Source organism: Lemur catta, chromosome X (assembly GCF_020740605.2).
Source record: "Lemur catta isolate mLemCat1 chromosome X, mLemCat1.pri, whole genome shotgun sequence".
In the NCBI taxonomy this organism is placed as follows: Eukaryota; Metazoa; Chordata; class Mammalia; order Primates; family Lemuridae; genus Lemur; species Lemur catta.
This window is the reverse complement of record NC_059155.1, coordinates 21,076,110-21,218,338: the sequence shown is the minus strand read 5'-3', so window position 1 is coordinate 21,218,338 and position 142,229 is coordinate 21,076,110. Positions and strand designations below refer to the sequence as shown.

Below are 142,229 nucleotides of genomic sequence, written 5' to 3'. Positions count from 1 at the left end.
AGAAAGGTCTTGTTAAAAATGATCTCCTCAATCTTGATGAAAAATGACACAAGGATGAGATCAGATCTCCTCTAATGAGAGTGAATATTGGAGTGGAAAAATACATAGTTTAAGAAGAAGAAAGGAAAAGGCTTATAATTATTGCTGTGTAGGTCTTAATATCTAAAGTTTATTAACTGTTAAATTATGTGTCAGGCACTGTACTAAGTGATTTACATGCACTATATATTTTTAAAAAACAAGAACTTTAGAAATATTACAGGCATTGAGGGGCAGGTAAAAGTTTCATCATTTGGGATATGTCTTCATGATTCTTTTACTTCCATCAATGAGAGATAATAAAGTGTAGTGATGAAAAAGACATGCTCCAGAATCAGACTGCCTGAGTTTGAAGCTCTTGTCACTTAATAGCAGTATGACCTTGGACAAGTAATTTAACCTCTCTGAGCTTCCATTCCTCGCCATTAAAAAGGGGATAAAATTAGTACCAAGGTTTTTAGGGTTATAATAATTTAATGCCTAGAACATAATAAATGTTCCATAAGTGTTAGCCATTAGTGCTTCATGCACGGGAGCAGAAACAGTAAAAACAGTCCTGAGTTAGTGTTGGAGACCTATCTCTCCAAGTTCAGTTTTTCAGAAAGATACTCACAGGCTATGTCAATCAAAAAGCAAGTGGCTTCTGATTGGATAATCTTCACAAAAAGATGTCAGAACTGCTTGGATGAAATTTGTATATGTACGTTTGGAAGATAAATAACAATACAGATGAAGGCTAGTGGGAACTGGTATGAGAACAGGACTTAGTGTTCTTTACAGTCCAGTGGGCATTCTTCCCCCTATATGCATAAATTTCAAATACATTTATAAGTATGTACCCTTTTAGATTGTTTCTTCAAGTGGGAAACCCTTTGAGTCTGACTCTGCATAGTTATCCTACCTTTTCCCCTGAACAAAGGTGTAGAAAATTGGCAGGGTGTGGTGGCTTATGCCTGTAATCCCAGCACTTTGGGAGGCTGAGGTGGGAGGATTGCTTGAAACTAGGAGTTCGAGACCAGCCTGGGCTCTCTACAAAATAATTTAAAAATTAGGTATGGTGGTGAGTGCCTCTAGTCCTAGCTACTAGGGAGCCTGAGGCAGGAGGATCACTTGAGCCCAGGAGTTTGAGGTTACAGTCAGCTATGTTCACTGCATTCCAGCCTGGGTGACAGAGGGAGACCCTGTCTCTTAAAAAAAAAAGTAGAAAATAATTTATTCAAACAAATCAATTATGTTTATTTTGTAAATTAAAAAAATGGAATCATAAGCAACTAAACTTTGAGAAATTGAGCCTTAATTTTTTGTTTTGTTTTTTACTTTATAAATAATAGCAAAAATTAAAACAGAAGAAACCAAAAATATTATAAAACAAAAGAAGAAAAAGATTTTAGTGCCCTCCAAATAGTAGAGAATGTACTGCTTTTCCAAAAGAAACTAAAAGGAAAACAGAGGGAACAAATTCTGTATCTCATTGAGTACAATTTTTGTCAAGTAAAACTTTAATTTTTCAGAACTCTCTTTATTTTCTACTTCGAATGCATCCTTCAATAATTCCTGCGTTTCTGAAAACTGAAGGTTTGACCAGATCAAAGGAGACCTCTCTTTACTTTCATAAATGTATATAAACAAATGAAGTTATTTCCAAATGTATAACTGTTTCTGTCAAATATGACAGATGTTGAGATGAGCAGTTAGAAGCTATGTCATTCATTTGGCAAAAGGGGTACACTTGACAGTCTCCCAAACTATCATTTCTGCAGTCTGTATCATTTGATAGTATTATGAGAACATCAAATCCTAAGTGATGAGTTTACATTTAAACCAAGTTTTTATTAATGTTTAAAATACTAAGGGAAAATAGAACTTGACAGGACTCCTGTTGAATTTGATTATATATTTAGGAAACAATTCAGCCATTGAGTTATAATTTACATGTCTGTATCTTCTAGGAGATTAAGTGAGAGAGAAAGGATTGGAGAGCTGGGAGCTCCTGAAGTGTGGGGACTTTCTCCAAAGAATCCTGAACCAGAGTAAGTGGTTAAAAAAATACTTAAAATATGTTATGACATTTGTTTAAATCCTGAGTCTGTTGTAAAAATTTTTGTTAAGTGAAGAACTTTAAGTATTACTATATCTCCCATTTTTCTTCTTTTTTGTGATTTATGCTCTTTAACCCCTTAGGTTTTAAAAATATGGAATATATCTAAGTATTAAGACATGTTGCTAGGAGATGTTAGTAGATTTTAAATTGTAATTCATAGGGTGCTAATTTCCTATTCATAGAAAGGTTCAGTATTAAAACAAATAGTACATTTATATTATAAATATTTTTAATTTATTTTCTCAACTAACCCAGTAGCAGATTGCATGCCAGGTATTAGTATTATAAAGGGATTTTTAAAAATGAATGGTTTTGTTTAGTTGATTTCCTATATATAATACTATCTGAATGCTTAATGCTTTTTCTTTTTGTTTATTTCTTTTGGTGCTACTCATAAGTTTCTTCTTCTATTTCTATGTCTGCTTTAGGTTGAGTTGAGACAATGTGCTTGACAGGTAAACCTGTAATTTGTGACACGATGATAAAGCGTTATTATCTGAAACTTATTCTTATAGATACCTTTGGAAAATGTTCAAGGAGCCTGAATTCATGGAATTAGAGTTGGAAGAAACCCTAAAAATGATTTTCTAGACAATACCTAAGTTATTCCAGGTGTGCTCTTCAGAGGAAAAGATTATATGATATGGAAACTCCTTTTCTAAACTATCATAGAACTTTACTAATACTCATTTTCAGAATTCTCTGCAACAGAAAGAAATCTCTTTAGACTGTAGTTTGTTGGGTTCTTGCTCTGAAGACACAGAACAGTTGCTCTACTATATGTCCTTTACACACTTAGAATAAAATTATGAAGTCTTCCCTCAGCCTTCTTATATCTAGTTGCTTTCATCTTTCTTTATGATTCCTGTTTGTCTATTTTTGCCCTGTAGTTTCTTCTGAAAATATAAATCCTCCATGCTGCTTTGTTTGAATAGCACTCTGTAAACACTAAAGCATTATGCAAATGTAATTTATCTTTTTATTATGAAGGTGGTAGACCCTTGAATTCCAGTCTTACGCAAGTAGTCCAGTGCTTGCTTTTAATGGTTCTTGGACAATCGATGCTGTTACTGAAAAAGTTTAAGTCCATATTTTTACACTCTGTGTTCTATATCTCATCACTTTTCTAATCCTTATGACCATTTTCTTTAAATTCAGCTCTGATGAACATACACCAGTAGAGGATGAAGAACCAAAGAAAAGTACTTCTTCAGCTTCTTCTTCAGAAGGTATTTTTTTAAATACAGAGGTATTTCGTTGAGAAGTTTAAAAAATAAATTTATAAATAGTTGAGCATTAGGCTTTGCATTTATTCAAATTGCTCATCATCTATTCCTTTTCAGTATTTCAAATAGAATAAAATTGATGTTCAGAAATACTTTTTTAGAAGTTTTTTATTTGTATTTTCTATAGAAGAAAAAAAGAAGAAGAAAAAGTCTAGTCATTCAAAAGAAAGGTCCAAGAAAAGGAGAAAGAAAAAATCATCTAAAAGAAGACACAAGAAGTATTCTGAAGATAGCGACAGTGACTCTGATTCTGAAACAGACTCTAGTGGTAAGAAAGCCAACGTTATTCTGCAAGCCTTGCCTCAAAACTAGTTTTACTTATTTTTCTTTTTTTGAGATAGGAATCTTGCTCTGTTGCCTGGGTGGGAGTGACGTGGTGTCATCATAGCTCACTGCAGCCTCCAACTCCTGGGCTCAAGCGATCCCCCTGTCTCAGCCTCCGGAGGAGCTGGGATCAAGTGTGTGCCACCACACTCGGCCTAGTTTTACTTCTTAAAACTTATTTTAGAAGACATTTCTTAAAAAACAATAGTAATAGTGAAGAGTTTTTGAACGCTTGCTGACTTTGTGCTAGGCATTCTGATAAGTGCTTTATCTTCATTATTGCCATTTAATCCATATAATAATATCTGTAGGGTACGTCTTATAGATGAAGAAATAGAGGCACAGAACAGGTGATAAGTATCTCACCCAAGCTCAGGCAGTTGGGATTCAAACCTAAGCAGTCTGACTCTAGGTGGGTTGTGCATAGTTTTACGAGTCATGTGGTACCAGACCAAGTCAGGGGTTTGGGCTGCACCAGAGTAAGCCTTACTGGGCTGCATCAGCCCAGTGGAAGGGCTCTTATGTGTAATTCTCATGCCCAGTGGGCATGTCTGTACAATTTTCAAAAATTATAGAGACATGCCATAAAGTACCCTGTTCAGGCTGGCTGCTGATTGATGCAAGGTACCCCTTTTGGGATGGTACATCACAAAAAGCCATGTTTTTGTGATATCTCCACTGATGATTGACCAGAAGGTACCTCCTATGAATTGGCACATTACACAAAGGCTTCCATTCCTCTGCTATCGCCTGGGTTCCTTGGCCCCCAATATCACTTCTCTTCACTACTGGAAGACAAAACTTTTAGTCCCCTACTTAAAATCCTTCAATAGCTCTCCATAGGCTTCAGGGTAAAGTTCAGACCCTGATTGATCTCTCTCTAATCACATATACCCTGTCACTCTGTCTTGTACTATCCTCTGTAGCCTGACAGCTACTTTCTGTCTCCTCAGTATTCCATGTTCTTTCTCTTGACTGTGTTACTTGGTACAGAAAGTCCCTCTGCCTAATGCCAGCCTGTCCCTCCATCCAGCTTGGCTTACTCATTGCAACAATAGGCGAGCATTACTTTTGTAATCAACTGATTTTAAAAAGAATTAGCTTAAAAATCACCTTTTCCTAGTTAACCATTCTTCAACCACCCTCTCCAAAGCAATCTGATTTTGAGACTCCTCTGTATGTCCAGAGCACCCCAAGCTTCCCTCTGTTGTTTCAGATTGTATTTATGTCTTTACCGGTCTCCTTCATTAGACTGAGCTCCTGGAAAGCACTCTCCTTCCCCTCTCCAGCACATACAGTTTTTTTCCCCTTTTTATCATGAAAATCTTCAAATATTCAGAAAAGTCAAGAGAATAGTATAATTAATGCCATATACTTATCACCCAGATTTAACAGTTGCTAGTATTTTGACATATTTGCTTCAAGGATGAGTTTTTTCTGAGATAGTCTAAGTAAATTATAAATATCATCACACTTTCAGACTAAATATTTTTGTATGCATCTCTACAAAATAAAAGGCAGTTTTCTACTTAAGCACAATACTGTCTCACACAATAAAATTCATAATAATACCCTATTATCACCTAATACCTAGTGTACCTTTAATTTTTGTGTCCCCAATGCTTAGTACACTTTCTGATAAATAGGAAGAAATGTTTCAATGAATTAATTTCTCTGTAACAAAAAATGGGACAGCAGTAGGATATGTATCTACTCAAAAGTATTGGGGTTTTAGTTTAAATTTTTTTCTCAATTAATAATGTGCTTTAATTTTCAGATGAAGATACAAAAAGGAGGGCAAAGAAAGCCAAGAAGAAGGAAAGGAAGAAGAAACACAGATCGTCAGTTTTGTTTAATTTTTATTGTAGAAAAGTTCAAATATATATAAAATTACGTAAAGTAGTATAATGATCCCCCATGTACCCATCACCCAATTTGAACAATTATCAACTCATAGGCAGTCTCCATCATCAACCCCATTTATTTTGGAACCAATCTCAGATATTATTCCATCTATAAAGAATTCAGCACCTTTCTTTAAAAGATAGGCATTCTTTCTTTCTTTTTTTTTTTTAACAGACAGGGTCTCGCTCTGTCACCCAGGCTGGAATGCAGTGGCACAATCATAGCTCGCTGTAACCTCGGACTCCTGGGCTCAAGCAATCTTCCCTCCTTGGCCTCCCAAAGTGCTGGGGTTACAGGCATGAGCCATCTTGCCCAGCCTTCATTCTTTTGTTTTTATAAAACCATAACTACAATACTAGAATATTTATCACACCTAAAATATTTAACAATAGTTCCTCAATTCTCAGCAGTTTTTTCCTACAGTTTATTCTAATCAGGATACAAATAATATCCATAAATTGCATGATTGTATTCTTATGGTATCCTTTAGCATGTTCTTCTGTCCTCTGTATTTCTTGTAGATTGATAGGTCTAGAGGCTTGACAATGTTCAGATTTGAGTTTTGGGCAGGAATACTTCATAGGTGGTGCTGTGTACTTCCATTAGGAGGCAAATAAATGTCTGGTTGTCTCTTTTTATCACATTAGCAGCCATTGATGTTCATTGCCTAGATCCATTATTTCATTAGGGATTGCAAAATGGTGAAAGTCTAATTCTGGCTTTCCTTCTTCATTTGTTAGGTAGGATAATTCTATAAGATAAGCTTACCCTCATCAACTATTTAGATACCCTGAAATACAGTTTGTATAGTTAAGTCAGGATAATTGATTTTGTTGTTGTCTTCAAAATAATGGGTTGGATTTTTTTAATATCATTATGAACTCAAGGATTTAAACATATTTGATGTATTTTAATTTATTGTACTTTATTATTAATGCTCAAATTGATAAGAGTCATTTTTATGCTGTTTTATTTATGTTGTTTTTATACAACATGAGAACTATATTTCATGATTCCCTTCAGTGATCTTTTTTATAGTTGAAATGATTTGGTTAAATAAGTTAGAAGATTTTTTTAATTAAAATTATTCTCTAGCAAGTTTGAATAAGCTGGGAATTCAGGTCATTTTAATGTCTTACCTTTCATTGCCTTAATATTCCCATGCCCTTTAACATGGGAATATTAAATGAATTTGTATCAAATTATAATCCCCACAGGAAGAAATACAAGAAAAAGAAGTCTAAGAAGAGCAGAAAAGAATCCAGTGATTCAAGCTCTAAAGAGTCCCAAGAAGAGTTTCTGGAGAATCCCTGGAAGGATCGATCAAGTAGGTTCTTCTGATAGACTTTAACTCAGAACAGATGAAACATTAAAGTAACTGATTAGTCAAAATGTAAATGTGTTTCTGAACATCTTCCATGCAGAGGCTGAAGAACCCTCAGATTTGATTGGCCCAGAGGCTCCAAAAACACTTGCCTCTCAAGATGATAAACCTTTGAAGTAAGTAGTAGTGCATTTATAATATTTAAAGTACCTTCCAAAAAGTATGCTTCTAACTTACCTTGCCAAGTTTATCTCCCTCTATTCCCTTATTTATACCCCAGGCTCCAACTGATTGTGCACTTTCCCACTTTTGGGCCTTGTTCAGCTTGTTTCTTCCCCCAACATGCCTTACCTTCTTTTCTCTGCCTTCTGTTTTCTTTCCTACCCCCAATTTCTTCATATTAAAATCCTTGCCATCCTTTAAAGCCCTTTTCAAAAGGATGGGCATATGCTCATTCCCAATACTTCCCCTCCACAAGTAGATGTGATTTCTATCCCTCTTTAATCCTCACAGCATTTTCTATTTCTTTTATGCAATATATTTTATATATTTTACCTTGTATTACAGTTACATTCTTATTAATATGTAAACTCCACAAGGACAGATTAGTTTTGTATTACAAGCTTTGGATTTAATAGGTACATAAGAAACATTCACTGAGTTGAATGAAGGGATGGTAGCTTTTAAAATCCTTTGAAGGAAAGTTAATTGATAATTGTCACTATATATCATTAGTTTTGGCTATAAATGTAAAAAGTATGTTAATTTGAGATATATTACTTCTTTACTTTAGATTTTTTTGAGGGGAAAAGGGAATCAACTGGAAGCAGAACCTGTAATGGCAATACCTATAGGGGTAAATTAATCCATAATTGTAAACTACGAATCTGCACTCACTAACATCACTTCTTTTGTTCTTCCAAAATATTTCTACATTTCTGGGTTAGTTATATCGGTCATAGTGCAATGTTCACTAATTAAAATGAAGTAATTCACATTGGGCTTCCCAAAACACTACTGCTGAGTATTGTTACTACCAATCTTGTCTGGGAGAAAATGTTTTCTTGTGCTCTCTTTAGATGATGTGCTTTTTTATATTGAGATCGTCTAATGGGCCTTTTCTGAATTCTGAATTACTTTGTAGCTATGGCCATGCTCTGTTACCTGGTGAAGGAGCAGCTATGGCTGAATATGTAAAAGCTGGAAAACGTATCCCACGAAGAGGTGAAATTGGCTTGACAAGTGAAGAAATTGCATCATTTGAATGCTCAGGTTACGTAATGAGTGGCAGCAGGTATGTTGTTAGCATTGAGGTCAGTTTCCATGATTAGATCTTTTCTTTCTTACTACCAAAATTATATTTTGGTGACTAATTTTCATTATGTGATTATTCCTTTTTTTTTTCTTAACCTCAAGTAGGAAAGTGTAAGTGACTATTCCTAATGAAAAATAGAGTGTAAATCATGGTTTGATATTAGTTTTATTGGTATAATCACGGTTGTCTAAAATCCCAAACATATATGCAAGTCAGCCTCAAACTCAGCTATATCTCCAACTTCAAAGAATCAATCTTTCCAGTGTTGTTTCCTAATCGATATTTTGGTACAGATATTTTATGCACTGGAGGACATAGATAAATTCATCTATTTATCACTGCCCCATGAGGAATGTGGCATTTTGGTAGTTATAAAAGCATTTTTATAAGTCAGTGTTGCCTAGTTTGCAAGTTTGCCTCCTGTTTTATGTGGACCCAGGTTTCTGAGAATGAATAACAGAAAAGGATGATGAAAGACATCAGGTTGGCATGGGGAAATGAATATAAAATTAGGGAAAAGAAAGTGGCCGGGCGCGGTGGCTCACGCCTGTAATCCTGGCACTCTGGGAGGCCGAGGCGGGTGGATTGCTCGAGGTCAGGAGTTCGAGACCAGCCTGAGCAAGAGTGAGACCCTGTCTCTACCAAAAATAGAAAGAAATGATTTGGACAGCTAAAAATCTATATAGAAAAACTTAGCCGGGCATGATGGCACATGCCTGTAGTCCCAGCTGCTCGGGAGGCTGAGGCAGTAGGATCGCTTAAGCCCAGGAGTTTGAGGTTGCTGTGAGCTAGGCTGATGCCACGGCACTCACTCTAGCCCAGGTGACAAAGCGAGACTCTGTCTCAAACAAAAAAAAAAACAAAAAAAAGAAAGCAAAGTACCAGGAAGAACCAGAAGAATAAGCTAATAATACGGCAATACTAAGATCAAATTGAAGTTTGGATTCTTTAAAGCCTTATAAACTTTTAAGTAGGTAACTATTTTTAAATGACACTGGGGCAAATATTTACAGAACCCCAGAAGTACTTCCAGAATCTTGGAATTCTGAGGACCAATATTTGAAACATTATATCAGAGGATCAGCACAGTAAGACAAGAAAAAGAAATTAGAAGTATAAGAATTGGAAAGGAGGATATAACCGTGTCATTTTTTGTGAATAATATGATTGTTTACATAGAAAATCCCAAAGAATCTTCAGATGAATTATAAGTAAGAGGAAAGTTTAACAAATGGTTGGATATAAGGTTTATATACAAAATCAATTGCATTTCTATATGCCAGCAACAGACAACTAGAAAGTATAATTAAATAAAAAGAAAACAACACTTATAATAATATCAGAGAATATGAAGGACTTAAGAATCAATCTTAACAAAAGATGCCCAAGATCTCTACAGGGAAAACTATAAAACATTATTAAGAGACATTATCAAACTGAAGGGACTTGAGAACAAGAAAAGAAAAAAAAACATTATTAAGAGACATTGAAGAAAACCTAAGTGGAGAAAATGCCATGTTCACTGATAGGAAGCCAATATTGTAAAGTTGACAGTTCTTCCCAAATTGTGATCTATAGATTCAATTACAGTTCCAAACAAAATCACGACAGAGTTTATCCTGAAACTTAATAAGCTAATTCTTTTTTTTATTTTTATTTTTATTTTTATTTTTTTTTTTTGAGACAGAGTCTCGCTTTGTTGCCCAGGCTAGAATGAGTGCTGTGGCATCAGCCTAGCTCACAGCAACCTCAGACTCCTTGGCTTAAGCAATCCTACTGCCTCAGCCTCCCGAGTAGCTGGGACTACAGGCATGCGCCACTATGCCCGGCTAATTTTTTCTATGTAGATTTTTAGTTGTCCAGATAATTTCTTTCTATTTTTAGTACAGACGAGGTCTCACTCTTGCTCAGGCTGGTCTCAAACTCCTGACCTCGAGCAATCCACCTGCCTCGGCCTCCCAGAGTGTTAGGATTACAGGCGTGAGCCACCGCGCCCGGCCTTTAATAAGCTAATTCTAAAATGTACGTGAGACTAAAAGGCCAAGAATAGCCAGGTCACTTCCAAAGGAAAAGAGGAAGGTGAGATTTGCCCTACCAGATATGAGGATTTATTATGAAGCTTACAGTGCTTTTAGAAAGCAAAGAGGAACAACCATATTTTTCAGTGGAATAAAATAGAGTCCAAGGGCAGAACCATACATGTTTGGAACATCAATGTATGAAAGAGATGGCATGTTAGATCATTGGGAAATGAAGGAACTGTTCAATAAATGGAACAGGAAAAAAATGATTATCCATATGGAAAAAGATGAAGGTAGGACCCTACATCACTAAACATAAAAATCAATGCAGCTAGATTAAGGACTTTAAGAGCAGATCTCTTTTAGACCTTGGAGTGGGGAAGCATTTTTAAAGAAAACAATAAAAAGCCATAAAATAAAATAAAATATTGATAAATTTACCTAGGTTAAAAGTAAGAACTTGTGTTCATCAAATGACACCTTAAAATGAGTAAAAAGACAAGTTCCAAGCTGGGATAAGATCTTGGAATATACACAACTGATAAAGAGTTAGTATTGAGAATATTTAAAGAATATCTATAAACCCAAAAGGAAAATGGGAAAATGACACAAACAGGCATTTGTCAGAAGAAGAACTACATATGGTCCATACATATATGAAAAGATGTTTATTATCATTGGAAATGGAAATCAAGAACATACTGAAATACCATTTTTATACCAATTTGATAGACAAAAGTTCAAAGTTGTAATAATACTAAGCGTTTGAGAGGATGTAGATCTACAGGACCTCTTAAATACTGCTAATGGTGTAAATTGGTACAGACACTTTAGAAAACAGTCTGGGATTGTCTTGGAAAATTGAGCATTCATATACTTTATGACCTGGGTATCCCAGAGAAAATCTTTCCCATGTACTAGAAGACATCTACATGGATGTAGCATCATTCATGTAGCACTATCTGTTCCAATAAACTGCCGCACTCACTGTACCCTAAGCAACCTGACGTTGTTACCTCTTTGATTCTCCCATCTTGTCACTCCCCCACCTTCATGATAACCTGAGATTCTCCCCTCTTCCCCTTACCCAGTTTTTCTCCATTTTTCTAGACATTATGCAAGGTTCTTGAACTGATTGTGTAGAATTGGGTACATATACACAAAAGAGGCAGGTTTTCATGAAGTTTTCCCTCTAAATAAACAGACCTTTTGAAGGTGACATCATAGTTTCCTTCTGCCTCTGCTCCTATCCTTTACTGATTTGGCCCTGGTACAAAACACCTTCTTTCTTTTTTTTTGAGCCACTACTTGATTCTAAGGAAGTTAAATTCAATCATAAAAATTGCTCTTCAATTATAGATTTATACTTGGTTGTGTTGGCTCTTCAATTACAGATTTAGACTTGGTTCCTTTGGTTATATGTAAATTAGAACCTTGAAGAACTTCTACCTAATTGATTACAGGTTAAATCTTTCATCTATCGTACTATCTAATTCCACAAAGGCAAATGGACATATCACCTAGGAAGTTTACTAATTTTCCCATTTCTGGTTATTTTATTGGAAACAACTAAACTTATGCCCTTAGTATTTGAAATTAATAACATTCACCATGTTGACAGAACATCAGAGATCATTATTTGAATACTAGAAATGAATCAACAGATAAAACAAATAATCTTTTGAAAATTTAACCCATTTCAAAAACAGCTTCTGTTTGCCAGCTTTTAAATAGACCACTCTGTATTAAGAAAGGATTAATGAGGATATGCTTTGAACATAATTACTAAGAAATTAAGCCAAAAATAAAATTATCTCCAGGCATCGCCGAATGGAGGCTGTGCGACTGCGAAAAGAGAACCAGATCTATAGTGCTGATGAGAAGAGAGCCCTTGCATCCTTTAACCAAGAAGAGAGACGAAAGAGGGAGAACAAGATTCTGGCCAGTTTTCGAGAGATGGTATACAGAAAGACCAAAGGGAAGGATGACAAATAAAGATTTAATGATTATTCAACAGACATTTTTAACAACAAAAAAGAAAGTCTGAATTCCACACATAAACACAAAAAGATTATTATGCTCTGAAAAAGCTTTAGAGTGCTACTGTGCCTTCTATTTAATTCTTTCAGTCCTTCAATAAAAAGCTGCTTATTGATATAACTTTAGCAAGTTCTTTGGGTTATTTTGGATTGACCATAACTTTCTGGTTTAAAAATCCAAATTATGAATGAAATCCTACTATAGTGGGGGAGGTGGCATGGAGAGAAAGTGTCAGTGAGATGAGGAACTTAAATCTCATGCTATGGGACAGTGCTCTACAGGAAGCCCATCCCACCCTCACCTCTACCCCAACTGAACTTGTGGGAAATTATCATTCCTCTCTGTTCAATGTGTTATAAATTGACTTGATAGAAACATATAGGAGGCCACTTTTGTTAACAAAATGAAGGCATTGCTGAAAAAAGCAAATCTGGAATTTGAAAACTGACTTGTGTAATACAATATATAGTCTGCCTTGGAAATAATGTATTTTGGTTTAAATCCCTACCTCCACTCCAAAACCAAAAAGCAAACTAATCCACAGACTTGTTGAATTAAAAATGTGAACATTAGGTTTCTTAAATTCTTGGTAAGTTACTTAAAAATGGTTCATTCAAATATAAAGTCTTGGGGAGTCTACTGTTGTGCCAATGTAAGTACATTTTTCAATCTAAGCTGTACTTTGATGATAGGATAACATCTAGAAAGAATGAGAGTCAACTATGATCAAGAGTTCTGATAGGAAAAATATAATGAATCAGTATTTTATCTTAGTTGTTTTGTAAGGATGAAGCTAAAATGATACTAAACATGTTTTAACTCTGTCCTTTGTGTAATAAGCAGATTTCATTTTAAACATTCACACCTGTCAGTGTATTTTTTTACATGTCATTCAATTTAATCCTTAATGTTGTATAGAACCCCCTCACTTTATCACTGTTTTATGCTATTACTGACTTTTAAGTTTGGAAGAAATGGAAAATTGTGGGATTATGAAATCATGATCTTTTTCCGTCACTTACTTTGTTCAATTTTAGGGAACAGTGGAAGTTTTGGCTTCTTCTGGTAAGGTTGTTTTGATCTGCATTGTTATTACATGTCTAGGATAAATTGAAATTACCTGAGTGACGGGGAAATTCTGACTATGCTGTTATAAAATGCCCTCTCACCTTAAAGTGGTTATTTTTCAAAAGTTTTAAAGCAGTCATATTTCAAAGTATAGAGCAAAATTTTTACTGTTTAACATATGTTCTAGGAAAATGTCTACTTTTAACCCACACCTACTGAACTAAACAGCAGTCAGCATGTAGCAACATTTATGACCCCTGAATTTGAAATGATTTGTATTTATTTATATTTCATCAGAGTTGCTGTCTAGCCTAATAAATCTGTAGATTCCTTAAGTTAAAAGGAAACTAGCTTCCAAACTTGTGAGTCTTAATCCATCTACTTTCCTGTATAATAAAACCTAAATTTTATAATCCCACTTAAAAATTTTATTCTCTAAGGGCATTATCTTTTTGTTACTGATTCCTAGAGACTGAATGTGAGTATGTTCTCTTATTTTCAGTAGGCAAGGTAGTTTAAATGCAGCAATTTTTTGATATGTGAATATTGTGAATTTTCATTTGATTCTCCTGTCTCCTCTATAGAGTAGATATTCAACAAATGTTTGTTAAGTAAATGAAAGAGAAGATGTTAATTTATTTCAGAACCATCAGGGTTTGTTCAGGAAAAGTCTGCCCAAAAAATAGCTTCAGTAGCATTTTCTTTGGGAAAGAGAAAAAGAAAAGGGCTAAAAGTATTTTTTTATTTTCAGCTCATGAGTGTTAACTGCTTCAAACAGTGTTTAGTCACCTGAGCCGTAAGTCAAATTGTAGGGTTGTTGTATTTTAAATATATTTTTTGTTCTCTGAGGAGACTTATCTAGTTTCCCACTTCCATGCCTATTGCTCTAATAGGATTTTCCCTCCTTTTTATTTATTGCACAAATATAACAGTAAAAAAAAAGAAGAAGAAAGAAAAATTCATAGTACCACATCAATTATCTTTAGTGTGCTGTGTTTCTTTCCAGTGCTTAACTATGTAAATACATATTCTGATGTAAGTAATCACTCAGAGTAAAATGTAATTTTGTCTTTGGTGTCTTAAAATTTTGCAGCCAGGCAAGAGAGCTTTACAGAGAAGGTAGGAACAAGTGATGATCTGACATGAGGATGGGAAGAAGACCAGAGATAAGTAAGGATAGTGATTGAACCCATACCTGTTTCACTGCCCTCAGTCCTCAAGCCACCCTGCTGCTATCATGAGTGTGATGATGTGTTGTGGAAGGCAGCATGCCGGTTTCAGAGTTTTAAAATGTATTGTTTAGCGGTGAGGCTTAACTCCCAGTAAACGAAGGGGTCTGTGAGTAGTAAAATCCTTTAGACTGCTTATATTATGATCCATAGAACTGTTGCCATTTTGTTGTTCCCCAATGGTGCCCGTAGAGGTGTGTCTGACTAGAGACTGAGGCTCAGATGGGGGAACAAGCAGCCAAGTACCAATCTTAGTTTGGTTTGACAGGTTAATTTTAGCAGTTTTCTAAACTCAGCTCTATACCTGTAAGACCCTGAAGTGATGCATATAGTGATGGGGAAAATCTTTTAGAAAATAGAAAACAACTTACTGGTTACTTTGCTCATGTGATGGAAGTTGCAGAATGGAAAATGAATGAATGAATGCAAAAAATACAGCTGGATTGTATGCCACAAGTTTATTCAATAAATATCCTGTGGTTTGATGTGCAGTATCGTATTTTTATATATTCTAGTTAGAACAACAATCTTAAAACATTCTGTAAGAATCAGACAACATTGAGTGATGACTTGACTGACTCTATTAAAATATGTTTGGCCTCAATAAGGTCCTTCGGCCATTTATCTCGAAAGCGAGCCATTCCTGGTCTATGGAGGAAAAAAAAAACAAACACACCAAAAGCTTTTAAAATCAAACAAAACATTGAGCCAGGGATTCCCTGTTTACTATGTTACATTCCTAGTAAGCAAGAAGCCTATATTATTGGCAGGGAAGGTGGTGAGGGTTCTCTCTATCTATTCTTTACTGTGTCTTAGGCCAAGTCAATGAAAGGATTAATGAGCTTATATATAAAGATTCTTTACAAGAGCTAGTATACAAATAAAAGAGATTATTAGACATGAGTTAATTTTTATGTGTTTCCCATAGAAACAATAGATATGACCCACTTTGCTCCCACCCTACTCCAGCAACTAATCCTCAACTTCATAATTACTGAAAAAAAAGACACTAAGAAAAACAATTATCTTAAACAATGGCAGAATTCTACTTTCAGCCCCATTCTAACGGGGTGCGTAGTCCAAAGAAGAAAAGTGACCATTACGTGAATTATCTATGGCTGTGTGCTTGCTGGATTCCTGGGTATGATGACCTCCCACCCTTTTAAAATGAGTCCCCAAATATTCATTACCTTTGAAGTAATGACTGCTCCTCAAAGATATAAGAGACATCAATAGGTGCATCCTAAGAAAGAAAAGGACAACTGTCAGCCTAGACCAATCATACCAACTCTTAATTCCTTCCATCCCTACACTTGTCCACAAGTATACTCTTGAATTTCCAGAATTCATCTTCTTAATGAATTGGGAGTCTGTAGGTGGTAGTGTTTTGTCACTTCAAACCTCTGTTCCCCCGAAGAACTTTTTGGCAACAAATACCTTAAGAATCTCCACAAAATTGGAAACAAGTTGAGAGAGGCTTGTGTTCTTTATTAATAGGAGTATGAGTAAGACATTTACCTTCTTTATGTGTTCTAGCTTATTCAACTAAGTCTCTACCTCCTAGGGATGGCATGGGAATGAAATAATATAGATGAAAAAGTTTGAAAATACTTTTAAAGCAGCATAAAAATATAGGTTATAATATTATCAGCAGTCCCCACCCATTCTCACCTCCAAAATTATACCTGGAATTTTGAGCAAGAGCCATTCTCCCACGACATCTCTCTATGGTCTCTAGTATAGTCTTATTACTCTCCACCAATCTTACTTCCTAATCTCTGACCTTGACAGTTAGCAAGACAACTGATAGATGGACATATGACAAGGAGAAGTGAGATCGCCACATATTGTACCTTTTTAGATTACTCCAGGTTCCAAACACTCTGAATAGAATACATTTGTACTAAGATAGGTTGAGTATAGGACATAGTTGGCTCACTGACTGTGTGGTCATACGTAAGCCTTGAAGTTAGGCCAAGGTGCACATAACTTTTGAGAAAGGGTAGGAAGGCAAAAGAGAAATAAAATTTGTCTGTTGTGTTTCAGGCATTATGTTTGTACCAGCCCTGCTCCTCTGAGGACCCTCCTCCTAGACTCATGGATACTATATTGGCTCCTTTCATACCAGCTGTCAAATCAACATATTTCTTATTCATGGTCTACCTAGTGGCTTCAAGCAGTCATTCCTTCAAGTATGTACTGAGTGCCTACTATTTGCCAGGCCTTGTTTTACAGCAAGACAAAAATCCCTGCCTTTGTGGAGCTTGTATTCTGGTGGAAGGAGCAGACTATAACAAAATAATTAATTATATAGAATATTAGAAAGTGATAAAGTGTTATGGAAAAAAAGCATAGGACAGAAAGTGTGGGAGAGGAGGTGAGGAAGTGGGCAATGCACATGCCCAGGGGAGGTGTTCTAGTCAAAAGTAATAGCAAGTACAAAGGCCCTGAGGCAGGACTATACCTGGTTTATTTGAAGAGTAGCAAGGAGATCGGAGTGACTGGAGCAGAGTAAGTGAGGGGTGAGGAGTAATGGAAAAGCAAATATGACAAGGGATTAGATCACACAGGGCCTTGGAGGTGCTCACTCCGCAAAAGTAGTCTCAGCCAGGCACGGTGGCTCATGCCTGTAATCCTAGTGCTCTGGGAGGCCAAGGCAGAAGGATTGCTTGAGCTCAGGAGTTCAAGACCAAGCTGAGCAAGAATGAGACCCTGTCTCTACTAAAAATAGAAAAAATTAGCCAAGTGTGGTGGCGTGCGCCTGTAGTCCCAGCTACTCGGGAGGCTGAGGCAGGAGGATGGCTTGAGCCCAGGAGTTGGAGGTTGCAGTGAGCTGTGATGATGCCACTACACTCTGGCCAGGGCAACAGAGTGAGACTGTCTCAAAAAAAAAAAAGAAAGGAAGGAAGGAAGGAGGGAGGGGAGGGGAGGGGGAGGGAAGGGAAGGGGGAAGGGAAGGGAAGGGAAGGGGGAAGGGAAGGGAGTCAGTCTCTGGGCCTGCAGACTCAGTACTGCCTGGGAGCTTGTTAATAATGCAAAATCTCAGGCCCTACACCAGACCTGCTAAAGCAGAATCTTCATTTTAAACAAGATCCCCAAGTGAGTTTGTATGCAGTTTAAAGTTCAAGAAGCACTTTTGGAAAGTTTTAAACAGAAGAGTAACATTCATATTACAAAGCTCGCTCTGGCTGGCTGCTATATCGAAAAGAGACATGATGAGGGTGAAAGCAGAGAGACTGATAAGGAGGCTATTGACATAATCTTGGTAAGAACACATGGTGTCTTGGACCAGGGTGGTAGGAGCACAGTAATAAGAAATGGTTGGATTCTGGATATATTTTTGAAGGTAGAGCCAACAGGATTTCCTAATGGATTAGATGAAGTATGGGAGAGAAAAAGAAGAGTCAAGGATGACACCAAGGATTTTGGCCATCAGCTAAGATGAGGAATACTGCAGTTAGGTAAGGTTTAGAAGGGAAAATCAGAAGTTGAGTTTTAGATACAATAAGTGAGATGTTTATTAAACATCCAAGTTGGAGAGGTCTGGGCTGGAGATACAAATTTGCAGATCATAAGCTCTAGGTGGCATTCAAAGCCATGGGACTGGACAAGATAGCCAAAGAAGGGAGTATAGAGAAAAGGTCCAAGGCCTGAGTTTTAAGACATTCCAACATGAAGAGTTTGGTGTGAGGCAGAGAAACCAATAGAGACTGAGAAGGAATGGTCAGTGAGGTAGGAGGAAAACCAGGAGAGTATGTTGTTCTAAAAGCCAAATAGAAAGTTTCACGGAGGAGGGAGTGGTCAGCTATGGCAGGTGCTGCACATGGGCCAAGTAAGATGAGGACAGAAATAATGACTTAAGTTTTGCAAAAGAGGGGGTCATTGATGACCTTGAAAAGAAAAGTCTCTACTGTCACTGAAGGGAACAGGGCAGGAAAGAAAGAGCTTACCGGAGGTTTGTTTTTGTTGATCTTGATGGTGAAGTAGGCAGCAGCACTGACTTCCGCCGTGGGTGTTACAGCGGTTGGGACACTCCAGCGTACACAGTAAATGTAGTGGAAGCTATGAATTACGTCTTTTCTCCATACAAACTTTGTGCAGTTCACCCAGCGTTTTTGATGGTCCCACTTCTGTTTCATAGAAAAAAGGAAAAGCACACACAAAAAAGAAATCTTCTGTTCATGTCCTGTAGATAAATGCAGTGTATGAGAGTTAGTTACAGGCTGGGCGTGGGCTCACGCCTGTAATCCTAACACTCTGGGAGGCCGAGGCAGGAGGATCACTTGAGGTCAGGAGTTTGAGACCAGCCTGAGCAAGAGCGAGACCCTGTCTCTACTCAACATAGGAAAATTAGCCAGGTGTGGTGACATGCACCTATAATCCCAGCTACTCAGGAGGCTGAGGCAGGAGAATCTCTTGAGCCCAGGAGTTTGAGGTTGCTGTGAGCTAGGCTGACGCCACGGCACTCTCGCCCAGGTGACAGAGTGAGACTCCATCTCAAAAAAGAGAAAAAGTCAGTTACAGCTCTGTTCTGGAGTCCACTCCTAACATTTTTCACTGGGTTTCAAACTTGAGTCAACTCCCAAATATCTCCATGGGCAGAGGAGAGAAAAGGTGGAGCTGAAATGAAACAAGTGAAGAATACAAACATTTGAGATTGAGCTTTGGACTGCAGGGGCACACCCTCAGACGTGAGACTGGACAAGATAACCAAGGAAGTGAGTATACAGAAGACGTACATACACACCACCCACATACACACAGACCTTGCTCCAGACCCCTTACCTGGGAGGCAAATTTGTTATTGGAAAATAATTAGAAAGTGATTAGAACACATGCTCTGCTCACCCCAGGTGACTTAAAGGTGTGACTAGAAAGTAATGAGGCTGGTTTCAGCCATTTGTGAAAATCAAAATTCACTTAATTGCAGCCATAGGTGGTATATAAAATAAGGTCAGAAGAGGAATGAGTCAGACAATTGGATGATCCACATCCCTCTGAAAGAAACGATTTCCTGTTTGGACAAGCTTCCCCCTTTCAAAACACAAATCTTACTAGTGAAGAGTCAAGAAACAGAAAACTTCCCTTGGAATGTCTCCTTTGGGCCTATTCTTGGCGTTGAGATGGGAATACAGTCAGCTCTGCATCTGTGGGCTCCACACCCGTGGGCTCCACACCCACTACGGAGGGCCGACCTTTTCCATTCATGGTTGGTTGAATTCATGGATGGAGGGCCGACTAAGGGACTTGAGCACTGCAGAGTTCAGTATCCTCGGGGGTCCTCAAACCAATCCCATGTAGATATGAGGATCAGCTGTACACAACTAAGGTTAACTATATTATTGAAAGTATCAGCATTCATTCAGTCCTTCATCCCTTCCTTCTTTGATTAATTTGTCTACTTTTGATTAACTTTCAGTCACATCTGTTCTACCCCAAGTATGGCTCACATTGCTCCATTCTTCTCCATTCCCACTGCCGCTACTCTACTTCAGTTCTCATTGTTTCTCACCTGGACTTAGGCAGAAACTTCCTATCTAGACACCGTTATTTTTAACCTCACTTCTTCAAACCACCACACACACTGAAGCCAGAGTTATTTTCCTTAAACACAGCTTCAATTTTATCAGCTCAGTTCACAAACCTTCCAGAGCTCCCCTTTGGCAAACAAAGTGAAAATGTTTCACTGTGTCATTTAAGACCACCCACAGTCTGGATCTAATAATATGACTTTCTACCCTCATGTCACACTTTTCCCAACAAAAAGTGCATGTTCCCATTAAACTAGAAGTTGTCACTATTGCCAATATTTGCTTTTGGTCAGGGTGTTGTCATTTCTTGGGAAGCCTCTCCCTCTCACCTCTACCTGATAAAGTCCTTTTTGCCAAAACTGCCGCCTCCAAGAAGTCTTCCCGATCCTTCTTCCAACCAGATGTGATTTTGCACCCATCTTTGAACACTTGTGGAACTTGTTTTCTGCCTCTCTTTTGGCACTTTGACCCCCCGACATATACCCGTACTACATGCATGAGGAACAATCTGCCTCATAGTCTCCATATTAAAACATTGCTAGCAGGGCTGACTTATTCATAAGGCATATTGTAAGCACAGCACCTAGGGCCCACAATACTTTGAAAGGCCCACAAAAAATGTTTTCATTTCTTTTAAAGTTAGAAGAAAAAAATGAACTTTTAGGACCAATCATAATAGTCATCTTTATACCAGTGCTGTCTTAAGATAAAATTGTTCATATTTTTAAGAAGGAAGGGGCCCCAAAAGGGAAGAGTGCCTAGGTCCCACAGAAATCATAATGCAGCCCTGATTCTTAGCACAGGGCCTTGAATATAACAGGCATTCAACAAATTCAATTCAACTGGACCCCCTTGGGCTGGCTATTGGGGCACAGGAAGCTTCTGAATCAAAGGAGAGCCTGAATTTTAGAAGGTTCATATAAGGAAGGAATTGGGATAGTCTAACCATCCCAGTGGCATGGAGAGGGAGTCCAGGAGGAGATGTCAAAAAGAGTTCAGGCCATCCTTTAAAAAAAAATAAAAAGTAGGCTGGCCTGCCTCAGCTTATTTCAAACTTGTACCCAATTGGCTGTTTCAGGCAGCCGAGAGGAGCACTGGACTCAAGATTCCTTGAGATCAGGGACTGTGTCTTCTTCCATATATCATTGTTCCTTACAATAAAGGAGTCAAACTGTCAACCCCTGTGGCCCATTGGAGCATGCCCTTTTTTTTGTCAACCTTTCTATTAATGTACTGCTCAATACATTACACTTTTCCAGCCGAATGTTCAATCTATCACATAGTCACAGACTTTGTAATGTTGGAATGGTCCTTGGACATAATGTAATGAAGCCTCTCACTTTGTAGATGAAGATACTGGAGCCTAGAAATGAGTAGGGACAGTCTAATACATCGCTTGGGACTGGTACCCAGGGCTCCTGAGCAGCCAGCTCAGTGCTTCTCTGCCCCACCAGATGCCTCAATTCTGAGATTTTCTTCCTCTCAACTTGGCTCTTGGTAGTTTTTTTACCTTTTATGAACGAAAGCAGCCTTAGACATGGCATTAAATTTGACTGTTTCCATTAGGCCAGTCTCTTGCCACTTTTATCAACATGCAGGCAATAGACTTTTATGTAGCTCCAGTGAGTGTGTATTATCCTTGTGTTTTGTGACTTTTAAATAGTGCTGCTTCATAAACTCACTTCCAAGAAACAGTATCTCACTGTGCTACTCTACCATAGACGGCTTAGCCACTTACATATTATTGGACACTCAAAACCAATAGGTACCTGAAAGTATATGCACAAAACTGTTATCCATGTAAGTGACCTTCAGGAGAATAGAACTAAGTACTGTGGAAGTGAAAGGGAAACTGTCATTTTTTAATTTGTGTCTCTGCTCACTGGGATTTTTTTGTAATGATGTGTCTTATTTTTATTATAAAAATAATTTTTACTGTGTGTTAGGCGATAGAGATTCTCTAGTTTTTCTCTTATAAAGAACTCATTTGTTGGCTGGGCACAGGTTCACACCAGTAATCCCAGCACTTTGAGAGGCCAAGGCAGGAGGATCACTTGAGGCCAGGAGTTCTAGACCAGACTGAGCAACATAGCAAGACCCCTTATCTACAAGAAAAAGCAAAATTAGCCAAGCATGGTGGTGTGCACCTGTAGTCCCAGCTACTTGGGAGGCTGAGACAGGAGGATCACTTGAACCCAGGAGTTTGAGTTGCAGTGAGCTAAGATGACACCACTGCATTCTAGCCCAGGCAACAGAACAAGACCCTGTCTGAAAAAATAATAATAATGCAGTGAGCCACCATGTCTGGCCTCTGTGTTATTTTTGTCATCAGAAGGTACTACTAAACTTTGTTCACACCTGCGTCCCAGCACTTTGGGATGCTGAGGTGGGAGGTTCACTTGAGGCCAGGAGTTTGAGACCAGCTGGGCAACATAGGGAGACCCCATCTCCACACACACACAAAAAAAAAAATTAGCCAGGCATGGTGGTGCACACCTGTAGTCCCAGCTACTCAGAAGGCTGAAGTGGGAGGATTGCTTGAGCCTAGGAGTCTTGGGCTGCAGTGAGCTATGATCGTGCCACTGCACTCCAGCCTGGGAGACAGAGCATAACTCTGACTCTTAAAAAAAATGTTTTTTGGCCAGGCGCAGTGGCTCACACCTGTAATTCTGGCACTCTGGGAGGCAGAGGTGGGAGGATCACTTGAAGTCAGGAGTTCAAGACCAGTCTGAGTAAGAGCGAGACCCATCTCTACTAAATATAGAAAAAATTAGCCAGGTGTGGTGGCATATACCTGTAGTCCCAGCTACTCAGGAGGCTGAGGCAGGAGGATCACTTGAGCCCAGGAGTTTGAGTTTGCTGTGAGCTAGGCTGATGCCACTGCACTCTAGCCCAGGTAACAGAGCGAGACTGTCTCAAAAAAAAAAAAAATTTAAAAGTATATGTCCTACTATGGTGGAAAGAATATATCAGACAGACCTACGATCATAACTTCATTTTGCTGCTTAATCAGAGAGACTTTGAACAAATTGCCCAACCTCTCTGAGCCTCAAACTTCTCATCTGTAAAATGGGTGTACCGATGAGCCTACACACAGGTTTGTTGTGAGGATTAAATGAGATCATGCATGGTGAAGTGCTTAGCAGTGCTTGGTACATAATAATGCTCAGTAAATGGCAACTCCTAATTTACCATCCCTGATGTGTGGTGGACTCTGGGAAATTGGCAATAAGCTTGAGAAAGTTCTCCATCAGAAATACCTGGCTCTTGGGTGTGGTGGCTCACACCTGTAATCTCAGCACTTTGGGGGGCCGAGGTGGGAGGATTGTTTGAGGCCTGGAGTTTGAGACCAGCCTGGGCAACATAGTGAGACCCTGTGTTTGCAAAAAATAAAAAAATTAGCTGAGCATGCCTGTAGTCTCAGCTTCTCAGGAGGCTGAGGCAGAGGATCACTTGAGCCTGGAAGTTTGAGGCTACAGTCAAGTATGATCATATCACTGCACTCCAGGCTGGGCAACAGAGCTAGACCCTGTCTCAAAAAGAAAAAAGGAGATGTGTGGCACTTAGATGGTAAACCTCACTTCTGGGGCTCACTACATTAGTGGGGCTGAGAACGGTGATTTTATGTCATGAGTTATATAATGCTTTTAGCTTTTCAGTCACCTACTTTCTAATTGTCTCTGCCCTCACAGCAGCTCTACAAAGTAGGTAAGACAAATGCTTTGAGTTGGCTCTTCATCTGTGAATAAATAATGGTAATGAATAATACATCTGTTCATGTATTCAACACAAATTTATTGAGCATCTGGTGGTAGAAGAAAGGCAATAGGATAAATAAATACACTCTGGTATCTTAGGTAGAGAGAAGTGCTAAGGGAAAAATGAATCAGAGAGAGGGTTGTAATTTTATTAATAGATGAGGTGGCCAGAAGAGGCCTCAATAAGCAAGTGGTATTTTAACAAGGGTCTGAAGAGAAGTAAAGCAGTTTTTTATCTTAGGGGAGAGGGTTCCACACAGAGGGAACAGCAAGGGCAAAGGTCCTGAGGTGGAAACATGTCTGGCAGTTGAGGAACAGCAAGGAGGCTGAGTGAGGAAGGTGAAAGGGGAGAAGGTAGTAAGTTATGGGGCCTGAGCCATAAGTTGGGAGCAGGGAGGGGACTCAGATCATCTTAGGCCTTTTAGACCACTGTCAGGACTTATTTTTGCCTTTTACTCAGAATGACCAGTGGGATTTGCAAGGGGAAATTTTCCTGTTTTCTCTGTGTTCATTCTGGTCTGATTCAGGCGTCCTGAGTGCAGCGTCCAAATGGAGATGTGCTTCAGAGCAGGAAGGCTCAAGAGTAACTTGCACCATTCATCCTCACTATGCTCTAGATACCCCTCCTTACAGGAATGGTGAGTGATGCCCACTGGAGCATAGATAAAGGATGTGGAGCCAGAAATCCCTGACTTTTTCTCCTTCCCACCTGCCCAGGTCTTCCTAAGGCCTAGGAAACTGCCCTAAGGGCTGTAGGCTTTGATGGGCTAGCCAGAGGAACTGAGGCAGCTGGAACTTTTCCCAGGGGAAGGGGAGTTCACCTCTACCAGTTTCAACTGGTCTTTATTCCATGGTAGTACAATCAATGAGAAGGAATTTCAAGCCATTCTTTTTTATTTTTTCTTTTAAGAGAGATGGAAACCCACTTGATTACTCAGGCTGGAGTGAAGCGGTGTGTGACCATAGCTTAGGAGTCACTGCACCTAGCTGTCAAGCCATTCTTCTTTATTCACTCACCAGTTATGCGAAGCAACCCAGGACCTTCTTCAGAAAGCTGCCAGTGTAAGCCATGCAAAGGAATCAGAGCCACAAAAAGAAATCAGAGCCACACGTAGGCAGGAAAAAAAGGGAATTCATAAGCATATACATCTTACCATGCAGGCAATATATTCCAAAGCTAAATCAAAAAGACTTTTGATCCATCTGCACCCCCTCTGTTAACAGCATTCTAAAGTTGGTGGTGGGCTGGGCGCAGTGGCTCATGCCTGTAATCCTAGCACTCTGGGAGGCCAAGGCAGGAGGATCACTCGAGGTCAGGAGTTCGAGACCAGCCTGAGCAAGAACGAGACCCCGTCTCTACTAAAAATAGGAAGAAATTATATGGACAGTTAAAAATATATATAGAAAAATTAGCCAGGCATGGTGGCGCATGCCTGTAGTCCCAGCTACTCGTGAGGCTGAGGCAGGAGGATCACTTGAGCCCGGGAGTTTGAGGTTGCTGTGAGCTAGGCTGACGCCATGGCACTCTAGCCTAGGCAACAGAGTGAGACTCTGTCTCAAAAAAATAAATTAAATAAATAAATAAAGTTGGTGGTGGAGAACTATTTTGGAGGAACATGTCCCTCCTTAGGCCACTAGGCCCCTATTTAATGCATTAGTGTGGACAAATTGCTTAACTGGAAATATCAGATTTTCCTAGGGAAATGTAAAGTTAGGATGATACAAACACAGGGAAATACGATTGTGCTTTTCACCTTCAAAAACAATCCCACCTTGATTTTGGAACCAAGATGGAGACAATGTTTACTAACTCTAATCACCTTTTACATCATCTCCTAGGTCATCTGATCTTCAAACTTTTGATCAAACAAGAGCCTTTTTATTGTTCTTCATTCTCATGTACCAAATTGGAGTGGTCAGCTAACTTACCGAAACGAACTGCTCAATTTGTTTACGGCCCCTTTCTGCTGTGAATTCACCGTGTGTGATCCACTTGATATTTTTGATGGGGTTTTCAGCTTCTGCAAACAGGTATGAATTTGTTAGTTGCCTGCTAGTGTGGCACTACATAATGAGACAATTGTTTAGGTATTCAGACAGGATTTGTACCTTCCACAAACTTAATAGCAGCATCGATGGCATCCTTAACTAGAGCTAGAGCTACAGCAGTCACTTTGGGGTCAGCTGCTGCAGTCACATTGCTACTAGCTGCAGCAGTCACGTTGCTACTAGCTGCGGCAGTCACGGCAATCACATTGCTTCTAGCTGCATCAGTCACGTTGCTTCTAGCTGCGGCAGTCAAGTTGCTTCTAGCTGCGTCAGACACGTTGTTACTAGCTGTGTCAGTCACCTTGCTTCTAGCTGCGGCAGTCACGTTGCTACTAGCTGCGGCAGTCACGTTGCTACTAGCTGCGTCAGACACGTTGCTGCTAGCTGTGTCAGTCACCTTGCTTCTAGCTGCGGCAGTCACGTTGCTACTAGCTGCGGCAGTCAAGTTGCTTCTAGCTGCGTCAGACACGTTGCTGCTAGCTGTGTCAGTCACTTTGCTTCTAGCTGCGGCAGTCACATTGCTTCTAGCTGCGGCTGTCACGTTGCTTCTCAAGCTGCTCTTAGCTGGGGCAGTCACCTTGCTTCTAGCTGCGGCAGTCACGTTGCTCCTATCTTCGTTATCTATCTCCCCTAAGATTATGGGTATCTCATTCAATCTCACTTTCTTCTTAACTTTGACATTTTCAGTCACATTCATTTTCTTTTGCCTGAAAAAGGAAATTCAAGAAGTTACTTTCTGCACCCGTGTGTGTTTCATACATATGCACACACTCATGTAAGTACAATCTCTTGATGAATCACAAGACACAGGAAACAGTTGTTACCTCTAGGGAAGGGATTGAGGGGTTAGAGTAGGAGTGAGATATCACTGTATACCTGTTGTGCCTGGCTGCTGAGATCTGCTTTTCCTGAAAACCAAGGTTTTTCATATTCTCAAAACCATGAAGACTTAAATTGAAATGTAGTAGAATGATTTCTAACTTGTTTGGAGTGCTAACAATATTGATTTCTAGTTGAGTCTTTAATAGAACCCCAGTACCTGCTACGAGCAACTGAGAGCATATGGCTCTTTAAAGATAGTGAATTAAAATGATTAGCAGCATTATAGTAGAGGAGGGGTTGGTTTTGCAGTTTTTTTTCTCTTGGGTTTTCCAGGTACAGTGTACAATTATATCATCTCCAAGAAACTATCATTTTTACCATCTCTTTTCCAGAAACATATATCTCTTATGAATATTAGCTTTGGTTAACACTTCCAGAAAAATGTTAAATGAAAGTACAGATAATGAGCATCCTTCTTTTGTGTCTGACTTCAGTGGACTTGCTTTCTGGTGCTACACCATTAGGTATTATGCTAGTTTGTGGTTTGAGATTTATCACATCAAGAAAATATTCACAGGCAGGGCACAGTGGCTCACGCCTGTAATCCTAGCACTCTGGGAGGCCAAGGCGGGAGGATCGTTTGAGCTCAGGAGTTCGAGACCAGCCTGAGCAAGAGTGAGACTCCGTCTCTACTAAAAATAGAAAGAAATTATCTGGCCAACTAAAAATATATATAGAAAAATTAGCCGGGCATGGTGGCACATGCCTGTAGTCCCAGCTACTCCAGAGGCTGAGGCAGTAGGACTGCTTGAGCCCAGGAGTTTGAGGTTGCTGTGAGCTAGGCTGACACCACGGCACTCTAGCCCAGGCAGAGCGGAAGACTCTGTCTCAAAAAAAAGGAAATATTTAAATATTTGCTCCTGTTCTAATGAGATTTTTATCATAAATGATAGCTAAAATGTTCCCAATGCCTTTAACATCTATTGACAATGTGAAAATTGAAGTTATCAGGGCTATGAACATGAGTCCATCAGGGGTGCTAGGAGTATTTGCACATTTTCAGTCTTTTTTACATTTTTTCCCTTGAGTCTTAGATTCTCTTTCTTTCTCTGCTACTGCTTAAGTCTCTTTACTTATGAGAAATCTCTTACAGCCAGCACAGTCTATTTTATTTTATTTTTATCTTTTGCCAGCACAGTTTTAAATTCCTTGCAGGTAATCCTTGCATTGGGAGCGGGGGACTGCATGAGAGTGGATATCTCTCTCCAAAAGGGAGCTATTTATTTTCTATAAATAATAGCTCCCAATTTGGGGGTGTTCAATTGTGTTTCATTTAGCTATCACCACAGCCCTCTGAGATCATCCATTAGACACCTTCCATTTGCCCTTCCAGACCCACTCTCCCCCTATCTCTCCCTGCTCACTGCCCTGGAAGGCTAACCTGACTGGACCCGGTGAATGAGCTCTCCTGTGCCCTGTGGCTTCCAGGAAGTTCCACACAATAAGGGGATCAGGCTGAAGGGAAGAAGGTGAGGTCCAAGTATATATCCCTGGTGGCTCTTCCCACAACAGGGTTGCCTGTGGCTGGCTGCATGGAGAAGGTCCCAGTTTCTCTCAGGACAGCTCTCTCACACAACTTCTCAGTCTAGTAAGGGTAACCATTCTTTCCCCTCAATCCTTTTGGCCCCCCTGTTACTAGCCCAGGGAGCTGCACTTTCCTTTGTTTCCCTGCACTCTGGCCACACCTTGGTAATTATTCCCTTTACTTAACCCTTCACCACTATCCTCATTTTAGCATGCCTACAGTTTCCTACCAGGACCCTAAATCATAAACAGAGGACCTCTTGTTGCCATGTGAAAATGAGGAAACTAAGCTTCACACCCAGACTGTCTGGCTCCAAAACCCGTACTTGTAACTACACTGCTCTTCTCCCTCCAAGATTCAGAAAGGGTAATGGGGCTGAAGGAGCTTAGGAAATTTCACCCCAAAATATGACTCCTTGGTATAAAGAGTATTTTGAATTAAGGGCCCTTAGAGATCAACAGGCCTTGGAAGGGGCTTTCCCTCTATCTGAATAAATCAGACCCATCAAAAGGAACAATTGGCTTCCCTTCCCCTTCCCTGTTATCTCAATATATTGCAGGAAAGATGATCAAGAATGCATCCAGAGCTGGCCCAAATCATTTTAAATATAATACCTCTCTCTCAGGTTAATTTGCAGAGAGAATCATTTACAAGTTAATCTGTTTCCCCCATCCATTCATCCTCCCTAGCAACCATTTATTGCCCCTAAACAGAATTACCTCTATTCCTCCTCTCCCCCTCTCCTGTAAAAGGAGGGTATAAAAATTTCTGGACCTCATTGGGATATTGGGTAATCATTCTGTGATTCTCTTATTAATCTGCCTTAATTGTGAGTTGGTCTTTCAGTGAACTTTAGGGGAAAAGGGGAAGTTTCCCCTACCCCCACACAGCTCTGTTCTCACATTTTCATCTGGAGTCTAGAATGTGCCTACCCTCTCCCTGTGAGCCTTTGTTTGCTCTCTCAACATCATTACCGATCCCAGGTGTGGTGAATACTGCACAAGACAAAACAGTTCCCATGAACATCAGTCCAAGAATGATTTGAACAGCCTGTGAACATTCCTGTAATAATGTTGACCGGTGGTCATTTAGGCCTTGACATTAGCATTTTAAGCTGGGTTTACCTCTGCCTGAGTTCCCTGTTGCTGCAGCTGGAGGGTAGACAGGATCATCTGCTAGGGGAAATGGAATCTTTCCAGGCTGCCTACTCCAGAGCAGGAATGGTTAAAGGGTAGCAGGTGAGGGGCCTGAAAGCCCTTAACACTAGAGAACTGGCTCTCCCTAGCCCATAGGTCATGATGATTTGGCCAAAGCAATTTGCTATAAATTCTGTAGTTAAAGACAGCCACACAAAAGTTTTTTGTGAATTGGTGAATTCAGTAGGCTTTGGTGAGGTAGCCAGGCAGCAACTTGATCTTCAGAAAATTGCCCATTTGGTGGCTTGGTCGTTCACTGACTTGGCTTTCAGCAAATTGCCTATTGATAAATGGACTAGAAACCAAATCTGTGACCTCCAACACTAAGCAAATGGGGTGAGGACTTTATGCATGAAAAGACCTTCTTAAGACCTTCCTGGGGAGCCCTGTGCTATAGCAGGAGAGGGAAAGTGGAGAGCAGAGCCCAGGAAGAAGCTCACTTTTTATCCTCCCACGTCTGTAGGCAAGCATCATTCTTAAGCCTCCCTCCTACTGACCTTGCCTAGTTCTTTCTCTTCCCTTCCCTTCGTAATAAGAGGCCCAATGGGCAGGATGAATGAGAAGAGATGGGGGCATGGTCAGATTTGGGGTCTGGATGATGAATAGGGAGAACCACTGTAAGTCCTTTTTGTGGGCTCCCCCACCCCTAAGGATTCACAGTACCTGAGTAACCAGATCCTTGTTTGAAGCAGTAGCAGGTGGTAGCTGGGGAAGTTTCAGAAGGAGTCTCTAAGCAGCTTTTCCGCAAGATCCCCAGACAGAATGTTTACAGGTGCTGCCAGGGCAACACCAATTCAACCAATGGGAAGGAAGCCCACAAGTTTCTGACTCCTGTTAACAAAGGCGGGTGAGATAGTGAGGTAAAGAGGAGGAGAGTCAGTCACTGCAACTGTCTAACCTCAATAGCAGGACAAGCTGTAGTAGCCATACCTAGGTTTTTTTCTTTTTCTTTTTCTTTTTCTTTCCTCCACATTCAGATCACGGAGACTTTTCAGCAGCAGATGAGCTTGCAGAGCTGTGCCAGGAGGAGCACTGATGCTAAGCCTCACAGCTGGTATGTTTAGGGTATCTTTATGATGTGTCAGGCACTGTGTTAAGCCTTCAGTGTATGTTAAGTCACTTTCCCCTCACAATGGCACCAGAAGGTAGGTATTAGTACTTTCATATTACAGTTGAACAAACTGAGGCACAGAGAGTGTTAAGTACATTGTTCTAAACTCAAACCCAGAGATGTCTGACTTCATTGACTGAGCTTTTACTTTTTTATTACCAAATTCTGAGGTTAGGACTGCCATTGTATACTTGATTATTTTCAAAGATGTCTTTTATGAATCAAGGATGAAAGAGTATACTATAATGGTTATTAGCACAGACACAGGAACAATTTACATAACATTTTTCTTTCTGTTTCCTTGTCTATAAAATGGGGACAATAATAATGCCTACAGAATAGGGTTTTTATGGGGCTCAAACCAGACAATTCATGTGAAGACTGAGCACAATGCCTGGTACATCATAAGCTTTCTCTATAATGGTTAGATATTTCTAGTATTATTAATAGTAATAGTGTTGTAAATGGTATTCTTTTAAATGATCTTAACTGGTGAAATGAAAAGTTAATGACCTTATGTCAGGACCCAGTTTTATTTTCTTAATTAATTTCTGAATTCCCCGAGTCTGAGAACCTCTGCCCTTAACTATGCTCCACAGATGGAGTGGTTGCTCACCATGAGACAATGGATCTCAATCCCAAAAAAGGAAGAAAAGTGCCCTGTGAAGTGTCTTTATCCAGCAAGAAGTGCTGAGCTCACTGCCTGGAAGACATCACGTACTTTGAGGTCCCGTACTTGGAGATCATGCTGTGGACATGGAGTTGTGAGGTAGGTGAATGGGCATGGGGAGGGGGAAGTGTGGGAGGCAGTGTTGCTTAGTAGGAAGAACATAGACCCTGAACACAGATGGAAGGTTTCACATCCCAGCTTTGCCACGTACTGGTGTGATGTTGTGACTTCAAACAGATTGTTTCACCTCTCTGAGACTCTTGTGTACAATAGGGATCTTAATAGTCACTTCACGGGGTTGATGAGAAGAGAAAATAAGATGATTCATACAGAGAACTCAGATCAAGGATGGGCACACTGGAAATGCTCAATAAACGTTAGTTATCACAGTCACGATGAGGACAAGACTAGCCACAACAGACAGAATCCAAAAGCAGAGGAATCAGAAAGAACCTGCTGTGACAGAGGGAATGGCCTGAAAAAGGGTAAAATGTTTTATGAGTTGTCCCTGTAACTGCCCCCCCTCTCTTTTTGAGAATTAAAAACTGCATCCCTGCCTGAGGCTAGTAATCAGAGGGTCAGGGGAGTGTTCTTTGTACCACAGGAGATGGCTCAACAGAATTTTCTGGGCAGAGGTTAGGAGAGTGTCTCCACAGGAGATGCTATAGTGAAATAGCAATAGCCCGAAGCTGTATGAGGAAAAGTGGCTGTTGAATGGAACCTTAAATTATTATACTATCTTACAACTGGAATTACTTTGTCAAAGGTCAGGTAAATGGGACAAGACCCCATATATACAATCTTTCGTGCAATTGCATAATAAAGAGGCTGAAAGGCTGGGTGATAAAACTGGGGAGGAATTAACCAGGTTGGATCCAAACCTCCCACTCCCTTGCCACCAGCTCCCCAGCCACTGGGGAAGGCACCTTGGGCTTGGCCACACTTGAGCTCACACTGCTGAGGCCCCACTCTTCGTCCACTGTGGGCCTTCTCAATTCTTTGGTTTAATTAAAACAGTTGAGTTCTGCTGGTCCACACCAGTTCTTAGTTAACTGCTGGGTGCTGGATGAGGCAAGGTGCTGCTCAGAACTATGGCCCCAAGGGCAGACCCATTGGGTGGGGGAACCAGTCCATGCCAGGCCCACCAGGGCAGCTGCAATGCCCACTACAGCTGGGGCCTCCAGTGTGGTGGTCACGGAATGCACCAACGGGAGCAGCTTTTCCCCCACCGAAGCTCTGCAGCTGGCCTGGTATGTGGCCCCGCATGGAGCCAGGCCCGGGGCAACTTCTGCTGCCCACAATCGCTGCCATCTTGGCACCACGAGAGGGGCTGGGGAGGGAGCAACTGGAATCTGTTCTTCAGTCCCATGCCCGCTAGGTTATGACTTGGGAGCGGGAATGGTCTCTCCTTCTAAGACCTGGCATGGAACTCAATTTGGCCAGAGGGTACCCATAGCCAGGGCAGGGCAATTTGCATTTCAGCAATATCAGATAGGGGGCTTGAATGTGCAAGGTCAGCCGGCAGGGTATTACTGGACTTATACAAAATGGGATCCTAATGCTGACCATCCCTCTGAATTTTTGGAATGCATCTATCAGGCATATGGGAAATATACAAATGTGGATCCTGAGACCCCTGAAAATATGCACATGGTTAATATGACCTTTATAGGGCAGAACACTCCAGATATAAGGAGCAAGCTATAGCATGTGGAAGGGGCAACTGGCATAAATCCCTCACAGCTTGTTAATAGTGCCTTTAAAGTATATAATGCTAGGGAAGAACAGAAACAGAAACCTACGTGTGTTCTGTTAGCTGCGCCAACAAAGGGTCCTTTGAGAACAGTCAAAAGGAAAGGGTGGAAAAAGTTGCCCTAGGTTGAAATATAATCAGTGTGCTTTTTGTAAAAAAAAAGGAAGGATGTTGGAAAGAACGCTGTCCAAAATTGCAAAGGGCTCCAGGTAAAAAGAAACCCCCAGGAGAACAAATGGTTTTTTGAGTCCAGGACTCAGATGAAGAAGGAGGGGGCCCTGCCTTACTAGTGGCTCCAATCCAAATATCCCCACAGAAGCCCCAGGTATGATTGACAGTAGGGACTTGATTAGCACTAAGCCACGTGGGCAGAAGCAGTCTGGGTCCTCCCCCTTGGCTGCCTCCCTGACTGCCTGGCACCAACTGTGCATGGCAGCGGCGCTCTGTGGGGGGGGGGGCGGGGCAGCGGCAGAGGCACTCATTGCTGCAGGCCCAGGAGGCAGGCCCCAGGGAGCCACCACCGGAGCAGGTGCTGCTCCACTGGCGACTCTGGCGACCCCTGCGTCCTCGGTGGCCACACCAGACCTGGGTGAGCAGCGGGAGCACCAGGAGCTGTTCCAGAAGTGGCAGAAGCTCAACTCCGAGGGCACCACCAAAGCTCCTGCTGGCTTTGAATACCAGGGCCTGGTGAAGCACACAGGAGGTTGCCACTGCGGAGCAGTTCATTTTGAAGTTTGGGCCTCAGCAGACTTGCACATCGTTGACTGCAACTGCATTTGCAAGAAGAAGCAAGTTCTTTTCCTCCTGAGGTCTACCGAAAAGTGAGTAAGGGTATATAGACCAATGGGACCCTGGGACATGCAGAAAGAATTTAAATTCCTCATGCCAATGAGTGTAGATAGATACACTGCTGGTGGGACTGCAAACTAGTACAGCGTCTGTGGAAAGCAATATGGAGATACCTCAAAGAGCTACAAGTAGAACTACCATTTGATACAGGAATCCCATTACTGGGCATCTACCCAAAAGAACAAAAGACATTCTATAAAAAAGACATCTGCACTAGAATGTTTATAGCAGCACAATTCACAATTGCAAAGATGTGGAAACAACCCAAATGGCCATCAATCCATGAGGGGATTAATAAAATGTGGTATATGTATACCACGGAGTTCTAGTCAGCCACAAAAAACAATGGTGATCTAGCACCTCTTGTGTTATCCTGGATAGAACTGGAGCCTATTATGCTAAGTGAAGTATCCCAAGAATGGAAAAACAAGCACCACACGTACTTACCATCGAATTGGTATTAACTGCTCAACACTTAAGTGCACATATAGTAATAACATTCATCGGGTGTTGGGCAGATGGGAGCAGGGAGGAGGGGATGGGTATATACACACCTAATGAGTGCAGTGCATCCATGGGGGATGGACATGCTTGAAGCTCTGACTTGGGTGGGGCAAAGGCAATATATATAACCAAAACATTTGTACCCCTGTGATATGCTGAAATAAAAAAGATTGTGTCTACTCTCAATCCTGCCACCCTGTTACCAGCTGAACAAAAAGAGCCTTTACAACTGGCAGAGTTGCTAAGAAGCCACTAAACGTGATCTGTTCCTTGGGTCCTTGATACCCCGGCTAGATTTAGATCAATATAAACCCCTTTAAAACTAAAGACTGGGGCTCTGACATTTGGGATGACACTGCTAAGTGGAAACAGAGTTCTCATTGACTCATTCTCCTACCGGAAGCCTTGGTTCAGCCCCTTATGAGGTACCTACATGAATGTACACATTATGGGTGTGATGCCTTAATGGATTTGGTGGGACCTCATTTAAGAGGACCCCATTTGCAACAAACTATTTATGTGCTCAAAACAATTCAAAGACAGAAAAGTGACCTGCTGCACAGGGAACCCAACATGTGTGGACCCACCCTTTCAATGATTGGCAAATTGATGTCACTCAGATGCCTAAACTTGTATTAGTAGATACCTTTTCAGGCTGGGTAGAGGCTTATCCTACCCGAACAGAGAGACTGTCTGAAGTTACCAGAATCCTTCTGAAGGAACTCTGAGATGGGCTCCTACCAGGAGCTGCTGTCCCAGGACAAGGCTTTTGCCGGGTTCCTGCACACATACACCAGCATGATCGTCAGCAGTCCAGGGAAAGAGGCCAAGCAGATGGAGAACGGCGTGATGGTGATGGACACCATGGGCAGGCAGTTGCAGAGACAGCTCAGCAGCTCTTCTTCCTACAGCAGGGACGTCAGCAGGCACCACAACAGCACAGTCGTGCTGCCGAAAGCTGGGGCCAAGAAGAAAAAACCTGGAAGTTGATGGAGGCAGATGAGGCTCAGACAGGGAAGGTCAAGCTGTCTGTGTCCTGGGACTACATGAAGGCCATCGGACTGTTCATCTCCTTCCTGAGCATCTTCCTCTTCTTGTGTAACCACTTTGCTACCCTGGCTTCTAACTATTGGCTCAGTCTCTGGACCAATGACCCCATTGTCAACAGGACCCAGTAGCACATTAAAGTCCTTCTGAACATCTGTGGATCCCTGGACATTTCACAAGGTATCACCGTGTTTGGCTACTCCATGGTGGTGTCCATTGGGGAGGATCTTTGCTTCTCACCATCTGCACCTGGATCTGCTGTACAATGTCCTGCAGTCACCCATGAGCTTCTTCAAGTGGACCCCCAGTGGGAACCTGGTAAACCATTTCTCCAAGGAGCTGGACATGGTGGACTCAGTGATCCTGCAGGTCATCAGGATGTTCATGGGCTCCCTTCCTCCATACAGAGTGATCATGGACCCTCCTTTATATCAGAGGAAACCCAGCAAGTAAGCAAAGGCACACATCTAGAATGGAGATTGCATGCATCCTGGAATTGATGCAGGAAACCCATCCAAAGTGGGATAGGGTATTGCTGCTTGTCCTTCTCCAGATAAGGGTAGCCCCTAGAAGCAGGCCTAAGTTAAGCCCCTGTGAAATAGTTTATGGGAGACCCTTCCTAGCACCCCAAGGTAAGTATGGTAATATAACCATATGTGAAGAAACAGAGTAAAGCAATATATTAATATCAAATACTAACCACCATGCATGAGTTTGCCTCTTTCAGGTTCCTGCCCCAGTTGGAAGAAGAGAAGTGGAGGGACCCTCTAACAATTCACACCTCGTTGAAATTGTCAGGAGTAAAAACCTTGGGTCCATCATACCAGAGTATGTATGAGGCGTCCCATGGAAAAAGAGGACCCAAGCCCCAAGTGGGTGGGCCAACATTTAGGTGACCTAAAGTATCTGTTTAAGAAGAAGGAAAAATGAAAATATCGATATTTTCACTAACCTTTCTTTGGTTATTTGTTCTGGCTATACAATGGAGAGACAACTCCTTTTTTGAGGATTTCCCCCTAGCTCTTGCCTCTTCTGCTGATCTGTCTCGCTGCTGGGTTTGTCATCCTAAACCTCATTTGGTGCAAGTATTCCTGTATATGATTTCTGAATTTTCAGAAGCCAGTCTCTCAGATCACCTACAGGGTGCAACTAATAGCTCCACATGCAGAGGTCCCATGTTTCTTTCTTACCCAGGCCTGTATCAGACATTGTGTGCAAGGCGACAGTAAGGACCCACAGTGCTACTGGTGTCTTAGGGTAAAATCTCTCTTATCAGGTACCCTCCATTTCACCTTGTCAATCCTCACGGTTGTAGTTTTTCCTTATGCCCTTTTCCACCTCATAATCTGTTTCATTCTTTATTTTTGTAAATCTACAGCCAAAGCTTTGCAATGGCATAAATAATTATAAACCTTCCATCTAAAGCTTCACCCCAATTCAATAGGAAATAGCTCAGTGACTGCGTCGCCCCATCTCCCATACATATGGAAGGGTAAAATTGACAGTAGGGAATATGTAACAGAGAGAACGGCCTGAAAAAAAGGTTAAAATGGTTTTTGAGCTACCTCTTTAACCCGCTGCCCCCCAACTCTTTTTGGAAATTAAAACCTGCATCCCTGCCCGAGACCAGTAATCAGAGGAGCCGGGGAATGTTCTTTGTTCTTTGCACCACTTCCCTCTGTTCCCTTATTCTCTCATGCTCACTGTGTCACCTCTTTCCCTTATTTATCTTCTTATTCTTTCCCCTGCTCTCTCCTCTTTCCTCCTCTGCCACCTATGCATGGCCAGGCTGGTGCCTCTTGGTTGTGAAGCCCAGGCTAAATGCTGACATTCTCTTCTTGTCCAATGATCCCAGTCATCCCAGCATATATATTTTTCAGTGCCTGTAAAGTGCACAGGTGGCAGGAATTGTGAGAAGCTAAGGCAAGGTTTCCACCCTCAATGCACTTACAATCTAGTTGAGAAGATAAAGCATGCTCCTATGAAAAGATAACTAGCATGTCAAAGCAGGGGACAGTGAAATGCTTCCTGACTCCAAACGAGGCATGCTGGATTTGGGCACGTTCTAAGCAAGTGTGGCTGAGTATTGTCCTTCAAGTCTAAAGGGCACCAGACTGCCCTGGGAAGAGGGAGGAGGTGATAGGAGCCCAGGGCCTTTCTCAAGCTAAGGCCCATTCTCCAACAGTAAAAGCCACAGACCCAGTACTGTGCTAATCTGGCAGGCCCTGGTAGGTGAATCCCTGAGAGTCGTGATGTCGCAAAGACCCCTCTGAACGTTCTAGCAGTCCTTGAGCATGAATGCCTCATTGAATAGTGCCTTGCTCAGAACAAAAGTACTATGGCAAAGCTGTTCCTGGATAGCTGGATTTTTTGTGCTGATGCCTTGGTGTCCTGGTCCATAGTCATAACTACAGTGGGCTGCTGTCATGGACACTGGATGAAAACAGCAGGGTTGCCCTAGAGACCTGACCAACCCCACCCCAAATGCCAAGTTCTTAGGGGTAAGAGTGAAGAGCAGGCTTCTCGGGGCTGGCCTATTTTCTGGCCTCTAGAAACGAAGTGTGTTAGGCTTAGAAGGAAAATCTATCTGCTGAATGAAACACTCTGCAGCCACATGGCAGGTGGCACACAGGAGAATAGGCACAGTATACCAAAGAAACTCTTAAACACATAGAAAATGTTTTTGTTTTCTTGGGGCAGTAATGCTCCCAATGTTTTCCCTACCTTCTTTCTATTGCATTTGGGATTATAGTTCTTTGGGGGTCATAATCAGAATTACATGCTTGTAATTCTGTAACAAATTTAATAATTGGTCTTTCCATATTTTCTGGAACTGATGAAGGTACCTACCAAGAAACAAAACAACGAATGATGCAAATGTGTTCAAACTAATAAAGCAATAGTTACATGGGTTTTCACAAGTAAGAGCTGCTGGGCCATTTTCTCAGCGATGCCCTGAAAAGAACAATTATGTGTCTCATCCTAAATCAAGATTTGTGGAAATCCTAAAAGCAATTATTTATTGCAGAAGAGTTTTGGGGGTAGAGAAAGGTATATTACAGCCAACAGCATAAGACACAGAGGGTACACAAAAATGCCAAAGAAACCCTTAACAAATATTATGCAAATACAGCAAAGAATTTATTCTTTATAAGAATTTCTCTCTCTTTTATCAAAAGTACATCAAAATATGAAGGTTATAAGAACACTCTTAACCCCAGGCTCAATATGCTGTAGGCCACAAAGATCTGCTCCAGCTTCCCCTAGAAAAGAATATTCTAGAGTATGCAAACCTCAGAGATGAAATATTTGGTCAGGAGGATGTGGATGAGATTGGAGGGAAGCATTACACAGGCACACACAGACCCAAACCAATAACCCAAATGCCAGTCTCTTTAGATATCTAAAATCCACATGCACATACTTGGTACAGGAAAAAAACCTAAAATTGTTCCATGTGTCTTGTTTCTCACCTCGGCACCATTGACTTTTTGGGCTACCAGACTGTCCTGTAGGGCTGTCCCGTGCATTAAGATGTTTAGAAGCATTGCTGGCTTCTATCCACTAGATGTCAGCAACGCCTCTTCCTTCAAACTCCAACTGTTTCGAATGTTCCCTGGGGGACAAACTCAGCTGGTTGAGAACCAGTTTTAAATCACCCAATGCTGAGCGGCCAGGTAGATCAGATGTGTCCAAGTCGCCACATCACTCTCCTGCTTCCTGCCCTGCATAGGCTCCCAACTGCCCTCGGGAGAAATTCTAACTCCCTGAGGGAAACATACGAGGCCCTTCATGTTCTGGGCCCTGCCAACCTCTGCAGTCCCTCCCTCTACTCCTGCCTTGCGCTCTCTGCTCTAGTTCTGCAGAACTGCTTACAGAGCTTTCCCACACAGCCATGCTAGTTCATGTCCCCAACCCTCATGCTGTTCCCTCTGCTTGGAATGTCCTCCCCGCAGTTATTTCTCTGGTAGAATAAATTGAGTTCTAAGGCCATAGAAGCATCAGAGTGATAGGGAATCTTGAAAACCACATGATGTTTAACTCTCACACCCCACCCCTTACCTTCATCTAGAAGCTTTTTGGTGAGAATGGCCAGCTTCAACCTCATCCACTCACCACCTTCCCTTAGCATAGGGCAAGCAGCAAGAGCTGACAGGGGTAACTCGGTTCTCACAGTAGCATTAAACTGCATTTTTAGCTCTTTTTTTCAGAAAATACCTTCAGGAAAATTCGTCTCTGTTGAAGTTCCTACTGTCTGTTGTCTTTGCAGTGCTCTGAGATTCCCTAGTGTGATCACTCTAACAGGGAACCAAAGACCTGGTCTGAAGGTCCTCCCGACATCTTATTTGTGTCTTTGGGGGGGTTTGAGGGTGGACTGGAGAGCTGGTAAGAGGGGTGCACACAATGTGGGTCCCTTCCACAGGCACAGGGCTATACACTTACAAACTACTTCACATACATGAGACTGTCTCAGAAACTCAGGGACATATGCAGAACACATACTATCCTCACTTCAGAGATGGGACAGCTGAGGCTCAAATCAGTGATGTGACCTAACAAAGGTGACTCAACCTGCAGATGGTGGAGCTTCCTGACATAAAGGTACTCCCAACATTCTGTGTCTCCATAGCTCACATCATCTATTTGGAAAAAAACAAAAAACACGTTCTGTGCCTTCTCCACCTGAGGCACATCACTGAGAGTAAGTTGGGATACTTCCTTGGAAAAACAAATCCCTCAAGGGAAGGGACAAGTTTATAGATGAGCCAAGGGAGATCTGAACTGTAATGGAAAAAAAGAACCAGGAGGGGGAGGAAGGGGAGAAATTGTTCCCATATATTCTTGAGTCAGTAGGAATTAAAAAAAAAAAAACACTTTTTAGTGTGTACCTTAATGGAGACCCTGCTACTGTTTTCAGGGTTTCTCAACCTCGGCACCATTGACTTTTTGGGCTACCAGACTGTCCTGTAGGGCTGTCCCGTGCATTAAGATGTTTAGAAGCATTGCTGGCTTCTATCCACTAGATGTCAGCAACACCTCTTCCTTCAAACTCCAACTGTTTCGAATGTTCCCTGGGGGACAAACTCAGCTGGTTGAGAACCAGTTTTAAATCACCCAATGCTGAGCGGCCAGGTAGATCAGATGTGTCCAAGTCGCCACATCACTCTCCTGCTTCCTGCCCTGCATAGGCTCCCAACTGCCCTCGGGAGAAATTCTAACTCCCTGAGGGAAACATACGAGGCCCTTCATGTTCTGGGCCCTGCCAACCTCTGCAGTCCCTCCCTCTACTCCTGCCTTGCGCTCTCTGCTCTAGTTCTGCAGAACTGCTTACAGAGCTTTCCCACACAGCCATGCTAGTTCATGTCCCCAACCCTCATGCTGTTCCCTCTGCTTGGAATGTCCTCCCCGCAGTTATTTCTCTGGTAAACACCATCCAACTTTCAAGACTTGGCTTAGTGTGACATCCCCTGGAAACTTATCCTTAAGGCCTTTTCTTTACCCCCAACCCAAGGCTGAGCCCAGCTCCATGTCTGTGCTCCCACAGAACGTGCAAACTTCTGCCACAACACTTATCCTTCATGTAGTTGTCTGTCACCCCCACTGTGAGCTGGAGGACAGGACTGTGTCTTACTCAAATCTGAGGCACAGTGCCTGGCCTGGAATGTAGCATTTACTCAACCAATGAAGTGAATCAAAAAGAACAGTTAAAAGTACACTAGTTTGGGAGTCAAAACACCAGGATTCTAGGCCCAGTTCTGCCACTGGCTACTAAGCAATCACTTCCCATCCCTCAACCTTGTTTCTTTTTTTTTTTTTTCTTTTTTTTTTTTTTTTGAGACAGAGTGTCGCTTTGTTGCCCTGGCTAGAGTGAGTGCCGTGGCATCAGCCTAGCTCACAGCAACCTCAAACTCCTGGGCTTAAGCCATCCTACTGCCTCAGCCTCCCGAGTAGCTGGGACTACAGGCATGCGCCACCACGCCCGGCTAATTTTTTCTATATATATTTTTAGTTGTCCAGATAATTTCTTTCTATTTTTAGTAGAGACAGGGTCTTGCTCAGGCTGGTCTCGAACTCCTGACCTCGAGCGATCCACTGGCCTCGGCCTCCCAGAGTGCTAGGATTACAGGCATGAGCCACCATGCCCGGCCTCAACCTTGTTTCTTCATCTGCAGAATCAGAGTTTAGACTAAATGTCTAAGGGTCCTTCTAAGTTTGAATTTTTGATTGTAGAATTTCCTTTTTCATAACTATTTCATTTAAAAATGTTTCCCTTTCAACCTGAGAAAGCTGAAATCAAATAAAAAAATAAATGTTTCCCAAAGGGCAGGGCCATTCTCTTCCTCTCTCTTCTGAATGTGCATGGCTTCCTCTATCTTTTTTCAGTTTTTTTCCTACTATTTCATTTGATCCCAGAAATAACTATGGAAGCCTGGTAAATATAATTTTATAGGATTCCAATCTCTGTAAGCCAAAAAAAATTTTTTTTCCAAAGAAACTTTCTTCCAAACAAGAGGTTAACAGTATGTGCCAGACACTACCATTGCATAAAAATCAAAGATGAACCTGTTTGTATTTATATGTGCACAAAGAGAACCTTTAGGGTGGTGTGAATGGACAAGTGCTGCGCAGATGAGAGCAAGTCTTTTCGCTACCTACCTTATATTGTTGGATTTTTGAGCTATGTGAATATGACATTTATTTTTTAAAAAATTAAAAAGAGTGAATAAAACCAAACAAATAGCATTGCTTCCTAAGCAGCACTTCACCAGGCCTTAAGAGCAGGTGACAGATGGATCCAAGGTCAGTGGCTGGACCACATCTGTTAGGGCTGCTGTAAGAAAACCCTTCTAATTGCACTTGCAAAAAAAAAAATCAAAAGAAATCCAGACTACACACTACCACCATAATCTAGCTTCAGAGTGTTTTAATCTGATTCACTCTCTGGCAGTAGAGTATAAAAATAAAACTCAATTTCAGAGCAGATCCTACAAAAAAGGGAGGTGAAGAATTTGGACTCTAATTCTGAACCTGACCAATTCTGATTTCTACCTGTCATTTTGTAGCTCCTCACTATACAGCCCTGACATTCATCTAAGGAGATAAACTCGGCAGGGTGAGGTATCTGATGCCTAGCACTTTGGGAGGATGAAACAGGCCAGGATTTGGAGACCTACCTCAGCAACATAGGGAGACCTTGTCTCTAAAAAAATAAAAAATAAGAAAAATTAGCCAGGTGTGGTGCACACACCTGTAGTCCCAGCTACTCAGGAGGCTGAGGTGGGAGGATTGCTTGAGCCCAGGAGTTTGAGGTTGCAGTGAACTATGATGATGCCACTGCACTGTAGCCTAGGCAGAATGAGACCCTGTCTGGGGGTGGGGGGAAGTTAAATTTAAGGGATGATCCCTGCCTAGAAGCAAAGTGGAGAAATAACAGACCTAAAAATGTATAGATTTAGTGATTTACTAATGTCGTCATTACATCTTCTAAATCCACAACTCCCTATGTGAACTATGTGCCCTTTTTCCGTTTCCAGGGATAGTTCTCTTGACAATTAAATGAGGCCTGTGGGCCAGGCTTGGTGGCTCACGCCTGTAATCCTAGCACTCTGGGAGGCCAAGGCGGGAGGATCATTTGAGCTCAGGAGTTCGAGACCAGCCTGAGCAAGAGCAAGACCCCGTTTCTACCAAAAATAGAAAGAAATTATCTGGACAACTAAAAATATACATAGAAAATATTAGCCGGGCATGGTGGCGCATGCCTGTAGTCCCAGCTACTCGGGAGGCTGAGGCAGGAGGATCACTTGAGCCCGGGAGTTTGAGGTTGCTGTGAGCTAGGCTGACGCCATGGCACTCACTCTAGCCTGGGCAACAAAGCGAGACTCTGCCTCAAAATAAATAAATAAATGAGGCCTGTAAAGTACTAAATAATAATAGAGGACATATTAAGTTTGAAATAATGGCTTTCCTTGAACAGTAAAAGGTCATTGCCTCACCATCACAAGGTGGCACAATATAGACTATTACTCTAAGTATAAAAGCCACTTCCTTCCTTCTGTAAGCCCTGCCCTGAAGAGAGGTCAGTGGAAATCATGCAATGCAGGTGTGTTTAAGCTCAAGATCAGATCAGATGTTAAACTGGATAACAGATCAGAATGAAAGACAATTTAGCGTTCTCGGCTAGACATCTTGATGTCATTTGTGGTGCTGTTATATACACATGGAGTATCACCATGTTCAGAGTAGTTATACCTTTTCAGATCTCCATAGTATTTAGTTACCTTTAATGTTGAACATGTAACTCTATTTCAAGTGGTCAGTATACTCTCATATGAATAAGCCAATGATTGCTGTTGCTGCTCTAAAACAAAAATCAATGCTTAATCATATACTATGGTTAGATACCATACAGAATGAATGAAAGCTGAAGTGCAATCTCAGTTTTAAAAGTATCCTAACTGAAATTTTAAACACTATAGCATCTACCCAGAAAAGGAACTCAAAAAAAAAAAAATACTACTTTTTCTGTATTCTCCTAGCTATCTCTGAAAAAACAGTGCTTTTTAAGTGATAAGCTACATTGTGTAGATTGCTTCATCTTGTGTAGTATATTTTAAAAAAAAAATGCCTTTGATTTTTCTTTTTCATTTTATTTTTATTAAGTACTATATAACATACTGCATGCTATATAATACACTGTATAACCTTCTGGCAGGAGTAGATGATCATTACTGAGTTATTTTTTCATCAATCAGGAAAATGCTGCTTTAATCAATGTTCTCCAAACCCTGAAAAACAGTTTAAAAAGGAGAATGTGAGAATTCTGTTCCCATCAAAGATGTACCACATACTTTTAATTCTAGTGTTACCAAATGGCATTCTGTTATTAAAAAAGTGCTTTCACATCCCAAATTTCTCTAACTGCAACAATACACTGGGTTACATTTTATAATCACTAAAGAATAACTTGTAATGATTTCTAGTTTTCATTTTCTGACAGCAGCAAACATAATCACTTTATGTGAAAAGACCCTTCCCCCAATCAGAACTAGAGTCAAGCAACTATTTATCACCTGGATCCTTACACAAAGCACCCCAGTGAGTCAGAGGACAATAAGGTAAAAATCCATTTTATAAAATAACAGCCAACATGAGGTAGATAGTATTATCCTCATCCCACATTTTTACAGATGAGGAAATGGAGGCTCAGAGAGGTTAAAAGTCACTTGCTTAAGTCTCTACGGAATTAGCAGAGCCAGAATTCAAGTCCAGGGACCCCAACTCCAGAACCCTTGCTGTATAAGCACTACACTATTTATTCAAAAGACCCACTGTATCTTACTCAGTTCACAACCAAATACTTCAGAAGCTATAAAATAAAAGATTAATCAGTGATGAAAATGCTATTACTTGGCAATTTTTGACCTACAAAAATGGCAATTTCATAGAATTCAAATATAAAATTATAGTAATTCTTGGCTGGACATGTGGCTCATGCCTGTAATCCCAGCACTTGGCGAAGCAGAGATGGGAGGATCGCTTGAGGCCAGAAGTTCAAGACCAGCCTGAGCAACATAGTGAGAGAGGACCCCCCCTTTCCAATAAAAAAAATTGCTAAAAATTAGCTGGGCATGGTATGAGCCTGCAGCCCTAGCTATTCAGGAGGCTGAGGTGGTAGGATTACTTGAGCCCAGGAATTCAAGGATGCAGTGAGCTATGATCTTGTCACCCCACTCCAGCTCTGGGTGACAGAACAAGACCCAGCCTCTAAACCAAAACAAAAAAAAAATTTTAATTATAGTAATTCTTTAAATGAGGTATTGGTGCAGGAATCAGCAGACCAACATAGAAGAGCACATTCATGAAACAGGCCCATGTAAATATGGAAGTGTGAACTAAAATAAAATCTTAAGGCTCCCCCCACCACCGGCTGACTGAATGGACCCCCTCTTGACCAAGGAGATACCCTGAAACTGAGTTGCTAGCCAGGAAAAGAGGTCAGACAAGCCTCATCATGCACCCCCCTCCCTTCTTGGAGACACCCTTTGTAAAACTCATTCACAGGTTTAAGGCTACACGAGATAAACCTGTAGGTCCTCAATTTACACAACAAATATATGGCCCCTAGCTTGTCTCAGATTAGCAGACTTCCTTATCTGTACTTAAAACATTCCAAGCTTTTAGACAAAGCTTCATTTCTTAAACCCACCTATAACCTGTAACCCTTCCTCAACTGAGACGTCGCACTTTTTTCGGCCAAATCAATGTATGCCTTCTGTGTACTGATTTATGACTTTATCTGTAATTCCTGTCTCCCTGAAATATATGAAAACAAACTATAACCCAGCCACAGCAAGTCCACTTGCTCAAGGTTTCTTGGGCGTGGCTCCAGGCCATGGTCCTCAAATTTGGTTCAGAATAAACCTATTTAAATTATCTTTCAGAGTTTGGCTTGGGCTTCTTTTCCATTGACAGAAGTTAAGTTTACTGGAGTGGCATTTCAAATAAAAATGGACTTTTCTGAAAATGGATAATTGTGACAACTGGCTACCTCTTGGAAAAAAGTAAAATCCTCCTTCCACATTATACCCCAAAATGACCTGCAGATGGACCAAAGAACTAAATGTAAAAAAAAAAAGAAGAAAAAGAAAAAAAGTAAAAAGAAACCATAACAATATTTGGAAAAACTGTAAGAAAGTATTTTTATAAGCTGGACAAGGAGCCTATAGTCCCAGCTACACAGAAGGCTGAGAGGCAGGAGGATCATTTGAGCCCAGGAGTTCAAGGCCAGCAGTATTTTTATAATCTTGAGTAGGAAAGGCTTTTGTAAGGAAGACATAAAACCCAGAATCCAGAAATGATAGAACATGATAAGTTGAACATCAAAATTAGAAACTATTCCATGGGAGTGATGCCCAAAAATAAAAAAAAAAATTAAAAACTACATTCTGATGAAAAACATTATAAAGTGAAAAAGACAGACAACAGACTGGGAAAAATATTTGCCATATATAAAATACACAAAAAAATATAATCCAGAATATATAAACTATATATATATAAAATCAAAAAGACAATTCACAGAATAAGAAATACAAAAGCTCATTAAAATTTGTAAAAGGCTGCTCAACGTCACCAGTAGACAAGAAAACGCTAATTAAATTAGTGTTGTATGGCCCCTGGCAAGGCATTACCAGAACCCACCTCAACCACGAGAAATGGCTATTATCACAGTCATCTTACCTTTGACACATAGTAACGATTAACTCCAGAGATGTGCCTATCTCTTTCCATCAAATTCCAATGATACACAAAATGGGCAACCCTTTTTTCCTTCAAATAAAAGACAATCATTAATGCAGTTTATAAAGATAAGTGACCCAAGTAATGAATATTAGAATTTTATAAAATGACATTCTAGGGAAAAAAGAGGAACATCACTGAAATAAAAGCCCAAATTAACAACACAAGACCAGAATCTCCTAAATAAAATTGGACCACTACACTTTAGGATTAAGTTGGTAGCCATAACTTATTACACTTTGTATTTTAACCAACACTGTCTCCTTTTCCTTGCTTCCTTTTTTTTTTTTTAAAAGAAAGTCTACTTGTTGTCTATTGTGACCCTAAGAAACGGTGGTAGATCACACGTGAAGGGCAATCACAAAACCAAAGAGCAAATAAATCTGTACTCTAGAGATGATGTTAAAGAAGGGAAAATGAAAATCCTGACGTGAAAAACAGGATCGTGCAGTAAATTCCTAAAGTCTTGCAAGGGGAATCCGGTGATAAAAAAAAGTCAAGGGAAAAGCCTAATTAAGGGTAGGGAAGTACGAGAAGCTACAGAGATGTGGATGTGAGAAATTAAAACCAAAATCGAGCAAGAAAGATCTGAGTTCGGAAGGAATGGGGGCAACGCCGCCGCCTCTTTCCTTTGCCTAGGAGTTTGGACCAACCTCTTCTCATCTCCTACCTTTCCAGCCCCCGAATCGCTACTCTGCCTTAAGGCACACTGTCCTCCACCCAGAAACTAGCTGTTTTTCACTACAGCAGGATGTGACTTCTGTCGGGCTACATTCCGCATGCCTCCACTTTTAGACAACACGAAGAAAGGGAGGGCTGACCTTGGCATTCCCCACTTCGGACAGAGGCTCCGCATCCCAACGGCCTCCCTGCCCCACCGCCCTTTTTGGAAATCCAGTCCGTGGAGTCGGGGCCCCCCGGGCCGCCTTACCTTGCCACCGTTAGTGAACCTGTGGATGTACGCAGTGGCCACTCCAGGGATGACCAAGCACGTGCCCATGACGGCAAGTCCAGGGAGAATCTCGAACCACATCTCGGCACCGAGGCACCCGGTTACCTAAGCCAAAAGTCCGCTTCTAACCCCCTTGAAGGTGACCGGGATGCAGCTCCCTTCCCGGTAAGCCCCGCGGCAGCCTGCGAGCGGGGCGGTGCCGCGTACGGCTCCGGAGGAAGCGACGGGATCCGCCAGGGCTCAAGAGTGGCTGGTGCTCGCGCTCGCGCTCTCGCAGTTCTCTTTCATCAGCCTCTTTTACTTCGGCTCGCGGCCGACCGCACAGCGCGAAGCGAAGTGAGAAGGCCCTGCGCGACCCGGCACGCCACAGCCGTTCTGAAGCTCGGGACTCTAAAATGGCAGAGCAGCTTTCTCCAGGAAAGACTGAAGACCAGGTGTGCACCTTCCTCTTCAAAAAGCCTGGGCGGAAAGGCGCTGCAGGCCGCAGAAAGCGCCCGGCCTGCGACCCAGAGCCCGGAGACAGCAGCAGCAGTAGCGATGAAGGCAGCACTGTGGTTCGACCGGAGAAGAAGCGAGCGACCCACAATCCAATGATACAGAAGACCCGCGGCAGTGGTAAACAGAAGGTGGTTTACGGCAACTTGAGTAGCGAGGAGGAGGAGGAGGAGGAGGAGAAGAAGAATGAGCCCGAGTGTCTCGGCGTGGTTTATAAGTCCACCCGCTCGGCAAAACCCGTGGGGCCAGAGGATATGGGGGCGACAGCCGTCTACGAGCTGGACACAGAGAAGGAGCGTGACGCACAAGCTATCTTTGAGCGCAGCCAGAAAATCCAGGAGGAGCTGAGGGGCAAGGAGGATGACAAGATCTATCGGGGAATCAATAATTATCAGAAATACATGAAGCCCAAAGATACGTCTATGGGCAATGCCTCCTCCGGGATGGTGAGAAAGGGCCCCATCCGAGCGCCCGAGCATCTACGTGCCACCGTGCGCTGGGATTACCAGCCCGATATCTGTAAGGACTACAAAGAGACTGGCTTCTGCGGCTTCGGAGACAGCTGCAAATTTCTCCATGACCGTTCAGATTACAAGCATGGGTGGCAGATCGAACGTGAGCTTGATGAGGGTCGCTATGGTGTCTATGAGGACGAAAACTATGAAGTGGGAAGCGATGATGAGGAAATACCATTCAAGTGTTTCATCTGTCGCCAGACCTTCCAAAACCCAGTTGTCACCAAATGCAGGCATTATTTCTGCGAGAGCTGTGCACTGCAGCATTTCCGTACCACCCCGCGCTGCTATGTCTGTGACCAGCAGACCAATGGCGTCTTCAATCCAGCGAAAGAATTGATTGCTAAACTGGAGAAGTATCGAGCTGCACCAGAGGATGGTGCTTCCGATTTCCCAGAAGACCCCGATGAGGGTCCAATTCCCATTACTTAGGTTTCCCACAATTCTCCAACTTAAAAATAAATGCTTCACTGTTCTTTTGGAAATCGTAATTGGTGTCTTTCCTTTTTAGGGAAAGTGACAGAGAAGGCGGGTGGTGAAGTAGGGTCCTGGATTAAAAACTTCAAGGTGGGTATAATCTAGACTTTTAGCCCTGGGATAAACACTTTGCCTGTGTGTCTTTTTTAGGACTCTGGCATAAAATACAGAGATGGGAGAAGTTTGAGAAAAGAACTAGAATTTGCTTGAATCAACCAAAGCTGTGATGAAAGCAAGAACTGAACCCATTTATTATATAACATTTCTGTATCACTTAATAGTTGACAAAGTGCTTTCATGGTTTCTTCCTTGGGAGCCTGTACTACTTCAAAATACACTGGAGCCAAGGTACATGTGGGTGGGGATTGGATTGGGGGACTGGTAGCTAGTACCACAGGGTGCATGTATGGGAAACGGTCCTTGTTCTCTTTGAAGCACCTATAGGTAACTCCTCTCTTCATGGATGATGGAAATGGTTTGTGCTGTGCTGGCCAAAATGATAGACACTAGCCTTGTATGGCTCTTCAGTGCTTGAAATGTGAATAGTGGCCACATTGGACATTGCTGTTCTAAACTGAATTTGTGAACCTACAGAGCGCAAAAACCTAATATTTTATAATCCATTACCTGAAACTATCCATGTTCTCACAGGCTCTATAATAGAGCTGATCATGCCCTATTAAAGTTAGTTGATGTAGCTGTCTCCTCAACTAGTTTGTGAACTCCTCAGTGACTAGCCTAGTGTTTGGCATATAATAAGCACTTAATAAATAAGCCCAGAGAGGTTTAAAAGGGGAGATTGGGGCCAAAGCCTTGAATCCAAGCTGAGGAGCTTTGACTATATTCTGTAGATAATGGGGAGATAGAGGTTTGGGCACCGGAACACATACTTTTTAAAAAATATTACTGTGGTTGCTGCTATAGGATAGATTGCAGTGAAATGGAAGACAAGAGTCAGGAAGGCCAGTTAGGCCAAAAGATTAGTAAATTTTTACTGACACCACGGCACTCTAGCCTGGGCAACAGACTGAGACTCTGTCTTAAAAACAAACAGGCCGGGCGGGGTGGCTCACGCCTGTAATCCTAGCACTCTGGGAGGCCGAGGCGGGCGGATGGTTTGAGCTCAGGAGTTCGAGACCAGCCTCAGCAAGAGCAAGACCACGTCTCTACTAAAAATAGAAAGAAATCAGCTGGACAACTAAAAATATATATAGAAAAAATTAGCCGGGCCTGGTGGCACATGCCTGTAGTCCCAGCTACTCGGGAGGCTGAGGCAGTAGGATCGCTTAAGCCCAGGAGTTTGAGGTTGCTGTGAGCTAGGCTGACGCCATGGCACTCACTCTAGCCAGGGCAACAAAGCGACACTCTGTCTAAAAAAAAAAAAAAAAGAAAGAAAACTTAGCCAGGCATAGTGGTGCCTGCCTGTAGTCCCAGCTACTTGAGAGGCTGAGGGAGGAGGATGGCTTGAGCCCAGGAGTTTGAAGTTGTAGTGAGCTATAATGATGCCATTGCATTCTAGCCCAGGCAACAACAATAACAGAAAAAGTAGAATTAAGGATGGGTCATGGTGGCTCTTGCCTGTAATCCTAGCACTTTGGGAGGCTGAGGTGGGAGGATTTATTGAGGCCAGGAGTTCAAGACCAGCCTGAGCAAGATCGAATCCTCATCTCTACAAAAAAAAGAAAATTAGCTAGTCGTGGTGGCTCATGCCTGCAGTCCCAGCTACTCAGAAGGCTGAGGCAGGAGGATTGCTTGAGCCCAGGACTTGAGGTTGCAGTGAGCTATGATGATGGCACTGCACTCTAGCCAGGGCAACAGAGGGAGACCCTTTCTCAAAAAATAAAAATAAAGCTTTATGGAAAAAAAGATGTACTTTGAATTGTTATATAAGCTGAGAGAAACAGCCCAAGAGAAAACATAGAAAATGAAAGAGAAGAAATGCTGCTAATGACTAAATTCTAGAAGGTAGAACAGAATTAAGAGCATAAATCAAATTAGTCTTAAAGAGCTGAGAGGAAAAAAGAGGAGAAAGATGACATTTGTCTACTCCATGTAACATTTTTTAATACATGTGTGAATCTTGAAAAAGTATACAAAATACCTGCAAATGAACATTATTCTTGGGATCCATAGTATTCAGCAGGTTCTTTTATTTTATTCTAGGTGACTCTTTACTTCAATGGATGCAAATTATTTTTTATTTTAGAGATGAGGGTCTCACTATGTTGCCCAGGCTGGTCTCCAACTCCTGGGCTCAAGCGATCCTCCTGCCTTGGCCTCCCAAAGTGCTGGCATTGCAGATATAAGTCACCTCACTGAGCCTACAGCAGATTCTTAAAAGAGATCACAGATCCACAAAGGCACATAAATCAATGGTGTACTCAACATATTTCTCACTTTTACAAGTTTATGATTATATTTTCCAAAAGTCAGAAATATTTTCATCACTTTTAATTAAATGATGCAACTTCAAAAGTGGGAACTAAAAATTAGTCTTAAAATTTTTTAAAAAATTAAATGGACAGGAGGGGAAGGAAGCACCCCAGTAGAGATGAGATTGCAGCTGGGCTCTGAAAGAGCTTACCTAGTCCAAGAAGTCAGAAGACCTAGATCTCCCTTAGGACATGAGCCTCAAACTGAGGCCTGAAAGCTGAGTGGGAGAAAGAGTATCCCAAGCAGAAGACAAGAATATACTAAGGACCTGATGTGAGAGACTGGCTCCAGCTAAGAACTCAAAGCAGTCCAGGATGGCTGGAGGGAAGAGACAAGGTGACCAGGTAGTCAGGGCCAAAGAGCAGACACCTGGCAAGTCATGTTAAAGACTTTGGAGTTTATCTGGAGGGCAAAGAGGCACCATCAAAGGGTTGTAAGAAGGAAAGTGAGATGATCAGATTTTAATTTTAAAAAAATAATTCTGCAATGTGGGGAATGGATTGAAGGAAACCAGACACGAGGCAAGGAGACTGGTTAGGAGTTTGGTACACTAGTCCAGGTGAGATGATGATAGACTAGACAAGACTGGGGCTCTGGACATTCATTAAATGAATATGTTTTGAGAACCCACCATATGGCAGGCATTTAAACACTGGAGATACAGCCATGACAAAACCACACAAGTCCCTGCTTTCATCGAATTTGCATAAGAGATGGTAACAGATTTATACATATATATAATATATATAATATCAGATTGTGAAAAGTGCTATGAAGAACAATAAAGCAAGGTAAGGGGATAAGACTGTAAGGCTGTGTGGGAATGCTATTTTATATAGTGTGGTCAGGGAGGGCTTCTTCTGAAAAGGTGACATTTGAGCAGAGACCTAAATGAGGCAGATATCTGGGAGAAGAGCATTCCAGACAGAGCACACCAAGTACAAAGGCCCTAGGGAAGGAAATTGCTGACATTATCCTAAGAACTGGTAGGAAGAAATGTAACTGGAGTGTACTGAGGGAAGAGGACAGAACTAAGACTAGGTAAGAGAAGTCATAGAGGAAGGGGGCAAACTATGTCCACCTTATAATCCATTGTAAGTACTTGGGCTATCCTCAGTGAGATGGAGAATCACTGGGAGGTTTTGAGCAGAGGAGTGACATGATCTGACACTGGCTTTTAAAAAGATCCTTCTGGAACTTTTGAGGTGCAATGGAAATTATATAACATTAATAATTGGAGTGTTCCATGAGTGTCTACATCTGTCCAAACTCATTAGAATGTATATTTATGTGCATCTCATTCTGTGGGATTAGATCTCATGAAGAAGTGTCTTCAAGTCAAAGAAAAGAAAAAAAAAAACCTCTCCGGTTGCTATAGAGAGATTGGTTAGAAAGCTACTAACATTGGGCCGGGCGCGGTGGCTCACGCCTGTAATCCTAGCACTCTGGGAGGCTGAGGAGGGAGGATCGCTCGAGGTCAGGAGTTCGAGACCAGCCTGAGCAAGAGTGAGACCCCCGTCTCTACTAAAAATAGAAAAGAAATGATCTGGACAGCTAAATATATATAGAAAAACTTAGCTGGGCATGGTGGCGCATGCCTGTAGTCCCAGCTACTCGCTACTCGGGAGGCTGAGGCAGAAGGATCACTTGAGCCCAGGAGTTTGAGGTTGCTGTGAGCCACGCTGACGCCACGGCACTCTAGCCCAGGCAACAGAGCGAGACTGTGTCTCAAAAAAAAGCAAGAAAGCAAGCAAGCTACTAACATTGTCCAGGTGAGAAGGGGTCAGCTTCTGGATAGATTTTGAAGGTAAAAGTGATGAGGTTTGCTGGTGGGTTGGATATGGGGTGTAGGATAAAGAGAATAGTCAAGGTGACTCCAAGACTTTTGACCTGAGCAACCAGGTAGAAGGTGGTGCCACTCACTGAGATGAAAAGAGGCATATACAGAAATGTGCATAAAACACAACTTTGTAGTATAAAAAATAATTATATAGGAACACCTGCATAACCACTACCTGGGTCAAGAAATAAAAAACCGACAACACTCATGGATCCCCTCCAGATTACACTCTCAGGATCACACCTCCAGGTAATCACTGTACTGACTTTTACGGTAATCATTTTCTTACTTTTTTTTTTTGATCCAAACTTCCCCAGTAGCTGTTTATCTTCCTTCCCTCTTGCCAAACTAAAAACAATGTATACTTAAACAATGTATACTTAATCTTTCCTTAAACAATGTATACTTAATCTTTCCTTAAACAATGTATACTTAATGTTTCCTTAAACAATGTATACTTTTAATCTTTCCTTTCTTGAGGCCAGGCGGGGTGGCTCACGCCTATAATCCTAGCACTCTGGGAGGCCTAGGCGGGAGTTTGAGAACAGCCTGAGCAAGAGCGAGACCCCGTCTCTACTAAAAATAGAAAGAAATTAGTTGGACAACTAAAAATATATAGAAAAAATTAGCCAGGCATGGTGGCACACGCCTGCAGTCCCAGCGACTCGGGAGGCTGAGGCAGTAGGATCGCTTAAGCCCAGGAGTTTGAGGTTGCTGTGAGCTAGGCTGACGCCAGGGCACTCACTCTAGCCTGGGCAACAAAGTGAGACTCTGTCTCAAAAAAAAAAAAAAAAAAAAAAAAAAGGCAAGGTAAGGGGATAAGAGTGTAAAAAAAGACCTTGGAGAAACATATCTTCAAGTCCTCTAACCATGTTTTAATTGGGTTTTCTTTTGGTTGTTGCGGTGTAAGAGTTTTTTATATATTCTAGATCCTAAGTCCTTATCAGATATATGATTTACAAATATTTTCTCCCATTCTGTGTGTTTTCTTTTGACTTTCTTATTGGTGTCCTTTGAAGTACAAAAGATTTAATTTTGATGAAGTACAATTTATTCATTTTTTTCTTTTGTTAGTTGTGCATTAAGACTACACTGACAAATCCAAGGTCATAGAGATTTACTCCTATGCTTCCTTCTAAGTTTTACAGTTTTAGCTCTTTACATGTAGGTCTTTGATCTATTTTGAGTTAATTTTTGTACCTAGCATGAGGTAAGGGTTCAATTTCATTCTTTTGTACATGGCTATGCAGTTCCCAGTGCCATTCATTGAGGACTACTTTTTTCCATTGAATGTTCTTGGCACCCTTGTCAAAAATCAGTTGAAAAAAATAAAAATTAAAAACCAAAACAAAAAAAAAATGAGTTGACCATACATGCATAAATTTAGTTCTGGATTCTCAATTCTATTCCATTTATCTAAATGTCTATCCTTACACCAGTACCACAAAGTCTCAATTACTATTGTTTTGTAGTTTGTTTTGAAATCAGGAAGTATGAGTCCTTCTACTTCGTTCTTTTTCAAAACTGTTTTAGATATTCTGGGTCTCTTGCAATTTCTTATGAATTTTTGAATCAGCTTATCAATTTCTACAAATAAGTCAGCTAGGATTCTGATAGAAATTGCATCGAATTTGTAGATCAATTTACAGAGCACTAATATCCTAACAATACTAAGTCATCCTATCAATGAATCCAGAATGTTTTACCACCTATTTAAATCTCTTCTTTCTTTCTTTTTTTTTTTTTTTTTTTTTTTGAGACAGAGTGTCACTTTGTTGCCTGGGCTAGAGTGCTGTGGCATCAGCCTAGCTCACAGCAACCTCAAACTCCCGGGCTCAAGTGATCCTCCTGCCTCAGCCTCCCGAGTAGCTGGGAATACAGACATGCGCCACCTGCCCAGCTGATTTTTTCTATATATATTTTTAGCTGTCTATATAATTTCTTTCTATTTTTAGTGGAGACCAGGTCTCGCTCTTGCTCAGGCTGGTCTTGAACTCCTGAGCTCAAACGATCCACCCGCCTCAGCCTCCCAGAGTGCTAGGATTACAGGCGTGAGCCACCACATACGGCCCTCTTATTTCTTTTAACAGTGTTTTGTAGTTTTGGCAAATAAGTATTGCACTTCTTTTATTAAATTTATTCCTAATATTTTTAATGCTATTGCAAATAGAATCATTGCCTTAATTTCATTTTCAGAATGTTCATTGAAAGTATACAGCAATACAATTGATTTTTTTTAATATTGATCTTGTAACCTGGAACCAGGCTGAACTCATTTATTGATCCTAATAGGTTTGACTTTTTTTTTTTCTTTTTGAGACCGGGTCTTGCTCTGTTGCTCGGGCTAGAGTGCAGTGGCATCATCATAGCTCACTGCACTGCAACCTCAAACTCCTGGGCTCAAGTGATCCTCCTGCCGTAGCCTCCCAAAGTGCTGGGATCATGGGCATGAACCACCATGCCTGGCCCTAATAGACTTTTTAAAAAATGGATTCCTTAGGATTTTCTACATACATGATCATGTCATCTGCCAAGAGAGAAAGTTTTACTTCTTCCCCTCCAATCTGGATACCTTTTGTTTCATTGTCTTGCCTAGTCATTGTGGATGGAACCTCCAGTACAATGTTGAATGAAGGTAGTGAGAACAGCTATTCTTATCTTGTTCCTGATCTTAGGAAGACAGCATCCAGTCTTTCACCGCTAAGTGTGTTGTTCGCTGTGAGTTTTTTATACCTGCTCTTTTTCAAGTTGAGGAAGTTCCTGTCTATACTGAGTTTTTTGAGTGTTGTTTTCATAAAAGGGTGTTGGATTTTGGTCTAATGTTTTTCTGTGTCTAATGAGATGATTATGTGGTTTTTGTTTTTTATTCCACTGATATAGTATATTACTGTAATTGATTTTTTTGGTATCGTTAAAGATAGGAAAACAAAACAAAGTGTTTGTTTCCTTCTCTCACACTCAAGACAACACAGAACACTTCACCTCTGGTCACCAAAATGCGTGGGGATCTCCCTACACCACCCAACCAAGCAATTCTGCAGCAGAGACCAGCTGGGTGTCCTCTAATTCAATTCAATTCTGAAACTATGTGCCTGGAGATAGCATCAGATCTCAGGGGTTGAGGGCTTAATCCCACAAGACTGCCCCTCTCTTCAGATACCAATAGGAAGTAGTAGGTTGTCACCTATATTTTTGACTGACTGGCTATAAATTGGGAGTTCCCACGACCCCCTACTCGGGTTCCATTAATTTGCTAGAGCAGCTCACAAAACTGAGGGAAATACTTTATTTATGTTCACCCATTTATTATAAACGATATTACAAAAGATACAGATAAATAGCCAGATAGAAGAGTTGTGTAGGCCAAGGCATGTGAGAAGGGGCACAGAGCTTCCATGCTATCTCTGAGGGGAGCCACCTTCCAGGCACCTCCACATGTCCAGTTATCTAGAAGCCCCCAGAACCCAGGCCTTTTGAGTTTTTATGGAGGCTTCATTAGGTAGGCGTGACTGGTTACGTCACTGGCCGTTGGTGATCAACTTAACCTTCAACCCCTCTCCCCTCCCTCGAGGTCCAAGTGATGGGGAGCTGGGCAGTGGAGCTGAAATTTCCAACCCTTTAATCACATGGTCTATTCCCCTGGTGACCAGCCCCCATCCTGGGGCTATCCAAGATGCCACAAAGAGTCACCTCATTAGAACAAAGGATGCTCCTATGACCCAGAAAATTCTGAGGGATTTAAGAGCTCTATATAAGATGCTCCTATTATTTGGGAAATTATAAAATTCTTAGGAGCTATGTGTCAGAGACTGGAGTCAAAGACCAAATATCAGAACAAAAGATTCTCCTAGTTCCCCTGCCTACATGGGTTTTAGGGGCTCTGTGCCAGGAACTTGGGGAGCAGAGACCAAATATATATTTCATATTATACCATAATATCACAGATGATAAACCAACTTGCATTTCTAGGATAAATTCCACTTAGTCTTGGTGTATAATTATTTTTATGTGTGGCTAGATACACTTTGCTAGTATGTTAAAGATTTTTTGTGTCCACATTCATAAGAGAGATTGGTCTGTAGTTTTCTTGTAATGTCTTTGCCTAGTTTTGATATCAGGGTAATATTGACCTCATAAAATGAGTTAGGAAGTGTTCCTTCCTATTCTATTTTTGGAAGAGTATGTGAAGTATTGGTACTAATTTGTTACTGATTCTTTTTTAAATGTTTGGTGGAATTCAGCAGAGATTCACAAGGAGCAAATTCTATTTTTTAAAAAAAAAACAATTCAAGGGCTGGATGTGGGGTGGCTCACGCCTGTAATCCTGGCACTGTGGGAGGCTGAGGCAGAAGGATTGGTTGAGCCCAGGAGTCTGAGGTGCTGTGAGCTAGGCTGATGCCATGACACTCTAGCCCAGGCAACAGAGTAAGACTCTGTCTCAAAAAAAAAAAAAAAAAAACAAAAGAATTCAGCAGAGATGCCTGGGCTTTTTAGTGTGTATGTAGTGGAGGGTGTGGGTGATATTTTTTTAATGCTATCAAACTCATATATCTATTTAGGCTGTGCATTTCTTCTTGGGTTGGTTTTCATAGTTTGTGTGTTCCTAGAAGTTTGTCATTTCCTCTAAGTTATCTAATTTATGAGCATACAATTAATTGTTCATGGTATTCCTTTACAGTCCTATTTATGTCTTTAAGATCAGCAGTAATGTCCCCTCTCATTTCTGTTTCTAGTAATTTGAGTCTTCTCTTTTTTTTCTTAGTCAATCTAGCTAACGGTTTGCCACTTTTATTGATCTTTTCAAAGAACAAACTTTTGGTTTCATTGATTTTTTTTGTTTTTTTTTGCATTCCCATCAGCATCTTGCACAATATTTTGTACCTAGTAGATGCTCAATGAACACCTGGTAATTGTTGATTTATTGATTATGGCATCATTGATTTTTTCTATTGTTTTTCTATTCTCTATTTCATTAATTTCCACTCCAATAGTTATTATTCCCTTCCTTCTTCTTGCTTTAGGTTTAGTTGACTCCTTTTTTACCAGTGTCTTAAGACATAAAGTTATTAATTTGAGATCTTCTTTTTTTACAATGGGCATTCGCAGCTACAAATTTCCCTCTAAGCATGTTTTTGACTACATCTCATAAGTTTAGGTATGTTATGTCTTCATTTTCATTCATCTCAAAGTATTTTCTAATGTCCCCTTTAATTTCTTCTTTGACCCATTAATTGTTTTAGAGTCTGTTGTTTAACTTCCATATATTTGTAAATTTCCAATTTTTCTTTTGTGATTGATTTCTAATTTGATTCCATTGTAGCCAAAGAATATATTTTATATTCTTTCAACACTTTTTTATTTTTTTGAGACAGAGTCTCACTCTGTTGCCCAGGCTAGAGTGCCCTGGCATTAGCCTAGTTCACAGCAACCTCAAACTCCTGGGCTTAAGCAATCCTTCTGCCTCAGCCTCCCGAGTAGCTGGGACTACAGGCATGTGCCACCATGACCAGCTAAATTTTTTTTTCTCTATGTATTTTTTAGCTGTCCAGATCATTTCTTTCTATTTTTTAGTAGAGATGGGATCTCGCTCTTGTTCAGGCTGGTCTCGAACTCCTGACCTCGAGCGATCCTCCCGCCTCGACCTCCCAGAGTGCTAGGATTACAGGCATGAGGCACCACACCCAGCCTTTCAATCCTTTTTTAATTTATTGAGGTTGGCTACGCATGGTAGTTTATGCCTATAATCCTGGCACTTTGGGTGGCTGAGGCAGGAGGATCGCTTGAGGCCAGGAGTTTTAGACCAGCCTGGGGAATATAGCAAAACCCTGTCTCTACAAATAATAATAAAAAAAAATTATCTGGTTATGGTGGTGTACACCTATATTCCCAGCTACTTGGGAGGCTGAGGCAAGAGGATCACTTAAGCCCAGGAATCTGAGGCTGCAGTGAGCTGTGATCACTCCATTGCACTCCAGCCTAGGTGACAGAGTGAGACCCAGTCTCTAATAAAACAAAAATTATTGAGGTGTATTTTATGGCCTACCATATGTTCTATCCTAGAAAATGTTCCATGTGTACTTAAGATTGTGTATTCTGCTATTGCTGGGTGGAGTGTTCTATAGCTGTCTCTCAGGTCTATTTGGTTTATAGTGTTGTTCAATTTTCTATTTCCTTGATGATCTTCTGCCTAGTTGTTCTATCCATTATTCAAACTGGGGTGGGCTGGGTGCGGCGGCTCACGCCTGTAATCCTAGCACTCTGGGAGGCCGAGGCGGAAGGATCGCTCGAGGTCAGAAGTTCGAGACCAGCCTGAGCAAGAGCCAGACCCCCGTCTGTACTAAAAAATAGAAAGAAATTATCTGGACAACTAAAAATATATAGAAAAAATTAACCAGGCATGGTGGCGCATGCCTGTAGTCCCAGCTACTTGGGAGGGTGAGGCAGTAGGATCGCTTAAATCCAGGAGTTTGAGGTTGCTGTGAGCTAGGCTGACGCCACGGCACTCTAGCCAGGGCAAAAGAGTGAGACTCTGTCTCCAAAAAAAAAAGAAAGAAAGAAAGAAAGTGGGGTGGATTGAAAGGCAAATGGTATACTTGGGGAAAAAAGGTGGAGTATTGAAGTCTCCAAAAATTATTATTGAATTGTCTATTTCTCCCTTCATGTATGTCAGTTTTTGCTTCCAGTATATTGGTGCTTTATTTGTAGATATATATGTTTATAGTTGTAATATATTCCTCATGGATCGATCATTTTACCACTTCAGAATGTCCCTCTTTATCTTAAGTAACTTTTTGTATTAAAGTCTATTATGTCTGATATTAGGATAGCCACACCAGCTTTCTTGTGGTTGCTGTTTTCATGATATATCTGGTTCTATCTTGGTTCTTTATCCAGTCTGACAATCTCTGCCTTTCGATTGAGTTGCTTAATCTATTAATATTTAATGTTACTTTTTTTTGAGACAGTATCTCTGTCGCCCAAACTGGAGTGCAATGGCTCAATCACCCCTCACTGCAGCCTTGAATTCCTGGGCTCAATCCCACCTCAGCCTTCAGAGTCGCTAGGACTACAGGCATAAGCCACCATACCTGGCTAATTTATTATTATTATTATTATTTGTAGAGACAAGGTCTTACTATGTTGCTTAGGCTGGTCTTGAGCTCCTAGTCTCAAGAGAGCCTCCTACCTCAGCCTGCCTTTTTTTTTTTTTTTTTTTTTTTTTGAGACAGAGTGTCACTTTGTTGCCCGGGCTAGAGTGAGTGCCACAGCATCAGCCTAGCTCACAGCAACCTCAGACTCCTGGGCTTTAGCGATCCTACTGCCTCAGCCTCCCGAGTAGCTGGGACTGCAGGCATGAGCCACCATGCCCGGCTAATTTTTTTCTATATATATTTTTAACTGTCCATATAATTTCTTTCTATTTTTAGTAGAGACGGGGTCTCGCTCTTGTTCAGGCCGGTCTAGAATTCCTGACCTCGAGCGATCCTCCCGCCTCGGCCTCCCAGAGTGCTAGGATTACAGGCGTGAGCCACCGCACCCACAATATTACTACTTTTAAATCAGTATCTTGACAGTGTTTATTAAGTATCTGCGAATACTAATCAATGTGCAGAAAAGAAATTCTAAAGCCTCTGAAAATACACTTTAGATTCAGTGATAGAAAATGTAAGTCAGTCCCCTAGTAAGGCAAAATTTAGATAACACTGAGTTTATCTGAGGAAAACTAAGTGAAGTACAGGCCGCAAAACCTATCCTTCAACTTGAAAAACATTACAAATTCATGATTACAGTATCCAATTTACTACAAATAGGGACCCTGAGAAATCTATGGCTTCAGAACGCCCCAAGAGAAGAGCGTGACTGCTTTGTATGCCGGGACTCGTAGTCCCTGACAGAGTCGTTCCTGGCCAAGATGGCGGATTTGCTAATGACGCGTGAAGGGTCCCCAGGGAGTCTGGGTCGCGAGGGGATTGGGCGACGCGGGGATTCTGCAGGCGGGAAGTAAAGACCAGGTGTTAAAACCTTTCCGTTGTGGGAGGGCGGTTACCCTGAAGTCTCGCGAGATCCTGGCGGGGCCCAATGGAACGCGGGGCCCGGCTTATCACTAGGGCCAATTATTGGGGGTGGAGCTTTGACGGGTGCTGCCCGGCCGTAGGTGCCCGGCGTAGCGGCGTTTAGGCCGAGCTGTCGCTGTGAGGAACGCTGCCGTGGCCATGAAGGAAGAGAAGGAGCATAGGCCTAAGGAGAAGCGAGTAACTCTGTTAACGCCCCCTGGGGCCACAGGTAGTGGCGGTGGGACTTCGGGGGACAGCGCCAAAGGGGAAGATAAGCAGGATCGCAATAAGGAGAAGAAAGAGGCGCTGAGCAAGGTGCCCGGGGGCGGTTGGCCCCGGAGAGGGCGGGACGGGTCCTCGGCTCCTGGAGGATGGCTGGGAATGGGGCTGCCCTCTTCCTCTTCCCGGTCCCCTCCCTATCTCTTCGCTGAATGAAAATCGCATCACCCTGTCTCATCCACTCCCCCGAAATGGGGGGAGCCCCTCCCAGCCAAGCCCTAGGGTGGGGGTGAAGGAAAGGGGGGACTCCTAGAAGAGAAGGGTTTCGGTCAGAGCTGTGAGATAATGGGAGGGAGAGCGACGGTAAAAATAATGAGGAATTAAAATTTTAATTAGGGAGAATTATTAAATAGGGAAGAGGGGACATCAGGGATGGGAGTAGTTTGTGGTAGGAATATTCATGGCTTGCGGGGGGGGCGGGGCGGGGAATCGAGGGAGAGCTCCAGGGGGATAAATGGTCCGTGGGGCAGGTCCAGAGCATCCTAGAGTTTTGAATTCTTTAGGCTGAATGCAGCAAGGATTTTGTTTTAGGGTATGTTGGACGTGGGAGAGAGATATTACTAAATCAAGATTTCGTGGCACCCATAAAGACCAGGGGTTGGCCTGCTAATTTCTTGCCACTACATCTGTTGAAAAATAGGTGACAGAAAATGATAGGCAAACCTGATAAACTGCGGGCTTAAGAGCAAAACTTGAGATTTTCCTTGCTCCAGGCAGTTCTCATTCCAAAGAGTTTTTAAAAACCACTTTAACTATTATGTTTGACTAATTCTGAGCATTGGGCTGCAGAAGAATGTTTTCTCCTGGGTTTTTATAAGTGATCTCGTATTTTTTTTTTTTTTTTTTGAGACAGAGTCTCTAGCTGTGTTGCCCGGGCTAGAGTGAGTGCCGTGGCGTCAGCCTAGCTCACAGCAACCTCAAACTCCTGGGCTTAAGCGATCCTACTGCCTCAGCCTCCCGAGTAGCTGGACTACAGGCATGCGCCACCATGCCCGGCTAATTTTTTCTATATATATATTTTTTAGTTGGCCAGATAATCTTTCTATTTTTAGTAGGGACAGGGTCTTGCTCTTGCTGAGACTGGTCTCAAACTCCTGACCTCAAGCGATCCTCCCGCCTCGGCCTCGCAGAGTGCTAGGATTACAGGCGTGAGCCACCGCGCCCGGCCGTGATATCGTATTTTAAAGCCCACCTTTCTTTAGGAACTGTGATTCTTTGAGGTATGACAGAAAATTGATTTGTACTAATTTTATTTTCCTTATTCATTTCTTAAGGTGGTAATTCGAAGATTACCTCCCACTTTGACCAAGGAGCAGCTTCAGGAAAATCTTCAACCTATGCCTGAACATGATTATTTTGAGTTTTTTTCTAATGATACTAGGTAAAAAAAAAAAAAGAGGGAGGAGGGGGTAAAAGGTTTTTTCCATTCTTTTTATCCTACTAGTGTTTTCCATTCGATTTTTGAGCCTGTCTCTTTAATATATGCATACTTGTAATTCAGCCAGACACCTGCAAGCACATTCACATAATTGCTTTCCTCTCTGCAGTCTGTATCCTCATATGTATGCCAGAGCATACATCAACTTTAAAAACCAAGAGGACATTATTTTGTTCAGGGATCGCTTTGATGGTTATGTATTCCTTGACAATAAAGGTGAGTCCTTGTAACTGAACTAGAAGGGGAGTTTCTTTGTCATTTGTATGTTTAAGACAATATACACATCACAGAGTTTCCTGGGTGATAAAATATTTAAAGAGTTTTACACATTTGATAAGCTTATTATAGTCTTATAAATAGACATGCGACTTTTCACAGCCCTTGGGTATTTTTATTGTTATTTCTTTAGTTTGATCAACTAAATTAGATTGCCACTCTTCTCATCTGACAAATTTTTTGCCCTGGATTAGACATGCTATGCTATTTTGACTGTTTAATTTCAGCAGCAGTGCTGATAAATGACTCTCTAAACTTGTTTGACAAGTTTTTTTGTTTTTTTTTTGTTTTTTTTTGTTTTTTTGAGACAGAGTCTCACTTTGTTGCCTGGGCTAGAGTGAGTGCCGTGGCATCAGCCTAGCTCACAGCAACCTCAGACTCCTGGGCTTAAGCGATCCTACTGCCTCAGCCTCCCGAGTAGCTGGGACTACAGGCATGAGCCACCATGCCCGGCTAATTTTTTTTTTGTATATATATTTTTAGTTGGCCAGATAATTTCTTTCTATTTTTAGTAGAGACGGGGTCTCACTCTTGCTCAGGTTGGTCTCGAACTCCTGACCTCGAGCGATCCACCCGCCTCGGCCTCCCAGAGCTAGGATTACAGGCGTGAGCCACCGCGCCCGGCCGGCAAGTTTTAAATATTTACTTTTCATCTTGCTTCAAGGACCAACATTTATTTATTTAATTCAAATCCTTGTAGCCAACGATTTTCAGTTAGAATACTGTTTAACATTCTCACAAAGTTGTATATAATTAAAGATTGAATTTGATAGTGTTTCATTTTGTATCCAGGAGGGTCCAGTCTATAGGGAAGACAAATTTCTGCCATAACTTTCTTTTAATTTATTATCTGCTGCTTGCAGCACTTAGCCAGAGACTGTCTAAGCTGCCATTTACCACTTTTCTTTTGGCTTTGCATCGATAGGTGAGTGGTCTGTCTTCATGTTTAGCTTTGTTTTAGTATTACTTCAAAGTTGATAAAAAATATTTGTCAAGGAATATGTCAGTAAAAATTGAAGAATTGCCACTATTTGTCCAAGTTTCATTCATCTCCACAAACCAGCTCTTTCTTCACTCCAAACTTTTTTTTTTGAGACGGTGTCTCACGCTGTTGCCCAGGCGGTGTGCAGTGGCATGATGCATGATCATAGCTTACTACAGCCTTGAACTCCTGGGCACAAGCTATCTTCCTGCCTCAGCCTCCCAAGTAGCTAGGACTATAGGTGCATGTCACCACACATAGCTAATTTTTTTTTTTTTTTTTTTTTAGATACGGGGTCTTGCTATGTTGCCCAGGCTGGTCTTGAACTCCTGGCCTCAAACCATACTCCCACCTTGGCCTCCAAAATACTGGGATTACAGGCCTGAGCCACTCCAAGCATGCACCTGGTCTCCATTCCAACTTTTTTATTTCAGTAGATAGATAGCAATGGTTTCCTAGTTACTTAGCCTGGAAGTCTGAGTTATGTTTTGTTTTTTCCTTTTTTTATTCCTTACATTTAAAACAAGTGATGAAACTTGTCAGTTTATTGTTTTTTAATGTCTTGTTCACCTACACTTACTAATACTTTGATACTTTGTGTCCTCATCACCTAATGCTTAGACAACCACTGTCTCTAAACTGATAGAATTTTTTATTTTTTGTATAATTCAATCTATTATAGTGCCATAAACTTAATCTTTTTGAAAATAATAATTTAATAGTTGTGAAGAAAAAGTCCAAACTTCCTAGCCTGGTAGTCAGGGTCCTCCATAATCTGGCCTCACTTCTGTTTTTCTAGCCTATCTTTTCCTCTGCTTCAGTCTGGTTTATCTGTTCCTTCTATATCACAGTTTTGAAGCTAATCTCATTCTGCATTTACTAGGACTCCCAAAATCATGTTTCAACCATGACTGCTTTGTGTCACCTTTTTGTCAGGTCTAGCTATTTTATTCTGGCTTATGCCACTGATCTAAGGATAGGATTTTATAGTCTGTATGACGTTGTCTTATGGCAGGGAGTTGGTGTTATTTTTGTTTCTAGTAGTCACTTGGGTTTTTTTTTTCTTTTTTTTTTCACATTCAACTCCAAACTTGAGGTTTTCTTATTGAACTATAACTCATACGGCATATAATTTACCCTCTAAAAAGTGTGAGATTCAGTGGTTTTTAGTATATTCACAGAGTTGTACAACCATCAGTAGTAATTCCAGAATGTTTCATCACTCCAAAAAGAAACCTATATCCATTAGTAGTTGTCTCCTGTTCTCCCTTCCCCAAGGCCCCTGGCAGCCACTAATCTACTTTCTTCTATATCTGGATTTCCCTCTGCTGGACATTTCATATAAATGGAATTATAAAATATGTGGCCTTTTGTGATTGGCTGCTTTTATTTAGCAGTTTCAAAGTTCTTCCATGTTATAGCACATATCATTACCTCATTTTCTTTTTTGTTTTTTAAATTGCAGTAAAATATACATAATGTAAAATTTACCATCCTAACCATTTTAAGTGTTTAGTAGTGTTAAAGTATATTCACATTGTTGTACAAGCAATCTTCATAACTTTTGCATCTTGTAAACTGAAACTTTACACACATTAAACAACTCCACATTTCCAGTTCTTTCCTACCCCTGGCAACCACCTTTATACATTCTGCCTCTATGAGTTTGACTATTCTAGGTACCTCGTATAGTGAAATCATATAGTGTCTTTTTGTGACTGGTTTATTTCACTTAGCATAATGTCCTCAAGGTTCATCCATGTTGTAGCATGTATCAGAATTTCCTTCATTTTCAAGGCTGACTAATATTCCATTGTATATATACCACATTTTGTTTATCCATTCATCTGTCAAAGGACACTTGGGTTGCTTCCACTCTTGTCTACTGTGAATAATACTGCTATGAACATGGGTGTACAAATACACGTTCAAGTTTCTGCTTTCACTTCTTTTGGGTATATACCCAGAAGTGGAATTTCTGGGGTTATAGTTTTTTGAGGAACTGCCATACTGTTTTCCATAGCACCTACACCATTTTACATTGTCGTCAAGAATACACGAATGCTCCGGTTTCTCCACATCCTTACCAATACTTGTTATTTTCGGGGGGAGGGGGTTGGTTTTTTTGAGACAGGGTCTCACTCTATTGTCCCGGCTAGAGTGCAGTGGTGTCATCGTAGCTCAGTGCAGGCTCAAACTCCTGAGCTAGGCTTAAGCGGGCCTCCTGCTTCAGCCTCCCAAGTACCTGGGAATACAGGTGGGCACCACCAAGCCTGGCTGATTTTTCTGCTTTTTAAAGAGACGAGGTCTCGCTATGTTGCTTAGGCTGTTCTCAAACTCTTGGCCTCAAGCCATCCTCCTACTTCGGCCTCCCAAAGTGCTGGGCCTGGACTTGATTTTCAATTTTTTGTAGGGGTCTTCCTATGGTGCTCAGGCTGGTCTCGAACTGCTAGCCTCAAGCCATCCTCATGCTTCGGCTTCCCAAGGTGCTAGGATTATAGGTGTGAACCACCGTGCCCAGCCAATTTTTTCTTTTTTCTTTTATTGTGGTAAGAATGCTTAACATGAGATCTACCTCCTCTATTTTTACTTTTGTTGCCATGCTTTTAGTGTCTTGGTGTATTTTTTTTTTTAGTGATAATAGGGTTTTTCCCCCCAGCTTTTTTGAGATATAATTGACAAATAAAACTGTACATATATTTAAATTGTACAGTGTGATAATTTGATATATGTCTACATTGTGAAATAATTACCACAGTCAAGCTGATTAACACATCCATCATCTCACATAGCTAGGCTTTTCTTAAATAACAGCTTTCGATAATTCACATACCTTAAAAATTTACCCCTTTAAAGTGCATTTCAGTGGTTTATAGTATATTCACAGATTTGTGCAACCATCACCACAATCTAAGTTTAGAACATGTTCATCACCCCAATGAGAAACCCCACCCATTAGTTGTCATTCCTTATTCTTCACACCACTACCACCCCCAACTCTGTACAGCCACTAATTGACTTTCTGTTTCTATAGATTTGACTATTCTAGAGATTTATAATTATTTTTTAAATGAGATTTAGTTTGTAGGGTCTTTTCACATATTGCAATATCCCATTTTGCCCTTTTTAACAAGCCCTTTTTAAAGCATGAACAGTATCACATTTTAAAAGTTGAATTTAAACAATACTTACTTCTGTGCCATATCTTTTCGTTATGTTATCAGTAAGAATTTTGGGCTCCTTTCATAGTATGTTGATTATGGTTGTGCCAGTGTGCTTTATGCCCTTTGGGAGACTCTCTTCAGATGACTGCCATCAGAGGAGAGTTGATTCCCTTCTATTCCCTTTTGACATTTTCTTTGTTATAGCAAGTGTGGTATTTTTTTTTCTGAACAGGTCAGGAATATCCTGCTATAGTAGAATTTGCACCTTTTCAAAAAGCTGCAAAAAAGAAGACTAAGAAAAGAGATACCAAAGTCGGGACAATCGAAGATGGTACAGTATGGTTCTAGTTATATAATGCCATTGCCATGGAGTTTTTTAAAAAACACCTTTGTGAGAGGTTATTAGACCCCAATATTTTAAATTAGAAAACATATATAATAAAGTTAATAAGAAATGTTAGTCGCCAATGGAAGCTTTGCTTAATTGTTAGAATGGAGGTGAGTTTCCTGGAGAGTTTCTCCTTTCTTCAGCTAGTGGCATTTTATTCCTCCACCACTGAACAATACAGTGTTGATTATTGAGCAGCAAATGAAAAAAAAATCAGATGTTTTAAAGTATAGTAACTGCTCCTTGAGGCCTTTCACCATTTTTATAATTATTTGACTTTTGGTTTCCATTATCTTTTTAAAGAAGAAAGTTTGAACTATGATGGGAAAATTTCCATACCCAAGTAACTTCATACAAAGTAGCTGAAGTGGTCAGTCCTATTTTCTAGGCCTGACTATGCAGTTAACTACACACATATTAATAGTAATTAAGTTGAACAGAAATACAGGAACTGAAAAAGTAGAATAATTGCCATTTAAAGTAAACCAGCTCCAGATTTTGAGATCTCTGTAATGTTATGCTGTTAATATTGGATAACTGTTACATAATTCTTTTTTTTTGAGACAGAGTCTCACTCTTGCCTAGGCTAGAGTGCCGTGGCCTCAGCCTAGCTCACAGCAACCTCAAACTCCTGAGCTCAAGCAATCCTCCTGCCTCAGCCTCCCTAGTAGCTGGGACTATAGGCATGTGCCACCATGCCCAGCTAATTTTTTCTATATATTTTCAGTTGTCCAGCTAATTTCTTTCTATTTTTAGTAGAGACGGGGTCTCGCTCTTGCTCAGGCTGGTCTCAAACTCCTGACCTCGAGCGATCCTCCCGCCTCAGCCTCCCAGAGTGCTAGGATTACAGGCGTGAGCCACCTTGCTCAGCCTTGTTACATAACTCTTGTTATGTTGGATAAGGGCTTAGCCTCTGTATATCAGATTGATATTTTAGAATCATCTAATTTCCATCATTTGTTATTATAGGTATTTTATAAAGAAAACAGTAAAAGCTCAATAACACACAGCTGGTTATTAGTTACAACACAGATTTATTTATTTATTTATTTTGAGACAGAGTCTCACTCTGTTGCCCCGGCTAGAGTGCCGGGGTGTCAGCCTAGCTCACAGCAACCTCAAACTCCTGGGCTCAAGCAATCCACCTGCCTCAGTTTCCCGAGTAGCTGGGACTACAGGCATGTACCACCATGCCCGGCTAATTTTTTCTATATATATTTTTAGTTGTCCATATAATTTCTTTCTATTTTTAGTAGAGATGGGGTCTCGCTCTTGCTCAGGCTGGTCTCCAACTCCTGAGCTCAAAGGATCTGCCCGCCTCGGCCTCCCAGAGTGCTAGGATTACAGGCGTGAGCCACCGCACCCTGCCACTCACAGATTTAGATCTGAAAGTCTAGATTAAGTGACAGTGGTCAATAGTATATAGAAGCAACGAATATGACTCAGACATGTTACCCTTTCTGATGTCACAGGTGTCTAGGAGAGAACTCCAGGAATTATCATCACTTCCAGTGCCATGTATAGGACTTCCCCTCAATTTATCATTTTGGAACACCTGATTTTCATATGTTGAGTTTATTTAAAACAAGGTATATCCATAGAGGAATTGCTTAAATGTTATACATAATATTCTCAAGATTCCATAGCTCCTATAAGTATGTCTCTTGATTAGTAGGAGCAGTAACTTTTAAAAGCAAACTATGTAACACCCTTGGCAGTTCTGTTATAAGGTGTATAAGATCATTTTCCTGATCTCCTGTTACACCAGACTCCCTTAGTGAGTACGGTTAATAGGAGCTCTGAGTGTAAGTGACCAATTAAGCCCTAAATAGTCTATCTTGTGGGTATACTTCTTTTTTAAAATCAGTCTTCCATGAAGTAGAAAATCATCGTTGATAAATAAGTATCCTAGATGATATCTCCTTTTTTGTTTAAAGTCTGCTATATTTTATTTTCTTAAATGATTATTTAGATCCAGAATATAGAAAGTTTTTGGAAAGTTATGCCACAGATAATGAGAAAATGACATCTACTCCGGAGACACTGCTAGAGGAAATAGAAGCAAAAAATAGAGAATTAATAGGTAAGTGGGCAGAAGGAATTAGGGCAACAGCTTTTTCATCACAATGCCTAAGTCTGTCTCCCACTGTTATCACTTGCTAGCTGTGTGACCTTGGGGAAGTCACAAGCTGCTCTGAGACTGCTTCTTCTATAAAATGCAGGTGATAATACCTGCCACACAGGATTATGAGAATGCATTGATAAGATGGAAAAACTTCTCTGACCTATTTAGTGTCACACAACTGTATTATAAATATAAAACGTTTGAAGACTAATAAGAGACATTTAGACAATGGTAAGCCTTTGAAGATCAATTGGTATTTCCTTGTGATAAGTTCATATTCCTAAAAAAATTTTTGACTTGAAAATATCAAAAACTGAAATTAGTTACTGCAAAATTGAAAACCTCTTGAGAACGTATAGCTTGAGTATTGGTTCTAAGTAGTGGGCTGTCACTACTCTATCAGTGGCTCTAAACATGAGTAGTCTTTGATCCAGCATTTCCATTCCTAGGAGTTTATCCTAAGGAAGTGTGTGTTCACAAAGATGGCTGCAAGGCTAATAGCATTGTCATGGATACATAGTATAAGCCCATTTCTGGTAACTTCCTTAGAATAAATTCCCAGAAGTAGAATTATGCAGTCAAAAGGATTAGATATTATTCTTTGTCCCTTCTCTCAATTTCTTTACAGTTGAACACATTTATACCCATGTCAGTAAAATAAGAGAATGTCCTTTGTACTTAATTCTCACCAACTGGGAATTATTCTTTTCAAAAATGGCTTTATTGTTTCAATTTGAATTTCTTCACTTTTAAGAAAGCATTTTAAATCGGTATTGTTGAAATGGGAATACTGTTAAACTTCTTTCTGATGATCCAGTTGTGAGCTTTCTGTTTAAGGGGTATAGTTTTCCCACCTTGGGTGGGTGGCAGGGAATGTCAGAAGATGGAATCCTTTCTAGGGGTTGATAAATATTATATTAATAATCTGTTTACATTTATGTAGCTAAAAAGACAACCCCACTTTTGAGCTTCCTGAAAAACAAGCAGGTAAATCTTTTGTTTTTATAGTTCTCTCACTACTTTAATTTCATTTGTTCATATTTTATAAACATTTTAAGAGTACTGGGGTTCTATAGGAGAAATAGCTGCATTTTCACCATTATTCTTTAAAGATTTGGCCCATTGGTCTCACTCTCAGTCCTTCTCCTTCACTCTGGTTGTTAGACCAGGGGTTCACTCTGCAAACCTGGAGAATCCTTAGCTTGTCCCAGAGACACTCTCTTCATATTCTGAAAGTATGTGGAAATATAGCAAGTCAGCAATAGACTTTGATATTAGCAGGTCCTGGTCTTCATTCTCTGTCATTTTCTGGGTGGGGTGGGGGTTAAGGAGGTAGAATACCACTTTGTAGAAAGTAGGAAGGAAAGATGATCTAGTTTAGTGGGTGCCCACCATGTCTTTGGGATTGATAAGAATTTTGGTGATGATTATCTTATTTGAAGTCTTGTATTGGTGTTTCTTTCTAGAGAATGAGAGAAGAAAAGAGAGAAGAAAGAAGGAGGCGAGAAATAGAAAGAAAAAGACAAAGAGAAGAGGAGAGGAGAAAGTGGAAAGAAGAAGAGAAACGAAAAAGGAAAGATATAGAAAAGCTAAAGAAGGTAGACAGAGTTCCAGAAAGGGACAATAAATTAAAGGATGAACCAAAGATTAAGGTATGAAAATAACTGAAACTGACTGCATGTTGCTGATAATTGTGTGTCTGCCTCTTTAAATATGCATGCATCTTGTGTTAGCGTAAATAAGTTTTTTTGTTTTGTTTTTGTCCTTTTTGGGGGGAAGTGAGCTATTAAAAATCTTTCCTATAATCCTATTATTTTTTAAATTTAAGATCATTTAGAGGTATTAAGTAGTTTATGTTATTTCTTCAATGCAGATCTGTGTTATTTTTTTATCATTGAAAATGTTCGATTTTTAGATTACTGTTCTCTCAATTCATAGTAAATGAGGGCTTAGGGCTGGCTGGCATGAATTATGGGTTTTATTCAGCTTTTCCTTCATAATTGATACATGAAGTTGCCTCATCTGTTTGTTTTCCACTGTCTTCAGGTACACAGGTTTCTGTTACAAGCTGTGAATCAGAAAAATGTAAGGACCAAGTACATGATACAGAGCACCTAGTATCATGTCACACACACAGGTCTTAGTTAATAAGTCCTTTTGGTGGTGGTGGTGGTAGTAGTGTTACCTATTGAAACCCCTTCAGACTGACTTGGGTCTTCTTAAAAGCTGAGTTGTTTTAAATTCCTACTTTAAAGGAATCTCAGATGACTTCCTGATGCTCTGCTGTGTGTGTACCCAGAAGCTTCAATGACATACAGCCAGAGGACAACCATGCCTGTATAGCTCTTTCTCATCTTATATGACTCTCATAACTGGCTTCCTTGTGGGAGGACTAGGAATATATATCCTGCATTATGTGCTTTTCCCTCTCATGTGACTCCCATGTCATCTTCTTGAATCAAGCTGGGAATCTATGAGCAGCAGATTCTGATTAATGTATTGCATGTAGGAAGTGGAACACCTATAGAAAGATCCCAACCTTGCTGCTTCCTTTCTGTGGGCATGGCTTGGGCACCCCTTGCTCCAGTGAACTTCAGAAAGTCAGAGAAAATCTCACAGAGATGGTGGCAGGGTCTCCTTTTATCTCCTGAAAACCCAGCAGTTTATGTAGCTAGGGTTTCCTGAGTCTTTACAGGGCTTATTATTGGTGGTAAGGGGATTGGGGAGGGAGGGGAGTTTCTCATCTTAATACCTTCAAGCAATCTCTCTGTCCACCATGCCACAAGTGACTTGACTTGCTATTCTTAACAATCAGTAAGGCAGAAGGTAGAGCCAGCCATGCTAGAGACATTCATTGATGTTCTTACTAGAGTAATGAACATCTTGGCTTCTAATAAAAACGTTCATTAGAGAAATAAGAATACTTCCAATGAAACCTGCACATGGTATCCTTACTTCACATGGGTGCCTTCTTAGTGTCCAGTTTGGATTTTCCATTTGCAGTGGCTGACATACTTCATGCTCGAGTCTTTTGGTGCTTTGCCTTTTGCTTGACTTGTATGATGCCTTCACCCTGAGATGAACCTTGTATAATACCTTCACTCTGACACTTGAAATTCTTCTATTTTGCCTAAGAATCTCTCTGACTCTCCAACACTTGGGGGTATTCTAGAGAGATTTATAGCAATAATGTGAGAAACAATGGCACTTTTGGACATATATAAATATGTATGGCATTGAGTACAGAGTTCCTGCTCAATAAAGATGGAACTTCACCATTCTGTTGTATAACGCATTTAGATTTTTAAATCAAATGCCAAATAATTCTTGCTATTCATTCTACCATTATAAGTATGTTATTCTCAGGTTCAAGGCACAATTATTCCTGCAATGGATCTCTCCTTTGGTGATGAAAGTGTGTGTCATTCCAAGTACTACATAAAAAAAAAACAGTCCAACAGTAATTTGATCTGCCTAGAATTTTAAACTTGTGGGATATTTCCCATCAAGTTACACTGACATGCCGATTTGGTACAGAAGCATACTTGGAAGTGTGCATTGGTTCACTTAAAGGTTGACCCATTGAAAGCCAAAGGAGTCTTGATCCCATTGCCACAAAGTGATTAAACCACTTCATTTCAGTGGATAACACTTTCACATTAATATCATCCTTTTAGTAAATTACTACTCTCGTGCACTAGTAGTTCACCTGAAAGTTTAAGAGTACCTGCAGAGATGGGGGCTTCTGTAGTCTAAATTTTAAATATTTAGTATATCGTTTTCTTTGATACCATGAGAAGACAGTGTCCCACCCTTCAGAATAAAAATAAACATATTCTCTTTAAAGCTACTGAAGAAGCCAGAAAAAGGAGATGAAAAAGAGTTGGACAAAAGAGAAAAACCTAAGAAATTTGACAAAGAGAATCTGAATGATGAAAGAGCCAGTGGGCAAAGTTGTACATTGCCCAAGCGATCTGATAGCGAACTTAAAGATGAGAAGCCAAAGAGGTCAGTAGTCAAGGGCTTTTTGATATATTTGATTTCTAGATGCTAGTTTTGCTGCTGTGTTCTGGACTTGTACCTGAATTAAGATAAATGGTTTAATGCAGGGAAGGGGGATGAGGAGGAAGGGTTTCAAATATTCTAGTATCTTAATGTGGGTGAATGGTTTTTAGTTTCTGTTGCTTTTTAAAACACTAGTATTTTTCACTCTGCTCTAAAAGTATATCCTCATTGCAGTGGCCAAGTCAGAATCACAGTGTTCCTGCATTTGTGATTACAGGATCTTTAAGGGTTCTATCTCAGATTTGTTTTTCATGCAGACCTGAAGATGACAGTGGCAGAGACTATAGAGAGAGAGAACGGGATTATGAACGAGATCAGGAGCGCATACTTCGAGAAAGGGAGAGGCTGAAGCGGCAAGAAGAAGAACGCCGTAGGCAGAAGGAGCGTTATGAGAAAGAGAGGGCTTTTAAAAGAAAAGAAGAAGAAATGAAAAAAGAGAAAGAAGCACTTCGGGATAAAGGAAAGAAGAATGAAAGTACAGAATCATTAGGCAGCTCAGAAAAAACGGAAAAGAAAGAGGAAGTGGTTAAGAGAGATCGCATAAGAAACAAGGTGCTGCTTTTTGTTAAACTTGTCTATTTTCATGAGGATGTTTTTCTTTTTCCTGTAAGTGTAAAGGAAAAGGCTAGCTCATTGTTTATTGTAGGATTTTGAAAGGGGAAGTTTAACTGTCTGCCATCTTTTTTTTTTTTTTCAGTCTTGCTGGGTTCTTTTATTAACTTACTGCAGAAATTTCAAACATATACAAAAGTAGAGAGAATAGAGAATAGTATGACAAACCCCCATGTACCCATCACCCAGCTTCAACAATTATCAGCTCGCGCCAACCTTCTTTCTGCTCTATTCCATCCCTACACTTACTGGATTATTTTCAAGCAAATCCTAGACCTAATTTCTTCCTTAAAGATGTCAACATTTGAGATGAAGACTCTTTTTCTTAATATGACCCTAGTAGCATTTTCACACCAAAAAAATCTAATAATAATTTCTTAACATCTTCTCTACTCAGTGTTCAGATTTTTCCACTTGCTGTTTTTATAGGATCTAAACAAGGTCCACAAATTGTATTTGCTTGAAATATCTCCTTAAGTTATTTTTTAATCTAAATATTTTGCTGGAATTATTTAATTTCAAATAATGTTTTAGGGCTAACTTTCCTAAATCAGAGAGAAAGTAGGAAAGGCTCATGTAATTTTTTGTTGAATTCTAAAAAAAGGCCTATACGTTTACGGTTTCCATGATTTTATTGTCATAAACCAAACACATTACTGGAACTGAGAGGTACATGATAACTTTGTTGCAGCTTATTTAGGAATCTGAGATCTAAAATGCCACTTGCTGAAGTGTTACATTGTACCTGAATTAAAAAACAAATTATGTTTGTGGCAAGTTCCTGGAGTCTGATCTCATAATTTCAGGGAAATCTCCACTTAAGAGTTTTCATTCTCTATTATTGTTGGTTTTACTCCTAAACATTTTCTTTTCTTTTTTTTTTTTTGAGACAGAGTCTCGCTCTGTTGCCCAGGCTAGAGTGCCTTGGAGCCACCTCAAACTCCTGGGCTCAAGCAATCCTCCTGTCTCAGCCTCCCGAGTAGCTGGGACTACAGGCTTGCGCCACAGTTCTCCAGCTAATTTCTTTCTATTTTTAGTAGAGACGGGGGTCTCACTCTTGCTCAGGCTGGTCTCGAACTCCCAACCTTCGGCCATCCTCCCACCTCGGCCTCCCAGAGTGCTAGGATTACAGGCGTGAGGCACCACACCTGCCCCTAAACATTTTCTTATGTGGTGGTGCATCTTAAAGTCAACTTACTGATGGGGAGGACAAATAGGCAATATCTGTGGTTTCTAAGTTAAAAAAAAAAAAGGTTGATTAGTTCAACTTGAGATGGTTAAGAAAATAAGGCAGATTTCTCAAAAATTTACCCTAAGCTTATAAAATCATACTTACAAAATGGTTGTTTTTCTTTGAAGGTAGGGGAGAGAAAGTGGGCAGTTGTCATGTACTATGGCCTCACATTTTTGGTCTTATATGACTTGTTTTTGGTAAATGTTAATACATACCATGTGACTCTGAAAATCCCATGTAAAAAGCTCAGTAGCAGTGTTGTCACATTAACATATTTCATTTTACTTTAGGATCGCCCAGCAATGCAGCTTTACCAGCCAGGAGCTCGAAGCCGAAATCGACTCTGTCCCCCTGATGACAGCACCAAGTCTGGAGATTCAGCAGTAGAAAAAAAGCAGGAAAGTGGTATTAGCCATAGAAAAGAAGGAGGAGAGGAGTGATAAGTCCAAATGGCCTTAGGTGTCCTGACTGTTTAGGCAGCCAAAGAGCAAGTGTTAAGCAATCCAGAAGTGCCTTCAGGGCAAAGGAATAGAAAGAAAGAAAGGGAGTCGCTGCGCTGGTGGGGTACACTGCAGAGGAGTATGTTTTGCGTCAAAGCAGGAATCTGATCGCAGGTTTAGAATTGGAAGTACAATTTCATTGTTTTTGCAATTTCTAAAAATTAATTTTAACATGTCAGAAAAAGATGATGGCGAGGATGTGCATTACAATTTGCAGGAGAGATGCAGCTGAATTTTTGAAGGAAAAAAATTTTCAGGAGAGAAATGTTAAGTGACAACTTAAATATGTATGACATGAGAAAAAAATAAGAGCTGGTTCTAAAATCAAAATATGTTGTTAATCCTGGATTGAATTTTCTTAATTTGGGTGGAGCAGAGTCACTTTTAAGTCTTGCTCAGATCTAGTTATAGTGTATTCTTGGTGATAACTGTTGACTTTGTGTAGTATAGAAGCAACAAGCATGTCATTGTAGTACAAGTACAGTGAAGGATGTAACAAATTTTCATTGATGCAAAAATTTAAATAGTCATGTTACGTCTATATCTGACATCCTAAAGTTTTAGGGTTAGTTTTAATTTTCTATTTGCTTACATTAACTTAGCATAAAAAATATTTTTAAGCATCTCATTTTGCCTTTAGCAGTTTTTATATCAGTAGGTAAAATATAGCCCTTGTTTGGTTCTTGACAATCCAGTCTTTGTTTTATCTTAGGTCTCATGATCTGAGTGCATACCCTCTCCAGGAAACTGCACCAAAGTCTGTTCCTGTTAAATAGCAACTTTTAGTCTCCGTGTGTTTTGTATTGATGTTAATAAATATCAACAGCATTCAAGTATGAAGCTAAGTATGTTTATTAACTTTACTAAATAGCTATTCTATTAGTTTTGAGAAATTAAACTTTTTCTTTTTCTTTTTTTTAAGATACAGGGTCTCACTATGTTGCCCAGGCTGGTATCAAAACTCCTGGCCTCAAGGGATCCTCCGACCTCGGCCTCCCAAAGTGCTGGGATTATGGCATGAGCCACCACACCCAGCCTAGAGAAATTAAGCCATTGATACTGAATTAACCTCATGGGAATTTTGAAAGGGGATGAATGATATTAATTTCTGCCTTTACTAGTGTTATGCCTTTGTTTTGTCCACCAGGGAGAGAATCAAATCATGGTTCACTACCCTTGTTCCATAAGAACCAAAATGTTTGGACTTGAGCATTTGCTTGATTTCCATCCTCCAAACCCCTCCTAACATGGCATCAGTTTGCCTTTACTTAATAAGTCACTACTTTATGTTTCATTAGCTTTTAGAAACCAGTAGCCCAAAAGGCAGGTAGAAGAAGGGCCACCAAAGATGACTAAAAGAAAATGGTCCTCAACTGGGAGAGAGTACTATGATTTGGGAAGGGAAAATTTCAGGAAGGAGAATGGTAGAAAGTGTCCCATGCCACAGAGAGGTTTAGGAAAACAAGAAATTGAAGTGTTATTTGGCATTAATAAAGTCATCAGTGAACTGGTAGGGCAGAAACCATGTTACAATGAGGGGTGAATGGTAGGTAGGAAATGAAGATGGGGCCAGTTGGATAAATGGGTCTTGAATCTCAAAGATGAGATTTGGGCTGGAGATACAGATTTGGAATTCATCTATTTTTAGATGGCCACTGAAGCGATGTGCATGTATTCTGTCGTTTAGAGGGAGAGAGTGAAGGTAAGAAAGAATGGAAGCAGACCTAGGACCTGGCCTTGAAGAACTCTAATGTTACTATACAGGTAAGGAAATGTACATACAAAAAGAAGGAGTAGGCAGAGAGTAAAAGAAAAACCAGAAGACTCTGGTGCTACTTAATCTAAGAGAAAAGTGTTACAAGAAAGAGAGGGAGTGGCCAGCAGGGTTGGATGCTGCTGAAAGGTCAAGTATGATGCCTACAAAAGGTCATGGGATTCAGTGACTTACAAATCATTGATGACCTAGAGTTACAGGGCATAGAAGCCAGGTTGAGTTGAGAATGGAAACAGCATATACAACTTTTTAAGGAAGTACAAAGGGACTTCAAAAAGTTTGTGGACAGGTGAAATTAAAAGATAAAATAAAAAGTTTATTTCTCAACATAAGCTTCATCAAGGTCAAGACACTTTTGTAAATAATGACATCAGCCATTTAGTTTATCCCTAAAGAACTGAGGAATTTAGCCATGTCAGTGCAGTCTTTTTTACACTATTAAGAAACGTGGGCGTCCTTTACGGATTTTTTTTTTTTTTTTTGAGACAAGAGTCTTGCTTTGTTGCCCCATCTAGAGTGAGTGCCGTGGCATCAACCTAGCTCACGGGAACCTCAAACTCCTGGGTTCAAGCAATCCTCCTGCCTCAGCCTCCCAAGTAGCTGGGACTACAGGCATGCGCCACCATGCCAGGCTAACATTTTCTATATATTTTTAATTGTCCAGCTAATTTCTTTCTATTTTAAGATTAGAAAACAAAAAGAAATCATAGGAGCCAAATCAGGACTGTAAAGTAGATGTCTAATGACTTCCCATCAAAACTCTCACAAAAATTGCCCTTATTTGATAAGAGGAATGAGCAGAAGCATTGTCGTGGTGAAGGACTCTCTGGTGAAGCTTTCACGGGTACTTTTCTGCTAAAGCTTTGGTTAACTTTCTCAAAACACTCTGATAAGAAGCAGATGTTATCATTCTTTGGCCTTCCAGAAAGTCAACAAGCAGAATGCCTTGAGCATCCCAAAAAACTTGCCAGGACCTTTGCTCTTGACGAATCCACTTTTGCTTGGACTGGACCACTTCCACCTCTGGGTAGCCATTGATTGATTATGCTTTGTCTTCAAGATCATATTGGTAAAGCCACATTTCATCTGTTAAAATTCTTTGAAGAAATGCCTCAGGATCTCAATCCTACTTGTTTAAAATTTCCATTGAAAATTCTACTTTTGTCTGCAGCTGATCTGGGCACAACAGTATTGGCACCCATTGAGTGGAAAGTTTGCTCAACTTTAATTTTTAGGTCAGAATTGCGTAAGCTGAACCAGTTGAGATGTCTGGTGGTGGCTATTGTTTCTGTTGTTAATCATTGGTCCTCTTCAATTAGGGCACAAACAAGGTTAATTTTTTCCTCCAAAATTGATGTGGGTGGTCTGCCACTGCAGGCTTCATTGTCAACATCATTTTGTCCCTTCTTAAAATGAGTTAGCCATTTGTAAACTGCTGATTTCTTTGGGGCATTGTCCCCATAAACTTTTTGTAAAGCATCAATGATTTCACCATTCTTCCACCTAAGCTTCAACCATAAATTTGATGTTTGTCCTTGCTTCAATTGTAGCAGAATTCACATTGCTCTCATAGGGGCTTTTTTCAAAAACACTGATGTCTTATCCTTTTTAGTGCCAAATCCTGTTCACACGTTATAACAAGTTAGTATGAGTTTATTTTGGTACCAAAAAAAATGGAAATCCATGCATAGTTTTTTCATAATACATATTTTCCATGAACTTTTTGAAGATCCCTTGTATGCCCATGAAAAAAAATGGAGATAGATAAACGGTGTTGATGAAAGATTATTTTAAATATGAGAAATCAAATATATTTAGAAGCCAAAAGGAAAGCTCTAAGAGAGAGGATGAATACCCAAGGGAAGATAGAACCAATAGTGTAGGTTTCCTGCAAAGACAGGTAAAAATGGAAGCCAAGGGCTGGGCACAGTGGCTCACACCTGTAACCCAGCACTTTGGCAGGCTGAGGCAGGAGAATCACTTGAGGCCAGGAGTTTTAGACCAGCCTGAGCAACATATTGAGACACTGTCTCTACAAAAAATTTAAAAATTAGCTAGGCATGGTGTTGCACACCTGTAACCCCAGCTACTTGGGAGGCTGAGGTGGGAGGATTGCTTGAGCCCAGGAGTTTGAGGTTGCAGTGAGCTATGATCATGCCAGCCCAGGCAACAGAGTGAGACCTTCTCTCTTAAAAAAGAAAGGAAGCCAAGGTAGATGTAAGAGGAGTTGGCCTTAGGAGAAGCAAAGCTCCTGAACCATGAGTTGGCATCACTTGCCTACTTGCCCAGCCTATTGCCAGCCATCTCAAGGCTGTTTTCACATCAGCACCTCCCTCTTGTTCTACTTGCCTGACTAGTCTCATTCTGGGTAAACCACACTTCCACACCCTACCCTCTTAAATTTCTTCCACTCATTTATTCATTTAGCAAATATTTACTAATTGCTGACTGTGCCAGGCCCTGGGGCCAAGGACTCAAATGTCCTTGAGGAACTCGTGGTCCAGTGGTGGCAAGAGACAAATAGAAATAATCAGAGCACAATGCACAATGTGAGAAGGGCTGGAGTAGCACAGGATGGTGTGGGAGCCTCCTACTGCTAAGCTGCCAAGTTGCTGCAGAAAATCCCTAAACCAGTTCAACTGGTGAAACCACAGGAGGGACTTCCCTTCTGCCAAGCAATTTTTTTAATCCATCTGGAAGTGATAACCTTCTCCACAGTGCCACCTTTCTTTCTCTAGTTTGCTCCCTCACTCTCCTTTCTCATGTTGGGGGAGCGGGGTGAGGACCACTTCATAAATCATAATTTCATGTTCTTAATAAATAGCATTTGGTTTTTTGTTTATTGGGTTTTTTGTTTTTTTTTTTTTTTTTTTTTTTTTTTGAGACAGAGTCTCAGTCTGTTGCCCGGGCTAGAGTGAGTGCCGTGGCGTCAGCCTAGCTCACAGCAACCTCAAACTCCTGGGCTCAAGCCATCCTTCTGCCTCAGCCTCCTGAGTAGCTGGGACCACAGGCATGTGCCACCATGCCCGGCTAATTTTTTATATATATATTTTTAGCTGTCCATATAATTTCTTTCTATTTTTAGTAGAGACGAGGTCTCGCTCTTGCTCAGGCTGGTCTCGAACTCCTGAGCTCAAACGATCCTCCCGCCTCGGCCTCCCAGAATGCTAGGATTACAGGTGTGAGCCACCGTGCCCACCCATTCTTTTTTTTTTTTTTTTTTTTTGAGACAGAGTCTCGCTCTGTTGCCCGGGCTAGAGTGAGTGCCGTGGCATCAGCCTAGCTCACAGCAACCTCAGACTCCTGGGCTTAAGCGATCCTACTGCCTCAGCCTCCCGAGTAGCTGGGACTACAGGCATGAGCCACCATGCCCGGCTAATTTTTTCTATATATATTTTAGTTGGCCAGATAATTTCTTTCTATTTTTAGTAGAGACGGGGTCTCACTCTTGCTCAGGCTGGTCTCGAACTCCTGACCTGGAGCGATCCACCCGCCTCGGCCTCCCAGAGCTAGGATTACAGGCGTGAGCCACCGCGCCCGGCCTCCCACCCATTCTTAATAAACTCCTATAAACAATAGAAAAACAAGAGCTCATTTAATTTTTGCCTCCTTTTCTTCAGACACAGGTTTGATTTCTTTGGAAATAAAGACAGGATGTGGAGACAACTCAGATACTGGCTATCTGAACATTTATTGAGCACCTCCTACTACATGTTTGCACTGACACTGTGATAGTGAACACAGCACGGTCCCTTTCTCATGATGCTTACAGCCATGGAGAGTTAAGCTGCTCTTGTGGAAAGTAGTGATGCTAAGGGAAGTAGGCAGGAGAAATTAAAAGGGTAAGGGCAGTGAAAAAGCCATGGCTTGGGGATTCATGAGGCTTTAACACCTTCTAAATCAGGAACCAGACCCCCTTCCCAGCATGTAGACACAAGGTAGTCCTGAGGCAGTAATTAAGTTCTGATTTAAAAATTAAGATCTAAACTTGCTATGGTATTCACAGACATTATCTTTAATTCCACAGGGGAAAGGTTAATTAAAGGAGTTTTGTAACCTTTTGTTTGTATAAAGAGCTCTATATGTTATATATTTTCATGGGGGCTCCTCAGAACTTTTACTGTCTCTGGACTATCCTTTATACCACAAAAATTTATTATACCAGTTATATCATTATTAGGGAAGGCAAGGTAGCAAAGATAGGCTTAAACTTGGTGAATTTTTTTTTTTTTTTGGGAGACAGGGTCTCTCTTTGTTGCCCAGGCTGGAATGCAGTGGCTATTCAAATGCATGATCACAGCACACTACAGCCTTGAACTCCTGGGCTCAAGCAATCCTCCTGCCTCAGCCTCCCAAGTTGCTGGGAATACAGGCATGTGCCACCGTGCCTGGCTACACGTGGTGAATTCTTAGTATATGTTGACAGCTACATACATAAGGATTATGTATCCTTAGAAATCTCACATAAGAACTCATTTATTTATTCACCAAATATTAAGCTCTTACTACGGAGACATGGGTAAATGCATAACAACTTGTTCATTGCTATTGTACATATTAATATAATATTTGTATTTTCAGACTTTAAGGCCATCCTCTGTTTTCCAGCCCTGACCACCAGCCCAATCTCAGATCCAGCTGCCTCCTGGACATCTGCCCCTAGATGATCCACAAGTATTTTGGGTCCCAAACTAAACTCATGTTCTTTCCACCCTTAGTGCTGTTTGTGGAGGAAGTTAATCATCTATCCACTCAGCACTGGCGGTCATATTTAACTTCATCCTCACCCTCACAGCCAATCATTATATTCTGTTTGTCCAATCCAGCTCCCTCCTCTCCATCCCCCCACTCCCCTTGTTCAAGCTGCCATCATTCATTCATTCATTCATTCACTAAGTATTTTTTGAGCACCTACCATGTGCCATTCATGTTCTAGGCTTTGGGTTTACTTCAGTGAACAAAACACAGAATTCCTGCCTTCGTAGAGTTTACATTCACGTGGAGAGAAAAATAAAACAAGCAAAATATATATTGTTAGAAAGTGACATGTGCTTAGGAGAAAAAAGGCAGGGAAAGGGAATATGATGTTCATGGGTGGGGGTTGAAAGGCCTCAATGAGAAGGCAACTTTTGAGTAAATACTTGAGAAGGAAATAAGGTAACTAGCCCTATGGATACCTGGGGGAAGAGCCTTCCAGAAGAAAAAGCACATGAAAGGCCTTGGTGGAAGCATGGCTGGCCTGTTCTGGGAATGGCAAAGAGACCTGTGGCTGGAGTGGAGTGAGCAAGGAGCAGAGTAGAAGAGGATGGAATAAAGTCAGAGAGCTAACCTAACGGGGGAAAGATCCTATGGGGAATAGTTAGGACTAGCACTTTTATTCCAAATTGTGTATGAGCTGAGTTGTGACTTAATATTTTAAAATAAAAGAATCACTCTGGCTACTGAGTTGAGAACAGATCAAAGCTGGGGAAAGGGTAGAAAGAGGGAGAGAGGTTAGGCTACTATAGTAATCTAGTAGAGAGCTGATGATGGCTTGGACCAAGGTGGTAGTAGTGGAGGTTGTCAGAAGTGATCAAATTCTGGACATACTTTGTAGGTAGAGTCAATGGAATTTGCTGACTGGTCAGATGTGGTGTGTGAGAAAAGAGTTAAAGATTACTTAAGCAACTAGAAGGATGGAGTTGTCATTGAGGTGGGGAAATCTTCATGAAGAACAGGGGTGTGTGTGTGTGTGTGTGTGTGTGTGTCTGTGTGTTTGCTGGCAGAGGGGGCTATGAGGAGTTCAGTTTTGAACACGTAAAGCCATGAGACTGACTGAGATCATCAAGGGAGTAAGTACAGATTGAAGGGAAGAGATCTAATGACTGAGCTCTGGGGCACTCAAGCATTAGAAGTGAGATAAAGGAAAACCAGAAAAAGATTCTGAAGGAGCAAAGAGATGGGGGAAAAAAACAACTAAGTGTGTTGTCCTGGAAGCCAAGTGAAGAAAGTATCCCAAGAAGAAGTCAACTAAGGTAATGTTAATTTGTCAAATAAGATAATATTAGAGATTAATTTAGTATTTAACAACATGGAGGTTATTGGTGACCTTAAAAAGAATAGTTTGAGTGCTGGGTGAAAACCTGACTGGAGTGGGTTCCTGAAAGGATAGGTACCCTCTAGGATGGCTCTAAGTATTTTTAATGGAAAATAACAAGCATTCGCAAGGATGTGGAGAAATTGGAGCCCTCATACCTTGCTGGTGGGGATATAAAATGGTGCAGCCACTGTGGAAAGCAGTCCAGCAGTTCCTCAAGTTAAATGTAGAGTTACTATATGATCCAGCGATTCCATTTCTAGGTATGTACCCAAGAGAAATGAAATCAGGTGCTCAAACACATATTATCCACCAATGTTTATAGTAGCATTATTCCCTATAGCCAAAAAGCAGAAACAACCCAAATGTCTAACAACTGATGAATGGATAAACAAGATGATATATCCATACAGTGGAGTGTTACTCTGTCATAAAAGGAAATGACAAGCTGGGCACGGTGACTCACGCTTGTAATCCTAGCACTCTGGGAGGCCGAGGTGGGAAGATCGCTTGAGGTCAGGAGTCCTACACCATCCTGAGCAAGAGTGAGACCCAGTTTCTACTAAAAATAGAAAAAAAATTAGCTGGGCATGGTGTCACACGCTTTAGTCCCAGCTACTCGGGAGGCTGAGGTAGGAAGATAGCTTGAGCCTAGGAGTTTGAGGTTGCAGTGAGCTATGATGATGCCACTGGTGAAATCTGAATAAGCTCTGTGGAATGTGCTTAGGTGAATTTCCTTTTTTCTTTTTATTATTTTATTTTTATTTTTATTTTTTTGAGCCAGAGTCCTGCTCTGTCACCCTGGCTAGAGTACCGTGGCATCAGCCTAGCTCACAGCAACCTCAAACTCCTGGGCTTAAGCAATCCTGCCTCAGCCTCCCAAGTAGCTGGGACTACAGGCATGCGCCACCATGCCCAGCTAATTTTTTCTATATATTTTTAGTTGTCCAACTAATTTCTTTCTATTTTTAGTAGAGACAGGGTCTCACTCTTGCTCAGGCTGTTCTTGAACTCCTGAGCTCAAGCAGTCCTCCCACCTCAGCCTCCCAGAGTGCTAGGATTACAGGCGTGAGCCACCGCGCCCAGCCTAAAGTGAATTTCCTGATTGTGGTATTGTACTATAGTTATGCAAGATGCTAACACTGGGGAAGGCTGGGTAAAGTGTGCACAGGACCTTTCTGTCCATTTCTTTACAACTTCTTGTGAATCTATTATTTCAATATAAAAGTGTTTTTAAATCTCTGCCCTCATTGAGCTTAATTATAGTGAGGAGTTAGATAATAAATATGTAAATTATATAGCATGTTAAAAGGTGATAAATGTCATCAAGAAAAACAAAGCAGGGAAGGAAGGGGGATAGTGTGTTCATGGGGTGGTCTCAGTAAAGTGGTGACATTTGAGCCTTGACTTGGAGATGAGTAAAGAAGCCATGGGACACATGGGGAAATGGAGTCCCAGGCAGAGAGAACACTTAGTACCAAGGCTGTGAAAACTGTGGCAAGTTTGAGGTCAGTGTGGCTTCAGCAAAGTGAGTGAGGGGGAGAGAAGTAGAAGGCTGGGTCAGAGAAGTAATAGGGTCCAATGCCCCGTTATAATGCCCTTTCAGACCACTGTAAATGCTTTTATTAGGAGAAGGATGTGGAGCCATTGGAGGGTACTGAGCAGAGGAATGACATGGTCTGACGTAGGTTTTGAAAGGTTTGCTCTGGCTGCAGAAGGGAAGCAAGGGCAGAAGCAGGGAGACCAGTGATGAGCCGTAAAATAACCTAGGTGAGAGAGAGTGGCTCAGACCAGGGTAGAGGTGATAAGTTGTCAGATTCTGGATAAATTTCACAGGCAAGCTGACTGGATGTACTGATAGAGAGTGGAAGGTAAGTTTTGGTCGCAACAACAGGAAGAATGGAAGTGCCATTTGCTGAGACGAGAATATGAGTGACCCACTGGGGGTGAAAAGATCAGGAGGTCTCTTTCGGACATACTCAGTTCAAGGCATCTATTAGACATCCAAGTGGAGTGTCAAGAAGGTAGTAAGAACTCAGGGAGAGGTCCTGGTTAGAGATGTATGTTTGAGTGTCATCAACCAAGAGAGTATTTAAAGCCATGATATTGGATGAGATCACCAGAGGAATGTATATAGAAAAGAAAAGAGGTCCAAAACCGAACCTCAGGGCTCTCCAATGGTAAAAGGTGATTGAGATCAGGAAGAATCAGCAGAGAAAACTGAGAAGGGGTGGCATGCAAGGTAGCAGGAAAACCAGGAAGAAGAATAAGTGCCCTATAAAGCTTAAGAATTAAAAGGATGAGTTATATAAACATTTAGCACAGGGTCAGTCACACCCTAAACACTGAATAAACGGTAGCTATGATGAAGATGATGATGACAATATCATCAACTAAGGGTTTATTTGCTGCTCCTTCTGGTCACCAAAAAGAAAATGCTGGCTCTTAAATGAATACATTATAAAAATCTGGGCTGGGCACCATGGCTCACGCCTGTAATCCTAGCACTCTGGGAGGCCAAGGCAGGAGGATTGCTCAAGGTCAGGAGTTCGAGAACAGCCTGAGCACGAGCAAGACCCCCTCTCTACTAAAAATAGAAAGAAATTATATGGACAGCTAAAAATATATATAGGAAAAAAATAGCTGGGCATGGTGGCACATGCCTGTAGTCCCAGCTACTCAGGAGGCTGAGGCAGAAGGATTGCTTAAGCCCAGGAGTTTGAGGTTGCTGTGAGCTAGGCTGACACCACAGCACTCTAGCCCGGGCAACAGAGCAAGACTGTGTCTCAAAAAAAGTGAAAAATAAAAATGTGGATGGGATTAACATAATAAAACTCTAGCAATTAAGAAACTGTCATTCACTGGGTGCAGTAGCTAATACCTGTAATCCCAGCACTTTGGGAAGCTGAGGCAGAAAAATTGCTTGAGCCCAGGAGTTTGAGGCCAGCCTGGGCAACATAGTAAGACCCCATCTATGAAAATTTTTTTATCTTTAATATACACGGTTTTATTTTATTTTTTTATTTCAGAATATTATAGAGGTATAAACATTTTGGTTACATATAATGCCTTTGCCTTGCTCAAGCCAGGGCTACAAGCGTGCCCTTCCCCCATACAGTGTGCTCCACATCCATTAGTTGTGAGTTTACCCACCCCCAGCCTCCCATCTATGAAAATTTTTTTTAAAAATTAGGTAAGCATGGTGGCTTGTGCCTGTAGGCCCAGCTACTCTGGAGGCTGTGGGAGGATCACTTGATCCGAGAAGTTTGAGGTTGCAATGAGCTATGATTGTGCCACTGCACTCCAGCCTGGGCGACAGAGCAAGACTCCATTTCTAAAACACACACACACACACACACACACACACACACACACACACACACACAAAGGAAGGAAAGAAGGAAGGAAGGAAGAAAACTGTAACTATTAAATTGGGTCTCGGCCGGGCGCGGTGGCTCACGCCTGTAATCCTAGCACTCTGGGAGGCCGAGGCGGGTGGATCGCTCCAGGTCAGGAGTTCGAGACCAACCTGAGCAAGAGTGAGACCCCGTCTCTACTAAAAATAGAAAGAAATTATCTGGCCAACTAAAACATATATATAGAAAACATTAGCCGGGCATGGTGGCTCATGCCTGTAGTCCCAGCTACCCGGGAGGCTGAGGCAGGAGGATCACTTGAGCCCAGGAGTTTGAGGTTGCTGTGAGCTAGGCTAATGCCACAGCACTCACTCTAGCCCAGGCAACAGAGCGAGACTCTGTCTCTAAATAAATAAATAAATAAATAAATAAATAAATAAATAAGTAAATAAATTGGGTCTCAAGTTTCCTTTGTCTTCTGTAGTCCCTCTCTAGACCTAAGGCATCACCATTCAGCTGCCCAAGGCAGAAACCTGGGACCAAGTCCTGTTAATTTTGTCTCATAGTCATCTTTTGAATTTTTTTTTTTTTTTTTTTTTTGAGACAGAGTCTTGCTGTGTTGCCCGGGCCAGAGTGAGTGCCGTGGCGTCAGCCTAAAAACTCCTGGGCTCAAGCGATTCTCCTGCCTCAACCTCCCGAGTAGCTGGGACTACAGGCATGCGCCACCATGCCCGGCTAATTGTTTCTATATATATATTTTAGTTGGCCAGATAATTTCTTTCTGATTTTTTTTAGTAGAGACAGGGTCTCGCTCTTGCTCAGGCTGGTCTGGAACTCCTGACCTCCAGCGATCCACCCGCCTCGGCCTCCCAGAGTGCTAGGATTACAGGCGTGAGCCACCGCGCCCGGCCTATCTTTTGACTTTATTTCTTCTTATTCAACCTCATGTCGCTACCTTACTTTTGGCCACCATCATTTCTTTTCCAGACTATTTCCACAGGCTCCTACCTAGTTTGTTCAACTGTCACTGTAATTCAATCCAGGAATTTTTTTATTTATTTTTCGTTTTTTTAAGGCTAGTCAAGTGAAGCAGTGAGAGTGGAGAAGGAACAAAGGAATCTATAAGTGGTTGTGATCAATTAGTTGTAAACACCACTGCACTTGGACCAGCCTCAATCCAGGAATTCTTAATCATTTTTTTGTGGCATGTAACCCTTTGGCAGTCTGATGAAGCCTATGGACTTATTTTTGGAATGTTTTTTAATGAAGAAAACAAAGTAAATAAGATTACAAAGAAAACCGATTACACTACAATATAGTTACCAGGGTTTTTTTTGTTTGTTTTTTGAGACACAGTCTCGCTCTTTCACCCCAGCTAGAGTGCAGTGGTGTCACCATAGCTCACTGCAACCTCCAACTCCTGGGCTCAAGCAATCCTCCTGCCTCAGCCTCCTGAGTAGCCGGAACTACAGGCACATACCACCACACCTGGCTAATTTTTTTGATTTTTGGTACAGATGTGGTCTCCCTCTTGCTCAGGCTGGTCTCAAACTCCAGAGTTCAAGCAGTCCTCCCGCCTCAGCCTCCCAGAGTGCTAGGATTACAGGTGTGAGCCACTGAGCCCTGCCCAAAATATTTTTAATTTTACATTTATCAGTTTATTATAAAGGATACAGATGAAGAGGTACATAGAGAGAGGTATGGGGGAAGGAGCGCAGAGCTTCCATGCCCTCTTGCTGGGGTGGGGCGAGTGTGCCACACTCTAGGAGCTCAGCAACCTGGAAGCCCCTCAAATCTTGCAGTTTGAGTTTTTGTAGAGGTTAATCTCCAGTCCCTCCTCCCCCTTCCCAGAGATTAGTTGGGGGGGGGGGGTGGGCTCAAAGTTCCAATTCTCTAATCAGCGGTTTTCATCTAGGTCACCTCATTAACATAAACTCAGGTGTGATCAAAAGGGGCACATAATGAATACAAAAGACATTCCTAACATGCAGGAAACTCTAAGAGTTTTAGGGGCTCTGTGACTGGCTGGAGACAAAGACCAAATATACTTCATATGGTACCACACACAAATTAGGCTTTCAATAAATTACCCTGCCTCAAGTGCTATAAAGAAAAGGTACAGGGTGCTATGAGAAGGTATAACATGATCCTCATGACAACTCCGTGAAGCATGTATGTGATGCTTTGCCAAAGGTACAGAGGCAGGCAGACCTAAACTAGGTTGTAGGAGAAATCAGACACACTAACTCTTTAACTGGAATAACAAATTAACAACAACTATAAAGTATAATTTTGAAAATGGGAAAAAAAATCATCAACCAAACTTATTTTTATATTCTCTCGTAGTCCCGATACATAGCTATATTTTGATACAATTGTAATCATGACATACAGACTATGTTGCATAGGGCTTTTTTCACTTAATGTATTGCTACTGGCATTGCCCCATATTTCCAGGCTTTAATGCTGGTATTATCAACTACTGCAAGACATTCCTTATGTGCTGGGCCATGATTTACTTAGCTATTCTTCTGTAGTTGGGTTTTGGTGCTTTCCACTTTTTCACTATCATAAATAACATTGCAGAGCTCTGGGCTGCTGCTAAGTTGCTTCCTTAAAGGTAAATTCTGGGGGGGATGGGAGGGCAGAGATTATGTGTTGAGAGGCACTGTAGTAGGAAGATCATGGGACTGTGGGGTCACACAGAACTGGGCTGGAATTCTGGCTGTATTTCCTAGTGGGGCTTGGTCTTCAATTCACCGTTTTCAATTGTGGATCAACACTTATTAGTGGATCAAGTCTCAGGCAGCATTAAAAAACAGAATGAAATAGAAGAGAATACGTTACCTGCAGAACTGTTTTGTTAAACATCTCCTTAAATGTACGCATATGTGTACTGGGTCGTGGTATATAAAATGTATTTTTTCATTCTGGGTGTGGGCAAAACAAGTTGGGAAATACTCCTTCAAACTTTCTAGTCCCCTTTCCATGGGCAATAAACTAGACTTCATAAGGATGTCATGAAAGTGTTCAGACTCAATCCTTCACCTTCTCCATCTCCACCAGCCACCACTGTAGCCCCAGGCACTAGTATCTCTTGCCTGGACAAATGCAATAGCCTCCTAACCAGCCCCATTACAATTCATGCTCATTCCAGGAAGAGTGATGTCTTAAAACCTAATTCAGATTGTGTCACTCCCCTGCTTGAATTTTTGCAAAGGCCTCCCATTCCCCTACCTACCTACGGTTGGGTAGAAAAGTCCAAACTCCTTACCCTGGCCTACAAGGCCCTCCCCCATCTCTTCAATCTCCTTCCTCTCACCACCCTTTGCTCACTCACCCTCTTGCTCTAGCCAGCCCCTCCAGGCATGGCCTTTGTACTTGCCATTCCTTCTGGAACACCTTTCTTGGGGACCTTTCTGGGCCAGCTCCCTCTTATCCTCTAGGTTTGGGCTCAAAAGACGCCTCCTCAGAGAGACACTTTGGGCCTGCCCATCTGCCCTGTGCCCACACTTTGGCCCATTACTCTTTTTAAATTGCCCTTCTGGCTCAGCTCGTATCCCTCTCTGGAACGAGGCAGTTTCATTGTTTGTGTCAGGGGCTCCGACAGAGGTGTGGGCCCCAGGAGGGCGGGGAGTTGTCTCTGGGACTTGGGGACAGCCGCGCCTCCTCCTGGAGTCTCGGGTCTGCTGGGAGCCCTCCCCGCTCTCCACAAAATCGCCTGGGTGACGCTTCCCAGTCCTGCCCTCGTGCCCAGGTCGCCTCCGGCCCAAAATATATATATATATTTTTTGAGACAGAGTCTCAATCTGTTGCCTGGGCTAGAGTGCCGTGGCATCAGCCTAGCTCACAGGAACCTCAAACTCCTGGGCTCAAGCAATCCTCCTGCCTCAGCCTCCCGAGTAGCTGGGACTACAGGCATGCGCCACCATGCCCGGCTAATTTTTTCTCTATATATTTTTAGTTGTTCAGCTAATTTCTTTCTGTTTTTTAGTAGAGACGGGGTCTCACTCTTGCTCAGGCTGGTCTCCAACTCTTGACCTTGAGCCATCCTCCCACCTCGGCCTCCCAGAGTGCTAGGATTACAGGCGTGAGCCACCACGCCTGGCCCGGCCCGGCCCAAAATATTTTTAAAGGAAATATGTGTTATAGTAACATATGGGCTTCTTAACACAGTTCTATTTGTGGCCTAATAACTAATGTCATTTAAAGGGAGTGATGACTGTGTAAATGATATTTAGAGACATCTGCATCAACTGTAATGTACTAGGAAACCATCTATGATTTCTACTGGTGACCAAATCACAGCCATTGATTGCTAACGCCACTGCGGTCTGTTGCCTACATTCGTAAATAAAGAAAGCGTTGAATCTCAGTTTGGTGAAAATAAAGTTTTATTTTCCCATCCAAGTTCATAGACCCTCTGAATTCTATACATGGACACTTGTGGACTCCAGGTTAAAAACCCTTACCTTAATCCACTGGTGTAAAAATGCTTGAGGAGACTGCAAGTATACATAGAGGTTTTTGTTTTTAAATGGGGAGATGAAAACAGGGAATGCCAGCTGTAAGGCTGGTGGCGGGCACCCCTCCCTCCCCTCCCTAATGGTAAAAGAAGAAGCCCACCAGACCTGCGAAGGACAATGCCTGCAAGGCCCAGCTAAGTAAAAGGACGACCACACCTGGATGGTTACCCTGATAAGAGAGAGTCTCGGTTCCTAGAGTCCACACATACCACCAGCCCCTCCTATTTCTCAATACCCGCCCTAAAACTGCAAGGGACAACTCCTTGTTCTCCCCACCATAAATCTTCCTGCCAAAGAAACCCCTACCCCCATCCCTAAAAACATATATAAACCCATTCAGACTTCTGGGCGATGAGACTTTTCAGGTCTCTCTCTCTCTCTCTCTCTCTCTCTCTCTCTCTCCCTCCCTCCCGGGACCCGAAAATCTCGCCCGGGTCCCTCTCTTGGGACTCGTTACCCTCACCCAGGAGTGCCCCAATAAAGCCTCTTTACTTATCCCTTTCAACTCTGTTCATCTTTCTTTCTCTGGCGCCGGCCAATCCCAAAAAACCTTACATTTGGTGCTGAAACCCGGGAGGGTGCTTTGACTTTTGGCTGTGCCGCCCCCTCCCGTGGACTCCGGTCTTAAAACCTTACACCAGCATCCCAAATGCATGCTATTAATTCTTGTACATCTATCTTGCCAAAGGTGGGCTACAGTGTCAGCATGGACTTTCTAGCAGCTAAGGAAAAGCTTCTGCCTCTGACTTTCTCAGCTTAAAACCATGATTGGCAACCTCTTGCCCTGTCTAAAACCCCAAAGCCGTCCCTAGGTCCTGCCCCCGCCGACTTCTTTAGCTTCCTCCAACAACACCGTCCCTTCCTTCCCACACCTCCCAGACAGGTCGAAGATGCCCGATTGCCCTCTGCCCGCCCACCCTGGCCAGGCGTTCCCAGTCCCAGGCGCGCGGAGGTGACGGACACCTCCCCGCCCTCCCTTGGGGTTAGTCCCGCCCATTCTGTTCCTGCAACTTTCGGGAGGGAAAGTTAGCATTAATCACGGGCTGTCTGCCTCATCCACGAAACGGGGTGCCCCAGCACACTGATGGAATCCTGGGGAAACCCAATTAACGGAAAAGAAGCAAAGAGAACTCCCCTTGACACTAACAAGCGCGCTTCCCCCAGGGGGGAGGAGCTAGGAAACGTCGGCCGGCGCGTGGCGTCACCTCCTAAGCCCCACCCCCGGCAGCGCCTTCTAAACACGTGTTTCCGGCTCCTCAGCCCCTTTTCGTCCCTTCTTCTGCCATTGTGCTGCGTCCCCTTGAGTTTCCCTCGCCATGGTAAGTCCATCGGCTGCCATCGGCTCTGGGGTGGCTTCCGGAGCCCCGAGGCCGCCGCCGGATCGCCGGGGCCGCGCTGAGCGTCGAGGGGCAGGAGCCCTTTAAGGGCTTTCTTAAGAGAAGGTCGACTTTTGCCACCGATGTAGTCCGCGGGCCTGGTGGGAATCTAGTTGAGCAAGGGAGCGCCTGGGAGGGGCTGACTGCGCCGGCGTCGCGGGTTCCAGGGGGTGCTTTGTTCTCTGGGCCGCCGCCGAAGGGGACGGGGATTCCCGCTTCCCTTCGCATTGAGCGAAGTGTGATTCTGGCACAGGGAGAGAGGTTGGGAGGCCACCCCAGAAATCGTGGCCTGAGTACGCCTGCCCGTGCCTGGCATGGGAGGGGAATGTGGGCTGCTGGTTTTCGGAAAGTTTTTAACTTGGTGCAGGGGAGCGAGCGTACGACATAATTAGGTTACAGGGCTTTTGTTGGGAAACCGTTTGTACACAGACTTGAGCGTCACCCCGTGGAGGCGCCTGGAACTGGGGGTGTTGTGTGAACCTGTCATTCGGGCATTCTCAGGAAATGCCAACAGCGGACCTGTCCCTGTCGCGGGTTTTTCCTGTAACAGTTTATAGAGAAATTAAAACGTTGATTGGCTTCTAGGTATGGAGGGGATCAGTATCTGATGTTTTGTAGCTTATTGCAGTTAAGATTCACACCAAAGTGGTGAGTGGGTTAGATCTACTGAATATCAAGGGCTTTGCGTAAGTCTTAATTAAATTACCCTTGCAGTGACACTTGAAAAGTGAGTACCCCTATTTTAGAAAGTAGGGCACTGAGACTCGTTAACTTGCAAGTGATAGGTGGTTCTGTTTGACCCAAAGTTGTGTTCTTTCCAGGAAGCCAGGTTCCCAGCCCTAGCCATTCCCCATGTGGTCATTTGAATCCTTGGGTGACAGCAGGGTAGACTGGAAGGTACCCCTGGCTGTGGAGCAGAGAGAGCCTAGGTTTGAATCCCAGCTGTGCACATTAATACTATGATTTTGGGTGGGTTACTTACCTCCTGATTCTTACTTTTATTTGAACGATGGAAACTATGCTGTCTGCCTTCAGAGAAGTTATGAGGATCATATGGTGTGATAGTTTAGCATTGAGAGATTTTTTGGAGTACATTAAGCACTTGGATGTTGGATTGAGAGAGTTCTTGAGTTTGAATCATTGGGCAGGCTCTAGTATCACTGTCTAAATTGATTGCATTTCCTTCACAGTCTTCTCACAAGACTTTCAGAATCAAGAGGTTTCTGGCCAAGAAGCAGAAACAAAATCGTCCCATTCCCCAATGGATTCGTATGAAGACTGGCAATAAAATCAGGTAAGAACACCATTGTCCTGCTTGGTTTTTGTTAAATTTAAGGTTACATTCTGGGCATAAATGTGCAATTGAAAATTACATGCAGTCCATCTTCTAATACCATTCTGAAATCGCTTTTTTGGAGTACTTGGTTTCTGCATTTTACCCAGACCACAACTGGGCTTAGGGGCAGACCCTTTTTCTGATATGTGTTAATTTCCTGGTTGTCTTCAGTCAACTAGAGCATAAGATGGAAGGTTGTCTTACACATCCTGGTGGGGAAGACTCCATTTTTGAAGCATTTACCTTTGCTGATGATTGGGAAACTGCCCTCTGCTGCAGAAGTAGTTGAGTTGATCATTTCGGAAGAAAGACATTACTGGAATAGCAATAGAGGACCTCCAACGTCATGCTGGCTAGGTCCAGGCAAAGGAAGACAGACCTAAGACTCAGGTCTCCTGCATGCCTTTTAGCCCATTGTTCTTTGGACCAGGTGGGCCTTAGAGATGGGTCTTGAGGGGAAGAAAAATAAGCATCAAAAATAAGTGCAGGCCGGGCGTGGTGGCTCACGCCTGTAATCCTAGCACTCTGGGAGGCCGAGGCGGGTGGATCGCTCGAGGTCAGGAGTTCAAGACCAGCCTGAGCAAGACCGAGACCCCGTCTCTACTAAAAAATAGAAATTATCTGGCCAACTAAAAATATATATAGAAAAAAAATTAGCCGGGCATGATGGCGCATGCCTGTAGTCCCAGCTACTCGGGAGGCTGAGGCAGTAGGATTGCTTAAGCCCAGGAGTTTGAGGTTGCTGTGAGCTAGGCTGATGCCACGGTACTCACTCTAGCCCGAGCAACAGAGCAAGACTGTGTCTCAAAAAAAAAAAAAATAATAAGTGCAATAAGCTCAGCAATGTAAGATCATTTGTGCATATTAACATATTTAGGGGATATCTAACTGCACAGGCACAACTAGATTTTATTTATTTATTTATTGGAGACAGAGTCTCACTCTGTCGCCCAGGCTAGAGTGCCGTGGCATCAGCCTAGCTCACAGCAACCTCAAACTCCTGGGCTCAAGCCATCCTCCTGCCTCAGCCTCCTGAGTAGCTGGGGCTACAGGCATGTGCCACCATGCCCGGCTAATTTTTTCTATATATTTTTAGTTGTCCAGCTAATTTCTTTTTATTTTTTTAGTAGAGACCGGGTCTCGCTCTTGCTCAGGCTGGTCTCAAACTCCTGACCTTGAGTGATCCTCCCGCCTTGGCCTCCCAGAGTGCTAGGATTACAGGCGTGAGCCACCGCACCCGGCCATTAATTAGATTTTAAGACTTACGGTCTTCCCATCATAAAATATTGAGAAAAGAGCATTGAGTCACTAGGTGAAGTGGTATTAGTCCCATCTCCTAGAGCTGGGGGAAGGTATTTTGTATTTAGGGTTATATACTCTTGACCTAGAGAATTTGCACAATAGAATGATTTTTCTGTTGTCTCAGCTATCTTACAACTTTCAAAGTGTATTGAAAGCAGGTTGCAATTACAGTGCTTCATTTTGTGGAAGTACTGCCATTAATCCTGCTGAAAGAAAAGCTGTGTTAATTGTTTCGGTTTTGCCTTTATGGGGGTAAAACCATAACAGATGGACATGGACAATTCTGAGATTGCTTTAGCTCTGCAAATCACTGTTGCTCTTGGGTAGACATGAATGGGGTGTTCTTTATATAAAGATGATACAGGGCCAGGCGCGGTGGCTCACGCCTGTAATCCTAGCACTCTGGGAGACCGAGGCGGGTGGATCGCTCGAGGTCAGGAGTTCGAGACCAGCCTGAGTGAGACCCCGTCTCTACTAAAAATAGAAAGAAATTATCTGGCCAACTAAAAATATATATAGCAAAAAAAATTAGCCGGGCATGGTGGCACATGCCTGTAGTCCCAGTTACTCGGGAGGCTGAGGCAGTAGGATCGCTTAAGCCCAGGAGTGTGAGGTTGCTGTGAGCTAGGCTGACGCCACGGCACTCACTCTAGCCCGGGCAACAAAGTGAGACTCTGTCTCAAAAAAAAAAAAAAAAAAAAAAAAAAAGATGATACAGGAGCTTTTATGTGTGCATGAGTCATTAGGAGGGAGTTCAGATATATATGTATGTCTGCTGTGGGTCTGTTGAATCACGTGAGTGAAGGTACACTTGGGGAGAGATCTACCTTATTACTGATCCCAATTAAGAAGCTAGCCTTGAATCATTTTGAGAGGTTAAAATTTGGCTTGACTAGTTTATAAAAATATGTAGCAAGTCATTTTTTTTCACTCTCCAGAAAGAGGTCCAAACTTGTTAAAGGAAGGAAAAATGGGACCCTTTGTGTTTTGTAGTACTTAAAAGGCAAAGTTTATGGCGAATGGGAACAGCTAAATTGTAGTCATACTGCCTTTGTTATAACTTGTGCTTTTCTTCTGTGTAGGTACAATTCCAAGAGGAGACACTGGAGAAGAACCAAGCTGGGTCTATAAAGATTGCACGTGATATAATGGCACACATATTTATGCTGTATCAAGGTCACTATCATGTTACCATATCAAGTTGGAAATGTCACTAATATCCGGACAGACACATTTCATTGGGAAAAGTGATTTTTCTCTTTGTTTATATGGTCTGTACTAATAAGCTGGTTCAGTAATAAATATGTGAGACCTTTTGTTTTATTTTTTTTTTATTTTTTATTTCAGCTCATCATGGGGGTATATAAGTTTAGGTCATATACATTGTCCATGTCCCGCCCATCCCCCCCCCCCCCCCCCCCCCCCCCGAGTCAGAGTCCCAAGCGCATCCGTTCTCATTCTCCAGACAGTGCGCCTGGCACTCATGTAGTCATACCTCCATCCCCACACCTTTTGTTTTAATTGCTGTTATATTCTGGTTTGTGAAGTACTGAATTCCCCTGCCCCCTGCTAGACCTGACACTACACTGTTTAGTAGAACTATCTACAATGATGGAAATATTCTCTGGCTACCAAGTACTTGAAGTGTGTTTAATGTAAATTTTCATTTAATTGTAATTAAATCTGAATAGCTCCATGTGGCTGGTGGCTTTTACCCATTCTGTTATGGGGGATGCATATGTGTCATCTTGGTACCTGAGAGTGGCACATTCTTCCTTAAATAGCATCTGCATGTGCCATTCTATGATACCAGTTCTCAAGAGTAGGAATTAGCTAAACCAGGGGTTGGCAAACTGGTCTGCTGCCCGTCCTTACACAGCCGGCTAACTAAGTGGTTTCTGCATTTTGGATGATTGAAAGAAATCAAAAATATTTTATGATACCTCCAAGTTGAAATTCAAATTCTAGCGTCCATATAAAATTGTATTGGTACATAGTCATGCCCAGTCATTTACATATTATGTATGGGCTATTTTCACCCTGATGCACAGAGACTATGGGGTCTGCAAAGCCTAGAACATTTACTACTTGGCTCTTTACAGAAAAAGATTGCCTACTGCTGATCTGGATTCAGGAGGATTCACTTTTGCTTAAGAGATTTAGGTTAATTGTTGGCATTGCCTGACTTCCTGAGGAGCTGCAGCTGAGTGCACCTGCACAATGGGAATTTCAATCTATGTTTAACATTTTTCAAAGAACCGTTAGCATCTTGATATTTAGAGGAAATGCATTTAGCAAATTATTGGGCACCTTAAGAGTTGGTTGATAAATAGTTTGTGTGGTATGGTAGGTGATAAGGTCTAATAGGCCAATATACAAACCATAGCAGACCTTTTCTGTGGAATTAGGGTTCCCATGGAATTAGGATTGAAGGGGTTTGGTGGTAACTTGCTACCCAGTCGTAGGGGGCCTGTGCTAACTGGACATGGCTGAGAAGGCAAGTGGCAGATGTGGTGTGCTGTGTATAGCATACAGCAAGTGGTGGGATTGCACAGCAAAGGGGTCCCTGCCTGTAACCACACTAGGAGGTTCAGATGACAGCAATCCTTAAGAGCGCTGTGTTTACCAGAAGTTTGAAGAGTGGGCTTCAGTGTACCGAGCAATCCAGGAACCCAGGGGCTTCCACTGGATCTTTGGAACCTATCTCTCTTGGTAAGCTCCTAGACTTCAAATATTTTCTCTTACTGTATCATTGTTGCCTTCATATTCAAAGACAGCTGCTACTGTAAAGAGCAGTTGGTAAATGGTAACATACGTAAAAATGTTATTCAAACCAGAGGGACTTGATAAAATTAATAGTCACACGATGGAAGTTTCTAACCATTTCAGAACACTAGAAATGATTCAGCCTCATTCTTCAGCGTAGGTTGGGACAGCCCAACAGCCCTGGGAGGTTAAGTGACAGTGGCAAGGCCAAGGTCATACTAATGGCACAACCAGCTTTCTCTAAAGACCTTGGACAGGTAGGGTTAGAATTCAGAGAAAGGGAAGATGACATGGACACAGGTTTGGCTGCATATAATGGTTTCTTTTGAGCCTGGGAGTTGAATGCAGGTTCTGGATCCAGTGGCCCTTCACCAGCTTGTGCAATTGCCAGTACTTGTTTCCTCATCTGCAAAGGTGATCCTGAAGGGAGAAATGGGAGCTTAAGGTATGTTTTAAGATTTAAAGAAAGTTACTGGCTGGTCCGATGATAGTGGATTATCAGAACTTACTACATTAGTGTCACTAAAGTAGGTATACAACCTCCCACTGCTAAATTTGACTGGCTTAAAAAAAAAAAAGCTACCAAAATAGTAAATTTACCTTCAAGAAGTGAAGCATAAGACGTCAGCTTTTGAAAGCCCCGAAGTCAACCATGTGGTGATAGATACTTCCCATCCCTTTGTGACCTACGGACAGGCAGCAGGACAGGCAGCGGCAACAGCGTGGTGGTTGAGTTTGCAGTCTGCAGATGACCAGACTGCAGTCTGGATTCAAATCCTGCTCTTTGCCATTCACCAGCTGTAAGCCGAGGTGTCCTCATCTGCAAAATGGGGCCTCTCTCAGAGGGTAATGAGGATGAAATGCAATAATGCACTAGAGCACTTGGCTCCATGCCTGGCTGTAGGAAAAGGAGAAGAGGAGTGGGGAGTGAGCAAAGTGAAAGTTTTTCTGTCAGTTCCCTCAATAGCACACAAGGTGGCTGAGAGAGGGAGGTCCTCATGGCAGACAACTTGGGCAAAGTCAGGCAGAGCCGCCATGCAGTTGGTGCTCTAAGGCAGCTGCTAGATAGATGCCAGTTCCCTTCCAACACCAGGATTATAATTTGGAGGGGTAGAGTAACCCTTCAGGGCCTCAATTAGGCCTAGTGTTGAATCCCAGCTCTATCACTGAACCAGCTGTGGGAACTTGCTCTCTTAAGAGACTTATATCCAGAATCATACCTCAGGGTATGTAAGGATTGAATGATAATGTCTGCAAATGATCAGTTCCACCACGTTCTCCCATTTTACAGATGAGAAAAAGGTTCTATAACTCTCATTCCTGCTAATAGGAATTAACAGTTTTTTGAGTGCTTGTAACATGCCAGGTAGCTGCTGTTAGCAGGAATGGGAATGAGAAGTAAATTGAACAGGGAGTAGGTTTTGTAAATTCTTAGAACAGGGCAAAATATTAACCATTTACCCTTCCTGGATGGTGTTATTAATATATTCAGGAGAGTTCATCCAACAAACACCAAGCGCCTACCCATGCAAAGCACGGGAACCAGAGGCAAATAGGACCTGCAGGGGAGTCACAGCCAAGGCTGCCCATGCGTATATGCCTGTGCACACCCTGTAGGTGTGTCTCTGGGAATGGAGGGAGGGAAAAGTGGCAGACATTCATCCAGGAAAACTCATCAGGCTGGCCTAAGTAAATGGTCTGGCACGGTCAGATATCAGGGGTGATTTTGCCCCCAGATGACATTTGGCAATGTCTGAAGACATTTTTGGTTGCAACAACTTGGAGGGGAGGAGCCACTGGCAGCTAGTTGGTAGAAGCCAGAGATGTTTCTAAATATCCTACAGTGTACAGGACTGTCCCCCACAACAGAATTATCTGGCCCAAAATGTCGATAGTGCTGAGGTAGAGAAACCCTGGTCTAGTAGCACCGCAGCCAGCCACAGTGAGCCTTTTGAGATACAAATCTGATCAACACACCACCACCCCTACCTCCACTTGCTTCACACTGTTCTTGGGATAAATCTCACTCCTTAAAATGCTCCAAAAGGAGCACAGTGGTGGCTCTTACCCCCTCTTCACTCACTAAACTGGATACAGGCACACTACTCTCTTTGTCCCTCAAAGCACCATGTGCTATTCCTTCGACCTGGAATATTCTCGCTCTTCACTTGGTTAATCTCATTCATCTTTCAGGTCTTAACCTACTTGTCACCTCCACAGGGAGACCTGCCCTGACTTCCTACCCCCTCTTCCTCCAATCCAGTTAGGTCCTTCTGCTTAGCACCTCTTAAATCACCCTGTTGGTTTCCTTCACAATTGTAACTGTAAAGATATATGTGTGGTCAGTTAATTGACACCTGCCTCCCTCACTAGACTGTGAGCTACAAGGATAGACCCAGAAGAGTATGTCCTGCTCATTGCAGTTTGCTCTCACCTAACAGCATCTGGCACAGAGGAGGTGCTCAGTAAATACATTTGTCGAATGAGCAAATGAGTGAGTCAATGGATGGAGCGGGAAATGGACTTGCGAGTGAGCAACAGCAGTACAAAACGTGTGCCTTAGCGCGTGTGTATACAGTGAGTGAAGGAGCAGTAACTCTTGCCTGAGGAGTCAAGGAGGAACACCTCACCCAGGTTCACAAGAAGGGAACGTGTCTGTGTGTGTGTGTGTGTGTGTGTGTAAGCTCACATATGCACAGTTGGTAGGTAGCAGGAGTTTAAGTCACTAGGGAAGGGATCTAGAGCATCAGGCACGGGCAGATCATGACTCTCAGGTATACTGGGAGGTGGGAATGATACTGTTCTCTGGGGCTGCAGGTTGGGGAGCCAGTCATCGCTGCTCACCCTCTGTAGGAACATCTCTTCCTCCACACGGAGGAGATGGGCCAGCCCCTGCACTTGCAGTATGGTCACTGACAAGGCCACTTGGGGCTGCAGGTCCAAAGCTGTTGGTGGGGACTGTGGCAGAAGCAATAGGCCTGGACTTCGCTTACAGCCCTGACCCTAAAGGAAACTGTTCTCTTGATCAATTGGAATAAATTAAATTCTGGCATAGCTGATAATACAAATGGTTTGGAGAAGTCTCGTAAAGACAAAGATAGGCACATATAACAGTAGCAGTGAGGGAAATGATAAAAAATACATCAAAAAAGCAAACACCTAGGCCGGGCGCGGTGGCTCACGCCTGTAATCCTAGCACTCTGGGAGGCCAAGGCGGGTGGATCGCTCGAGGTCAGGAGTTCAAGACCACCCTGAGCAAGAGCGAGACCCCCGTCTCTACTAAAAATAGAAAGAAATTATCTGGCCAACTAAAATATATATAGAAAAAATTAGCTGGGCATGGTGGCGCATGCCTGTAGTCCCAGCTACTCGGGAGGCTGAGGCAGGAGGATCGCTTAAACCCAGGAGTTTGAGGTTGCTGTGAGATAGGCTGATGCCACGGCACTCTAGCCTGGGCAACAGAGTGAGACTCTGTCTCTAAATAAATAAATAAATAAATAAATAAAAGAAACAGAACATGATCAGCATCCTAGAAGCCCCTCCATGGGCCCACTTTCAGTCACCATTATCCTCAAGCATAGCCACTGTCCTAGCATCTAACAGCACAGATTAGTTTTGCCTGTTTTTGCATTCTATATAAATGGAATAATGAACTTTCCATGTTTGTGTCTTGCTTCTTTTGCTTACCATCACATGAGATTGATCCATGTTGTTACACGCAATTGTAGACCATTCTGTGTAATGTTCTAGTATGTGAATACACCATAATTTATTTCCCCATTTTCCTGTTGGTAGGCAGGTAGATAATTTCTTGTTTGGGGATTTTATGAATAGTGCTACTATGAACATTTTTGTACATATCTTTTGTCCAGTATATATGTGCATTTCATTACAGGTGATTTAGTTTGCATTTTTATGCTTCTCAGGATGTATACACATAACGAAAATGTGTTTTTGGTTTTTTTTGAGACAGAGTCTCACTCTGTTGCCCAGGTTAGAGTGCCGTGGTGTCAGCCTAGTTCACAGCAACCTCAAACTCCTGGGCTCAAGCGATCCTCCTGCCTCAGCCTGCCGAGTAGCTGGGACTACAGGCATGCGCCACCAGGCCTGGCTAATTTTTGCCATATATATTTTTAGTTGTCCATATAATTTCTTTCTATTTTTTTTTTTTTTTTAGTAGAGACGGGGTCTCACTCTTGCTCAGGCTGGTCTTGAACTCCTGACCTTGAGCCATCCTCCCACCTCGGCCTCCCAGAGTGCTAGGATTACCGGCGTGAGCCACCGCGCCCTGCCAAAAATGTGTTTTATAATGAGTAAAAAGCTAATTAAAATATCCACAATGAGCATGTATTTATAATCAGAAAAAAAAACTTTTTTTAAGATTAGGAAAATTTAGAGGCCAAGGCCAGGAGTCTGAGACCAGCCTGGGCAACATTGCAAGACCCCACCTGTATAAAAAAAATTAAAAATTAGCTGATCATGGTGGCACGAGTCTGTAGCCCTAGTTACTCAGGAGGCTGAGGTGGGAGGGATTGCTTGAGCCCAGGAGTTTACAATTACAGTAAGCTATGATCACACCACCATACTCCAGCCTGGATGACAGAGTGAGGCCCTGTCTTTTTTTAAAAAACAAAAGAACAGGGAAATTAAACTTAACTTTAGGGTTAGAGTACAGACACTCACTACTTTTTTTTAAAAAAGCAAAAGAGGGGGAACTTACCACAAGCCTTCAAAGGTGTGTCATGGAACCCAAGGGAAGTGGGCAACCAGGCTTCCAGAAGAACCAGAACCAGGGCCTTGAAAGCCATTTGAGAAGCCCGGCAGGCTGCTTTCCGTCTCTGGGTCTCGTACTCTACTCAGCTTCTTTCTGTATGTCTACTTCACTTTTGTTCCTCTTGGCGGACCTGCTTCCTCTGCTTCTCTGTACACAAGGCCAAATATGGCCTCCTCTCTGTCCTCAGGTCTGGCAACCAGTGGAAATGGATGGGAATTGCTGAATCCCAACAGCAAGATCATGAATGAGAAGGAGAGCCCAGTCGGCCCAACTTGGGTCATGTATCAGTCAGGAGTCAGTAACTATGGCTGACAGGGCCGGGTCATGCAGAAGCTTGACTGCCCTGTGGGTGGGCTGAGCAGACATCCCCAACAGCATCTACTCTGAGCTCCCTTGGAGAGAGAGAGACCAGGCACTAGCCCTGGCGTTGTCTGAAGAAATCCCTTACCTGTGTGCGCTGTTGACCCCGTCTGTTCGCTTCTGTTCTCTCAGTGCTTTATACAGTCCTTTGTGCTGATTTTTAAGTCTGCTTTTCTGTGGATATTTTGAGAGGCTTCCAAGGATATGGAAACGTGGGAAAGATGGCATATCATATATACAAGGGATATCCTGAAACAAATTAGACAAATTTAGGAGCTGTGGGATTTAAAAAAGACATGCATACCCTTTTGACCTAAGACCTAATTCTTGGGTTTGGGCTGCAGGCCAGCTAGGAGTCCAAGCTGGAATCAAATGTTACCTCTCTCCAGAGACTCACTGCGACTCCCACGTTCTTATCAGGAGCTGCTAGTTCCAGAGGAAGTTTGGGAATGCCTTATGCCTTATGGCCTGGCATCTGTCTCTGAGTGTTCTCTGAGACACATATTTTGATGGGTTCCAAACAGCCCAGGGCACAGGTCACTTTTTCTATTGTTATTAATTCATTATTACGGTTATGATTCAAAGCATTAAAAAATTAACCATAGTTCGGCTGGGCGCGGTGGCTCACGCCTGTAATCCTAGCGCTCTGGGAGGCCGAGGCGGGTGGATTGTTTGAGCGCAGGAGTTTGAGACCTGCCTGAGCAAGAGCGAGACCCCGTCTCTACCAAAAAGACAAGAGGATGTGAGGGCGATCTGGCTGTGACATCTGTCACCCCATTGATTGCCAGGGTTGATTCGGCTGATCTGACTGGCTAGGCGGGTGTCCCCTTCCTCCGTCACCGCTCCATGTGCGTCCCTCCCGAAGCTGCACTCTCAGTCGAAGAGGACGACCTTCCTCGATAGAGGAGGACCATTCTTCCGTCAAGGGTATATGAGTAGCTGTGCTCCCCTGCTAGAACCTCCAAACAAGCTCTCAAAAAGACAAAACAAACAAACAAACAAACAAAAACAACCCAGCCAGGTATTGCAGCACTTGCCTGTGGTCCCAGCTAACCTGGAGGCTGTGGCAGAAGGATCACTTAGAGCCGGGGAGTCAGAGGGTGCAGCGACAATGGCGCCATTGCGTTCTACCCAGGGAGGCGAGTGAGACTCTGTCTCAACAAAAACAAACAAGGCAACTGAGCAGCCCTCCTCACAAACCCCACGCCTTCATATTCTGAAAAATTAATAAAAAAAAATTAACTGTAGGGAAAACATGGTATATGAGAACTCTGTAATATTCTTGCAATTTTTCTGCGAATCTAAAACTGTTCTAAAACAAAATGTTTATTTAAAAATAAAATAACAAATCAAACACCTAAATCTGGAGTGACATTGATTAAGTATGCATTTGAAAGTATGGTGCTCAAAAAGGCATGCTAGTGGGAGAGCGCAAAAGTTGTTGAACTCCACTGATAATGTCTACATCATAAACACTTGCCTTAACTTCTGTCTATATGGGTTGCTTCCCCATAGATTGATAGAGAAAATGTCCTATTTGTAGGAGGTCTGGTCTTGTAGTTAATGCATGGGGGCCGCACAGTGAAATGGAGTGACTAACAGAGCTTTGAAGCTGGCCAGGCCTGGGTTTACATCAATACCTCTCACTAGCTGGGCAACTTTAAGGGAGTTACTTAACCTTCCTGAGCATTCATAAAATAGGAGCTTATAATACTGTGCTATAGACTTGTGCCTTCAATGAGGTGATGTGTCAAAGGTGCCTGTCCTATTAATAAATGGTAGCAATTCATCTGTAAGAGTTTCTGGTGTAAACCTGTAACCGATATTTTTTCTTCTTCCTTTCTTTTTCCTGTTTTTTTCCCCTTCCTCCTTTCTTCCTCTCCTTCCTCCTTTTTTTCTTTGGACAGAATTGGGGAGGGAGTAGACAGTTTCTGTTTCAACAGGCAGTTAACAGAAAGCTCACAGTGGCGTAGATAAGCAGGCCCAAACTGAAAACTGAAAGTGGATGGATAATAAATTGCCATAAGACTCCCTAATTTATTAAGGAAGTAGAAGTCTGGAGCCAAGTGCTATTCTTAGGAAATAGTAAAGGGTCCCAAGAAGAAGATGAGGATGTTCATCTCCTAATAGGAACACTTAAGAGTCATATTCATCTATGATACTTAACAATTTTTCTTTTTTGAGACAGAGTCTCGCTTTGTTGCCCGGGCCAGAGTGAGTGCCGTGGCGTCAGCCTAGCTCACAGCAACCTCAAACTCCTGGGCTCAAGTGATCCTCCTGCCTCAGCCTCCCAAGTATCTGGTGGGACTACAGGAGTGCACCACCACGCCCGGCTAATTTTTTCTATTTTTAGTTGTCTGGCTAATTTCTTTCTATTTTTAGTAGAGATGGGATCTCACTCTTGCTCAGGCTGGTCTCAAACTTCTGACCTCGAGCGATCCTCCCACCTCGGCTTCCCAGAGTGCTAGGATTACAGGCGTGAGCCACCGGGCCCGGCCTATCATAGTGTTATAACTGCAATGCTAGAGAAGTATTCACAAGGGCCAAGGGAAGTATTCTGAACTTACGTATTTTAAATAAAAAAAGTCTGATTAGGACTGATACCAAAAGAGTATATGTTCCTAGTGTGAGGTGCGTATTTATATATTTTAATGACCAAAGTGACATTCATATATGTTTGTAATATGCATACACATATATTTAGTATGTAATTTGGGAACCTCAGGATGATAACACTTCATGAGAACAAAAGCTTTGTGCTTTAAAAGATAGTATTTCACTGGCATTTTGAAGACTACTAGAGACAGTATTTGTTCTGTTATCTATTGCTGTGTAACAAACTATCCCAAAACTTAGTGACCTAAATCAAACATTTTGTTTCCATCATCATTTTGTGGGTCAGGAACTTAGGATGGCCTTGGCTGGTTGGTTTGTTTCTGGTCCAGTGGGGACAGCAGAGGCTGAAGGATCTACTTCCAAGATGTCTTCTTCACCCACATGATGGGGGGCTTGTTGTTCCTTGGCCTTCACTCTCTCTCTCTCTCTAATTGGCATCTCATCCTTCATGGCCTCCCTATGCGGCATGGGCTTCTCACAGCATGGTGATCTCAGGGTCTTTGACTGCATACATGGCAGCTGGCTTGATTGAGTGTTCCAAGAGAGAAGAACTGGAAGCTGCCAGTCTCTTAAGACCTGGGCCCTGAAACTGGCACCATTAGTGGTGTGGTTGCACAGGGCCCTGTGCAAAGTTAGATGCTCTGCTGTTGCCATATTGAAATTTTTAATAATTTTTTAGGCTGGGCAGGGTGGCTCACACCTGTAATCCTAGCACTCTGGGAGGCTGAGGCAGGAGGATCGCTTGAGCTCAGGAGTTCGAGACCAGCCTGAGCAAGAGGGAGACTCCATCTCTACAAAAAATAGAAAAAATTAGCTGAGCATGGTGGCAGATGCCTGTAGTCCCAGCTACTTGGGAGGCTGAGGCAGGAGGATGGCTTGAGCCCAAGAGTTTGAGGTTGCTGTGAGCTATGATGATGCCACTGCACTCTAGCCTGGGTGATAGAGGGAGACTCTGTCTCCAAAATAATAATAATAAAAATAATTTTTTAAAAAGGGTCCCACATTTTCAGTTTGGGCTCTGCAAATTAGGTAGCTAGTCCTGCCCAGCCCAGGTTTTCTCCTGTATTTTATTGGTCTAAGCAGTTACCGAACTCATCCAGATTCAAGGGAAGGAGATATAGAGCCTACCTCTCAGTGGTAAGGGTATCAAAGAATTCGTGGTCATCTTTAATCCATCACAGCATGGTATAGGATAGGGGAAAGAGCACTGGAGTCGAGAGATCTGAGGCTTAGTCCAAGTTGTACAGCCACAGCTAGCCTGCCATTAACAAACCACGTCAGCTTTTGGGACTTCAGTTTTCTTCAGTTTGAAATGAGGAAATTGGACTTAATCTCTAAGCTCTAAAGTCATGAACCCATAATGCCACATTTGTAACTCTCTAATGTACATCTCACAGGGTCCCCCAAAGGGAAAAGGGCATGGGAACAGAAGGCAAATGAGCTACAAAAAAAAAAAAGCTATTATTTCATCAGAAAGCTGGCAGATCTAAATTCAAGGTCAGCTGCCTCCGACTCCCACTTGTTCATTCCACAAGCACCCATTACAGGCTACAAACGAAGCAGACACATAGTGCTGGGTGCTGGGTGCTAGGCTGCGGCAGTGAGCCACATGGACCGGCCCACGTGCTCACAGGCTCATGGCCTATGGCGGGCAGAGGAGAGTGCAGACAGTTACAGCCCAGTGCTGAGCGCTGTGCTGAGGAAGGCACTAGTTGTTTGGGCATCTGAGCATGGGACAATGGGAGGGGCCAAAGAAGAGCAAGTGGAGCCCGGAGGCAGAAGAGGAGTTAGGTTTGGGGGGTGGGGCTGCAGGGTGGAGTGTGGTAGGTTCATCAAGATAAAGCTGGGAGGAACTGAAAGTCATTGTGTGGCAGGAGTGTAGAAAGGGGACTTACTGCATTCAGGGGTGGGGGAGAGGATGCCCAGAGGAAAGGAAGTAATGATGAGGGGAGAGGCTGGAGAGGCAAGCGGGGACCAGATCATAAGGTCTTGAGAAAGATCTTGAATTCTATCCTGAGGCCAAGAGAAACATGAAAGATTCAAAATTGGGCAAAAATCCTAATCCTATAGGATTTAGGTTTAAGAAATCATCGAGGGATTTATGCTCTCCCTCTTTGAGAGAGGAGTATTTACATAAATTATTTGTAATTTTTTAAACATTATTTTTATTTTTAGAGATGGGGTCTCGCTCGTGCTCACGCTGGTCTCCAAATCCTGGCCTCAAGCAGTCCTCCCACCTCAAGGTCCCAGGGTGTTAGGATTACAGGCGTGAGGCACCACGCCCGGCCCGATTATTTGGAATTTTTCTGCATGGGAGGTTTGTCTCTTCTTTCCCATTTATTTATTTATTTATTCAAGCATTTCTTTATATTAATATGAACTTATGGATATTTATTTTATACTTTGTGTTATAATCCAGTATTGCCCCAGATCTAGACTCAGCTGTTTTTGCAATGAACCAAAGAGAATGGTATTAGAAACTAAGATCTGGGGCCGGGCGCGGTGGCTCACGCCTGTAATCCTAGCTCTGGGAGGCCGAGGCGGGTGGATCGCTCGAGGTCAGGAGTTCAAGACCAGCCTGAGCAAGAGCAAGACCCCGTCTCTACTAAAAAACAGAAAGAAATTATCTGGCCAACTAAAAATATATACAGAAAAAATTAGCCAGGCATGGTGGCGCATGCCTGTAGTCCAGCTACTCGGGAGGCTGAGGCAGTAGGATCGCTTGAGCCCAGGAGTTTGAGGTTGCTGTGAGGAAGCTGACGCCACGGCACTCACTCTAGCCCGGGCAACAAAGCGAGACTCTGTCTCAAAAAAAAAAAAAAAAAGAAAAGAAACTAAGATCTGGGTGCTAGGTGTGCTCTATTTGAATTCATTTTAATCTGATCACAAGCCTCTCGTACTGGGGTGTAATATGGTTGCTTTTTTAAAATCAGTCTAGATTCAACCAGATAAGCAGAACCCATAGGAGATATACATACATATGAAGAGATTTATTGCAAGGAACTGGCTTCTGTGATTGTGAATCCTGACTAGGCAAACAGGAAATTTCTAAGGCAGGCCATAGGAAGGGTAGACTGGACTTCACAGGCATGGGCTGTGCACAGCCTGAGGCTGCTGTCCACACGTGGAATTTCTTTTCCTAGGGAAGCTCAATCCTGCTTTTAAGGCTTTTCAGCTAATCGAATTAGGCCCACCCCGGTTATCTAGGATAATCTTCCTTATTTAGAGTGAACTAATTGTGGGCTTCAATTACATCTACAACATACCTTGAGCACAACACCTAGATTAGTGTTTGCCTGAATAACTGGGACCTAGACCCTAGCCAAGCTGATATATCAAAAAACTATCAGAAGTGTTGCAGCTCTTTTAGAATTTGTCTAGCAGGTTTTCTGGTCCTCACCATAAGACCCCCCTATAAAAAAAACAAAACTATCACAATCGTGTCTTTAAAGTGTTCTAAATCCAGGAGCACCTCATTTGTTGACCGTGTTCCATAAAATGTATGTTTCTGGATTACTGAAGAGTTCCCCTTATGAACCAAATCTTTTAGACTGCTAACTCTTTAGGATGTATCACAAACTACTCTGCCTTTTTCCACTGCAATACTAAATACTTGAATCTGTTTGTAATGATCCCGGGTCCCCAATGTAAACATCTTTTATCACATTGAGTTAACAGGGATGTCTCAGGGCCTCCGAGGCCTGGAAGACTCCTTACCTCCACACCAGGGGACCTAATTTCTCTAGTCCTTTTAGTTCCTCTGTCAACTGTCTGTCTGTTTATGTACTTCCTCCCGCTTCCTTCCCTTTCTGAAGGCTGCCACTTCTCACTGCCACCAGCCTGACTCTCTCTCCTACACACTATGTACAACTAACTTTCCTGGGTAACTAGAGCTGTAAGAGAAGTGGACACAAAATGCTGTGGGAAGAAACCTCTGTCATATAGGTCTCTTTCTGTCCTTGAGGCTGAGCCAACTGTTAAATATGAAATAGACTGACGAAAAACGGTACGCAAAATGAATGCTCATATTTTTGTCCTGGGTACTGGCGGTGCAAGGAAAAATAAGAGCTGATACATTTTTTCTTTCTTTAATTAACTCAATAACTGTGTGTGTTCTCTCTGCTTTTGAGTATAAGAGGCATTTACCTCTTGTTCTGTTTTATTTATTTATTTATTTATTTATTTATTTATTTATTTATTTATTTATTTATTTATTTATTTTTGAGACAGAGTCTTGCTTTGTCACCCGGGCTAGAGTGAGTGCTGTGGCGTCAGCCTAGCTCACAGCAACCTCAAACTCCTAGGCTCAGGCGATCCTCCTGCCTCAGCCTCCCGAGTAGCTGGGACTGCAGGCATGTGCCACCATGCCCGGCTAATTTTTTCTATATATTTTTAGTTGTCCATATAATTTCTTTCTATTTTTAGTAGAGACGGGGTCTCGCTCTTGCTCAGGCTGTTCTCAAACTCCAGCCTTGGCCTCCCAGAGTGCTAGGATTACAGGCCTAAACCACCACGCTGGGCCTCAGGCTGGTTTTGATTTGCATTTCCTGAAGGACTGATAAGATTGAGCAGCACCTTTTTGTATGCTTATTTCATTTGCATATCTTCCTTGGGGAAATGTTTATTCAAGTCCTTTGTCCATTTTAAAATCTGGTTGTTTATATTTTTGTTGATGAGTTGTAGGATTTCTTTTTAAATTTTTTAAATTAAAAAAAATTTGGGGGCGGGCATGGTGGCTCATGCCTGTAATCCTAGCACTCTGGAAGGCTGAGGCAGGTGGATTGTTTGAGCTCAGGAGTTCGAGACCAGCCTGAGCAAGAGCGAGATCCCCGTCTCTACTAAAAAAATAGAAAGAAATTATATGGACAACTAAAAATATATATAGAAAAAATTAGCTGGCCATGGTGGTGCATGCCTGTAGTCCCAGCTACTCTGGGAGGCTGAGGCAGTAGGATCGCTTAAGCCCAGGAGTTTGAGGTTGCTGTGAGCTAGGCTGATGCCACGGCACTCTAGCCTGGGCAACAGAGTGAGACTCTGTCTCAAAAAATAAATAAATAAATAAATAAAATTTTTTTTTAGAGGTGGGGTCTTGCTCTGTCACCCAGGCTAGAGTGCAGTGGTGTGATCATAGCTCACTGCAATCTTGAACTCCTGGGCACAAGTGATCCTCCTGCCTCAGCCTTTCAAGTAGCTAAGACTACAGGCATGCGTCACCAGGCCTGGCTAATTTTTAAAAATTTTTTGTAGAGGAGGGGTCTCACTATGTTGCCCAGGCTGGTCTCAAATTCCTGGCCTCAAGCAATCCTCCTGCTTTGCACCCCTCCCCCAAGTGCTGGAATTACAGGTGTGAGATACTGTACCCTGCCAGGAGTTCTTTATATATTCTTGATACCAGGCCCTTATTAGATATTAATATATGTTTGCAAGTATCTTTGTCCATTCTGTGGGTTATCTTTTCACTTTCCTGATAGTTTATTTTTCTTTTCTTTTTTTGTTTTTTAGACAGAGTCTTGCTCTGTTGCCTTGGGTAGAGTGCCAGGGCATCAGCCTAGCTCACAGCAACCTCAAACTCTTGGGCTGAAGTGATCCTCCTGCCTCAGCCTCCAGAGTAGCTGGGACTACAGGCATGCGCCACCATGCCTGGCTAATTTTTTTCTGTTTTTTAGTTGTCTGGCTAATTTTTTCTATTTCTATTTTTAGTAGAGACAGGGTCTCACTTTTGCTCTCACTTTTGCTCAGGCTGGTCTCAAACTCCTGACTTCAAGTGATCCTCCCACCTCGGCCTTCCCAAGTGCTAAGCCACTGCACTTGGCCAAAGTCCAACTTACCTCTTTCTTCATTTCTTGTGCTTTTGGTGTCAAATCTAAGATTCCATTGCCAATCAACAACTACTGAGCATTTTCCATGTACCAGGAACTAGGGATTTCATGGTGAATAAGACAGCCTTGGTCCCTGTCCTCATGGAATTTGAGTCTAGTAGGGGAAGGGGAGATATTAATCTAATAACTGCATGAATAACTTATCAATTGTGATTTGGACAATGAAGAAGCTGAATGAGTATAGTGGATGGATGCTAACTTAGCCTGGGGGGCAGGGAAGACTTCCCCAAGGAGGTAACATTTAATCTGACATCTTCAGGATGAGTGGGAGTGGGCCACGTGAAAGGGTGGGGCAAGGAAGAGAGGGAAGAATGTCTCTTGACAGGGAATAGCATGCAGGAATCCCAGAGTTCAGAAGAACATGACTCTTGGAAGGATCAGCAAGGAGGACTGAGCAGCTAGAGCAGAGTGAGGGAGGGTGAGTGGGGAGAGATGGAAGGACTCTGGGAGAGAATGTAAAGTGAAAAGTTTACAAAATTTCATCCTGGTAAATACGGGCAATTAAAGCTGTAGGTCATGGGACTAGAGAAGACAGTTTCATGCATAAGGAAGTAGCCAACATTGTCCAGTGCTGCCAAGAAGTGACCTAAAATAACAAATTGGATTTGGCAGATGGGAGGTACTAAGGTGTGAGTGTATGCATGCCTCCAAAATTCATATGTTGGAACTTAGCCCCATGGTGATGGTATTAAGAGGTGGGGCCTTCCAGGAAGTGATTAATTCACTTAGTGATTAAGGAATGGGATCGACGCCCTTCTAAAAGAGGCTTCAGAGAGCTGCCTGGCTCCTCCATTTCTTCCACCATGTGAGGACACAGAGAAGGTGCCATAAATGAGGAATGGGCTCTTGCCAGACACTGAATCTGCTGGTGCCTTGCTCTTAGACTTCTAAGCCTCCGGAACAGTGAGGAATAAATTTCTGCTCTTTATAAATTACCCAGTCTAAGGTATTTTGTTGTAGCAGCAGGAATGCACTAAGACAAGAAGACATCATGGGGAACTTCCTAGAAGCAATTGCTCTGGCATGATGGAGGCAGAAGCCAGAATGCAAAAAGTTGAGGAGTGAATAAGGGGTAAGGAAATGGGGACAGTGAGGGGAGGGGGCCTCTCTGTGGAAGGGCTTGACTATGGAAGAGAAGAGAGAGACCCACAAGCTTGGGCCAGAAGGCTGGGGGAGGCTTGAGCTTGCTTGTCACCCAAAGTGACACTCCTAGTAGTGACTCAATAAATTTATTGTCTGTTGCACTGAACTGTTGAAGATACAGGAGAGAGACAGTTGATGGCAGTAGACGCTGGGAGGAGAGGGGCTTGAGAGCATGAGTGAAATCTTGGAAGAGGTCAGGCATGCTCCTCTCTTACAACGAAGGGAAAGAGGGAAGACAGGGAAGTTGGGTGTGGAGTATCTGGCATGTTGGCTGGGGCCGGCATGGGGCATTTCTATAGATGAATAGGGTTAGGAGATGAAGAGCTTGCATACTTTTATTCTCTTCAGAGGATTTCAGGTTTAGCTCTGACTCCAGTTTATGACTTTATCTGGAAACACTATCTAACATATTTCATCTTTGTTGGGCACTAAGTTGCTTTTAGTGGATGGAGAACAAGTAAGTTAGCTCATTCCCATTATGCCTAAAGTAAAATACATAGGTCATCAAGAACATCAGCAAAGGAGCCGACATCTCCTTTGAGGAACAGCCACTCCTCTGGCACAGATGGAAAATAACTTGCAATAAACATGAACACATTTAAAGCTGACATAATGCAGGTAAACCACCAGATCCCTCCTGGACTACCTTGGCATATAATACAGTTTCACCACAAGAGCCTGCTGCACCCCTTTCAATTCTTTCAAACAGCTATTTCCTATTCCTGATGTGTTACAATGTTGCACATACGTTATCTCAAATCTTCAGAACAACCCAGCAAGGGAGATTATATTGTTTCCATGTAACTGGGAATAGTAAATGAATAAATAAATTTAACGGGGAAACTGCAACTCACAGAGGCCAGCAAGTTGCTCAAGGTCACTAATCAGGAGTCAGGATTTGAACTCAGGTCAGGCTGAACACTTTCCACTCCAACGGTGGTTTTGAATTTTGCTCCAGGGGCCACTGTGTACAACTGTCTGTCTGGAACAGAGGTAAGGAGTGGGGAGGGAAGGTCTCAACCCAGCTTCAACCTGGGAAGCTCCACATTTGTCAGATTTACACTTGGGGCTTCTAGGTAAGCTTCCTGAACAAAGGGTTTGGAGGAGAAGCAGTTTGAAAGGCACTGCCCTCGCAGGGGGCCCTGAGCCTCTTGGGCTGAAGCCTGGCTTCTCTTGAAGCGTTGCTCCAGAACTGCTTTGCTATGTGATGCATTTGCCTCCAGTGTTGTCCCCTGACACGTCCATCCTCCATGTGAATGCCAGAGTGATTTTCCAAAATCTCATTATGCTACTCCTCAGCTTAGAAACCTCCCATGTTTCCCAACTACCTTTTGGCGAAAATCTGTTCCTTTTAGTATGGCCTGCGAGACCCCTAGTGATCTGGACCCCCAGCCACATCTTTAGCCTTGTCATTAACCACTCCCCAGCTCCTACCTTCCTGTCAAACTGGCTGACTTACAGTTCCTGGAACTTGCTACATCCACTGGCCAACTCCCACTCACCCCTCAAGCCTCGGATCAGGCCTTACCTTCTGCCCCAAAACCTTTCCTGCACCTCTCTGCCTGTGGTCAGGCCCTGCCCTCTGTGTGCCCTCAGCGCCCCTCCTCCACCCCCACGCTTACCTGTTACAGCCTTGCTTCTCTCTCCTCTTCTTGCTCAGACCCCTTGCTACAATGCAGTTTTGCATCATCTGCTCAACTCAGCTTCGCTCCCGTGGAAAGAGATTTCTCAGGGAATTTGCTCTTTCTGTTGGGGTAAGCATACCAGTCTTGCCTTGTAAAGCATACCAGAAATGCCAAGGGCTTGATGTTAGGCATGGAGAGTTTTCAGCATGGGAGTTTGTCCCCTGGAGCCAAACCTCAATTTTACATGGAGGAGGTAGGCTAGGCAGTATCACATGATGTGAAAAATCTGTGGAGAAGAATAGCTGACTACAGGAAAAACTATAGAAAGCCGCTTTCAAATCTTCCAGCTGACTTGGTTTTCATTTTGGAAAGAGCAGGGTGGATGCTTGTCTCGGGTCCCCAAATCTGCTCATAGTTAAGATGCTTAGGTTCAAACTTTTCCTATAAAGAGGGGACTACTGTTATAAGTGTCCTCTGAATGCTCAGCACACACCAATCTTTTCACCAAGCCAGAATTCTGCAGACTCAGCCATGTGGCAGGAAGGCCCTGCCCTGACAGCCTTCACCAAGCCCAAACCACCTTGGCAGCCGTCAAGGGGGAGGTTGTGGAGCAGAAGCCACGGTCCTGCATCGGTTAGCCAGTCTGCATCTATAAAATGGGCACAAGGGTTGGGGGGTGTTAATGCCAGATGCCAATACCTAATGCCAGTATCTGGAAGCTGCTTGCCCTCCCCTCTTCAATTATCCAAGAAAAGTTCATTTAGGAGAGAAAGGAAGTGCTATATTACACTGTGCAAATATGTTTAAGGTGTAGTTCCTAGAGACATGGGACACGCTGAGAACAGCAACAGGGTTTGGATCATTTCATGGATGAAAAAGACCCTAACGGGTTATTAAGGGAAGGTAGGAAAGTTTTGAGCACAGAGGGGACAAACAGGCCCACCAGGCAGGGATGAAAACCTCAATGGATGGGGCTCAGGGTGGCATTTCTGGGCTATTCTGTGTTGACTCTTTCTCCTTGGTGTTCAAGGATTGAGATGAGGGCAGGGCACTGGGTGACACATGCCTATAATCCTAGCACTCTGGGAGGCTGAGGCAGAAGGATCGTTTGAGCTCAGGAGTTTGAGACCAGCCCGAGCAAGAGCAAGACCCTGGCTTTACTAAAAAAATAGAAAGAAATTAGCTGGACAATTAAAAATACATAGAAAAATTAGCAGGGCATGGTGGTGCATGCCTGTAGTCCCAGCTACTCGGGAGGCTGAGGCAGGAGGATTGCTTGAGTCCAAGAGTTTGAGGTTGCTGTGAGCTAGGCTGACACCAGGGCACTCTAGCCCAGGCAACAGAGTGAGACTGTCTCAAAATAAATAAATAAAAATAACAAGGATTGAGATTAGAGGGCTGGGGAATACAACAGTCCATTGCAAAGGCTACCCAAGCCTCCAGGGATACAGTGCTGTTCCCTGTACTGCTCTCCAAGGCAGCATGGGTCTCCAGCCACCGACAGATTTTTCCTCCTTTCAGGCTGAGTCAACCTCCTGTATTCTATTTAACTCATGCAATTTCTGAATGGGGGCAATTTTCCAAACTACAACTTATGTATTAAACTTAACTTGAAAAATGCTGATGAGGAAAGCCCTAGCTTGGAAAAAAGTGTCAGCAGGTGTGTCTCATTGGAGGGCACAGGTCAAGGTAAGTTACATGACTCACCAAGAAATATCAGAAATGTAAATTTGGAGATTTTTCCCCTTTACCATCCCTGGGCCCTCCCCCCGACACACATGACAACTCCTCTAGGATGAAACTGGTGCCCAAGGCCAGACCTAGCTGCCAAAGAGCTCCGGAGACAGGTGAACTGTGTGTCTCTCCTCAGAGCCAAGTGGCAGTAGCTCCTTCAGTGCACAGCTCTGGCCATTTGCTTCCAGAATGAGGCCCAGAGCCTGCCCTGGATCCCTAGCTCATGGCCGTGGGTTGGTGACCTCTTGCCTGCAAACATATGCAGCTTCTTCCTCTGTGGTTAATTAACAAAAAGGCACTAGAAGGTCAACTTTGTCACGTGAATGGAAAACACATTCCACTTTAATAAACTTAAGAAGTCTTCCGTGCTACATTAGAAAAGGTACCGGTAAGGCCTGGGTAGTCTCAGGAGCAGGATGCCAGGGGCTGACTCTACCTGCCGTGCAAGACCCGCCAATGGCCAAGTGAGGCCGGCAGAGTTTTACGAGTTTCCTCTGCATCCTTGGTTTAGTCATTCTTCCAGCGAATGTTTCCTAATAAACCCAGCGCTTCCGCCTGCCCAGGAATGGCTACTGGAAGCTTAGCTTGGAATCTCCCAAGCAGGACCACGCTCCCTGCGCCTAACTCCTTAGTCCTGTAGCAGCTTGGGGACTTGGCGCCAGGCTGGCTAGGTCCGTGGAGCTCTCTAGTCCCCAAGTCCTTGTGGCCTGTGGTTGCAGGAGACCTGGGACAGGTACCTGAGTCGGGCCCCGACGTGGTCTGCTCCTTGCAGGCCCAAGCTGCATTCGAGGTGCCTCTCCTTCGGTGGAACCCGGGAAAACCGAGAGCAGAGGCCTCGCCGCAGCGTCGCGGCCCCTCCGAGCTCTCCAGTCTCTGTTGCCCTCAACGGTTCTGGAAGAAGGGGAACAGCTGGCGGAAAAGGCCTTGAATTTGCGCCACGCGGCTGCCCGCGGCGTCCTTCTCCCTGGCAGACAGCGTCGCCGCTCTCGTGTTTGTTCCCACGGCCGTCGCGCCCACGGCGCTCGGGGACCGCCTGAGCGTCCACGCGGTGCCGCCGCTGCTGCTGTTGTTGTTGGCGTTTTGGCGCTCGCTGTCGCCAGCCGTCTCCCAGTCCTCGGCCCCCGACAGCTCCCGCAGATTCCGAGGCGCATCGGGTGGCAGGTAGTGGCAGGGCCGGTTGCCACTGTGGTCGCGACGCGTGGGGTCAGCACCCAGGGCGCCCACCAGCACCTTGATGACCATGTCGTGGCCCTGCAGAGCCGCCAGGTGGAGGGGCGTGAGGCCGCCGCTGCCTGGGACGCTCACGTCGAGCCGCAGCCCCCGGCGCTGGGCGAAGTCGTGTAGCCAAATGAGCTCTTCGTGGCGCCCGTGCTTGGCCAGCCAGTGGAGCACTGTGTAGCCGGTGATCGGGTCGCACCGCAGCAGCAGCCCCGGATCAGCCTCCAGCAGCTCCTGCAGCACCTCGAGGCGGCCCTCGGCGGCCGCCAGAATCCACGCGTGCTCCCGCGGCTCCAGGCACAGCCCGCTGCCGCCCGGTCCGCTCGGCCCGCCGGGCCCGCCCGGGGACTGCTCCTCGGCGCGCTCCTCCGACAGCCACCCGGCAGGAGCCGCCCCCTGCAGCCCCAGCAGCTCCCGCAGCGCTCCCCGCCGGCGCCCCGAGCCCGCTCCCGAGAGCATCAGCGTGCCGTGGAAGGAGGGCTTCCGGGAGGCGGCGGCGGCGGCGGCGTTGCCCCGGTACCTGCCCAGGCTGCCGGAGTCCGCTCTCGAGGGGCGGGGCTGCGGGGCGCTCCGCAGGCTCTGCTCGGTCGGCGCGGGCGAGGCCTTGGGCGCCGGGTTCGCGGCCCCTCGGGGCTGGGCCATGGTCTTGCAGCTGCCGCCGCGGCCGTCCTACTGCCTGGCGTTCGCAGCCCTTCCCGGGCCCCACGGGCAGAGGAACTGGCGCTGGCGTTGGGGAAGGAAGAGGCTTGAGCAATTGGGTTCGGAGGGAGGGAGCAAAGGAGAGGAGGAGGGAGGGAGGGAGAGAGCTGGGGGAGGGCCCCCGCGCGGGCGGTGGCGGGGAGGGGGCGTGGAAGGGTGGGAGCACCGGCCAAGTCCCCAGGGCAAGCCCCGCTCCAGCACCCGGGGTATCGCGGCCAGCGCAGCTCCCCCGGGTCGCGGGCGGCCCCGCCCCAAACGGCCAGGTGAGCCCGGCAGCCCCGCCTCCGGCGCGGCGAGTGCTGCGGAGCGGCTGGCGCGGGGGCGGGCTGGGAGCCGGCCCGCTGCTCTCGAAGCCGGGGTTGTCCTCAGCATCCCAGCAGCTGCTGGGGTGGAGAGGCTCTAGGGCGCCCCCTCTCCGGCGGGCTGAGCTGGGCTCCCAGCCCCGGCCCCCGAGAGCGCGATTCTTGAGCTCCAGGGCGCTGGCTCCCCGCCCCCTTCCTTCGTCCTTTCCTCTTATCTATTCAGGAGTCTCCCTGCACTTTGTCCCGGAGCCGCCTTTGTCCCGCGCCTAGTATTCACGGAGGCAGCTTGGTCGCCCCATGTGACTCTGGCTTGTCTGCCCTGCCCTTTGTGCAGCCTTGACCCTCCACGCAGCGCCCGGGGCTGCCCGGGATTCCAGGGAACTGAGAAAGGGCGTTCCCTTGCTGCCCCGGCTCCCGATTCCGCTCTCCGCTCTCTTCTGCCCTCCTTGTTAACTTTCCCAGGTTGAAGTAACAGCTTACAGGTGGTTCTAAGCCTGAGCCAGAGCGGGAACGCCCTGCCCTCTTCAGATATGCATCCCTGCCCTCTCCCTGAGGGACCTGCTATCTACAAATTCAGAGCTTAGGGGCTTTTTAAAAAAGGAGGATATTATATCTTTTTTTACTCCTAACACCAGCATCCCTTTTGCTCTTCCCTTCCCTCAATAAATGCTAGTTCTTGCCTCTGCCCCCCACCATGTTAAGAAGTTCAGTCAGTGAGCAACAGGGAGCCATAGAAGGTTCTTGAGCCAGGGAGGGTCACAGCCATGATTAAGTGTGTTAGAACGATGATTGAGGGAGAGGCAGAGACAGGAAGCCAGGAGACTGTTCCAGCAGTCTAGGCCAAGGGGGATGCGGGTTCAGGCCAAGCCAGCCCACTCCCCTGGGCCCACCTGTGACACCAGTGATGGAAAGTGCCAGAGGCTTTTCCTCCTTGACCCTCATATATTTGGGACCAGCCCTAAATATCTTGAGCTTTCCTTCATGACAGCTTATGCATTTGTAATTCATTTCTGAACATTTACTATGTGCCAGATGCTGTGTTTGATGCTTTACATATATTAACTCTTTTAATCTCCCAATGACCTTAGGAGCTAAGTGTCATTACTATCCTCAGTTTGCAGAGAGATTAGGCCACTTGCTCAAGGTCACTCAGCAGGAAGTGGCAGAGCAGGTCTGTGTGACACCGTAGTCTTTGTTCTGGCATAGGGGACTGGCATTCAGCCAGGCTTATCAAGTGCAAATCACTCACACAGGCCCCAAATTCCAGCCAAACGGATGGACTAGTCATAACCTGAGCATATCTATAACTTGCCCTCCTCTACATGGAATGCCCCCCTCACAGCACCTGAAGTTCTCCCTGTCTGTCAAGGTTGGCTTCAGTTGCCACCTTGTCCAGCAAGCCTCCTCTGATTACCCCAGCCCAGAGCAACCCCTCTCCTTCCTTCTGTTTCTATGACTCCTTTGGCACTCAGGATAGACTGTCTTTTGTCACATTTCTCTCCTTTCTCTGACATGCCAGTTAAACTATAAACTCTTAGACAACCATATCATACAATCTTTGTGCGTCTAGTAGGTACCCAAGAAATATTAATATTAATATTTGTTACCTTGTTCTGCTTTGGCAGCCTGAGAAAATGTGATTGTGTGCGTGTCTGTTGGGGGGAGGGTGCATCCCTGTTTCAGACTGAATCTGCAGGATGCCAAAAGCAACTCATAGATTTGGTTAATTCATGAAAAAAAGAAAATAGTGATTAAGTGGTTTCCTCACTGAGCCACCTAGCCAAAGCCACCTCCTGGCCTTTGCTGATTCCTCAGACACCAAACCCAGGCCCAGAGTGGGCCCCAAGCTTTCAGGCTTTCATTTTCAAAATGAACCCTGAGTGACAAGCAGCTACTTCCGTTGTCTGGAAACTCCCCTCTGCAGCCCCAAATCTGTAAACACCAAATCACACACATACACGCATACTTGCAGAATATGCAAACAGCTACAGCAGTATTTTTTTAAAACAAAATGGAGAATGCAGGATGGAGGAATGCTTGGACTTTTAATTTTCCTCACCACTAAGCAGGCAATTCTCTTCCCTATCAGCATTAATAATATCTCTGGTTCCAGTTCAAAGACTGTAAAGGCAGCTGCCTGACCAGTGCCACAGACCCATGACGCACGTGCCCTTGCTTAACTCTGTTGCCAGAGACCAAAGCCACGGTGCCTCCATAGCAACTCATTTCATTTTTACTTTGCAAGTGCTTTCTACCCTAGGTCACCAGCTATATACACTAGTCCCCAGAACCACAGCACCAATCTCTATTTCAGTAGAGAGGGTCTCTGGAATTTGATACCAGGGAGTGGGGTAGAGGAACTGGGGAGCAGAAAGGTTAATAGAAACCACCTAAAACTAAAATTCCAGTCACCTGAAACATCTGCTACACCTCCAAGGGTGTGGGGCAAAAACCCCTGAAGCCCTTGGAAATGACCTCCCAAGAAGTTGAATGTAGGGTGGGTATTTGCATTGCAAATGGTGATACCTGGTGTCTTTTCCAAATAGCAGCCTCTCTAATATATTTACAGGTTTGTTTACCGGTAAGTATACTAGAGCCTGGACTATTAGAACTAGAAGAGATCTTAACATTTCATTGATCTTTATTTTCCAGATGAGGTTTAACTAACTGTCGGAGAGGGTGGCACGAGGCAGAGACACTTAAAGCTGAAGTGTTAGGTGTACGTCAAAAATCAATCTGGATGCAGAGAGAGCAGCTCAGAAATCTTACTGGAAGTCAGTTGGGAATCATAATTGATCTGCAAAAATTTAATTGACATGCATCGTCTCAGGAACATGCCCCTTGGGTTGTTACAGCGAGTGTTACAGCGAGTGGTCCCAAGGACAAACCAAGCGGCACACAGAGAGTCAGAGAATCAAGGTTTATTCGCCGGCGGGCTCAGAGGGGTCTCGCCACCAAATTCTGAGCCCCGTCTACCCAATTTTTCCCACTTTTATTAAGTTGGGGTGGTCCAAGGGGTTGGGGGGTGGGTCTCAGGTGATTAATGCCCGCCAGGTAAATAGGTTAGTTTATGTGGCAGATAATAGGTTAGTATTATGTTGATTAACTAATGGGCCAGTGTTAGGTTAGTATTATGCTGATGCGGGTCTTCCCTGAGGGGTGGGGGTCTCAGGTGGCTGAGGTGCCAAGTAATAGATGGGGGTTTTCCTTATCAGGTGAAACCAAAGCCTTCGCTGCTCTCAGTGGAGTTTGCCAGGGGGGCTTATGGATTCAGAAGAATCCATGGGTACAAAACAGGCAAGAGGGGGACATGTGGAATATGGGAAGTAAAGCCCATCAGACTTCCCTAACCCTCGGTCATTGAGAGAATAGGGAACATTCTTGAGGTTCCAGATATAGAATGTAAGTTTCCTTTCCTCCAAAGGCCTGTGCTTGTATCATCACATGATTCTCAATGAGAGAGAAAGCTGCTTTCTCTCTGAGTGTGAATGTGTGTGCAAGAGAAGGTGTTTGAGTGTGGGGGGGATGTGTGTGTGTGTGTGTGCACTGCCGGACGTCACTATCTCTGGTTGCCATATTCCCCTTTCCAAATTCAAGGCTTTACAGGAGGAGACCTCATTTTGGACACCTTTTTACTTAGGCTGTGGAACAAGTCATGTTTAGTAAACACTTCTTTCCTGGTGCTTTGGAATTACTCCCCCCCCCCAGGCCTTTAGTAAAACCTGACGTACCCAATTAGAAAAAAAAAAGTTACAATCTTATTTTGATAGCTAGGTAAGCTTGGAATAGTAGAAGTTGGTAGGAGCAAGTTGACACATTGTGAGCCACAAGATTAGGAAGGGGGTGGGCAGGGAGCAGGAAGAAATCTTTAGGCCTGAGTGGAAGCAGGAAATGTGCCTAAGACTCGAGCTGGAACGACTTAAATGGAGCCCAGCGGTCAAATATGGGCCCTGAAGTGTGACGAGAAAAAAATTTCCATTACACACTTTATTGATACTGCGATTAAGAGAATGCCACATCCTGGAAAAGACCTAACGTATTACCATGTGGAGACACATGAGGGCGCTCTAACCAACTAGCGAATGAGAAACCCAGAAAGGCCGGGCAGGTTTCAACCAGAGGGGAAAGAGGCATCGTAGGCCCTTTGTTGATGTGAATTCAGGCTTCTACCCTGGAACAGGCTGCTCACCTTTGGCCCTTAAGGAGCTTCAAGGAAGGAGGTACTAGCACCAGGGGCTGCGGTGAGAAAGCCCTGTGTCATCTTGAAGAGAACGTGAACAATCTGGAGAGAGAGGGAGTACAGTGAGCAGTACAAAGTGGTTCCTTTATTCAAGAGAATTTGGCTTCTGTAATATGTAAGGCTTGGAATCATGATCTCTTAGCGGTTTTCGGAGTGCTTTTTTATTTTTAAGTAGCTCTTTGACCCAGGCAGCAAGCCTGTGAGATATGTAGAGAAGAGAGGATTTATATCCAATTCACACACAAGGATGAGGGAGGTTAAGTGAACTGCCAGAGTCACATGGCTTGAAAGTGGCAGAGCAGGGTCTGTGCTCATGCCTCGGTGTCATGCTCCTTACTGTACATTTGGGTACAGTGGGCGAGGACAGCTCTCTGCAAAATTGTGCGGTAAGTGAATGTTTTCCTTGGTGCCTTCAGCCTTCCATTTCTGACGTCCAGGTGTCCTGTGCCCCAAATCTTCCAACGCAGCACTCTGTGGTACTAATGATAACAGCTACCTACTGCTAACTGAGCACTTAAGTAACTGGCAGGCCTTGTGCCAGACATTAAATATGCACTATCGTACGTGAATGGTCATAGCAACACTATTCACAATAGCCTAAAGGTGGAAACAGCCACAATGTCTATCAACGGATGAATGGATAAACAAAATGTAGTATATCCAGACAATGGAATATTATGTGGCCATAAAAAGGAATGAAATACTAACACATGCTACAACAGGGATGAACCTGGGAAACATTATGCTAAGTGAAGGAAGCCAGACACAAAAGTCTCTTCTGATTTCATTTGTGAGATGTCCAGAAGAAGAACCTTAGAGACAGAAAGTAGGTTAGCGGCTGTCAAGGCAGGAGTGTGGGGGAGGCGGGGAGAATGGAGAGTGCTTGCCAATGTGTATAGGTTTCTTTGGGGGTGTTGAAAATATTCTGGAATTAGTGGTGATGGTTGCAGAACCTTGTGAATATACTAAAAACCACTGAAGTGTACACTCTCAAATGGTGAATTATATGGTATGGGAATTATATCTCAATAAAGCTATTGCCAAAACGGTGCATTGTCTCCCTTAATCTTTATAACAACTCTGGGAGACTAATGAAAAACTGAGGCCCAGTGAAGTTGATTGGTCATGTTCACTCAGCTAGTAAGTGGCAGGGAACCCATCCAACTTGGCCTTATTCCAAGGTTCGTGCCTTTAACCATCATGTTACACTGCCTCTGATATATCTATTTATCTGTATGTATGTGTGTGTTTATATATACATATCATATATAGAGAAGATATTGTAAAGGCAACACTCATTGAAGACTTATTATGTGCCAAGCACTGTGCTAAGTGTATTACACTCATGATGCTTAAAAACAGGCCAGACGCTGTGGCTCACACCTGTAATCCCAGCACTTTGGGAGGCCAAGGCAGGAGGATTGCTTGAGCCCAGGAATTCAAGACCAGCCTGGGTAACATGATGAGATGCCGTCTCTACAAAAACAAAAACAATTAGCTGGGCATGGCACAAGAATGTAGTCCTAGCTACTGGGGAGGTTGAGGCAGGAGGATCCCTTGAACCCAGGAGTTCAAGGTTACAGTGCGCTATGATCCCACCACTGCACTCCAGCCTGGGTGACAGAGCAAGACCCCATCTCTAAAAAGAAAAAAAAAGTAGATACTATTATAGCAATGATCTCCTGACATTTTTTTTTAATTTTGCACTCTTATAATAAATATTTTGAGCAGGTATTCTCAATATTTGAGTGTTTTGTAATTTCAAAATGACATATGTATATTACTCTACCAATATACTATGTATATTATAAAGCATACACAAAAATGAAATTTTTAAACAATGAGACAAAAATGAAATAAAAATATTTTAAACTATTTTATATTTTTATAATGCTTGTAGTACAAAAACTATTTGGATATTCTTTAAAATGTCATTATTAATTTTTACACAAGAGAATGTGATTGCATGTGTTTCATTTTTTTAAAATCTTGGGTCAACACTGAAATACAGCTCAGCGAAGGTGTGGTCCTAAGTTTAGTTTACTGCAGCACTAGGTTTCAGTGTCTGTGGTAGATGAGGAAGATGTCTTATAAAGACACACAGTTCCAAATGGAAAAAAAATTCATTGGCTGGGCTTACTAAGGTCATGATTCTCATTTTTCAATTCCACCCGCCAATTATGCAAAGGTTTCTGATGAAATTCATCTGGTAAACATTTACCTTTGCTGATGGCAATCATTTGTTCTTGCAAAACAATCAGCAGTTGTTGCACTTTTGTATTTTTAACAAATGTATTCAAAACCCACAAAAACTCTCCATTTGAAAGATGTTAAAAGAGGTTAGGAATTTTCATTCCCAAGTTTTTAAGCATGCAGATTTGAGAGGTTTTTTTAGTATGCTATTTACATCATTTTGTGCCACAAAATGATATAACAATGAAAACACAAACATCCATTTTCCCAATGTTTTCTCCCTGTTTCTTTCCAAAGCAGTTATTTTCTCACTCATTGTTAAAATATCAACTTTACCTTGACGAGCTGGGCTAGTTGTGTTTATTATCATTTTTTTTAAAGTCCCCTGATTACCACAGGACACCCCGAGGTCAGTAAATTTGAAATGCATATCTGTATGTGAAAGGAAGGTGCATGTTTTAGTTTGAAACTCTTTCAAGGAGGTACAAAATGGAATATTGTAAAGATTTTACTGTATATCATAAGTTTTGTTTTTATACTGTTAACCAGATTGATGAATCCTATAGCACTTTGCACATTTCAGGATTCAATATCTTTGCTATCATAGCTCGCCAACTTTCTCAATAAACTTATCTTGAAATCTACCCCAACTTTTGAAAAATTTCCTGTCAGAGCAGCACTTTATCAGTGTAAAAATCTGTATTTCCAGTTTTTCTATAAGATATATTTTTTAAAACCAGTCATTTTGTTTATATCTTCTCCTTTACATCTTTCCTTTAGTAGCCCACAAAAACGTTGTACTTTGTGGATTTCATTGTTGCAAAAGAATCTAGCAAATACAGAGCTGAACATTTCAGAAATGTTTTATCCAATTGCATAGAAAACCTCCTACACTATGTCATTTATTCTAATATTGTTTGTTCAAATTTTCAGCAACACTTTCTAGATGCCTTCCAACAGTATTTGCTGACAAAGGAACGCATTTTAGTTGGTCACCATAATGTTTCATACGGATTGTTTTGAGCATTTTTACCATGATAGGAAAAACAAATGTTTCCCCAAAGGGATCAGTGAACTTTTGTTTTTTGTTATCAAATACGAAACTTTCAAATGAAGCTTCTTTTTTTTTATGAGGTGGAGTCTCTCTCTGTCACCTGGGCTAGAGTGTCATGGCATCAGCCTAGCTCACAGCAACCTCAAACTCCTGGGCTCAAGCGATACTCCTGCCTCAGCCTCCCGAGTAGCTGGGACTACAGGCGCACACTACCATGCCCGGCTAATTTTTCTATTTTTAGTAGAGACGGGGTCTCGCTCTTGCTCAGGCTGGTCTCTAACTCCTGACCTCAAGTGATCCTCCCGCCTCGGCGCCCCAGAGTGCTAGGATTACAGGCGTGAGCCACCGCGCCCGGCCAAATGAAGCTTCTGAACATGTATCTTTATGTTCAGTGAGATCTAATAAAGTACTATTTTGAAAATCACATGCTTTTATTTGTTTTGTTATTATTTTTTTAGACTAGTCAAGTGCAGTAGGTGAGAAGGGGAAAAGTAGTAGAACAGAAATGACATGATTTTAAGCATTACTGAAAACATAGTAGATATTTGTCTTTATATTCTAGATGCCCAGGTTTTTTTAATCTAAGCTTTAAAAAAATAATGACATACATACAGAAAAATGTACAAATCATAAGTGTATAGCTGGACACATTTTTATAAATTGAACACACGTGTGTAACCGGCACTCACATCAAGAACTAGAATAGCACAGCACCCAGAGCCTCTTTTGTGGCTCTTCCCCTTTTGTTACTGCTCCGGTTCCTATTGCAGTGTAACAAATCATCCCAAAACTTAGTGGTGAAAAATAACCATTTTATTATAGTCATGGATTCCGGAGGTCAAGAATTCAGACAGGGCACATGAGGATGAGTTGTATCTGCTCCTTGATGTCTGGCACATTGGCTGGGAAGACGTGACGGCTGGGGATGACTCAACACCTAGGGGTGGAATCCTTTGGAGATGTCTTTCCTCACATGTCTGTCATTTGATGATGGCTGCTGGCTGGGACCTCAGCTGGGCCTGCTGGCCAGGACACTTAAAGGCGGCCTCTGCATGTGGTTTGTGACCTAGCTTTGGAAGTTAGGCAGCATCACCTCTACCATACTCTGTTGGCTGTTCAGATTCAAGGGAAGGGGACATAAACTCCTCCTCTCAAAAGGCAGAGTGTCAAAAACTTTATGGATATGTTTCCAAACTGCCTTGAAAAGTAACCATCCTTGTGACATCTACCACCATAGATTAGTTACACATCCATCTTGTGGATGCTTAGATTTTAAATATCTTGCTAATCCTGATGGCATTGTACTATTATTGAGAATATCTCAAGGCAGAGTATACACTTAAAATGAGTTTATTATTAACAGTAGTGGATAGGAATCATACTTTAAGTAGCTTTCTTGATAATTTCTTTCTTTTGTGTGCGTGGGTGCTATCTTTTGCTCATCGTTTTTACTTTGTAATGGGGCTGGTGAAGAACTTGTGCTAGGAATGGGAGATGAATCGGTTCTGCCATTTTCCTATTGCCCACTTGTGCTTGTGTTCTTCAGATTATCTTCAGTCTGGTTGTGGTTTATTTGTAGGAATCTTTTCAAGCCACTTTTCCATTTGGGGAGGGTTGGTTTAGTTAAAATCAGATGATCTAATTTGTAAATTCACAGCCCAACACAGAAATTGCAGAACTTTGGCACAGGCTAAACATGAAACGAAGGAGGGCAGGCACCACCAGCTACACTTCTGTGCTGTGGAATTCCCATTCCTCTTTCAGGGTCTCCATCAGTGGCCATCTTGCAAATGACTAAATGAAGGTGCCGCTGTCAACCCATTTATTGTGTACATTACAGTTTAATTTCTTTCATGTTTTTGTTACCAAATAAATTGAAATAGAAGTTCTAATATTTTCTTCCTATGCCTCAATGAATTATCTTGCCCACCTCATTTTGGAGACAACTGGTTTATTGCATTGCTCCCATTTTACAAATAGGATAACTGAGGTACTGACAGGCGAAGAAACTCACTCAAGAGTGCATAGCTAGCATGTGATGGACCCAGCATTCAAACACATCTGTTTGACTCCACTGCCCATGCTTCTTCTCTTCTACCAAAAGATTCTGGCAGGTTCAGCAACACGCAGTTTCTGGTTTCAGACACCAGAGTGGGTGAAGATTGCTGAATCTTATTCACCCAGCTGGGGACACCTTTCCCTCCCGGTGGCCTATGGCAGAGTAGGGGTACGATTAGGAGGGTGCGGGAATAACTGGAATCTAACTACTAGTCATCCAGCCCTTACCATTTGCAAGATATGGAGCTCAACATTGAATCTTCTTACAGCCCTATGATATACCTATTAATGTTATCTCCATTTTACAGATGACAAAACGGAGCCTCTGGGAAGGAACTTACCCAACATTATGCAGCTAGCAGGTGGCCATGCTGGCATCCCAAGCCAAAAATGAGATGACTCCTAAACCTGGGTTCTTAACTAATACATGGGACTGCCCCTAATCCATCTGCCCCCTGGACGACATTATTGAGGTAAGCACACAGTAAGTTGGCAATGTGCCAGGCACTGTGCTAACTGCTTTCTGCGTGTTATGTCTCACTGAATTCTCACAACAGCCTTGCCAGAAAGGTACTATTAGATATTATGCCCATTTTATAGATGCATAAACTGAGGCTCAGAGAAGTCAAGTGACTTGTCTAAGGTCACATGGCTTCTAGCAAGTGGCAAATCTTCTACCAGTCTGGCATCATTGCTTTGGGTAGAGAATGGAGAGAATCTGAACAGAGCCAGCCTTTCCTAGGGAGCTCACTATCCACACCGTCAGCATCTCCTTACCAAGCAGATGGAGAGTCCAGAGAGGCCTAGAACAGCGTGGGCTCTGAACTGGTGCTGGTCCAATGACATAAGAAAAGAAATTGAGAGTTTAGAAATGTTTATGGAAATTTGATATTGCTGAGCACATGATTGATTTCTAGTGATTTTTTTTTTTTTGAGACAGAGTCTTGCTCTTTTGCCCTGGCTAGAGTGCTGTGGCATCAGCCTAGCTCACAGCAACCTCAAACTCCTGGGCTCAAGCAATCCTCCTGCCTCAGCCTCCTGAGTAGCTGGGACTACAGTCATATACCACCATGCCCGGCTAATTTTTTCTATATATTTTTTAGTTGTCCAGATAATTTCTTTCTATTTTTAGTAGAGATGGGGTCTCGCTCTTGCTTAGGCTGGTCTCAAACTCATGACCTCATGTGATCCTCCTGCTTTGGCCTCCCAGAGTGCTAGGATTACAGGCATGAGCCACCACGCCCGGCCGGATTTCTAGTGATTTAAAAAAAAAAAATTTACAGAAGTATCTGTCCAGGACAGATTGGAACTTTAAAAAATTAAAAAAAGAATTAACTGGTCTTTTACCACAAATATACCTTGACAAGCACTGGTCTAGACAAATCTTGTCCACTATGCATGCCCACGGTCTGTCATTTTGAGAGTGTGAGTGGTCAACTTCAAGCCAGAGGAGTGGTGAGCTGCCTGCAAATGGTTGCCAAAGGATTATGGGAGAGATTTGATTCATCCCAAGGTCAACCTGATGCTGAGGGTTTGTGAAAGACAGTAAGGCCTGATGTTGTTCCTGTTGGGAGGTCCCCAAGAAGAATGAAGTGATTGGCTTTATTTTATTTATTTATTTATTTATTTATTTGAGACGGAGTCTCACTTTGTTGCCCGGGTTAGAGTGAGTGCCGTGGCATCAGCCTAGCTCACAGCAACCTCAAACTCCTGGGCTTAAGCGATCCTCCTGCCTCAGCCTCCTGAGTAGCTAGGACTACAGGCATGTGCCACCATGCCCGGCTAATTTTTTCTATATATATATTTTTAGTTGGCCAGATAATTTCTTTCTATTTTTAGTAGAGATGGGGTCTCGCTCAGGCTGGTCTCGAACTCCTGACCTCGAGCGATCCACCCGCCTCGGCCTCCCAGAGTGCTAGGATTACAGGCGTGAGCCACCGCGCCCGGCCGAAGTGATTGGCTTTAAATGACAATGATTCCAGCTATAAAGATCCAGCAAGCTTCTCATTTCAAGGGCTCCATCAGTACTGCTCCAACTGACTGTCAATCAACAGAGGGCATCCATGTGCCACCCTCCAGATCCAGAGATGCCACTGCTGTTCTTGGTTTCAGTAGGCGTTGCCATCTCTTCAGATACAGCTGGACCCAACTCAGTTAACTGCTGTGAGACAGGACAGTCAGGAAATGGGAACTAAAACTGGATTGCAAAGTGAGTTTTAGGGGGCTAAGGTTTTAGGAAGGTGACCAGACTCCAGTTTTGCCCTTCTTTTTTTTTTTTTTTTTTTTTTTTTGAGACAGAGTCTCGCTTTGTTGCCCGGGCTAGAGTGAGTGCCGTGGCGTCAGCCTAGCTCACAGCAACCTCAAACTCCTGGGCTTAAGCGATCCTCCTGCCTCAGCCTCCCGAGTAGCTGGGACTACAGGCATGCGCCACCATGCCCGGCTAATTTTTTCTACATAGATTTTTAGCTGTCCAAATCATTTCTTTCTATTTTTGGTAGAGACGGGGTCTCACTCTTGCTCAGGCTGGTCTCGAACTCCTGACTGCGAGCGATCCACCCGCCTTGGCCTCCCAGAGTGCTAGGATTACAGGCGTGAGCCACCGCGCCCGGCCCAGTTTTGCCCTTCCACCTTCTGCTAGTGCAAATGCTACCCACCCCAGCTCTGCTTCCTCCAGGAAGCTCTGCTTGACCACTCTGGTCCTAATCGCTTTCCCCTTCACAGCATCCTTGTAGTCTGTAACACCCAACCTGACACTGTATCCTATACTATCCTGAGTAGTTCTCAAATTACTTATGTCTCAATTCCACATCTAGGTTAAAAGTCCTCAAAGTGAGCACAGGGGATGAGAGAAGGATTTAGCAACCTGAACTGAGGCATGATGGGTTAGAGGGGTTTCAGGCTAGACCTCAGGGACAAGGGGGCTGCCCAGTTATCAGAATTGGGTCCAAAGTCAGGGCTAGCCAGCAGTAAGTGTGACCCGAGGCGGGGTACCAGAGTGATGATGTCCCTCTGGCCTAGAGCCTGGGGCAAGGCTGAGCCTGAAACTGAAGTTGGTTGATTCCCCCAAAAGTGGCTCCAGTGTGGAGGGAGGAGGAGTGTGGTCTGGGAACCATACGGGACTGGTTGCTTAGCCTGGCTTCAAAGCCTTTCACAGTCTGACTCCATCATCACAGTAACAGCCAACATCTGGTGAGCACTTTCTTTTTTTTTAATCTCTTGATTTTTGTAGAGACAATGTTTCCCTATGTTGCCGAGCCTGGTCTCGAACTCCTGGCCTCAAGTGATCCTCCCTCTTCGGCCTCCCAAAGTGCTGGGATTATAGGCATAAGCCACCGTGCCTGGCCTGGTAAGCACTTTCTATGTCCCAGTCACTGCTCCACATTTACATACCTGTATGAACTCATCGAATCCTCAAAATAACCTTATGAGTAGGTTCCATTATCACCCCCATTTTACAGATGAGGAAATTGAGGCAGGGAAATTAAGAAGTTAAGTTACAGCTGGGCACAGTGGCTCATGCCTGTAATCCTAGCACTCTGGGAGGCCGAGGCGGGAGGATCGCTTGGGGTCAGGAGTTAGAGACCAGCCTGAGCGAGAGCGAGAACCCGTTTCTACTAAAAATAGAAAGAAATTCACTGGACAACTAAAAATATATAGAAAAAATTAGCCAGGCATGGTGGTGCATGCCTGTAGTCCCAGCTACTCGGGAGGCTGAGGCAGGAGGATCACTTAAGGCAGGAGTTTGAGGTTGCTGTGAGCTAGGCTGACGCCACGGTACTCACTCTAGCCCGGGCAACAGAGCTAGACTCTGTCTCAAAAAAAGAAAAAAAAAATAAGTTAAGTTACTTGCCCAAGATTGCACAGCTAGTATGTGGTGAGGTTGGGATTCAAACCTAGGCAGTGTGGCTCAAGGGACAGATGTTTAGCCAATAGCTTATACTCTGAAATATTTGCCTTGTGATAGGGGCCTTCAATGCCTTAATAACCCAAAGGAGTGGCTCTAATGGTAGGGATCTCAGACATGGTGGAGCTTGTTAGAGGAGAGAGTTCTGGTCCTGGAGACCTTTCCTGGTGGCACACCCAACTCTGCCACCCGAGCTTTACGTTTCATGGTGGCTCCTCTGTGAGACCATACCTGTCTCTTGCATGGAATAAATGAGAGAAGATAGTCCTCTAGCTGGGCTTGTGGCATCTTTCTAAATGACCCGAGACCTCTAGGCTGGTGCTATTTGTCAATTGCCAGCCGCCATGTTTGAGTGGCCCTTGTATGGGCTGAGTTCACTTGAACAGTGTTCTGACCTGAAATGGGCAGAATCTGGTAGGATTTCAACTTGAAACATCATCGGTTGTATTTGGTATTGTACTTTGTTGTTATCTGGAGATCAAGAAATAGGGCCTGTGCCTTTTCTGGCTCTGAGTCTGTCATTGTCACCGGTGCATTCTGTGATCTTAGGCAGCCACACCCTGTTTCTGTTTTTACCTATCGGGACAGATGTGGGCAGTCCCTCATGACCCGTTTGCTAAGTGCATGGTCCCTTTGATGTGCTGGGGGTTTGGTGCAGCTTGGTGGAGGACAGAAAGGGGACCCCAAGCTAAGCATAGGCTCCCAAGAGGGAGCACTATCCATGGGTCAGCTTGTTCAGTGGGTGGCTAGCAGCACCCACAAACAGCAGGGAGAGGGAGAGAACACTGCATGTAGTCCTGGTGCCACTGCTAATGGACTTGCATGCCACCTCTGGCATGCATGCCACAGGTTGCTAACCCCTCAAGGAAAACAGCCCTGCCTGGCCTTGCCAGGACAGTTGAACTGCCTACTGGGTGCACTACAACCCCAAAGCCTACAGCTCAGAAGTACCTATCATGGGGTGGTTCCTGTTCTTTTGGAAGTTTGGCTTGCTTCTTTAAGACTCAACGAAGAATCTACCCCAGCTTGGCCACCCATTCCAGCTGGCCAGCTGACATCATCAGTTCTGTTCCTAGGGCTCCCTGGTGTAAGAGCAAAGGTAACTCCATGACAGGCTAGGCTTCCTGGAATAGGCCTAAGTTTCGGTTTCCCCAGCGCGGGCCCTCCCCTTCCCCGAAATGACACCGATGACCACTGAAGGATCCCGAGACTTGGAGCCGACCAATCAGGAGTTAACGCGACCATGGAACTGACCAATCAGGAGCCGACACGGTCAGCCAGTCTTGAAGGAACAAATGAACTGAGGGAGGGAGGGGGAATGGTGTGCCCAGTGTATGTAACCTACTGAAAAGTATAAAGGCTTAATTTTTACCCCAGGGCGGGGTCCTGGTTCGTGGAGAGGCCACTGCGTTGGTGCTCTGGGACTTGGACCCTAGCTCGAGCTAGCCAGTAAACTCCTTTGCCTTTTGCAGCCTCGGTGACTCTGCCTCTCTGTTCCTGGGGCTGAGGGAAACCAGTTCTAACACCGGCAGCCAGGCTGGCAAGAGTGATATGGGCAGAATAGTCACTTGATTTATTTCCTGTCTGCCAGACACTCAGAGCTGCTGGAAATTCATGCAGATGCAATAACTCGACATGGTTTCATTCATTGAGATCCAGAGGGAGGTCGCACTCCTTCCAAAGACAGATAGGGCCCACGTGCATGATGTAGCAGGCTGGGTAGGTTTTACACTTTTCCATAGATTTGAAAGTATAATTACATGTCTGGGCTGCCTCATTCATCTCCTCCTGTGCTCATATAACGCTTGTTCCTTGGGTGTCCTGGGGACTGAAGATTTTGCAAGGAAACAAAACAGAAACCAAACACACATGTAAATTATTCATATTTATGAGTGAAAAGTGAGTAAGTTAACAGATTGATGAAGCTTCGTTACGGATGCGGGGCTTTGATTCCAGGCTGCAGGGGTGGCAGTACAATGTCCAGAGCAAAGGGAGTGGGGACACAAAAGGCCTGCTTTGCACGGGACTGGCCAGACTCCACTGGAATATTGTGCTCAGTTTTTGGAGCCCATCTGTAGGAGTGAACAGGAGTGATGGGGCTCCTGATGAGAAGTAGTTGAAAGCGTTGGGAATGTTTAGCTAGAGGAGAAGATTCATGGGGAACATGACAGCTGCCTTTAAAAAACTGAAGGGCTGGCCCGTGGGAGAGAGGGAGGGGACTCAGGCAGAGTGGAGGAGTGGGCTTTGGACTCAGGAGCCCCCAGCTGAATTCACAGCTCTGCAGCTTACTAAGCCTGCTGCCTTTGGCAAGTCACTTAATCTCCTTGAGTGTCAGTTTCTTCATTGGTGCAATGGGGAGGCTAATACCTTCCTCACTGTGTATTGTGAGGATCCAGTGAGGGGAGTCTATAAAAGAGTGTTTGAAATCTGAAACAAACACTTGACAATTGGTATTACAATAAGTCTCTGGGATCCTGAAGCACAGAGCCAGATCGCCTGGGTGAAATTGACAGAGAGACAGATTATAGCCCAGTTCCATAAAGAAGAGCTACCTAACCATTATAGGGGGCTTCAAATGTAAATGGCTGCTTTGGAAAGTAGTAAGTTGGTCTTAACTGGAGATGTTAAAGCAGAGGGTGGACCCGCATTTTCTAGGAGGCTGCATGGGGGAATTCTTGCATGCCAAAGACAGTTGGAGTGCCTCGTTTCCAACGGCTTTTCCAGTCTTTGGTGTTGGAGAGTCTACACTGAAGTTCTGCAAAGTCCTGTTACTACAATGAGCTGTCCCTGCTCCATCTCTGCATTCGATCCTACCCAAAGACCTTGCTCCAGCTCTTGTCCCCTGCTGGGATCTGATTGTGTCTCCCCAAAACTCATGTGTTGAAAAGAGGTGGGGTCATTTGGAGGTGATTAAGTGATGAGTTGGGTGGCCTCAGGAAGGGGATTAGTGACCTTGGAAAACAGGTTGAAGGAACCACCCTAGCCCCCTTTGGCATCTTCTACCATATGAGGACATAGAGCAGGCACCATCTATGTGGAACATGCCCTCTTCAGACAGCGACCCTGCTGGTGACTTGATCTTGAACTTCCCAACCTCCAGAACCATGAGCACTACCTTTCTGTTGTTTATAAATTACCCCATCCCAGGTAGTTTGCTATAGCAGCCCTAATGGACTGGGACACCCCCTGTCTCCTGTACCATCAGGTTTTCCTTCTCTACCAAATCTTTTCTATTAGAACCCAAATATGCTGCTTATTCTCCAACTGAAGAAAGAGAAAAATGATTTCCTTTCACTGTTCCCCCATCTCTCTCCTTCCCTTTTTCTAAACTGTTCAAAAGAGTTATCTGCACTTGCTGCCTCCTCTCTTCCTCCTCCAACCCTCTCTTTTACATACTCCTATCAAGCTTTTGCCCCCACCACTCCACCAACGTTCTTCTTAAGATCATCAGCAACTTGGCTGTAAGTTGAGCCAATGATCGATTGTCTCCATCCTCCTCTGCCTTGTCCCATGTGCATAATGGATAAAGTTGGCCTCTCCCTGCTCGTCCAGGACACCGCACCCCCTGCCTTTCCTCCTAGCTCACTGGTTCTCCATCTCCTTGGTGGGCTCCTCCTCATCTCTTGACTTCTAAATAGTGGGGTGCTCCAGGGTTGTGTCCTCAGACCTCCTTTCCTTCCTAGTGCTTCCCGGTGGTCTCAACCTGACCCAGGGCTTTACGTAAATGCTGGACGTGGTTCTTGCCTCTATGTACTGGAGAAGTCCCACATCACTACCTCCAGTCAGGACCTCCATCCTGAGCTGCAGACTTGTATGAGCAATGGCCTCCGTGGCCTCACCACCTGGATAGCCAGGTCATACCCAACGGGCTCAACACCAAATCCCTGATGGTGAAACCTGAGCCTCCCACAATCTTCATCATTTCAGAGAGGGTGATTCCATTCCCGCACTCATGTAGCCAAAAGCTTAGGGCCATCTCACACCCTACATCCAATTCATCAGCCAATCCTGTCAGCTCTACCTTCCACATATCCCCAGAACCCGCCCACTTCTCACCTCCTGCACCACGCTCACGGCGATCTGAGCCACCGTTATCTCGCACCCGAGTTACTGCACAGCCTCCCAACTGGACTCCTGGATTTCACGGGGGAACCCGCAAAACATAAAGCAGATCTTGTCTTTTCTCTCCTCAGAAGTGCCCAGTGGCTTACGCGGCACCTACTGTGTGTCAGGCACTGTTCTTAGAGCTGGGGATACAGCAGTGAACTAGACAGAGGGAGCCCTTTCCTTGTGGAGTTCACTTGCCGGTGGGGGACCCAGAGCCGCTGGACGTTGAAGGTGTAGATTCTGCAGCTGCAGGGTGCAGGTGCATCCCTGCCGCTAGGACACAGAGCGATGCTTTATTCTTGTGAGAGCACATACAGTCGCCATTGCTTCTCCTCTGAAGGACTCAAGGACTTTGCTCCAACAAACATCCTCTTATGTTCCTGCGTCATTAATCCCGACCCCCATCCGGCCCTAAAAGCATCACATCCACATTCACATATATCGGCACGTTTCCTCTCGTCGAAACCCACAACCTTCGGGTGCGCCGAGTGGCTCAGGCCTGGGATCCCGGCAGTCTGGGAGGCTGAGGCAGGAGGATCGCTGGAGCCCAGGAGTCTGAGGTTGCTGGGAGCCAGGCTGACACCACGGCACTCTAGCCCGGGCCACAGGGGGAGACTGTCTCAAAACTAACAAACCAACAGCACAATAAAAACTGAGAAATTTATTCTGTCACAGCTGTAGTGGTCAGAGGTCTTAAATCAAGGCCTCAGCAGGGTGGGTTCCTTCTGGAATCTCTGAGAGAGAATCTGCTCCAGCCTCTCCTGCCCCTTCTGGAGGCTGCAGGCCACCCGTGGCGCGTAGTGCCCTGTGACACATCACTCCAATCTTTGCCTTGTCTTCACATCACCTTCTCTATGGGTTTTTTCCCCTTCTCTTCACTTACTAGGATAACTGTCATTGGATTTACGGCCTCCCCTAATCCAATATACTCTCATCGCAAGTTCATTACCTTAACTACATCAGCAAAGACCCTTGTTCCAAATAAGGTCACCTTCTGGGTGGCCATATCTCACGGGAGAGGGTCCATATTCACTGCAAAAAGCTAGTAAGATTCTCAAGACTCTCACAGAAGAGCATGAGAGCAATGGCAGGACCCTGCTGAGAGTGGGGCCCCGTCCAAGTGCACAGGCCACACACCCATGAAGCCAGGCATGCCAAGGTCATCCATGTCTTCCTATACTCTCATCAAACTGGGCGGGGCTTCTGGTCTTTGTCGTACTGGGCATCTTGGCACCATTGGACACATTCGATCACTCCGTCCTCCTTCTGACTTTACCTTCCCTTGGCCTCTGGGACACTCAGCTCTCCCGATTTTCCTGTTATCTCCCTGGCTGCCCAATCAGTCCTCGGTCCCTTCTGCCGGCCCTGCTGTCTCCATGTCCTGGAGTCAGGAGGTTGGACAGTCACGGGGCTCGTGCTTGTGCGCTTCTCTCTGTGCACTCCCTTCTTTGAGAGTCTCATCCAGTCCCAGGCCTTTCAACATCCCCTCTGGGCCGATACTTGCTGCTCTGACCCCTCCTCTACGTTCCAGACACACAGACCCAGCTGCCAGTTCAACAGGTCCCACTGGAAGTCTAACAGGCTTCTCAGACTTAGCACATCCTCAGTGAAGTCCTCCCCGTTGCTTGGGGGAAAGTCTTCCAGTCAACCAGTGCTTGTCTTTCGACCTGCAGTCTCAGCAAACACCTCCCATCCCACCTAGAACCAGATCCACACTCCCTGCCATGGCCACAAGGCCCTCTGTGAGAATATCACTGAGTCTCCCACTACCTCACCCACTTCATCCCCTACCAACGCCACCCCACCCCACCTTCACTCTTGCTCCTTGATCACACTACACTCACTCCAAGTGGGTTCTTGCCACAGGGCCTTTGCACCTGTGACAACCGCTACCCACGTGATCTCTCCCACCCATTCGCTAGGCTGTCTCCCTCACTGTTTTTAATCTTACTTAAATGTCACCTGGTCAGAGAGGCCTTCCCTGCCCACCCTGTCTGAAAGGTAACCCTGGTCCCTCTCTACTCCCATCCCTTCGTTTGTGCTTAGCCACACACATGTTGTATATTCATTTACTCCACGTCTGTGTCCCCAACTAGAATATAAATGCCATCAGTTTAGAGATTTGGATATTTTTTACTACTGTCATCTCCAAAACCTAGCACAGTATGTGACATCTGTGGGTTCCAGGAAAGAACAAATCAATGGGATCACGTTGCTCACCTAGCTTAAAATCCCACAATGTTTCATCACATCTCTGTGCCTTTGTCCATGCTGTTCCTTCTACTTGGAATGCCCTTCCTCCTAGTGATCCCGGAAAACTATTTCTGTTGGTGTTACAGAGTCACACACAGTTGTCTGGGCTGTAGTGCAGTGGCATCATCACAGCACACTGCAACCCAAAACTCCTGGGCTCAAGCGATCTTCCTGCCTCAGCCTCCTGAGCAGCTGGAACTATAGGCACACACCACCACACCTGCCTAATTTTCCTATTTTTGGTGGAGAAAAGATCTCGCTCTTGCTCAGGCTGTGACTAAAAGCTTGGCACTTGTCCTCAAGGCCTCATCAGGAAAACAAGAATGAGTGGTCTGGGGAGAAGGAAACAGTTTATTACTTTGTCATCAAAGGAGGACAAATGGCAGACCTCTTCTAAAACCCAAATTTCCCCCAACATAAGCAGAAATACAGAGCTCTTAAAGGGAAGGCCCCTCCGTTCTAGGCTGTTGTGATAAACTATACTAATTGTGCCATTTCTGCTGGAGACGAACCCTGTGAACTCTGCCAGTCACCCATGTGGGAGGCTGGTGCCAGGGCTTGGGATGGCTGATTCCCCAGGGCCCTCCCAACCACATGCCTGAGGCAGGGATACAGATAGGTGTCCGGTCTGAAGAAGCCTGGGGGAGGTTTCAAAAAGACAGAAAACACATTTTGGCCTTTTTCTTTTTTTTACCAGGTCATTCCCTCTGTTCCAAGGCTGGTCTAGAAATCCTGGTCTCAAGTGACCCTCCGACTTCCAGCTCTCAGGTTGCTAGGATGACAGGCATGTGCCACCTCGTCTGGCCAGGCTGGAAGAATCTTACTGATGGCTCAACACCTGACCCAATGCCCACCACCTTTCTGAAGGCCCTTGTTGCCTGAAGACATACCCATATTTTCTCCTCTATATTCAAAACACCCCCCAAAACAAGAAGCAACAGCAAAAATCAACCCAAATAATATGTTTCCCTTCCCTCTCCCAATAGCACACCTTTCCTAGCAGGACACCATAGTAAGAGAAGGACAGAGAAGTTTCTCGTTTCAGATTTATTTTTGCTTTCAGTTTTTAAAGACCTCCCGCTGCACGGATTTGCGTGTGACCCTTGCTTGGGGGCCGTGCCGATCTTCTGTGCATTCTTCCCACTGCAGCAGAGGCGCTGCCCAAGCTAAGCGGCCTGTCGTGCCCGAGCGGAGCCCGGCTGCAGGAAGGCGGCGAGTCACGAGGGGGCAGCAGAGAGCCGCTCCTCAGCCCGAAGCTTTCAGCGCTCGGAACCCGCGTCACGCCGGCCGGGCGCGGTGGCTCACGCCTGTAGTCCCAGCTTCTTGGGAGGCTGAGGCGGCGGGCGGATAGCTGCAGCTCGCCGGTTCGACACCAGCCCGAGCGCAGTGAGACCCCGTCTCCGTAAACAAAAAATCACAAAAAAGACCAAAAAAATACTCAAAACCAACAAAACCCAGCCGGGTGCTCTGGCAAGCGCCTGTAGTCCCAGCTACCCGGGAGGCTGAGGCACGAGGATCGCTCCCAGCCCGGGACCTGGAGCTTGCGGTGACCCAGCCTCACTGCACTCTACCCAGGACACCGAGTGACACTCTGCCTCCACAAAAAAAAAAAAAAAAACCCCAACCCCCTCATTTTCTAACACCAAAAAATTCTTTCCACTCCCTCTGCTCTCGCCACCTCACAATTGCACGCACACACAAAACTCTTCCTCACCTCCATTACTGTCGCTCGCTGTCACTCAAACTTACAACTAGGCCCCACACGCACTCTCTGCATTCTAACCCGCACCCTCCCCACCCTCACACTCACGCCTGCCCCGCACTCACACTACCCCAAACAAACCGCACTCACCGACATTCACTGACCACCCACTCCTCGCCACCTCTGCTCTTGCTTTCACATGCTGCCCACGCTTCCCTCAGCACCCTGCTCCACACGCACAGCCACCTGCTCACACCACCTGTCCCCTCACTCTGCGCTTAGGGCTCACCGCCACTCCCTGCTACACACCCACCGCGCTTTATTCCCACACTCACCCATGCATGGACACGTGCCTTCTTCTTTACACACCTTTCCCAGCCTCAATTCTGCTGCCAGAAACATTCCAGGGCAAGTGTCTTTGTCCTGAAATGGCTCTCTGTCCTTTGCGCCAATGCCCAGTAGAGGGATTGCTGGATCAAATGCGAGATCTACTGTTAGTTCTTTCAGGTATCTTCATCCTAGTTTCCACACAGGTTGTACCAGTTTGTACTCTCACCAGCGCCGTATGAATGTGCCTTTCTCTCCGCATCCACGCCAGCATCTCTTGTTTTGGGACTTTTGGATGAAAGCCATTCTCACTGCACTTAGGTGATGTCTGATCATATAAGAATCACTCTTAAGCCATATAACAATACAGGACCAGCCACCAGATTTACAAACAACTGGCCATCACCCACTTCAATGGCAATGTTTGAAAAAGAAATAGGACTGTAAATCTCAGCTCAACCATCTAGTCTTTGCCCTTTGGTCCACTTGCAATCTTTCTGATCCCCAATTTCCTCATAAGCTAGGGATCCTTGCTTCCCAGTACCACCTCCTCACATGGCTGTTGCGGTAACTAAGTGTGTAACTAAGGTCAAAGCTAAAATGCCTGGCATACGGTACGTGTTTCTATGGAAAACATCACTACTACCATAGAAAGAGCCCAGGGAACTGTGACTGAACACCCATTATGTGCCAGCACTTTGAGTCCTTAAAGCAATCTAGTGAGGAAGGATGAGGGATTCAACGACAGCTGGGGGTAAATGACATGCCTAAGGCCACACAGTTAGCAACAAGACTAGCAGCTCACACGTAGCAGGCACTCACTGTTCTAAGCATTTGCATTAGTTATCTATCTGCCTCTTACAAAGGTCCTA

The 142,229-nt window shown here is 43.4% G+C and overlaps 7 protein-coding genes and 2 non-coding genes across 10 annotated transcripts in view; 6 read left to right on the top strand and 3 right to left on the bottom strand.

Annotated features, from left to right (window-relative positions):
* The window catches only part of LOC123628790 (NFKB activating protein), a 13,620-nt gene extending 1,148 nt beyond the window's left edge, over positions 1 to 12,472 (top strand). Inside the window, exons 2-9 of the mRNA XM_045538753.1 lie at positions 1,989 to 2,069; positions 3,299 to 3,369; positions 3,554 to 3,694; positions 5,528 to 5,591; positions 6,873 to 6,982; positions 7,080 to 7,155; positions 8,124 to 8,273; positions 12,136 to 12,472. Coding sequence (XP_045394709.1) covers positions 1,989 to 2,069; positions 3,299 to 3,369; positions 3,554 to 3,694; positions 5,528 to 5,591; positions 6,873 to 6,982; positions 7,080 to 7,155; positions 8,124 to 8,273; positions 12,136 to 12,310 — 868 coding nt within the window. The 3' untranslated portion in view covers positions 12,311 to 12,472. The remainder of the gene's footprint in view (positions 1 to 1,988; positions 2,070 to 3,298; positions 3,370 to 3,553; positions 3,695 to 5,527; positions 5,592 to 6,872; positions 6,983 to 7,079; positions 7,156 to 8,123; positions 8,274 to 12,135) is intronic.
* Positions 12,473 to 15,200: 2,728 nt separating this feature from the next.
* AKAP14 (A-kinase anchoring protein 14) lies at positions 15,201 to 32,743 on the bottom strand. The gene is made up of 6 exons (XM_045537819.1): positions 32,604 to 32,743; positions 26,051 to 26,697; positions 25,871 to 25,962; positions 18,603 to 18,782; positions 15,843 to 15,895; positions 15,201 to 15,300 (listed from the first exon to the last, which is right to left on the bottom strand). The coding sequence occupies exons 1-6, from the start codon at positions 32,741 to 32,743 to the stop codon at positions 15,201 to 15,203; spliced, it is 1,212 nt and encodes a 403-aa protein (XP_045393775.1).
* Positions 32,744 to 44,165: 11,422 nt separating this feature from the next.
* On the bottom strand, positions 44,166 to 47,977 carry NDUFA1 (NADH:ubiquinone oxidoreductase subunit A1). Its single transcript, XM_045538751.1, has 3 exons — positions 47,760 to 47,977; positions 46,769 to 46,858; positions 44,166 to 44,313 (listed from the first exon to the last, which is right to left on the bottom strand). The coding sequence occupies exons 1-3, from the start codon at positions 47,859 to 47,861 to the stop codon at positions 44,293 to 44,295; spliced, it is 213 nt and encodes a 70-aa protein (XP_045394707.1). The 5' UTR covers positions 47,862 to 47,977; the 3' UTR covers positions 44,166 to 44,292.
* Positions 47,978 to 47,989: 12 nt separating this feature from the next.
* On the top strand, positions 47,990 to 49,275 carry RNF113A (ring finger protein 113A). The gene has a single exon (XM_045538750.1). It carries the CDS (start codon positions 48,176 to 48,178, stop codon positions 49,220 to 49,222), a length of 1,047 nt encoding a protein of 348 aa, XP_045394706.1. The 5' UTR covers positions 47,990 to 48,175; the 3' UTR covers positions 49,223 to 49,275.
* Positions 49,276 to 61,651: 12,376 nt separating this feature from the next.
* On the top strand, positions 61,652 to 77,497 carry UPF3B (UPF3B regulator of nonsense mediated mRNA decay). Of its 2 annotated transcripts, XM_045538748.1 has the most exons (11): positions 61,652 to 61,909; positions 63,148 to 63,254; positions 63,421 to 63,527; positions 67,966 to 68,064; positions 70,094 to 70,204; positions 71,190 to 71,233; positions 71,713 to 71,898; positions 72,293 to 72,331; positions 74,094 to 74,254; positions 74,569 to 74,863; positions 76,448 to 77,497. In XM_045538748.1, exons 1-11 carry the CDS (start codon positions 61,754 to 61,756, stop codon positions 76,595 to 76,597), a joined length of 1,455 nt encoding a protein of 484 aa, XP_045394704.1. In that variant the 5' UTR covers positions 61,652 to 61,753; the 3' UTR covers positions 76,598 to 77,497. The 2 variants fall into 2 exon arrangements, with proteins under 2 accessions (XP_045394704.1, XP_045394705.1); XM_045538749.1 differs by lacking the exon at positions 72,293 to 72,331.
* A 16,114-nt stretch (positions 77,498 to 93,611) lies between these two features.
* RPL39 (ribosomal protein L39) lies at positions 93,612 to 97,726 on the top strand. Its single transcript, XM_045538747.1, has 3 exons — positions 93,612 to 93,708; positions 94,956 to 95,059; positions 97,486 to 97,726. The coding sequence occupies exons 1-3, from the start codon at positions 93,706 to 93,708 to the stop codon at positions 97,532 to 97,534; spliced, it is 156 nt and encodes a 51-aa protein (XP_045394703.1). The 5' UTR covers positions 93,612 to 93,705; the 3' UTR covers positions 97,535 to 97,726.
* LOC123628979 lies at positions 96,555 to 96,686 on the top strand. Its single transcript, XR_006731854.1, has one exon. It is a non-coding gene; the product is annotated as a small nucleolar RNA SNORA69 (small nucleolar RNA).
* A 12,543-nt stretch (positions 97,727 to 110,269) lies between the features above and the next one.
* LOC123628967 lies at positions 110,270 to 110,331 on the top strand. Its single transcript, XR_006731842.1, has one exon. It is a non-coding gene; the product is annotated as a U7 small nuclear RNA (small nuclear RNA).
* Positions 110,332 to 117,590: 7,259 nt separating this feature from the next.
* Positions 117,591 to 119,435, bottom strand: SOWAHD (sosondowah ankyrin repeat domain family member D). Its single transcript, XM_045538746.1, has one exon. It carries the CDS (start codon positions 119,158 to 119,160, stop codon positions 118,183 to 118,185), a length of 978 nt encoding a protein of 325 aa, XP_045394702.1. The 5' UTR covers positions 119,161 to 119,435; the 3' UTR covers positions 117,591 to 118,182.
* Positions 119,436 to 142,229: the final 22,794 nt, after the last annotated feature.

Coding starts and splice junctions, on each gene's coding strand:
- NDUFA1 (XM_045538751.1), bottom strand. CDS start 47,861: ATGTGGTTCGAGATTCTCCCTGGACTTGCCGTCATGGGCACGTGCTTG. Junction 46,859..47,759: donor GGTTCACTAACGGTGGCAAG/GTAAGGCGGCCC, acceptor TTTTATTTGAAG/GAAAAAAGGGTTGCCCATTT. Junction 44,314..46,768: donor ATCGTTACTATGTGTCAAAG/GTAAGATGACTG, acceptor ACTGTTTTTCAG/GGTTTGGAGAACATTGATTA.
- UPF3B (XM_045538748.1), top strand. CDS start 61,754: ATGAAGGAAGAGAAGGAGCATAGGCCTAAGGAGAAGCGAGTAACTCTG. Junction 71,899..72,292: donor AGGATGAACCAAAGATTAAG/GTATGAAAATAA, acceptor CACTGTCTTCAG/GTACACAGGTTTCTGTTACA. Junction 74,864..76,447: donor GAGATCGCATAAGAAACAAG/GTGCTGCTTTTT, acceptor ATTTTACTTTAG/GATCGCCCAGCAATGCAGCT.
- SOWAHD (XM_045538746.1), bottom strand. CDS start 119,160: ATGGCCCAGCCCCGAGGGGCCGCGAACCCGGCGCCCAAGGCCTCGCCC.
- AKAP14 (XM_045537819.1), bottom strand. CDS start 32,743: ATGGGACTGAAGAACAGATTCCAGTTGCTCCCTCCCCAGCCCCTCTCG. Junction 26,698..32,603: donor AGGCCAGCTGCAGAGCTTCG/GTGGGGGAAAAG, acceptor TTCCTTTTTCAG/GCAAAAGAAAATGAATGTGA. Junction 15,896..18,602: donor TCAACAAAAACAAACCTCCG/GTAAGCTCTTTC, acceptor TTTCTTTCTTAG/GATGCACCTATTGATGTCTC.
- RPL39 (XM_045538747.1), top strand. Junction 95,060..97,485: donor AAGACTGGCAATAAAATCAG/GTAAGAACACCA, acceptor TCTTCTGTGTAG/GTACAATTCCAAGAGGAGAC.
- RNF113A (XM_045538750.1), top strand. CDS start 48,176: ATGGCAGAGCAGCTTTCTCCAGGAAAGACTGAAGACCAGGTGTGCACC.